Here is a 144,179-nt window from a genome sequence, read left to right as displayed (position 1 = left end):
CGTCTCGTTAAGTTTTACTGGCTGCAGCGAAATATGTCTTTTTATATAAATGTTGCCACACGTCAGTCTCGGTGCACCTCATCGGATCTCTGCGAGGCAGTTTGCTCCTAACTCTGGGACTCAAACACATCTCCTCTCTGTATAGGTTAAAATACATTTGAGATAGAGGACTTAAGCAAAACAGCCTCCGATTCTTCCAAGTTATGATGTTAATCATGTGTGTCTATTTTTTTTTAAATCATTCCTAAATGCTTTCCTTTAAAAAAAATATCAAAAGGTTGCTTTTCATTCCTATACAAACAGACATGTACCTTAGTGAATGTAATTACTTTGTTTTCTTTCAAACTAAACAAGACTTATGCATGCACCATTGACATGCTGCCTAACAAGAGTCCCTCGTCTCCACTTCAACCCACATCTTACCCGAGGCTTCGGACTTTGACATAACCCCAACTCAAATGACGATTCACAAAATTTTAATCCTAGCTTCTTCATGTCTCTTTAACAGTGAATAGATTTCCATCTCCAGCAAAACCTCCTCAACCTGTTTAATACAGATCAGATGAACTGTCAGCAGCACCCTTAACTCTCTTTAGCTCTTTATACATCAGTTATACCTCTTGCTATGTTGTAGGAAGAAACATATATTAAAACAAAGATTATTATTGGAGAGATTGAAGGGGCAGATTAGATGTTTTCTCTTTAGTTGATATACGTATGATTTTAAAATAAAACAAATATATATATATATATATATATATATATATATATATATATATATATATATATATATATATATATATATATATATATATATATTTGATCGTGTGGTTTTAGTACCAATCAGAGTTCAGTTGGGCCTTTATATAAAATAATAATGCTACTCGATTTATTTACTTTGATTTTACTTATCGAATGTACTTTTTTTTCTTTCTGTTGTTATTCCGCCTAATTCATTCTAATATGAAGATAAAAGGTTTCTTCTGCAGTGCTTAAGCTAAGGTGTAATAGAGGCAATAAAGTTTATCAGTCGGGTTTGTTATTTTGTTATTGACATTCCATTAAGAATACGTTTATTTAACAACCAAAAATTCAATAACCAACCGCATGTTTTATGTATACGTTGATTTGTTTATGCACCGCTCCTTTACTGTTTAGTATTGAACAACCCTGAGTGGATTGAAGAGGTTTGCCTCAGAGCGAAAATGTTGTTTAGGTTTCTTTCCATATTAGTCAGACTTGTGTGACCGTGATCTGATTTACTTACAGTTTAATCAGCATTACTAATCTAGTGCACTCTTGTCTTAAACCAATGACCTAATGACAATGACTGTCTTTGTTCATCTCCCTTTGTGCTTAGATCATAGGTTGTCTGGCTGGGTTTGATGAATGTCAGGGCGAGGTGATGGTGGGTGGACAGAGGGGTCCCTGGTGGAGAGAGCAGAAAGGAAACCAGTGTCCTGACTCAGCAGATGTGGCACCTGCGTTCAGAAAAAAAAAAAAAAAAAACATGATCAGTGAGTGGAAAGTGTAAAAACAAACACGTCTGCACACGGCTGATAAAGAAATCAAAACTGTGTGACACAAGTTTAGAGAACAATGGGCGCTCTTTGAAAGTGCAACTAGGTTCCTTTTTTTGCGCGTCTATAAATGCTGCTGTCCCCCATCTGTTCACTGGTTGCAGGCCAGGACACTAAGTGCTGTTTAGCAGAGAAAAAAAATAACTGTGTAAGTTTATACTTGTCAGGGCAGTGCGTCCACCACCTGTGTGTGTGTGATTCACATCTGACAATACATCAGCCCGGCAGCCTCGGGCCGCCTATTATGAAGAATGAGAGAGGCACAAAAGGCCTTTTACCGTGTCGGTGCAAGAGAGGTATGCGGAGCAAAACCGATTTTTATTACAATACAGCAGAAAAAGTATGACACAAAAAGTAACAAAATACACTTCTGTAAGTTCAATTATTCCATTTTAAACCCAAACTTTACCATTTGTTCTCCAAGCAATTTTCTTTATGTAAAAAAAAACCCCAGTTCATATACATTCACGTATGCATTGCTGCTGAGTGTTTAATGAGAAACCATGGTGATGAGTAATCATGAAATGCTGACGTCTCACGTCTGATTTATTTTAATTGTATGTTTTGTTGTGATAATGTGATATTTCACACAATTCACCAAATGAGTGTGAATCTCACCAGAATAACTCAGAGAGAGCTGTCTTGCTATATTAAAGTGACATTTTGAAGTCGTTCCTTATAGTAAACTGTGGGTTGAATACAACAGAATTATTTTAAAACATCAGCTGTCAAAGCAGGTATGAAAAATCTCTGAGCCTGGTATCAATTATTGCATGGTTGGTACAAAATGACCCTTTAAGCAAAACTGCAGTTTTGCTTGAAGGGACAATAAAAAGTTTTACTCTTTTTTTGTAGTTTTGATTGTGAATTACATTTTTTTTGTGAACTTTAATGTTTCTTCTTTTTGTGATATTCTAATTTCTTTTAGCCTTGTTCCTTTAATTTCCTGTAAAACCCTTTGAGTTGCCTTGTGTGCAACTGGACTTTCACGCCAGCGTTGACAAGCAATGATTGAAAGGAATTTCCTCGAGCCCTTCCTAAAGTTTATTGTAAGGAAGAATGATTATATTACTCTGATAAAGGAGGGCTCGCAGATTCATTTTGGTTTGATCAGGGTTATAATCTGGAATATTTTATAAGAGTCAGCTGATCCCAACTAGGGATCTGAGCCACAACCAGCTGAAAAAAAACATATCTTACAATTAAATTATAAGCAAGAATTGAAAATGTGAAAATATGAGCATTTATTTGCATCCATATGAATCCTTTCTCTTAATAGAATGTGTGACAAATGATAGTAGGATGGGACAATAGGACAAACTGAACCAGAGATGTTTTTATGTCACATTAATGCTGTTTTATGGTCGTTTAGTCTGTGTTTTACGGCGCAGTGTGTTTCCTTGTTGTTGTGAGCAGCAGGCAGGCAGATTGTCTCATGGAACTGATACCAGTGTAACCTCCTTGTCATTTTTAACATCATGTGATGCCAGGAGTCGAGTTTTCTGTTATCTGCCTGTTTGTGTCGGCACATCGAGTCTTTCTAAGAAAAGCTAAGGAACAAGCAAATCCGTTTAGTCCTAATTTGGTGAGGCTTTTTGAGACAGGAGACCGTTGAGCTTTGCGGGAACGGTGCTCAGTTCTGGTTTAAATATCCAAATAATCCCACACCCTCGTCTCTGCAGTTTTCCCCCATAAAGTCTCTTAATGTCTTCAAACGGAAAGAGGAGCTTGCCAACACACATGCGTCACCTCTCTCATCTATCATTCAAGACGATGATGTCATCTTTCAACCACACATACTCAGACAGACGCTTAAACCTCCAACTGACTTCATGCACTTTTTAGGGAAACGGTTTGGTGAATAACACCTGAATTATGCACCCCTGGGCAGCCTAGTAACAATTACATCACCCCGAGCGTGTGCAAACCCGCGCAACGTAGCTATGCCAACAGTCCAATCACACATACATCTGGTAACTTGTGCAAATCCTCCACGGACTGGACTAATTATCAGAGTTTGTCTTGCCGAAGTGTTCTGGAATGAGATACTTTAAAACATCCCTTCAGCGCAGCAGTCAACCGCGGCTCCTTCTCAAGATGTATGGAGCTGCTATGATGTTCTAAACTCATTATGAACAAGCTTAATGCATGCTTTTTCTCAGTTTCAGCCAGCCTTCTGTTGATAATGCTGCAAAGATGCCTTCTGTTTGTAATAACGAGCGTATTCTGTCATTCCTGTTCCGCCAGTGCCTCATCATCGGAGGAGGTCCGTGTGGCTTGCGGACCGCCATCGAGCTTGCCTTGATGGGTGCCAAGGTGGTGGTGATTGAGAAGAGGGACTCCTTTTCGAGGCACAATGTGCTCCATCTTTGGCCCTACACCATCCATGACCTGCGGGGCCTCGGTGCCAAAAAGTTCTACGGAAAGTTCTGCGCCGGAGCCATTGACCACATCAGTGAGTGTCAGACTTCACAGAAACAAAACAGGCTTATCATGACGACGTTGCGTTGATTTGCCTGCAAGCATGGTCAGCAGCAGTGAAACACCAATCTTTTTCAGACGAGACCCTTCACTGCGCTGGAAAGTTTGTGTCAACTCGAAGCCATCTTCTCTCCCTCACCGTCCCCCTTTTACCACAGATTCCTAAAACCTCACAATTTGGAACCAAGAGTGCACCACTTGGATTTCTGTAGCCCTGAAATGGTGTAACAAGCATACTTTCTTTTTTTCAACTATTGCAGAAAAACAAACAAACAAATTCATGCTTTAGTCTACATCCATTTTATTCTTATGTCCAGCAGTGTCACCCATTATCACCTAATAGTTAATTGTACACCAAAAAGTCCAGATTGCCATGTCTCCAACCCGACTGCTGTTGAAACCTCTGAAAGGAAAGCCATCGCTATTGTTACGCAAACTCCAGCCCCACTTTGAGGTGTTTATGGATTTTCCAAATGATCTTTGGATCTTCTAGGTCTAGGGTTGAGTCACAGCCAGAACCTGTTTCCTATATTCTCGCTAAGGGACACAGTTGTTCCAGTTGTTTTTGGGTTGGATACAATTTGTACAACCAAGCACCACCCGGTTGTACAAATTTAGAAAACTGAATGGCAAACCTTCTAGTAGGAGTTCATAAACTTTTCATAAAAAAAAAAAAAAAAGTCTGTGGCGATGGCTAGATACCTATCTACTCTTCATATTGAAATTCAAGCAAAAAAACAGCAGTTTCAATAAAATGGGTCTACAATAATTAAGAGTGTATCGGCTTTTTTGTGGGGTGTCCTGTTTTGTAGTGGGATAAATGCTAATTGTGACTTAAAGTTAATGTCCGCACTGGCACTAAAATGTAGAGGGACATGGGATTCGGTCCCCCGAGTCTGAAAAATATCTTTTAGTACGCGTAGACCTGCTTTCTCTTGTTTTTGGAAGTTCATATCAGAAGGTGATGTTGGAGATGAAAATCCGCTGGGGAAACAGGAATTTTTGCCTCGTTCTTGGGGTGAAACAGTTCATAAAAATGAACTGTCTGGTCTTTTTTTTTTTTTTTTTCGGTCAACACTCCAAAACTCCCATATGATAAAAACGATAATCTTCCATTTACTGTTTCTGAAATATCAATGAAGCTTAAAGAGATGCATCGAACTGACATCTCAACCCGAGACAAGAGAACCAAGCAGGACATTTGTTCCACCTCAAATCTACTTCTTTACGGCTCAGCATTTTCTTCATTTTAAACATAAAGCACATCCGCAACGTTACACACAGCAGCACCCAAATAAACACTGGCTTTCAATGGAAGCTTTATCACTCTTCCTAATCTAAGCCTTTGATCACAGTCTCAGGGTTTGTCACTAGTTAACCATTTCCCAACATACATGCACACCGACTCAGACGAGAAGAACAATAAAAAGAAAAGCAAACGTGTAAAAATGAAAGCTTGTCTGTCCTTTTCAGGCATTCAGCAGCTGCAGCTCATCCTCCTGAAGGTGGCCCTGGTCGTCGCTGTGGAGTTTCACATCAACGTGGAGTTCATGGAGCTGCTGGAACCCCCAGAGGATCAGCAAAATCAAGGTACTCCTGCAGACAACAGGTTTGGATGTTGGAGAAATGAGGGGGGGATCCAAGCAGTTAGGATATGCCTAGCGAAGACTTTTAGGAGGGGGAAGTTTAGAAATGTAACCTTTTTTTCCCCCAGACAGGTGGAGTTTAGTTTTCTGGAGGATCTTGGTTTACATTCCTGCTTTGCTGCTCGTGCGCCACATTTAAACGGGTTAAGTAGCAGGGAACATCTTGTCTGAGAGTGTTTTATTTCCTTGACGCTCACTAATAAACAAGAGGGAAACATTGGCGGAGGTTTTGCCTTCATCATGTGTAGCTCAGAAGAGCAGAGGTCAGGTGATCTGCTTCATCTCCCCGTCACTGATCTTTTTCTGCTATTTATACAACCTATTTACCCCGCCGCAATGCATTAACCAGCGGTTTATTTTGTTTTCTAGACAGAATAATATTTACCGCCTCGGTTCAGCTTTGGTTACATTTGGACACGGCACAGTGGCCACTTGACCCCCCATCATCCGACTCCTGCCTTCAGCTCATTGGCCGATAAGACAGGAGGTGTCCGTTCAGTTTTCACATCGGCACGCCGATAACAACAACAGCTTCGGCCAAATTTAGAGCTGGACTTAAGCCTCCGGTTCTGCTGTGACAGACTTAGCTGTGCCCTTGACTTCATGGAAGGCATTTCCCCCCCCCTCCCCTGGTGATGTTGCACAACAAAGTGGCAATGCAACACCTGCTCACATTTTGCACCTCCGCTGTAACAGTCCGCCTGTTTGTAGATGGAGAAGGAGGATATGCGCACAGAAGCCTTCAATTTCCCTTTCATTCCGTCTTTCTCCTTCACGACACCGTTGACAGATTTGAAACGGCTTTAAAGTAGCAGGGTGGTGAAAACTGTCCAGATAACGTGATGTGTTTCGCGTCACAAAGGGAGAAGGCATGGAGGGCTTCATTTTCATATGGAAGTTGTATTCGTGTGCACGGTTTTCTCCAACACTCCAAGTCACTCTTTGTCTTTCAGCGATTGGGTGGAGGGCCGCAATCCGACCTGCGGATCACCCGGTGGCCAACTTTGAGTTTCATGTGGTGGTGGGGGCCGATGGACGGAGAAACACGCTGGAAGGTGAGAGGCAGAGAAACAAAGGGACCAGAACTGTGTGGGAAACTGCAGTTGTGTGCAGCACTTCTAAATATGACGAGAGGTTGTTGATAAAATGTCTGGGAGCAAGGCGGCACTCCCAGGCCATTCAGTTTCTGAACATCTATCTATCTATCTATCTATCTATCTATCTATCTATCTATCTATCTATCTATCTATCTATCTATCTATCTATCTATCTATCTATCTATCTATCAATCATATACTTGTCCTGTGTTTAGGTTTGGCCTGTGTAAAACTATTTCCACTATCTGACATAGATTATCTGGGTGAAAAGAAATGACTGAATTCATTGAGCGAGGGAAAATATCCAAACTAACCCTGGCCCATGTGGAAAAGCGAGGGCCACCCCTTTGCATTAGTCTTTTAGGGGGCTGTGGAGAGATTTTAGCCCATTCCTCCCCAGGGAGTTGTTTCAGTTCAGCCAGATTGGAGAGTGTGTTAAAGCACGGATTTCCTGTTTAGGTTCACGCCACAACATTTCAGTTGTAAATCAAAATCTTGACTAGGCCATCCTGAAACCTTCGTAACCCCTGCGCCATAGAGGTTAACCTGCTGATGTGCAGAGAACATGAATCATGGTTCCATCAATCACAGCAAGTCATCCAGGTCATGAGGCAGCAAAGCAGCCCCAGACCATCACGCTACCGCTGCCATGTTTAACTGTTGGTATGATATATTTTATGCAGATGTAACGGGGCCAACACTTTCCAAGTTTTTTGTCTTAATAATCCACAAAATATTTTTCCATATATCCTGGGGATCATAACATTTGTAATTAGACAGGTTATCTTTTGTCTGATAATATATTTGAATATATTTGATTTATTGAAAAGATGATTTGAAACATTGATGTTTGACAATAAAGAAAAAATAAAACCCACAAAGAAATCCTGAAACGGGCCAGCAATTTATCACAGCACTGTATCTGTTCTCCTTAAACCCTATAAATATCAGGCACACATTTTAAACCACCACTTATATCATTACATTTTACTATCAGTCAGACATCCTAGGAAAAAAGTGAAGTTGAGGTGAGAAATAGTTCTCTTTCTCGTGTTTCCAGTACAGGCCTTGTTCCTGAACATGGTGCCGTGTTTGTCTTTGAATAAATATATAAAGTAGTCAATTGGAGGACAAGGTAGAAATGACAAACATCTGAAAGTCAGATCTTCAGAAGAAGGAGGGAAAACAGGGAAGTGGCTTAACTTACAAAGAAATAAACATTCCTCTAGTAATCTGCTTGTACCAGACATACAAAGAGTGGAAAAAGTCAAATAAAAACCTTCAAACTAACACAGAGGTAGGTCTCTTTAGAAGATTACAATAAGGTCTGGCTCCTTGGAAGCAAAATAGAAAACAATGAGGGATGACTCAATATTTTTTATTTCTTGTTTAGGACTAAACTCTTCATGTTCTCTGTTGAGCTTGTGTGAAGTCATCTATCTCTCCTCCCAGTGGGGGGAAAGCTAAACATAGAGTCCAAGCTGATTCATTCATGATGGAGCAGCTCCAACTACACGCCGTTTTCAGTTTGTTTTTTTCTTTTTCTTAAAAAATGCTGTCATCGAACAACTAATTTGGATCAAATGCTTATTCCTTAAAAGGACATTTAGGGCCAGAATGAAAAATGTTTAGCTCATTCTGTAATCATGAAGAAGCCGGAGGGGAAATGGCTTTCTTTACTGCAGCCCGCTTGCTTGCGTGCTGCTTTTTGTGGCCTGCTTATGGTAAACACAGTTAAATGCAGTCAGATTTGTTCAGTGCTGCTGACTTTAGGAACGAGCAATCACGGGACATTTTGGGGACAGTGTAGCACAGACTTGGATTCTGAGTCCGGTTATTCTCCCATAAAGCTCATTTCTGTGGAAAGCAATAAATCCTTTAGGGAGCAGTGTGAAAAGTGCAGTAAAATAATGACCTAAGTCTTTTGACTTTAGCCAAAAAGATTATATACCAGTAGGTAATTAATTTAGATTTAAACATGATTACTTAATTTCATGTGCTTCTTCCAGAATATGACCGCTGATCCCTTGCTAAGCTCCTTCTGATCCTAAAATAAATGCCTTATAATTATGGTTTGAAGCTGGATTCCTTATGGTTTCAACAGATGAGTTAATAGGCCAACATTTTCTGGGAATACCAGTATTCCCACTGAACTATTTCTGCCTCTCTGTCTTTCTTTCTGTTTTTTTTTTATATATAAACCAGGCTTCAAAAGGAAAGAGTTCAGAGGTAAACTGGCAATTGCCATCACAGCCAACTTTATCAACAGGAACACGACAGCGGAGGCCAAAGTAGAGGAGATCAGCGGCGTGGCGTTCATTTTCAACCAGAAGTTCTTTCTTGACCTCAAAGAGGAGACAGGTGGGAAAAGACACGCCGTGAACTTCCATCCTTTCATCCATTACCTCTACACCCTCATCTGTGCAGTGTGTGTGTGTGTGTGTGTGTGTGTATACCATAAATGTTACAGATGAAAATGAACTACATACCTGTTCAGTACAAATGAAACACATGGTTCAAACTGGGTTATTCAGTTGTATAAGTTTTTTATTTTTTATTTTGTTTGGTGATTTATTGGGAATGTATGAGTTTCTACCTCATTCCTAAGCTGGCCAGCCAGATTGATAATGTGTAGCGCTCTCCGTTCTGGACATTATCAATCTGGGTCTGCTCCCATCAAATCCGTTCAGGTAAAGGTGGGAAATTCAGCAGAACTTTCTAAACTGATTGGGCGAAGGAACACCTAGTGCCCGCCTACCAAAGGTTGGTTTAAGCCAATCACAGTATCAAATGAAAATGTAAGCAGCAGGCGCCATGAGCAACCACAACAAGTTACGCTGGTCAAGTACAAGAAGGACTCTCGTGTTTTGTCAACGCACAAATATCGCGAGAATTAAGGCAAGGTTACCTCATCCCTAGATACTAAACAAATGAACATAAAAATAAATTCTGCTAAAGAAAATGGAGATTTGAGACGGAAATCTGAGAAAACTTTGAGCTGAGTTGAGTTTATTTTAAGAACCGTAGGAGTGTTGAGATGCTGTTTTTTCTATGCAGGCATTGATCTGGAGAACATCGTGTACTACAGGGACAACACACATTACTTCGTCATGACGGCTAAGAAACAGAGTCTGCTGGACAAAAAAGTTGTCATCAATGTAAGTAACCTGTGTTTTTTTTATGCATTCGTTTTCATCACTTATTTTATTTCTTTACATGCTTTGTTTGACTTTTGCTCAAACACATTTGATTAATTATTTTTTATTGAGTCTAATAAAGCTGTCATGGTTGGAAATTAAGTGTATTTTCATTTTATTTTACCCTTGGCTCACTTCAATAATAGCTGAGATGTTATTAAACTACATTTCTAAAGGGTTTGTATGTAATTCAGCCTTCGTACTCAACATTCATCTTTTTTCATTTATAAGGATTATTGCTTTGTCCTTATTTCTGGGCAGCATTTAGTATATGTCAGTTACTTATTACTATGTTCTTAATGTGGTATTAAAACACCTTTGAAATATGCTTTACAATTGATTAAAAAAGGAACATGGTTATTGTTTCTTTCTTTAAAAAATAAGAATGCACATTTCTATAAAAATGTATATCATGGATACTTCTCACCATATTCATAATATATTTGTCGATCTCCTCTTTAATATAACTTTAATTCTAAAAGACTAAAGAGCTGTGAAAAAGATGCTAGGGTTTTTTTAAAACCATTCACAGCTACGATTACATCCCCAAATCTACCAGTGCTAATTAAACAAGATATACTATTTTTTTTGTGCCAAATTAGCTCTTTTTAAAGTAACATTAGCAGCAGAAAATTTGGCCTTCGTGGTTTATCGCATTTGTTTGTTTTAGATCAGCAGAAAACCAGAATCAGAACTGTTGTGTAGACTTGCTTCAGTATCAAAACCATGATTGTGTTTTCATTATTTTTTACTTACTTTTTTTAATAAGACAAATTTAGGCGGCTGCTTCACAGCTGACTGACAGCTCACGGCAAACACAGGAGAAGGTGAATGCTACCCTGTTTTCCACATGGGAAACATCTGCACTATGTGTGACGTGAAAATTATTTCGATTTCAGGAAATGTGTGATAGAAAATGTTAGTGACAGAAAAAGCTAGCCTTCTAAAACCATGGTACACTTTGAAACCTGAAACCTTCCCAAGCTGAGTTGGTGCACAATGCACCATCCCAAAGTGATTCTTATTCCCTGACCCAAAGCTAAGGCTTTATTTTCTGGATTTTTTTTCTCCCGTCCATTTTCATTCATACAGGACTACATGGACACCCAGATGCTGCTGAGCAGCGAAAACGTCAACCAGGAAGCCCTTCTGAGCTACGCCCGAGAGGCCGCTGACTTTGGCACAAAGTACCAACTTCCCACCCTCGATTATGCCATGAACCACTTGGGGCAGCCAGATGTGGCGATGTTTGACTTCACAAGCATGCACGCGTCTGAGAACGCCGCCCTGGTCAGGGAGAGATTCGGACACCAACTGCTGGTGGCTCTGGTTGGCGACAGTCTGCTGGAGGTAAGGGAGGGCAAGGCGAATCAGGCACTTTCCGGGCTCTTGACAGCCTGAGAAATAAACTGTTAAATTAAAAAAGCTTGATTCACAAATGTTCTCTGGCAGATGACATGTCTAATAGGAGAGGTAATTTATATGCCAGCCAGTGAGTGGTTTTCTTAAATATTGCACCTAGACTAATCATGTTGTCAGAAGAGACAGGTAGTTATTAGCGCGTCATTAACATTAAAACTGAGGAGGAAGTCTGTTTGCTTTACTGGCAACAGCTACTAAAATGTCTGAAATATCTAATGTGGGAAAACAGGCCCATGGTATGTGTCACTTCTAATGGAAACATAGCAACTAGCTGAGGAATAAAAAGATACTTTTTAATTCCAGACAAGCCTGAAAACTTGACCCCTGATGTTGATCTTGTTCTTTTCTCCCCACATTTATAGTTTCACTGTACATGATCTTTTTTGTGCAGTCACCAAATATGCTTACTCTCTTAAAAAGCAATCAACAAAAACCGTGATTCACATAACACACAGTCAGTCGTGCACCTAGATCATCTTTTGTTTTGCGTATTTCGGTTCTCATAATCAAGCCCTACTACTTCTTGGAAACTTCAAAATGTCATTAGGCTTTCAGGAAAGACACTGAACAGACTTTTAAGAAGCAGTACTGGCATATGATGCGTTTGTTTTGTCACAGCCCTTCTGGCCAATGGGAACTGGTTGTGCCAGAGGTTTCCTGGCTGCCTTTGATACAGCCTGGATGGTAAAGAGCTGGGCTGAAGGCCGGCCGGTTCTGGAGGTTCTGGCAGAAAGGTACATACACATTCTTTAAGAAACATGCAGACCTTTACCACAATCACTTTTGCTCATACCTTTCATTGTTTTCCATTTATATTTTAGGGAGAGCATTTACCGACTTCTGCCACAAACTACTCCTGAAAACATTGCTAAAAACTTCGACCAGTACACCATAGACCCTTCAACCCGATACCCCAACCTCAACTCCTCCTGCGTTAGACCTAACCAAGTAAGCTAACTTTCTTTACCCCTAACTTTCCAAAGGTCTCTAGTACATACATTTTTACTTCAAGGTATGTTTGTTGTTTTGTTTTTAGGTGCGTCACCTATACGTCACTGGAGAGCTTAATACCTGCTCCCTGGAGCGTGCCGCTACGATACGACGGCCTGTCAATCTCTACAGGCGAGGTAAGTGTCTGAGGAGTCTGCAGACTGGGAGCTGCTGACTCATCTAAGTGGTATTCAGGGTGGTGATCTGACTGGCATGATGTACTCTTCTTTAAGGGAATCCTAATATGAATTTTGCTCCTGGCCGAACACATAAAAACACAACGATATAAATTACCTTTGGTTTAAAGGAATAATTATGTACAATCCTTATTTTTTTTTTATTTTTATTTTTTTTTATTTTTTTTTTACATGTGGGGTTGAGATAAAGTTTTGAAATAACAGCGAAGTTGTTGTGAAAAGAGCAGCCAAACACACATATTTCCCACTCCAGGTTCATCATTGCAGTATGGTTCTGAAAATAAATAACATTTCATTCAGACTGCTAAAGCAATCAGGTGCAGAGATATACACTTTCCTCTGTATTCACTTCCGTCATATTTAACAGCACACTGTTCTGCTCACAGTTATTACATCATTAGACCGCCACAGCAGCAGCCCACTGCTCCCCGAGGGATGGGTTAGATACAGAGGACATATTTCATTACAATTAACAAAGTTGCAATGACAAATGAATATTATTATTATTATTATTATTAAAGGACTTGATGATTCATGTCTGCCTCTGAAAAAACTTGCTTTTTTGATGTTTCTATTCACAGAGTCTGAGATCCGGCCGTCGCGGCTCCTTTCTTGGTGCCAGAAACAGATCGATGGCTACAGCAAAGTGTTGATAACAGACTTGACGACTTCTTGGAGAAGTGGCATCGCCCTTTGTGCCCTCATCCACAGATTCAGACCCCAGCTGATGTATGTAACACATGTTGGGCAGTAAACCCCCGCTTCACCTGTAATTTCTTGTTTCAAACATTTTTTCCCTCATAATCTTAGATTTCACGGTTTGAAAAGCAGGCCATCAAGAAGATACGTCTTTGTTTCTTAAAGAAACGTTCCACCTGTGTTTGTAAAATACTGATGCGTAAACACTATATTATTCCTTCCTCCCTTAAATTTGCCTTATATTTATGAAATTGTTTTGTTTTACCACCAAGCTTAATTTTTCTGGACAAAAAAAAATGTAAAGAAACAAGAGAAAAGAATGTGCAAAATTATGGCTACAAAGTTCATCCAAAATATACAATCATTGTCATATCCATCTGGTCTTAATGTATATGAAAAGGACTACTGTGAAAGCAATATTTAATGGCTATTAAATTTATTTATTTTAATAGGGACAAAGCACATTAATGAACATCAGTATAAAAACAAATGTAAATATGCCAGAATATAGCTACAAAGCTAATTTTCAACTGTAGTCCCTAGGCAGGCAAATAAATAAGAAAGAACATATAATATACAATATAAGCATCACAAGGAAAATGTTAAAAGTTTAGTGGTCACATGACTGGTTTGTTTTCATCCATAGTTTGAGTTGAGCTCTAAAGCTGATCAGTGTAGGGCTCTCCCGTATGTGCAGAGAAAGACTGTTCCATATGTTAGTGGCTCTCACAGAGAGAGTGTTCTGACCAAAAGTTGTTCTTCTGTGAGGGACCTCACAGTCTCCTCTGGAGGAGGCCCTGGTTCTCAGGCCACTTGAAGTCTTAGGTTTGAACAGAGTAGACACAGGAGGTGGAGCTAGTTCATGTAGCGCTTTATAAATGAAGCATACATACTTAAAATTTATAAAATGTTCAAAATTTAAGTGATTGTACTTATTCAAGATATTACATACATGGAAAGAATTGGGTTTTTGGTCAAACACTTTAAGAGATTTTTTGTACAGTGATTCAATTAAATTTAAATTGGTAACTGTGGTGAGAGACCAACTTGTGATGCAGTATTCAATGTGAGATAAAAACATTGAGTGGAGAACCATTCTAGCAGCACCAAGTGTTAAAAAAGACCTGATTTGTTCAAAATTTTAAGGTTAAATTTGACAGTATTGGCAAGTTTTTTTAATATGATTTTTGAAAGACAAAGTGGAATCAAGTATCACACCAAGGTACAAGGCTGGGACAGACTCAAAAACAGGACAGATCATGTAGGGCAACAGACAGCTAATTTAAACTGAGGCTATAAGGCTCTTACCAGGAGGTTGCAAACAGGGACAAGAAGAGATATTCCGGCAACCAACAGAAAACAAAGGCGGGCTTAAATAGGCGACAGAACAGGAGAGCAGGGCGGGGCTAATTAACAAAAACAGGTGGAGGTGATAAAAGGAGCACACTGACTGATAGACAAAAAAAAAACCTAAAGTAGAAAACAAGACTAAACAGACATGAGCTGAAATAAAAGTTAATGACACTAACAAGGTAAACCAAAACATTACACCAACTAAACGAGGATCCAGACAAGACAGAACTCAAAAACAACCAGACAATCAAAGACAGGAGAGAGGAGGAAAACTAAAACTAATAACATAAACCAGAACTAAACTCGGAATATTACACATTTACTTGCTCCATAGCTAAGGTCAGAATAGAAGCTGCCTCAAAATAGTATTTTGCGTGCCAATAAAATGCTCACAATGGAGAATCACTGCTGTAGATGCCCCCGCATGACACAGATGGTAAAGCCAAACATGTAAAAACGTCTCAGAGAACATTGGAAGCATCCTGAGAAAAGCTGAGAAACAAAAGTGAGGAAATGAGGATTTATTGCTACTATTTCTTCCAAACTTTTGGCCCGTCCAGTATAAAGTTTTTGTTTTCTGCTGAGAGTTGTAAAAAAACAAAAATAAAATCAAACCAAGGTTAAAAAACACCAAAAAAAACCTGCATGTTCTGAACTGTTTTTGCTACGATTTTCATTGTCAGTTCCTTTTCTGCGTACAGATCAGGAACTGAGAACAAAATCAGTTCCTGTGAAACACAAAACCCACCGAGAAACGCTGCTGGTGTGGCCCTAGATTGGCGCATTTACAAACATATTCATATAAGCTCGCCTCTTCATACCTTGGCACATGCAGCTGCAGTTTTTAGCCGACCCGTGGGTTTGCGGGAACCTCCGGTTTTCCCCTCCCCTTTTTGTCCGTCCATACGCAGGCCTGTCAGCGGCGCAGACGGAGGAGAGGGGAGACGGTTCACGCTGAAAAGGGAAAGACTGAATGACGCTGATGTTTGTCTGTGCCGCTGCTAGGCTACTGATCTCTTCTGAACATTTCTCCTCCACCGGTGTCTGCATACCATCGTTGTTTGAGAACACATCAGCTCCTCTTTTGCTTCCATCACTGATCCTTTATTGCAGTTTTAATGCTTTAATAAACAAGGCTTATGAGGCCATGACAGTATGTTTCTGTGTCAAGCGAAGCCATTGTGCCTGCACCGACTGCTCGTGTCAGCATGATCCTACACTCACTCAGCACCGGTCACCTGACGTGCAGAAATGAAGGATTTGCCATGAAATAATTCCTTCAAAGAGTCTCTGTTTCTTGCTGCCACATTCCTGTCTGGTTATTCCTGAATGGATAAATGGATATTTAGGTCATAGGTAAATGGGCCACTGAAGACGCTGGGGGTAAATGTGAAGCAAGAGCAGTCGGAAGAGGCCTAAAACTCAGAGTATATTATGAATAAAGCCAAACAGCTTTTACCTAAATGTTCAGTCTCCTTGTTCTTCAGTACTTAAGCTTGGTTTATTGTTTCTCTCTATCGTTATCAGAGATTTTGACTCTTTAAATGAGGAGGATCACACCGCAAACCTCCAGCGGGCTTTTGACATCAGCGAGCGGGAATTCGGGATCAAGCCTTTCGCTTCTGCGCTGGACCTGAGCGCTGACGAGGAGCTGGACAAGACCAGGATGATCTCTTACCTGTCCAAGTTCTACGAGCTCTTCCGCGGAACGCCTCTACCGCCGTCGGGTACGCGGCTTCTCTTTTAGTCAGCACGGCCTTGAGTTAACATCAATTCTGCATTTCTGTTCCACATTTCTGTTCCTTTAAAAAGAGAAAACATATTTTACAGATGAATAGCTGCTGTGCTGTTCCTGCCCTGTAGGGGCATGAGAAAAATGTCACAGTGGTGGTGGAACTATGCAGCCATGTAGTCTGTGACTCTTTCACATGTCTCAACAGAAGTGTTAGTTAAAGTAATGCATTCCTCCATTCATATACTTGGTTTTTAGACAAATCCTATTGCTTCATATAATACATTTTTTTTTTTTTGCAAAGGGAAACACGTTGTGACATTAAGGAGCTTTTCTGATTGACGTTTTATCGTTCTGTTGCTTGTCATGCAGCCTCCAGAAGAGTGGATGAAAACAACGAAGAATATCCTTCAGAAGAAGTCAGAGCCAATATTAAAGTTCTAAATCTTGCACTGACAAGGAAGCGGGTACCAAAGGTAACACTACCATCGATTCTTTTAATCTGGTGGACTAGATACAGTTAGGATCATTTCTACTTTTTCTAATATTCTATGTAGCAATTTGTATTAATTCAGGGGTCTGTTGCATTCAAATTCATTTTTCATGCCTGTTGTACACTCACAGGTTGAGTGTAACTTAATGTAACTCCAGTCAGGAAACGTACTTTTTTTTTAACTCAAGGAAGAAATCACAATATAGTGCTGTACATATCTGTTTTCGTGCACCGGCGTGCAATTAGTCTTATTTACTTTGTAAATGAGACTCTGGAGTGCACAACGTGTACCCAGTAGATGCACAACAAAACTGAGCTAAAAGCAGGCTAAGATGATAACATTTGGTAAAAATGGCAAAATATCAGGGTCTAATCATTTTCACATTGCTCCGTTTTTTTACAGGATGAGAAGAAGTCAGACGTTACAGACTCTATTTACAAAAGGAGGCGAAGGTTCTATCTGGAGGAGGTTTGTTAACACAGAGTTTGGTGCCTTAGTGCAGCTGCGTTACAGCGCTTGTTATGTTACTGTATTTTTTTTACTCCTCTTCAGGCCACTATTTCATCGGGCAACGGCTCCTCCGTGCAACACGAACAGGATCCAAAGGAAAGTAAAGTGCGCTCAATGGCTTCTCAGCTGCAGGCTAAATTTGAAAATCAAAACAGCTACACGATTCATAAAACACAGGTAAAAACACTACAATATGTCAAAATGGATGTGGCAAAATGGATTGTTTTACTCTGGTGTGACTGTTTTAAGTGCCCTGCTAGGAACATCTATTATTATTTTTGAAAAGAAAAACATTTGTATATCTTCAAGTGTTTCACATCTTTTACGTAATTCTGTCCTTTCGAACTCAGTTCCTTAATTATCTTTAACTGTGCTCTGTAGTTAAAAACATGATTGAATCTTTCCCTCTTTTTTCTTTTCTTTACCTTTTCTCTAACACTTGGTCCATTCTTTCTCAAACCCCAGTCAGACTGTGAGTTGTCCTTGGTGCTCCCTAATCTTAATCAGACTGCGCCTCGGCCTGTTAAGATCAGGTCTCCTAAGCCTTCAATGACGCAGGTAGATTGAAGCAGCACAATGGTCCAAAAAAATGTCTCTGACGTTCTTGTTTATGTTCATTCATCCCCCTTTTCTAAAAAGACATCTACAGATCATGCATATGAATTTATAATGTGGTTATTAAACCGGCTGCCACGGCATTTTTTGTACATTTCAGTTTATGAATATTTCAGAACTTAGTTGAGATAATTTTAATTTCCACTGACGGTAAGGCTCTTTAATTGAATCTTGCATTGATTAGCATGAGACATTAGGCTTGAACTACTGTATTTCACACATGAGCTAATTTTGAATAAGACTTTTAATTTTGGATATTTAAAAAGCTTTGTTGGTGGTTTTGGTTTCTCTAGTCATCACTGAAGTCGTTATTGTATAAAAATGCATCAATCTAACGTTGCCTGGGCTTAGCCTCAATCTAGAGGTAAATATTAAATAACAAACTTTGTTATTTGTAGAATTAGAATTGATTAATTTATTTTTTATTATTTACTATATTACATACCATGTTTGCTCAGTTTGAAAGCAAGTTTGTTTTGGATTTTCACCCCAGGGTCTGACCAAAAACAAAAATATTTTTAAGATTTGAGAATCCGGGTGAAGGATTTTTCATGTTACCCATGGGTTTTATTGTGATTTACATTTATTGTAGTCAGAAATTACAGCAAGTAAATGAAATCAATAATTTCCATTTGTTCTTGTGGATTTATCTCAAATTGGAGAAATGTAACAAATGATGCTGGAGAACCCGGTAATCAGCCAAACACAGAGTATGTTTTAAAAAAAGTTTATTGAGAAGATGAGTGACGGATGAATAGGGGCAGGCGGGCAGAATCAGGCTGACCAGGGGTTGCAGGCAGTGACAGGACAAACCAGATGATGAAGGCAGGGGCTGACCGGAACAGGCGATGTATACCGAGGATCCACCAGCTGGTACTCACGGGGAAATAGGCAGCATACAGCAGTGTGGGCTGAACACAACAGGGCAGAAAAAGCCAACTGGCTGAGCATATACGTAGAAACTGGCACAGGCACAGCGGCAATATGCAAGAAGCAAGTCGTTCTGACAAAGAGGGGATGACTGAGGCAGGTATGAGTAGCCGTGTAAACAGGTGAGCAGAGTTGACTCTAATTAGTGCAGCAGGTGGATCTAATCAAGAGCAGAGTGGTGGCTGGATGGGGACTGAGCTGATTGGATGATAACTGGTGGAGGAGAAGTGGACAGAGCTGATAGGATGGTCGCTCAGAGGCGACAGGGCTGATTCAAGGAAAGCCCGGAAAAGTCCAAAACAAAGACACGAAAAACCTAAATCACGACAAGAAAAGCCCACACAGAGAACTTGATTAGTCACAATTAGTCACAATTCACGTATAAAAGACTTTCAGTGCAATCTTTTGTCAGTTTTGGGGTAAAGCATTGAGAACCACCTGCATGGTTTTTGAAATAATCCACATGCTCAGAGCGACTCTAGGTATGGATTTACAGAAGCCTTTATGTGTACTATCCCTTTCAGTTTGAAAAAAGTATCAGAAAAGCAGCTGAACAGTTAGTCAACCTCCCTCCAAAGACTCTGCCAAAACCCCAGCTCCATCCTCAGCCCCGGCATCCCTTTTCAGTCGTGAAGCTCAGACATGTCGATCAAACCGTCTCTGAGATGAAGCCGCAGCCTCAGTGTGAGAGTCCTGAGCCCCCCGCGTCTCCTCCGTCCTGCCGCCCTGCTATCTGTTTCATGACAAGAGTTCTGCATCGCCTCAAAGAGGTGGATGAGCACGTATCTGAGGTGAACGCTTTCTCCTGCTTTGCTTGTCTATATTCTGCTTTGCTCTCTTCTTTACACTGCTGCATGCTCCCATTCCCAAAAAAGGCCCTGCAGTGAATGATGATTATATATTATGTTCCCGTTATACGTTTTGGCTTGTGCAACATGCAGTCAGATGAAGTCAGCCCCCAATTATCTAGCTTTCCAGCAATGTAGAGCAGGCCAAGAGAAAACCTGGCTTGAGTTTATTTCTCTGTTACAAACTGCTTCGCCTGTGACTATATGTTGGCAGATTTAGAATATTTACCACAGCTTCTATCAGTGCAATTTGTACCAGGGAAACCAATATTTGTTTTATTTGCTTTCACAGAAATATTTGCACAATCGGTCCTCTGAGAAATAGTTGCGTAAAAGCCAAGAAGTCCTTCCTTTCAAAAATAAGCAGTTCTTTTTTTCAGCTCAAAATGTTGCTGGAATGACTTTTGCACTTTAAGACATCGCCTATTAAAATAGATTTTTATTCTTTTCAGTTTATTTATTTATTTATTTTAACATATGTTTGTTCAACCATTCAACATAATGGCTGTCTGCTAAGAGACCACACATTTCAAATATTCAGGTAATAGATGTAATCTTTTTTCACCATTTTCTTTTCTGTTCTAACTTTTTACCGGATTAAACTTCTCTAAAAATACAAAAGGTTTTTATCATTATTAATAACTTTCGCAAAAATTTAAATTAAGTCGTTTTTCAAGCCACAACTCTTCTGTCTCCAAATCTAGTTTTACTCATATAAATACCTTTTTTTTTAACGTGATTGCATTTTTATTCTGAAAGAAATGAAGTGATATTGCCTCAAATACCTGAAATGTTTGTACGTTGCCGTTTATTTTCTTACATTTCCCTCTGAGATGAGATTAACTGGAAGCAGCAGCAAAAACATTTTATGATTTTTATGAAGTTAAAAGGTGTATTCATACTAAAACACAACCCAAAAAAGTACAATTTATCAATATATTGTGAGCCAAACACCTTCCATGTTAACAGGAAGAGGTTAGGTCTGCAGAGGCTGGCTGCTGTTTCAGTCTGCCTGGTTAGCTGAAACCCATCCATTTGCTGTAAGTTAAATTAAAAATGCTGAAATAATTTTATCGTAAGGTTCTGTAATCTCCCAAAACCTATAAAATTTAAACAAAATGCTCAAAGCTGTTGGATTTTTGTGGAAAAGGGATCTGTAAATCCTTGTGGAGCAGAAACAAGAAAACAGACCGACCTGTTTACTTTTCTCAAAGAGACGCATACATTTGACAGAAATGTTTTGGTTGACTGTTTTCCGTTTTCTGGAGAAAAAAAAAGTTTGTTCTCAGCCAAAAGAGTGGTATATTGGTCATACTTACTTCTAAAAAAAAAAAATGCTTCCTGTATCTAGCCAAGTTTAATGCATGTGTGCATCCACGAAAAGAAAAGGTCACTGAAAATGTATGCTGATGCTAACAGACTTAAAATAAAACATGATTAGGAAAAGATTTAAACTCTGTGCTGAACCTAACATTTGTCAGCGTTTTTTAAGGCTGCATGGGAAAAAAAATCAACCTTAAAGATTTGAAAATTCTTCTATCAACTGGGGGTCCATAAATGTTTAATTGCGGTCTCAGGCCACATACAATCATGGCCCACATGTTAGACACCCATGGCAGAGTGACACAGCTTAGAATACAGCATATACTTAAAAACAGTCTCTTGTGAAAGTGTAGGTGTCTAATATCCATTGTATTGTTGTGTATTGCACAAATATTGCATAAACATTTTCAGTTTGAGTTGCTTTAAATGACCAAAACCAGCTGAATCATGGGCTGCATCTGACTTGCCATTTGCTCTCTACCTCTCTGAGGATTTATATCCCTTTCCACAAAGTTGCTGGGATCTGACCTATCCTTACGCTAACTTACTGATTATAGTTTCGCACAACATCCCAGAACCATGCCTTTGAGTCCTGACTGTAACCCTAACCAATGTGACTAAAACTAATCTGCCAGTTTACGCTGGAAACAGAATAATGATTGTTTTTGTCTCGACAATAGACACTCTTCGGGCCCACACAGGTCATCGCAGTTCTTAGTTTAGTCCACACAGTGAAACCTAATCTGTTTATGGGTGAATGTGTCATCTTTGTGCTTAAGGGACACGACTGCTGACTCTCCCTTTTGTCATCTTGTAGAAAAAAGCGCAGACACAACAAGTTAGAGAGTTTCAGACAAAGAGCATAAAGGAAAAAGCTGTTCACCTTAGAGGACTGTTCTCAGGACACAGTTCTGATGTTCTCAAGGTGACTATCTCTGGAACCGTGTGAAGCTGTGTTTTTTTTTTTTTTTTAACACCAGCATGCATTGTCTCCATTTTGTGTTCTAGTTTTACCTTCTAGTCATTCCTAAAACAACAAAACAACCACATCAGTGTGTGATTTGCCGTGCGGAATAATTGCATGTTTAGATACTGTAGTAAAAGGATTGCTGTGTCTGCATGAATGCTACTCTATAGTTTTCTTCAGAAATAATGTAAGGATTTTGTTCTGCTTTAGAGCTCGTTTAAAGCGCTCTTCCAGCTCCTCCTGTTTTTAATCAACAGCAGCCCTCAGAGAAGCGTGTGGTGGCACTTTGTGGTTTTTTTTTTTTTTTTTTGCTCCACCCAAACAGCCCTGTTTGACTGAGCATCCAGATGTTAGGGCGGCATGTAACGCACTGTTCAGGGCACCGCACGATCCATGAATTCACGTCAGCACCAGATCTGAACCCTGCAGGGCATCTTTTGACAGACGGCTCCCGTAGGGCTCTTAGTGTCGTCCTAACATGTACTTAGCAGGCTTAATTGATGTGAAACCGTTGCTGATTTCTTGTTTTTCAGGGAAGTTCGATAAGAAGGACTTTTTCGCAGTCGGCCGATAAGTGCCACTCGTGCTCCAAGCGCGTTTACATGGTTGAGAGGGTCTGTGCAGAAGGGCTCTACTTTCACCGGGAATGCTTCCGGTGTTCAACCTGCAACTGTTCTCTGCCACCGGGAGCGCAAGCCTTCAACTCTGAAGAAGGTATGTGTCTTGAATGCCCCCACCCACCCCCCCTTTTCATATATAGACCACAACCAACTTTCTCGAACAGACTTACTAAGATAAGCGTTCTCGCAGGGAAACTGTACTGCAAACTTCATTTCTGTCAACACAACAACGGGACAAATCTGCGGAGGACTGTTTCTCTACCTCCAGTGAGTACCGTGCTCCTTTAATCATCCCACTCTAAATCTGATAAAGTAGAACAACCAACATCTCTGTCCGTTGTCCTCCTCTCTTAGAACCGTCATCGAGCTCAGGGACGACTTGCTGAGGACAGCGAGAGCTCCCAGTGCGGCGGCTCGGCAGAGCTGCAGAGCGCGCCCGAAGCAGGTACCTGCACCTCGTTCATAAAGAAAAGGCTGAACTGGTCGCTGAGCGTGACTCGCGCTGTGTGTAACGCCCCCTGGCATCTGTCCCACTGCGCTCGCAGCGCAGCGCAGGCCCTCACCAGCCACCTGAGGGACAACGCCCATGACTACACGTTGTTGTATGAGCTGCTGAGCGTGAGCTTGCCCCTGCTGTTTGTCTTGCAAGAGGTTCTGCAGCAGATGTACGCCGACGTTGTCCCCGATGGGCCGAGCACCTTGCAAACTGCGCTGCTGTGGCTGCAAGAGCAGGTCGGGCACAGGCTCATCTAGTTCCTCGTCAGGCGAAAAGGAGCTTTACCCTGGAACGGTTGCTCCGTGTTTCCACCAAATTAGAGGCCCAGATGCACACTGGCTGAGATTTGTCATTATTTGTAACTGCACACACAGGCGCGTTCTTTTAGGTTTACTCGTTTGTAAGCGCATTCGATTGCGATTGTGCGTCAACCAAAGAGAAGAAGACCGGCCAGTGATGAGGTGAACGAATGCGTTGAATGGTTACTAACGCAGGTAAGTTAAACTGACCAAAATCAGTTAGTTGATGTCTGGTCACCGTTGGTGTGGATTTGACCTAGTCACAAACTGTTTCTGAAATCCGGTAAATCGCTCCGTCAAAGATATGACTGATGAACTTGATGCACTTTACCCCGGGGAACTGCTTAGTTGCAATAAGCTGTCGTCTTGGACAGAAAGTCCTGTCTCAAGTTAACAGCCATCACTTTGCGGCCTAATTCTTGATAAATGCAGTATTTAGAAACGTCAGCAGGGCTGTGTTTTACTGACTCTGTGGCAAGTGGCTGTTTCCTTTTATGGATTGTTAAGTTTTATTTTACATTTTCATTAAAAAACACACAACACAAGAGTCTGCCACTGTGGACTGTCCTTAATGCTGGAGCCTGTCTGGCTTTATTTTTGCTGCCATCTACTGCTGACCCAAAGAATTACAGCAGGACAACGAGACGTTCGACCTCAAATTACTGATTTATTTTTATGCTCACCGTTTTAAACGCTCCTGTTTGATATGTTCAGATTTGCTCGGACAGTGTAATACAAATGCACGCTGTAACCCATTTGAATGTGTTTGCCATTTTTCCAAAGCATGCTGTTGGAAAATCAACTGCAAACCCCTCTGACTGGAACCACCTAGCTGCTTCCTTTTAAAGTACGCGGTCTAATGATGCTCACAGGGCACTTTGGACTCAGTTTCACTTTTATTTGAGATTTATTTGAAATTGACTTTTGCAGACATGTGTTTACAGCATGGTTGAACTTACTGTTTTGTTATCAGCTTTGTGATATTAGGAGTTAAGTCTGCAACTAAGTGCCTTGTTTACTGTACAGGAGGAAAACATAAGCCTTTCAGAAATACCAAATGACTTTTTTTAGCACAAACTGGACTCATAAAAAAAGATAATTTATACATCTTTAAAAATTATGAATCTGCAATGGCTTATTGTGAATGTTTATGTTGTCATGTTTGCGGAAACATTAAATGCTTGTGTGCATTCCGGTGTTTTGTTGTCTTTATTTTGCCATCGGTGTTTCAGCTCCTGTTTCTCTTCTCTTGTTGTTCAGCCGACGACTTTTTTGAAGCGTGTGAGGCACACGGATGGTTAGGAGATGTGGCATTTTGAAGGTGATTACCGGCATGGTCACATGGTTTGTGCTGTGAATACATAGCTGACACAAAGTGTCTAATATGAGTGAAAAGCTTGCAGGTTTGGCTCATTTAAACCAGTGTTTCCAGTATATCATCAACCCTTGAGCTGTCTGGGGAAGGAGTTTCTGCTAACTTAGCATGGCATGAGACTTTGGCACTCACAAAGCGTGACTTATTCTCAATCCTTTTATTTATCCATTTCCACCTCGTCCGTTTCCACGTACTACTAGGAGTTCCTGAATTCTTCCCCCATATTGACAGAACCAAAGATCAATGTGCAAGAAGACAGGTCCACAACTGGCTGGTGGTTCCGATTACCTCACAGTTAAATTGTTTGCTTTTACCACTCAAAAATGAATGCAACTATTTCTTCTGAAAACCAATAAATCCAGCACAAGTACCACCAGAGATACTTGTACCACAGTTTGAGAACCATGCTTCATAAGTACAGGTACATTTCAGCTGCAGTCGGACGTTGGACTCTGAGCTCCAAGTTGGAAAAGCCTAACTCAAAAGTCGACTTAGGTCAGAATATTTGACTTGCAAAGTGAAATGTTCTTGACCAATCCTAAGCTCAAAAATTCAACATGGCTGCCATGCAAATAGTATTTCATTACAGATGCACTGATATACCGATTCTCTGCACTTCTGATGGGTTGATTCTCATTAAATCAGAGGCAAATATTGGTTAGGTTGATTTAGATATTCTTCTATAACCAGCAGATTCTCCTTTTAGAATAAAACTGCATCACTTGGAATTACCATGAATTAGGTTAACCATTCCATCTCCACTGATGCAGCCGCTGCCATAGATGTAGAGACACATATCTATGGTGTGTCTCTACATCTAAGGTCCAGCTCAGATTGGTGGACTCTGAATAATCATCTGCAGTTCAACGGTGTGTGTCACTTTCAGACTCTCTGGTGAAATAGGCTAACATGCATGGAACACTAAAACTAAGAAAAACATTTTTTTTCTTTTTACGGCACTAGTGGCTCTTATTATATATAGTAGACTGTCAGGAAAGGGAGAAAACATGTGGCGAAAGACCTCAGGCCAGAATCGAACCCGGGTCAGCCACGTCGAAGACTCAGGCCTATGTATATGGGTTGGGTGCTCTACACCTGCGCCATTGCGGCATGTTGCTGTACTTCATTACATGGGTGTCTACAATCTATTTTAACAATGCTGTAGAATTCAAGTAATGCAGCTGAAAGGGTCATGGTTTAGGGCTGTGCAGCAGCAGGACCTGGCCAGGCCAATTTCTAGAGTGTATCAGGGTGTGCACGAAGAGAATGTGACACCAGCTATTAAAAAAAAAAAAAAAAAAAAGAAAGAAAATTTACCCTGCGGCAGAACTGATCCCTGCAACATGACGATGACCAAAAACATACCAGTAAACCCACCAAGAACTGGCTGAAAATCAAGAAACTGAAAGTCCTGGTTCCAGTCTAAGCCTGTGTCCGGATCTCTGTGAGATGCTGTGGGGTGACTTGGATAGGGGCTCTACACGAAAGAAAGCTCTCAAACATCCAACAGCTGATAGTTTGGACCGGGACAAATCAATGAACATTTGTTCTGTTGCATTGCAGGGAGTTGTCAAAGGCAATAGTGTTGTCCACCCATATTCCTGGTCTATAGGCAAATCCACTCCAATTCGCCTACAGAGCAGGAAGTGGGGGTGGATGACGCCATCACCACCCTGCTCTCAACGTTGGTACTTATTCACCATGCAGGGGCAAATACCTTTGTTTTTTTTGTTGTTTTTTTATTGAGTTTTCATCAGCCTTTTATTGCATCCAACCCCACACACTGGTAGATAGACTAAAACTAACAAATGTGGAAACTGCCTTTATCTTGTGGCTAACTGACCTCCTGACAAATGGGAGACGGGTCAAGGTAAATGGCGTTTCTCTGGAGCTTGTTTGTTCTTTACACAAATATGTGGCAAAGTCAACATGAGAATCATCACATTATAAAGTCTGCTGACAACTCATTCATTGTGTCCCCTCTGAATGGTTGATGGGCCCCAACCCTGTTTTGTAGGACATTCTGGAGTGGTGCCAGTTGTCCTTTTCGCTCAAGAACAAGCCAAAAAGAGAATGAGCGCACAAAGATTATTAGAAGACTTCTCTCCTTCTCTCTCCAGTCTTAATAAATGAACAGCCAGTGGAAGAGGTGAAACAATGGGAGCAGCTGGGCACCATGACGGACAGTGAACTGACATTTGAGTCCCGGGCTGATGCAGTGTGCAGAAAACTCCACCAGAGGATGCCCTTTCTCCGAAAATTATGAGGCTTGAAGTTGCTCTGTTGCATCTGTCCACCTTTTGCCTTTCTTTGCTGGTTTGGTTTTCCAGATCGAAAAAACCCCTAACTGCTCACAGAGTATTCTCAAAGAATGCGGGAAAAATGATTAGGTTAAAATTTATTGACATTGTGAATCTTTTCAGGTCCAGTAACCAAAGCCAAAAAAAAAGGTCTTGGTGGACCCCTCCCATCATCTACATGCTCAGTTTAAGCCCCTCTCTTCAGGTAGAGGTAGACTGAGCAGCTGTTTTACCCCCACACTCTTTGGCTTTTAAACAAAACCGTCGATATAAGTGTCCTAATTTGAGGTCACTATAAAACTGCTGAATTTTAACTTCTGTTTTAACTCTACTTTATAACTGATTTATTAATCTTTTAAAGGTGATTTTAAAATTGATCTGTTTTTAACTATATGAAGTTGCCTCTTATCATCCTGTCTTGTCATTTGTCAGAGAAATTGCTTGCGTGATGGCTGCTACTACTAATGAATTGCCTGTCAAGGACCTCATTTAAAGTCTTAGTCTGTGTCTTTCTTCTACAGGAGATGTTTGGCTCAGACTGAGGGCGGTACACAAACAAGACGAGTAATTTTAGTAACAATGTTAAATTATTGTGTTGGATTAATTATGTCCATCCACTTATCTTTCCAATAAACTTTTCTGCTTTCAAAGATAATGTGTTTGAAATAAATGTTCCACGGAGTTTGAAACTCAGGACACATATAACTGTTTCATTTGATTCTGTTAAAATATCACCAAAAAGGCTTAGACATGATACCTTGGAGGGTGAGCCACACATTTTATCTCAGCTGCATAAAGGATGCATACTTCATTGTGCACACTGATGCTCCTGTCAACTTCTGTTAAAGAAAAGTGTTCCAGTTTCATCTCTAAAACTGTTCAGAAATGCATTTGTAACACAAAAAAATCTTAATACAATTTTTTTTTTACTTCTAAACTATAATGCATTATTCTTGTAAAACAAAAACAAAAAACAAAAAAAAATGTCTTTTGCTTTCAGGGGCTACCGTAACTATCTTGCATTTTACAGCAACAAAAATGCACTTTCGTTAATCGTTAAGACAGCACAGCATGTTATGGACATAAATTGTATATTTTGCAAAAGTAAGATTGATAGTTGGCCTGATTACTTAATATTCAAAAAAAGAGTAAAAGTTTGTGCAATATTTTTGTGTCTTTTTTTTACTGATACTATTTAAAGTAATATACGGTTTCTCTGTTTACCTGTTTAGGATACAAAATAATGATAAAAATAAGCATGTGCATTCGGTGTTGAATCGTTTAAATTTGTTTGCTCCCTGCATTTAGAAGCTGCCAAAGAGGAGGTGTGTGTCTTGTGGCCTACAGGACGGCAAGTTACAGTCTAAGCTTTGTTATTTAAAATTTCTGATCATTTTTTAGAGACATTTAACTCTGTAATGATGGATGTCTTCATGTACTCTTCATCATTGTCTGGATTTGTTGCTGGGCTGCTTTGACCTATACTCTTAAATTACACAATGTCTTTTTTTTGTCAGAAAAAAATATATTTAACAATTTAAAGGTGTTAAGCAAAGATGATAAGAAACTGAAAATGAGACTTTTTAAAAAAAATGTTTTTTACCAAACTTAAAAACACAGTTCCCTGCCTCTCGCCCATTGAATGCTGGAGATAGGCACCAGCACCCCTGTCGACCCCACAAGGGACAAGCGTGATGGAAAATGGATGGAAAAAGACAGTTCTTTAGGTGTCAAAGTAAAAAAATTAACTACCGGTATATCAAATATCTTGTGCATTACAGGTTCTGGACTTGGTCAGTCAATTGTTCTGTTACATTTACGTTAAGATCAGAACGTATCAGTGAGGAATCTTTACTACTTATTACTTCTGTCACTAAACAAACATGGTAAATATCAATATCAATGTCATTTACTAACCACTGTTCAGACATAATCTGTATAATTGAGATGAATAAGAACCGGTTATTAAAAGCTAGAATATCCTGTCAAGTTTCGGCCTGGTTTTTTAAATTTAACAAAATGCTCTTGTGTTTACAACACTGTTCAGGAATGTACAGAAAAAAAGTCCAAGGGCTGAGCCTTCACAGCTTTTCTTGAGCACATAAAGACACTTTTATACCCTTTGTTGAAGCAAACTAACAGCCAAGCAAACAAAAGAAATGTCCTTGACTCTGAAAAAATACTATTTATTTTGTGAGTGAGTGCTTTGGTAATTAAACATTTTATGCCATGTGGAAACGGAATGTAGGTTTTTTCTTTTAACTTTTAAAAAAATTACACCCGAACTTAATTTCCTTTTTCAGAATATTGCTTGTTTAACATATTACTTAATGAGCAACTGAAAAAATGTGAAGCATAACATATCACTTATTCACAGGGCTGATGCGGATCTGGCTTGATGTAGGACCAGAAGGGGGCGCTATATTGTACATTTGGATATGGATACTGCAGTAGCTTGGCTAAAACTGACATCAGATTTACAGTTGGTTGATTTATCCAAAACTCTGTTTCCTACGAGTTTTTAATGTATACCCTAAAATGAAACATAACTGAAAACACACCGTTTTCATAAATGAAAAGGGTTATTAACTAAACTAATCAAAACAGTTTGATTTGTTTGATTTTTAAAAATATACAATTACCTTGGTTTATAAATATTCTTTTAAATATTTCAGTGAATTTACACAGTTTTAGGACGCATTGTTTATTTTTATTTTTTTATTAATTCCAGCACAGTTTGGCTTAAAAGCCCATCAAAAACGTAACGTGTGAGTGAAAAGGATCAACAGAAATATTGATAGTAAAATTTCCAGGGCAGTGAAACTTTGAATCCGTGCTGAGAATTTCAACAGATGCTGCTTAATTTGGTGGATTTCCTGCTCAGCCTGCACAGAAAGCATACGTGCATGTTCCAGATAAACCTTTTGTTTCCTGGACACGTTAAATTTATTTCCTTCAGGTTATGTATTTAAAGGCTTCCTCTGAATATCATAAGTTCAATCACACGAAACAATGAAATATGTCCCAGCATGAAAGAAATGCTTCATCGAAAATTAATTTTTAAATAAAAACATATAATTTTCTTAGATCGGATTGGGGCATTTGGCTTCAAAGGATAGTATTGTATGTTGTGTTCTGTTTCTACCGATACAAGGTGGGGACTTAATGTGTATTTTAGGCACAAAGAATATACAGCAGGGTGTTGATGTCGACTATGTTGCAGAAGCTTTTGGTATCATGAGCCAAAAAGGAAATTTTATTTCCAAATTGTTTCTTACGCTTATATTAAAGTTTATATATTAATTTCCAGCAAACCAGACTGCATTTTCAAAAATATCTATAACATATCTTACATGCACAAGACAGTTTCAGTTTTTTAATTCAAGGTACTCCTGTCCACACTGAGCCATATTGTATTGTAAAAGCTACAGCAGCCATAAACACACACACACAGTGCTTAGAGAAAGTATTCATATCCCTTGACATTTTTAACAATTTGGTTGCATTGCAACCACAAATTTCAATGTCACTTTTGGGGGATTTTATTTACAGACCCGATGAAGCACAAGCATTTGTGAGGTGAAGTGAAAATGAAAAACGGCATGTGCACGCCCAATTCAGGCCCCCTGAGTCAATACCACCTTTCATTACAGCAGCAAATCCATTGGGGTATGTCCTTTGCTCACGAACTGACTAACATTTTTGTCAATTCTTCTTTGCTTATTAGCTAAAGTTCAGCCGGATTGAATGGGGAGTATCTGTTAACACCAATTTTCAAACTCTGCCACATTAGATTTAGGCACGGGACATTGACAGGGTGGTTTTTACATGTTAATATGTTTCATTTAAACTATGGTATGAATCTCTGGCTGAATATCTCTGAAGTTTCCAGTCCTTTGCAGCAGCTAACAGGTTTTCTTTCAGAATTATCTGGTATGTAACTCCATTCATCCTTCAATCAAACTGTGACCAGCTTCCCTGTACCTGTTCAGGAAATATATCTTAACTATATGATGCTGCCACCACCTATCACGTTGGGAACAGACCAGACGCCCTTCCTGTGCCCCTGTAACAAGTGTTCTTTAAACAATAGCTTTATTTCTACCTCTCCATGACAAAAAGTTGTCCGATTAATGGATTCTGCCACCTGAGCTGTGGGTCTCAGCAGCTTCTTAACAGTTACTTTTGCCTCCTCACTGTCGCAAGACGGATTGCTGCAAAATTTGAAACTTAAAGCATTAGACTGTCTACCTTCACTTCATGTAAGGAAGAGGGATTGATGCAAAAACACGCTACACAATCATCTTTGTTTTCTTTGACTGAAAAAGTTTTGATAAATAAATAAAATTTGAATGTCTTTCATAGACACTGCATATGTCTGAATAAATTGACAGAATATTTCTGTGCATAAATTGGATTTCTTTTTTTTGCAAACTGCTTTTGGCTGACATCCACCTGAATTAAACAGAATTCAATTGTGCCATACTCTGAGGTGTCCGAGTTTGCGACTTTGTGTAGTAACTGGTTGAGCTCTGAAGGCAAATGGTCGTGCTGGGTTTTATTTAGGGGCATCACAGTAAAGAGGGATGAATGCAAACACTTTTCAGATTTCTCCAATAAAAAATATGCTAATTAGCTCACACAAACTCTGCCAGAGAGATAAGAGAACACCGATGCTCTACACAGGAGGGGTCAGAGCAGACTCACCTGCATAGGAGGCTGAGATCTTTAGGAGAAGCAGGGGATGCTCCTGTGAAACTGTTTTGACTCTGTGGTGGCATCAGCCACCTTTCCATGGTGTGGTTTGCTGGAGCAGCAGTTTATCTACATCTGAAAGGAAGCGGCTAATGAGATAAGCTCACCAGGAAGACCAGCGCTCTGGGATACCCCCTAGACCCAATGCAGGAGGTGGGAAACTGAAGGACAAAAATAGCATCACTGTTAGACAGTTTCTCTCACCCCACACATGAAGCTGTTACAGACCTGGAGAGCTCCCTCAGTTACAGACCACTGGCATCCTAAAAGCACAAAGGAGCGTGATCACAGGTCCTTCTTCCCAGCAGCTGTTAGACTTCTTAACTAATAGCCATCTCTGCTCCCTAAAAACACCAAAAGGTGTCTACATTCCTGTTGCTATTGGAGTTCCTTTATTCTTGAGTGTGCTGGTGTTTCTTTAATGCATAAATATAACTTTTTTTAAACCACTCTAATTAGTTGCACATTTCTTTAATTACTTAAGCATTGTTGATAACTAATAACTGTACAGTATTTTCTCTTATGTTGTAAATCTTGCATAAACGATCTTTCTATTTTCTATTCTCTTCAAAGAGGACGGAGCACTGATTCAAATTATTTCACGGGCTACACACCCTAAAACTAGTTAGATGAACATTGACACACACACACACACACACACACACACACACACACACACACACACACACACACACACACACACACACACACACACACACACACACACACACACACACACAGTTTAAGTTATTTAATTATGAAAATATAGTATTTTAAGAATTGTTTTAAACTGACAAGGGATGTTGACGTTCTGTTAATTCAACAATTAGTCATATTAAATGTGTTCACTGGGTTTGATTATAAATTCATTACATTATTTAGATATTTCTCATAAATCAAATCTATTTGATTTATGTCCTGCTGTCTGTAATCCAAAATGCTGAATAAGTTATTTAATAAACCAATTCAAGAAATGTATTGGAGGTGGTTAAATTATGAAATAAAGAAATAGATTAATTTTCACCAAAACAAATGATTCATATTTATTCTCTTGCAAAATGTCCAGTAGAGGCATAGATAGGTTTGCTTTGTTGTGTTTTATCTCTGCGGAGTCTAATCTGTTTACTGACCTCCCGTAACTCGTTCATCTCTTTTTCCTTGTTAAATAAATGACTTTTCTTTAAATGCATAAAGAGTCAGAGAAGAGAAAACTGGGTGTGCAGTAACTATGATTCGCCTTCAAGCAAAGGAGCAATCAGAGCCTGAAAATTGCATTGAAATTACAGAAGCTGTGAAAGTTGATGAAAAAACAGAAAAAGCTGGATAGTCATAAATCTAAAAATAAAAATGTCATTATTTTTTGCACTTTTACGCAAATCATCCTGCATTTAAAAACAATTCTCCCTCCAGAGGAGACACACACAATGTTGGCAGAGTTGACAAACAATATAAATTTGCAGGTGAAAGTCAGAAAACAGTCATTTCACTATTTCATCCCCATTGTGCATACTGAAAAATTCAGTCTTTTAGGGAGTCCTAACTTCTGCTTGTGCTGCAGAACGGCAGAAAAGAACCGAGACAGAACCTGCTGCTGCGATATTGACAAACAAGAACAAAAAGCGAGGTGTCATTCGCCGTCTCTCCTATCTGGCTGCTGCAGTGAAGCAACATAAATGACAGACATACAGGCCAACCCTGAAGCTACTTTAAAGGAGAAATACAAAGCAGATTGTTTGACCCTCCTCAACGTCTATCTTAGCCAAACGATTGTTAACATTTAAACACCCGAAGACTTGTGTTCAAAAAAGCCACTTCTCCATAATTCAAAACGACAAATTTATTCCTTTTTGATTTCGGCAAAATATGTCAGATTATTAAATAATTTTTCCCCCCATTTCCCTCCTTTTATCCCATCTAGTGATTTATTTGTAAAGTTAAATGTGTTTTCTAACTATGTATATCAGTCTTAAAATGGCATAAAATATATAAGGAAATTATGATTTGAGAATGTTTTATTGTTTATGATGCTTGTATCATGCTTTTCATGCTTCTCATGAGTTTTCTTTTTTTTTGTACAATTTTGATCTTTTTTTTTTATTTTAGTTTCCAGCTCACCACAACTGGAGCCCCTATGCAATGAGTCCTCATTTAGCACACTTTCCCGTACAGATCCTGCCTAGTTTGTACATCCAGCAACCAGATCCTTCTGTTTCAGCCATGATCATCTTCTCTTTCATCATTCAAATGACTTCCCATATCATGGTTTCTTCTCTGGGGTATTACGTAAAAGTCTCTAGTTTGCTTCTGATGCAGCTTATCTTGTCCCTTCGTTTTGTCCACCAGACTCAAACCCTGAATGAAAAACAGGTTAATGAACAATACATCAATAGTCAAAATAACACAAAAACAACAGAGAAAAATTATCTCTGATGTTAGAGCACCAGTAAAATCAAACTAACTAAAACAAGCAAAGAAACAAACAACACCACCAACAAAAAATAAAAAATAAAAACTCAAGCATTTATGGTTAATGTGCAAAGAAGTTTATGGAAGAAGAATTTGGGAAACAATTGATGTGTTTTGGTGGCATCAGTTTAAAAAGCCTTGACCGATAAATATGAGACATGAAGGAAGACAAAAAAAAACAACCTAAAACATCAGCAACATGTAATTGTCAATAACGATACATTCTTGCTCACTCGCTCAGGTTTTTATAAACAAATAGAGAAAAGTGCTGAATTTATTAAGCTCAAAATTTCCCATTGCAGCTTTTTTTTATGGGAGACAAAGGAAAAAGTAAAAGTACTACGTTAATCGCAAAGAAATTACAAAGTTTTTTACCTATTGATCCTTTAACCTTTTAAAATTAATTTTTCACAGACAATCTTTGAGCATTTATCTTAACATTGTCTCTAACCGCTGACAGATAATGAGAGGATTTTTTTTTATCAAACTGAAAATTAGCTCCCTCATCCAAGAAATGCAAATAACAGATCATATTTTAAATATATTTAAAAAAGATCTGTACAAAATAACGCATTTACTTCCTTAGGCATTATTTGAGAGAAGTACAGAAATAATCTTAAGTGGGTGAAAAATTTCCTCATTTATCTTTATCTTATGTCTTTCATTGACAAAACCGCAACAAAAAGAAAAATATATGCCAAAGGAGAATTAAAAAAAAAAATCCAATAGTGAGAGTATTTAGATGAACATGCAAAATTTAACATATGATTTAATTTGTTTCGATTAAAAAGTTGTACAGTAGAAGCTTGTAAAATAAGACTATAAAATATCTTCTAGGCTCCAATAAACTGCATTTAATTGCTCATAAAACAGAGCTGTACTTGTCATTTTCTAAACTAATCACAAAAGAACTGCGATACAATGTAGTTTTTTTGCCGCATTTTCTTCTTGTTTATTATGTTTAACCATTTTTTTGTAATTCAAGAGAAATTTTGGTAATGTCAATGTAATTTAAAGACACATTTGCACTTGCAATCTCGAGTACAGGGTTTGTTTCAACTACAGAGCTACTTTATTTATTTTTTGTTCTCCATTCCATATCACCATGGTATATATGTTTCCTACTTGTTCGGGAGGTTTTAATATTTCAAATTCAGCTCCTCTTCACTTTGCATAAAGAAATTCCTCAAAGTTTTCTGTAATTCCTTAACTCAGCATTGGAGGTCTTTATGAACTGAACGTATTAGGTGGAAAAATGCTGCTGAAGATCCTTGAACAAGTTTTTATTTTCTTTATTATTATTTTTTTGGACATCTCTCCTGGATTCAGCTGGTGCTCGGAGCGTCATACACATAGCTGTAATTGCATTTTTAAAATCTAATCAAGAAGGACAAACATGACAGCCTTCGACGCAACCAAAGTCCTTCAGATTTTTCCTCTGTGCCTGAAGCAAAAAAAAAAAAAAAAAAAAATTCCATCAACCTGCTCAAATCATGCCTCTGCAGCACGTCGATTAAGGTGGACAAAGTGCTGCTAAGTCTTGTGCGTTGCTGCTTTAGTGCAGGGATGTTATCGTTTTAATTTAGATCATTTTCTCCATATAGGTGGGCAGAAAGACAAATAATTACTGTGCATTGTGTTACTGTAGAGTTGGATGGAAAGGCTCTTAAAAAAATGGAGAAAACGCAATTCTGGTAAATTAACTCAAAATGAGGAGGTGGAAATCAATTTAGATAAAAAAAAGTCACAGGTTATTACTTTAATTGCATTAATTGCATTCCACATACTTGCCGTTTCAAAGTAAAATGAAATACAGCCTTTTCTAATAATGCAAGCGTGTTTCTGTACTACATTATTAAAAAAAAAGCTGATAAATACTTTGAATTCTGGAAATGTTTTCATCTGCATCGACTAATTGGAACATATTTCAGCTGTTTCACTGAGTATCTTTTGTATACCTTTTCTAAAGATATTAATAATTAAATATATATATATATATATAAAATGAGGACATTTAAGTAATCTGTAAATCAGATAGGTGAGCTTTGTCTACACAAGGAGAATTTTAATTACTTGCATTTTTTTTTGTCAGGAAAATCAGATCATAATCATGACAATGACGCTGAATTTTCTCATTTTCTGTTCAAAGATCTGGTTAATTTCTCCTCTTGGGCTTCTCTTATAAAAATCCAACATACATGTGGACATTTTCAGCAGGAAATGCAGCCTTATGTTGGAACGAACTGAAAGAAGTCTGTTTTTTTCCCCCTGCACTGATTTACATCAGTAAAAGAGGCTTCCACAAGGACAGATGCAGCAGTCAGAAAAATGGGACTCGTAGATGAAAACAATAGATGAGAGGGTGGCACAGCTACCCTTCCTTCCATTAAATTATTTTCCAAGATTATTAATTCAAGTGGGTGAATAAGGAGAATAGATATTACAGTGATGGGCCAGAAAGAATATTTTAGGGGACCTATTCCAAATCTTTTGATACGATTACACAACATGTTTTTTTATGTGTGTTTTATTTATGCGGTTGGATAAAGAACTCAGTGTTAATGCAGCTCATAATGATATTTCAAAGAGTGAAACAACAGAGAGTACAATATGAGTCTGTGAAAAGCTGTTTTGATAAGAAAAAAAAATCAGTAGCAGAAGAATACCGTGATTAAATATAATTTTTTTTTTACCCGAGTATATCATAAACGGATGAATGTTAAATGAGGTAATTTCTACCAACATCCCGACCTGATTTGCATTTTCACAATTACTTTGTAGCTGCTCATCAGTAGTTAAAGAAACATCTCACTCACTAGATTTGTTCAGGTAGTTTGCCTGCTGTCAACCTGAATTTCTCCTTATTATTCCTGCTATACGGTGTATATGTATTAAAAAAAAATCCCACAGGAATTGAATGATCATTGCAGTCAATGATCTCTGACCTTTATAAAGAGGTCCTCACCTTTTTTTCACAGAGGTCTCCTTTCGAGATTGAGTTACATAATTTCCCTAAAACCTTTTTGGTGTTTATGATGCTTTGATGGTTTTAATGTTGTAGTGGCCATGTCAGAGTGGACACCCAAGTTCAAATCCTGATCTCAAGATCTTTGTTGCATGTCTTAACCCTTCTACTGCTGCTTGTTTTCTGTCTGATTACAATCATTGAAGGCCGTCAGATCCACAAAATCTTCTTTTCATATATTGAGGAGTGCCTCAACTGTCGGGTGACGCTCTTTGGTTTCTCAATGCTTTGCATTTTTTACTTCTTCAGATCTGCAGTGAAAGGAACTCTGACTAATGTTTAACTTTTTTTTTAATACATAAACTCCTTCAGGAAAACTAAGGTCTTGTTTTTGTTTTGACTGATAGGTATGTATTTGACACGCTTCATTTGCAGCCCTAAAATGAAACATTCCACTGCAGCTTTAAGATTTTTTGAATCTTTGCTCAGTAATATTGCAACTAGATGGCTTATTGTTGTCTGTCATCCTGATGTCTGTCAGCAGGCAACGGAAATAAAAGCTACAAAAGTATTTTCTCGGCTCTCTTTTTATTCTTGAACACCCTTATATCCTTTTCCGGATCAAAACATTGTTTGCAACAACAACAACAACAACAACAACAACAACAACAACAACAATAATAATAATAATAATAATAATAATAATAATAATAATAATAATAATAATAATAATAATAATAATAATAATAATAATAATAATAATAATACAGTTTATTTACCTGTGCCTTTCAGAGCACTCAAGGACATTGTACAAATCCAACAGGGTAAAAAAATCATGATAAAATCTATACACATTAATAAAAAGTTACAATTAACAGGCAGTTACAGTGAGTAGAACCGATATGTTGTGAGTTTAGACTTGAAGTGGGGAAAAAAAGTGTCAGTATTGCAGATGTTCGAAGGGAGAGAGTTCCAGAGCTTGGGGGCAGACGATTTCAAAGTCAGGTTAAGTTTATTTATTAGTCTTGAGGACCTTTGATGTCATACAAATGACTTCCTAATTTACGCTGCTCACCTATGCATAACGATCCAAAGTGTTTTCATTTAACATGATTCAGAAACTTTGAGACGGGAAATCCCTTTATTCACTATAATCAATTTTATTCAAGTTTTAAGGGCACTAACCTGAGGAGTTTTAGTATTTTAGGAGTGATTTTCCCTTATATGTTCACAAGTGCTTTTCCCTTATATGTTCATACAGAATTAAGTGTTGTTTCTTTGTTACTGTGAAGGACTTATCTTGATAACTTTCTTGTCCTGATTCTCATCATCGGATGACCAGAGGTTTTGCATTCTCCTCCTACCCCCCCTCCCTTTTTTTTTGGTTTTTACAGCACTAGTGGCTTGTTTTTCATATAGTGGGCTGACATGAAAGAGGGTATGAGAGACATGTGGCAAAGGACCACAGGTCGGAGTCGAACCTGGGTCGGCCACATCAAGGACTAAGGCCTGCGTACATGGGTTGTGTACGCTGTTGTTTTTTTGATAGAAAAAAAGTCTGACAGCTGGGAATATTCCTCATTACTGATAGCTGTAGAATGTTTTATGTCTTGTTTTATTAAAGCATTCCTGCATGATTTCAACTGACTACATCAAATCCTCAACACACAATATATGTGGCAAAAAGAATCCAAGCATTGATTTATTATCTAAAGAAGCTACAAAGGGAATTTAAAGTGAATGGAAACATTTGACGTGATTTGATGAAAGCTATCAGGAAAGGTATGCTGATTTCACATAAATCCGCTAAAACTGAAAATGCAAACTCATAAAATGTTAAAGTTGTACAGTTTATGTGAAAGCTAATCCCGGTTCAGCAGCTGCCCCTAATTTTGGTTGTGGATGTTCGAAAAACTGAGTCCAGGGTGTCTTGCCAGCCTCCTCCTCTGACATTTAAGCTTGGATAGTGACAATGCATTTCAATAGCCCATTGTTCTGAACCTCTATCATCCGTGGCACCCAGTACCTGGATGCTGTGCTTTTTTTCACCAAAAAGCAGAAAATGATCACCCATAATCAGACATCATACACCAAGATGTCTTGAACAGGAGCATTTCCAGCTATTAGGTATAATTACAGCCCTGTATCTCCCTTTATATACCACTGTATTCATATCTAATAAGCCTCTCTGCACATGCTAAGACCATAGTCTCTCGCTGGCCTTTTTATAGGACAACAGCGGTTCAGGGAGCAGTTAAGAAAAACACCCTGGAAAAGTGTATACTTGGCAGAGCTGAAACTGGGGATGAGTGTTTTGTGTCTATTAAAGGTTTGGAGCTTGTATGTGCTTGTTATTGATTCGTGCTAAGGCCACAGAACGGGAAAATCTCACAAAAATTATCCATGCTCTCCACTGTTATCACATCTCTGTGTGGATGTGTAAGTGCATGTTTGTGGATTTTGAAAATCTCCAGAGAAAATCAGCACCCTTTTGGAATATGCACAAAACACCAGTGAAAATCAGAGTTTCTGCACGGATCTTGTTTTTTTTTTTTTGTTTTTTTTGTGTGTGTTTTGTTTTTTTGTATCATAATTTGAGCCCAACACATTTTTTTGTGCCAGATGGCAGACATTTGACAATAGTGTTAGTGGGTTTGAGAGGCGAGCCATAAAACTGTGCTCAAAAAGAAACATGCATCTGTGTGATATCACAAAATCCTCCGTCTGAGATACAATCTGAATGCACATCTGGTCATAATCCCATTTTAAACATTGGTTATGCAACAATCTGCCTTTAATGTCTGTGTCCCCATTGGCAGGACCACTGAAATGAGATAAAGAGATCTGTGGGTATCAACCATGTATGCAAACTGTTTAACTGTGATAAAAACCGGAGGTGCTGGGTTAATTAGGATTTAGAGAGAACATAATTCCATGGAGTGACACATTTTTTGATCACTCCTCTACTATCTGTTATGCCACTGCATACTCCAGTGTGCATGTGTTAGTACATGTGGAAAGTAATTTCTGCTGCAACTCATTTATATATATATATATATATATATATATATATATATATATTTTTACATTTTCCTAGAAATGCTTCATCCTTTGAGAAAATACTTACAACTATAAATGAGATGTCAACACTTTTTGAAATGTTGGTTTAGGGCATATTTAGAAATGTGAAGCTACAGTTCTTCTCATTAAACAGGTTTTTTTTGTGTGTCTGTTTGCATCCAGAAGAACCAGTTAGTGTTGATTTGAAAGAGAGAGAAAAAAACAAAAAACTGTTTGTCATTTCTTGATTAAAGCTGCTGTATAAAACAGGGGTATTTTCTGTCAGATTTGTTTTTATCAGGATGATGGGCCTTTGTTTCTTCCGTTCGGGTATTAAAGCAACACAATATTGAATGGTGGGAGTATCAGTGATGGTTGTAGTTGGAACAAATGAGAAAGACTTTCCTAATTCAAACCATCTTGAATAATTGACCTTCAGAGTATTTCTCAAATTAAGACAGGTATTTTATCTCCCATCAGAATAAAACCTGAAATGAAAATATTTTTAAAAGATTGATTTGGACTTGCATACCTAAACATTTTGTCACTAGATTGGCTTTGATAAGTACAACAATATGCAATCTTGTGCTAAAAAAATAATTTAGTAAGTTTGCGCTGTTGAAATATTGGAAGTACTGCTGAACTGAGCAGTTCATTTTGCACAATTCTCTGTGAGGAACCATAGAATAGTAATTTATAAATAAGACAACAATAGGTTGTGCCATAGTCATTTATTAAATACCAAAATCAAAAACATTAATCTCATTATAAAACTGTTGCACAATTGCAACAAATTACTATCTATTAGTTGGGTTTTTGGTCAGCCGTGCCTTTATTTGCACACATTTCCTCATTATTGTTTCCCAAAGGAGTAAGACCTCTGGCAAATAAAATAACCTTAACTTAAGGAATGGTTGCTGTTGACACATAACAGACACCTCACCAGAGAATCTGTTATAAGTTGTATTCTTAGTCACATTTCCATGGCAGTCTGCTGCAAAGACACAATCTGTTCCCATTTCTTTGGCTGAATTCACAAAACATGACAAAGAAAACAATTTACCAGACCGACAAAAAATATTTTAGCACCATCAAAAGAGCCATTAGATGAATGATGATGTATCTCTCAGGTTGTGTAGCAGGTCTTTGCTGAATTTCTTCTGTTTTGGAGGAACACGATTTTCAGAAATAGCTCATTTCACTTACTTTGGTTGTGTTACTTATTTTGTGAGCCATCTTTGCAGTGTGCTCACACCGTACCAATTTCATGGAAACAATTTTATGAATAATAGCTCTTTGTGAGATCAATTTGCTAGCACACAAATACCACTTTATGTGATGGTGTTTGTTTGTGAGATCCTGGTCCAGGCAACAACTATGGACAACCAATGATAATCTAATGTTTCTTCCTGAAATGGGAGTGGTTTCCAGGACGGCACTAAGGAGGAGAGGAAAGTGGTTATTTTAAGAAGTGATGTTTGATAAGATTTTGCAATGATAATGATGAACGAGTGGATTCCTACTGTCGTTGGAGATGAGAATCTTGGGAGAGAGGTGAGTATACCCAAGGGGGCTGAGGTTGACAAATTGTGGTGTTTGGAAGGAATTCCTCATGGTGCTTGTGTCCTGATTCCTGATAGAAGAAGCAGATGCCAGCGCAACGACTAAGCATGAACAGGTAGGTGAATCATAATGGTACGTGCAGCGGATCTGAGTAGAGGCGACTAAAGATGTGGTGAGGAGATTCTTTAGAGGGGAACTTTAGAAGTGAGTTCACCAGTGAACTTCGAGACACGAAGCGGCAGAGAACTGAAGACCAGAGGGAAGGCTGAAAACCAGAGTACGGATTAGTTACTGAAAGGGCACAAGAGATAAGCTAAAGCAATAGCTTTCAATTCTGCTCCTCGGAAACCATTGTCCTGCATGTTTTAGGTGTTTCCCTGCCTCCACACACGTCTTAAATAAACTGGCGATGGTGATTGGTGATGGAGGCCTCTGCAGCTCTTGATGGCTGCTGAGCAATTAATGCAATCATTTGATTCAAGCATATTGAGGAGAGAGACATCTAAAACATGTAGGACAGTGGGTCCTGAGGACCTGAATTGAAAACCACTGAGCTAAAGAACATGACAAAGGAATGGTACAGAATAACAAGAGCCCGGATTACTACTCTGTGAGAGATAACCATAGTATCTGGCATCTGCCTCAGCAGATCCACTCCTCTTTATACTCCTCCTGATTGGTCTGAACCTGCTCCAGCTGTGAGGACACACCTGCCAGTTACGCCCTGCGATCAGAGAAGGTAAGGAACACAGACGCACACAAACCTGCACACAGCCCTGTGGATATAACAGCAACCCCGGCTACAGTAGCTACAGTATGACTCACTCCAGAGTGACAAGAGAAGCGGGTTGTGTGTGTCAAATAAATGATCTGAGCAGATGGAGGATGGCAGATAGAGGGGCTTGGGAGGTCTCTCTCTGGGTTCTGGTTCATTCAGATCCCAGGAAATCAATCCAATTGCACACGACTGGGAAAGAATTGGTTCTGGATCACTGGGTGTTCTATATTCAATAGAGAACTGTTGAGAATGGGCATTGGGCTTAATGTTGGGGGATCCTGGTCAATAAGTGATTGTGACATTTAACCGGAAGACGGAAAGATGAATAACAAGGACAAAGAAAGAGAGAAAGGACAAATACACAAAGAAAACATATATATATATATATATATATATATATATATATATATATATATATATATATATATATATATATATATATCTATATATATATATATATATATATATATATATATATATATATATATATTAATATATATATATATATATATATATAAATACAGAACCAGACAACCAACTGCTTCAGAAAAATCCTCTATGGCCACCACGGGAAACCAGGGAAAGACAACCACCGAACACTTGCAATGAGATAACAAAGCACAAGTAACAAAACAAAAAAGACACACAGCAAAGATATTGAACAAAACTGCTGATACTGGTTTCTGTTCTGCTCTTGGAGATGATTGCAATGCAAATGGTTAGACAGGGCAAATGCACGTCAGATTGTCTTTGAGTTGTTCCCTGAAGTCATGCAAAATGCATTAAAGTAACGGTACCTGATCTTGCACAAATCCAAAATGTGAGTGAGGAGAACAGCTTAGTTTCAACTGTAAGCCCCACCCCAACTGTTTTTTCCATAATTGGAAACCCTTGACATACAAGAGACTAAACATGCACCTAATACTATTGCACAATCCTCCGGAGGAAAAAAAGGCTTCATCGAAGGTCTTCGTTTTCTTTGACAGAAATGGCTACGTGTCAGGTAAATTATATTTTCTTAAGTAAGTGGTCAGCACTTACTTGCATGCCATGCTATTTTGTTTACATGCCCTTTCATGCATGCACAGGAGGAGCTGCTGCTAAGCAACGGCTCCGCACCTCGTTGTGCCATTGGCAGAGAAAAGTCGTCACAGGTCGTCCCTAGTTAGCTGCTCATTCCTACTGGACTCATTCGATCATGCTATCAATTAGTCAATTGTTATTATGAAAATAGGTCTTTTAACAGATAATACATTGCATAAAAAGCATTTTTATTAACTTCCTGCTTCTTGGTGAAGGCAGACACTTTTCTTTTCTCTGCTCTCTTCCTCTCCTTTTGTGTTTCCTTCCCCCGTTTCCTTGCCTGCTCCTATCAATCTTTTTGGAGCCTCTTTTTACATATCTTCCAAACTATAGAATATGGATCTGGTCAGCTGGATTCTCAACCCAGTTGATCAAATTTTCTTTTAACGAGAAGACTGGGTGAAGGAGAGCCCTTGTGCCTGACAGGACATGTGCAACTGGACACACGGTGGGATGAGGATTGTATGTCTGACCATTTTGTCAGTCGAGGATGTTGAAAATATATTCAAAATTGGATTTATGATAACAGGATTTCTGCTTTTTGGACCTGGCAGTTACCTGGAGTATCGAGAAATTCTGAAAATTTCGGCAGCTCTTTCGGCCCTTGTCAGGGCTGCCTGAACTATGTGAGGGATATGTCCGCTACCAGCTCTCAGACTGAAATCCTGTGTAAGCAGAACTGCTGGCCAGTTGCGGTTTCTGAGCTTTCTGGCAAGATGGAAAAAAATTTGGAGAAAGCTAGAAGCTGGACCCTGGCAGAATGACCACAATTTTGGCTGTTTTGGAATTGTCATTGAGATGTACCAGTGAGACTTTAAGGCAGACAGAAAAACAAGAGTCTGCCTGCCCAAAACAAATGGTATTATCCAAACTGGCTCCCCTGCAATCTTAATTTCTCCTGGACGTTATGTAAACAAGACACTCTGTGACATTTGTGACCTAGAACAGAGCACACTGAACTGAACTGCCTGATAATGTTCCATCACTATCAAAGACACACATATACACATGATTACACCAAGACACACAGGCACACACACCGCCTCTACTGTGCTTTCTTCCCTTACTATGATGCTTTCTGTTTTAGCTGTAGTGTCAGATCAGAGACCTCAAGCTGTAGCTTTCTCAGAATTTTTAGTGATGAAGCTCGTTCCAGTGAAACGTTATCCTGAATAGAAACAATTCTCCCATTTTAGCTGTGGGTTAGAAAGGTCAGATCAGAGATCTTAAGTTGTAGCTTTGATGGATGTATAAATAAAACAAATGAAACAAAAGTTATTCTATTTGTAGCTTAGGAAATGTTGGACAAAATTACTTTGGATCATAAATCCCCAAGAATATTCTTAGTTTATTTCTTATTATTAATAGAAACAATTAAGTATTTCTGCATGTTTGTTAATGCATGAAAGAATTCTAGTCAAGGAATTATTTAGCTTATTCCTTTGTTTTCCTATGCCTGTAATGTTTTATTTCTTCCCTATGTCTGTAATGTTTTTCTGTTCATGTACAGCACTCATCTTGATACTGAAAAGTGCTATATAAATAAACTTACCTCACCTTACCCTTCTTAACCAAACAAAAATAAAATCATGTATAGTTCCTTTTAGAGTGTGTGTGTGTGGGGGGGGGGGGGGTTCTAGCTGGCTTCAGCAAGAAGTCCAGGAATAAGAGGAACCGAATTGTAAACAAAAGCATTTTTTTACCCGATAAACTTCATGCTCAAAAGCTGTTTACCTCGTGCTCCAGCTATCTGTCCCAACCATGGCATAATTTGTGTTGTGCCCTTGTCCCTCAGTTTTAGTTTGGTTCTTTTCTTAAAGCCAAGATTCCAGTTGTTTTATTATCCTTGGGAAAACAGTATTTCCAACAGAAATACTTTTTTTGGTAAATGCCAGTGGGACACATCCTCTTCATGAGTTCAGTTCCATGGAGCTCACCCAGAGTTTGCACATAGAAGATCTTTGTAGTAAAAACGCCAATTGCATCTATTTTTTGTTGCAAATAAACAGCCACACATCGATTCAACATATTCCCATTAAAAATCCCTTTTTGAAACACTTATTGACTGATGTGCAACAGTAGTTCATCAGACCCTGGGGATTTAGATGACACGTCATCATCCATATGGTACTCATTAACCGTACTCACTAACAGGCATGGTTAAAAATATTTTTTGTTTTGTTTTTTGCTTTCAAAAAGTGCTTTTAAAATTATTTAAAATAAAGGTAAATGTCAATTGTGATTTATTCATGTATCATATTTCAAATATGTCAGTAAATATAGCTTCATGGCTCCGAAATTATGTATTTGCTCTTTAACAATCTTCTAAAATGTTTGATTTGCTATAGAGCCATGTGGATAAAATTAATTAAATTAGACTGACCAGGAAGCACCAATGGACGAGGTATAGCAATGCTCTTAAAAGAAAGCTCAATTAGTGATACAACAGTGTTTTAACTTTCAGAGGCTGTGTTCCCTTTGACCACTGGATAACCATGGAAACCAGGGCACTGTGGCCATCAAACTAGGGAATGATTCAGCAGATGAGGTCTTTTGATCCAAAAAGAAAGATAATTAAATTCAGCAGAGCTCTGTGTAACTACAGGTCCATCAGTAAAGATGGTTTTCAAAGTGCTGCTTCTGGATTTTGACCCAGTAATTCTCTGTGCAGCAGTTCACAGACTTTTAGCTGTAATAGTGTTTGGATTGTTGTTCTCAATGTTGGGATCATCATCCGGAGATAGGATCCAGTCTTTCTGCCAGCTTGTCTTGTTTTTGCTTTCAAGTTTATGTACTTTTTTAAACACATCAACAAGCATGTTTAGACGATTGAGTTGTCAGAAAAAGATCCCTTACAGCACACCTTCTTTAGTATGTAACCAGTGCCTTGAGATCATTCTGCCACTTTAAGGGGTGATGGAAAGAGACCCTGATTTGAAAAAAGTGGACACAAAAACTGGGTTATTGTGTCACCATGGAAACTCCCATCCCCACTGTAGTTTACTGCATATGCCCAATGATATTCACTGCCTTTGACTGCTTTCATTTTCATTTTAAAACCATGCATATCCACCAGAAAATCTTGCAAATTTTGCCCATTTGTGACAATTAGCTTATGTCTAAAAACACAGAGCAGATATCTTTCACTCTCCCACTCGAGGTTGGAACCATTCTCCAGTATGCTATTTAATAAAAAAGAGTTACTGGGGTATAAATAAAGATTAGGGCACTTTTGGTTTCAAATGTCTATACAACTGCATTTGAATCGTTTGCATTTGAGAATGTGAAAGCCAATTACCCAGAGGAGATCTTGAGCAGAAGAAAAACAAACAACTAGATACAGTCTTTAAAAGCACATTTTCTTTATGATGTTGCACAGGTGCGCCACTTTAAATTGCAGATTTACCTAATACAAAAAAAACAATGTGAGTGCAGCATAAAGGTATAGACAGATCAGAAGCTGCGTCGGCTGAGCAGTGGGTTGCCCCACTCCTTTTCGTTTAACCAGTAAGTGGCCCTCACTAGTCTCTCTCTTATCTCTGAATAAAGTGAATCAGTGTGGCTGGCTGAGCAGTCTAAGCGGAGAGCCAGGAGAGCACCTGGCCTTACATGGCGATCTGATTAGAGGAGGTTGCAGGCCAGGCTGAACCAGACCAGGCCAGAATGTGGCAGCAGCAGGGCATATGTGAGTGAAGTGAATAAGATCAGACTAATTCTATTGCACCATTACCTTCCCCTCTTTGAGGGAGCGGGGTCAAATCAAAGCAATGCCACAGCACAGATCAGCCTTATCAAGCCCAGTAACAGGAATGGGGCACACAATAGACACAATATAGCCTTGCTGGTTCAGAACAGATGGATAGAGTTCTCTGAAGCATGTATTTAATAATCAAGGGGAACCAAATTGGCTTTCAAATGAGACTTCTTTCACATATTGTTCTCAGTTTAAAATTGAGCGAATGTTGAAAGTAACACAGAATAAACTGAGGCATTTTGGAGGTTTCTGGGCATATGGTATGGTTTAGATAAAACAGAAATATTGTTATAGCATAACTGTGTTAAGGATAGTAGGTGTGTGTTATAGTTTATCATATCAAATTCATCTGGACCTGTTTCCTGATAAATTTTTCCCTATCAAGTCATTCTTTGTCATTTGCTAACTGTTTACGGTTTGTGTTTTTGGGAAACATGATGCTTTAACTGAGGAGGTTATTTCTTGAGAACTTGGGTGGAGCAGAATTCAACATGTGTCAACATCTGGTTAGTCAGTTAACTCCTGTCTTTGCAGTGTTGAACTCCCAGACACAATGAGATGTAGCTGTAAAAACAATAGTAATTCAATTCAATTCAATTCAATTTTATTTATATAGCGCCAATTCATGAAACATGTCATCTTGAGGCACTTTACAAAGTCAGAATCAATCATATTATACAGATTGGTCAAAAATTTCCTATATAAGGGAACCAGTTGATTGCATCAAAGTCCCGACAAGCAGCATTCACTCCTGAAGAAGCGTAGAGCTACAGAGAGAGTAGTCTGCATTGTCCATGGCTTTGCTGCAATCCCTCATACTGAGCAAGCATGAAGCGACAGTGGAAAGAAAAACCACCCATTAGCGGGAAGGAAAAACCTCCAGCAGAATCGGGCTCAGTATGAATGGTCATCTGCCTCGACCGAGAAGATAGAGCAGAGACAAAACAAGACAGACAAAAAAGCACACATTGATCCAGTAATATGTTCTACATTAGATGGTAATAGCGAATGATCTGTCTTCCTTGGATGATGGCACAGTTAACAGAATGTCAGACCAGGTGTACCTACTATGAAGAAAAAAGAGAGAGCAAAAAGTTAAAAGCTGAAATGACGACAGTCATTTCAATGTAATGCAATGCAAAACTGGAGAACAGTAGACTGGAGAACAGTAGAAATCAGTAGAGTGAGAAACATAGGCCCTGATGTCCTCCAGTAGCCTAAGTAAGCTATCATAGTCTTGTTTGACGCATTAGAACATAATGAAAAGTATATTTTCCTGTGTTCTTATATAATTCAAATCTAACCCCACCTGCACAAACTAAAAAAGATTCTGCAACTGTTTCATAAACAAATATGAAACCAAAATTAAAAATGTGTTTGGAAAAAGTACTCTACGATTCAATAAGATGAAGCTTTGATTTCTCTCTGCCTTTATCAAATTCTCGGCACATTGGTGAGAATTAATTTTTGCCGTTTGCCAAGCTTCAGCTGTCAGACTGATTTTGCCACAAACTTTGCTCATGCACAGTTTGTGGTTGACTCAGTAACTGTTTTTTGTTTGTTTGTTTTTTGCCAAATGTCCTGACCTGCATTTTCTAATTTCATTAAAATGTTTAGATTTTAAAACTTGACCATATACATCAATAAACAGACTACATATAAATGAGCCATTAAGCTACTTGTCATCAGCAGTCCTTGTTCATTATGTAATTAGGCATTCAGTATGTCTCAGTGGGATTATGCACACTACTATGAAAGATCCTCCGGCATGTCTATTAACTGCTGATTTTAAATTAACAGTCTGACAGGGGAGGTGGGTCAGTTCCTTCAGAATGCTATAGATTTGGAAAACAGTATGATGTATTTCTTTAAAATATGACCATTATTTTTATTATCCAGTATCTTTGAGTGATTGTTTGTATACTGATTACAAGTATTTTAAAGTAGCAGGATTTGTGTTAGAACAACTATAAAAAAGTAACCACTGTGAGAGAGAATCATTAAGAAATGGTTGTAATCAAAAGTAGATCTCTGAGATCTGATGGCTGGTGTTAAACCGCTTAATAAATAAAGTTGATGATCAGGACGATGATGATGATGATGACATTCAGTTTTTTGTTACATTCTTCTATAAACAACATCTGATGAGCCAGTATGTATGATTATCCAAATCATATACTAACGAGCCTTCAACTTCTCTTGTTTTAAAGTCAGTAGAAATGACAGACATCCAAATCAAAATCAGATCAAACCAGTTTATTTATATAACGTCAATTTACAACACATTTCATCTCATTGTAGGTCACAGGGTCAACTCAATCAAATCATACAGACAGATTGGATAAAAGTTTTCTATATAAGGAAAACCAGCTGATTACATTGAGAATTCACTCCTACTGAAAAATCGTGTAGCCACAATGGACAGCCACCTACATTTCGTCATTAAACTTTGCAGCAATCCCTCTTACCGAGCATGCATGTAGAGACAGCGACAAAATATCACATTGGCCACATGTGCAAAAGGAAGTCCTTATTATTTATACTGCAGAGAACTGCACCTAGTACAGAACTCTGTGGGACACTCACTGATAAATGTAGGGAAATGGTTTTAAAATTTCCAATTTAAATACTTTACATTATGATCAAGTATGTCTGCTGTGGTTTCATCTCGTAAAAGGAAACTCTCCTACAAGTCTTGTGATCCATCTAGATGCTACTTTACAAACCTAAGTGGGGCTACCATATTCCTTTGATAAGAAGCTTTCTCGGGACACATGCTCCAAACAAGCCAGACTTGTTGCGGGTTTCTCCAGCTGAATTGTGATAACATGTAAAATTAGAGCTAAGGCTTATATAGTCCAAACACCAAAGGTCTGTGGACCTCTTTTCTATGGCCATTTAAGGTAGGCCAGTCATCACATGTGTTTAGCCCAGAAAAGTGCACCAAAGAGTTGACAATTTTAGACCAGATTTCCTGTTCAAATTTAGTCTTAATGATGAAAGCAGGCCTGGGTTACCCCATTTCATCTGCTCTAACAAAGTTCCAAAAAAAAAATTTAGACACCAGCATGCATCCTCTTTTAATGTTTCCCTTTGCAACGACTTGTACCCATCAGTCTCTTAACTCATTTGTTACCCAACATAACACGTGACTTACACGACAGAAACGTAACAGTGTATTGCCCACTGACTGTTTTCTGTTAAACAAAAAGACAATCTTCATCTTCTCAATCTTCTTCTTTTCATACTTAAGCTGTCGTGATCTGATGAAGCAATCATGAGAATTCTCTCTCTGCCGGGCTTTGATGAACCTGAAAGTTACTCACATCATCTCGTTTTTCTCCTTTTTTGAAACCAGACCATGAGAATATAGTACGTCAATGGAACTTAATTTATATAGCACCTTTCAAGATGGCCAGTGTTTGCTCCAGCTCCACTGTTGCATTTATCTTCAGGGTCTAACTAAATGTAGTGTCTGATATTTTTCTGTACAGTAGTTTTAGGTGACATGGTAAGGGATGCTTTGTGACGATATCAAACATCTAAATCACTTTTCAGGGAGCTGGATGGAAAAGCACGGTTCTTTTTATACCTTGTGCCTCCCTGTGTCTCACTCGCTCCAAGTTGAACGTGTGGAGGCAGATGTTGAAAGGTGTTGATGGATGTCCTCAGAGGAGCAGTCGTCCATCTTCATGCAGGCATTTCTTCTGAGGGATCGGTGTCAAAACCTTAGCTTCTAATGGAAGACTTGTTTAGACAGGACTGACTGTGTTTTCTGTCACACTGTGTTTGAGGTAATTCTTGCTAATTTGTTCAAGTCCAGTCTTTTAAAGCTATGTGTAACATGTTTATATGTTTAGCAACTGGAATTGATACAATTAAAAATATTTCACAGATCTTATGTGAAACTAGAAGCTTTTAGTTAACACATTGAATGTAGCTGATTTTGTGAAGTTTATTAGTCCAATTTATTATTAGCTGATTTCATTCAGGCAGCTCTATGAAGGAAAGGAATGCAAAAGATAGATTGTTTACAAAAGAGAGTTTAAGATTACAATTTTTTTCAACCTTACATGGTTTTGCTCATGTCTTCATATAAGGCTGTTTATTACCTCACCAGATTTGTGAGCTTAGCTACGTTAACGTCGTATAAAAAGCTGCTCTTTCATGTCATTAATGTATTGACATAAAAATTTTATTTCTTTATGCAGAAGTTGTTTGTGTTGATCAATTTCTTTGTAACAATTAAGTACTTTTTATCAATGTGCCCTTCCCAATATTCAGACATTTTCCCTCAACAGCCTGGTGTGGATTCATATTATTTTTAAAACAGCAATCATTGTGTAAAACTTTAAATAATTAATTGTTTTAAAAGCAATACCATGGATTGTTTTTTTGTGTGTGTTTTTTATGACACTGAAATGTATCAGAGTGTCATTCAAATTTCAAAGATAAGCCATTGAGCCGTTTTGATAACTGATAAGTCTTTCACTGTGGAAGAATATGGGCTGACTTTTTTGCAAAAAGTCCCTAATTTAGCTGCATTTGGAGGGTAAATTTTGAGTCTGAATGGCTAGTTTATGTAACATAATCCTAGTCAGACATAAGTCCAGACACTGACGTAGCCACTCCGTTACCTTCATTCTGTTTGCTTTGTGTTATGTTGGAGTCCTGACACCTTGGAAATGGCTTTGCAACATATTCCAGATTGATAGATGTCAGTTATATTGTGCGCAGCATTTGAAATTTGTATGTCTACTTTATTTTGTCAGACAGGTGTTCTTTATTCTGCTGATCAAACATTAAACACGCTGGATGATAGTGAAGTCAAAACCACAAAATTGGTTCAATTACAGTTCATTCATGATTTAACAAAGGGCGCTTTTATATTTTCACATAGAGACTGGTGGATTTGGATCGCTTCTTTTCTTTTCAGACCTAGGCCTATAAAATATTCTTCTTTTCTCAATTTTCAAAGTATTTTAATTAGGTTAGGAGTAATTAAAGTTTATTCATAAATCAAATAAATAAAAATAAGAAATATATATATATATATATATATATATATATATATATATATATATATATATATATATATATATATAGGGGGGTATTTTAAATAGTCTGTATATACAGACTATTTTGTTGCAGTAATAGGCCTAACATATTTCCTACCAACACTGCAGCAAAATGGGACAGTATGCCACTGGCACTGCAGCCAAGTATTGGTTAAATGTGCTCTCATAAATTAAGTTTTCCACCCAGAGGCGCACGTATATGCAGTCTCGGTTGTCATCTTGTGTGGTGTATCTCCAAAAAAAAATTGTGTATGTATATATATATATATATATATATATATATATATATATATATATATATATATATATATATATATATATATATATATATAGGCCTATATATATTTTTTTTGGAGAAACACTCTAATTTGTATATATATATATATATATATATATATATATATATAATCTTTTGGATATATATATATATATATATCCAAAAGATTTTGGATATATATATTGAATGGCCGGGAATTTATTTTTTTCCGCTTGACCTCTGTTGCTTGCAGCTGGTTCCATTCGGCGAAGCTGAGAATTCGGAGTTTTCCGGATGTTCCCTGAAGGCGTCAGCTCCTGGGATGTTCAGTGCCCTCCTCCTCCCAGTCCCCGCAGCGCTGCTGCCGCTCCGCCGCCGCCGCCGCCGCTGCTGCCTGCTGCCCGGGCTGGCTGCTGGCCGCTGGGGCCCGGGATGACGCCACCTCTCGCTCCGCCCCGGCGCAAACTCGCTCCCTGCGTTCATTTCATTCCTGCTCTCATTCCGAGCATTCTTCGCATCTCTGTCAGTGCGCGAAGCGATTCACCTTTTCCTGGCTGGCCCAGAAACACCAGAATAACTTGACATAGTATTAAAAAAAAAAGAAAAAAAAGAAAGAAAAAATAGAAAAGAAAAAAAATCCCCACTTACATCACATTAGCAAAAGAAAAGGGATATTTGTATATGACATATCAATAACGAGGTAAGTTTGATTCGTAGTTGCAGGCTGTAGACTTCTGCTCCTGGGGGTTTAGTTGAGATGTCTTAGAATGACTGCACAGTGTATTAAAATGTTATGTTCTGCAGGTATTTAGGAAATATCCCATCTGGGGAAGTAAGGTTTGGTCGTTTGTTTCCTCGGTGGGGATAGATAGATCTAGATAGATAGATGGCCGCTGTTGCAACAGGGCGCTCACTTTAAACACCGCTGTAAGCCACGGCAGCGAAAAATCTTTGACATTTTTCACATTTTTGTTGTTGTTGAAAAGAAGCCCCCTCTCCTACGCCCCATTGTAGAAGCCTAGTAGTTGGCTCGTTTGACCCGTGTCAAGGCTGCCGGAGGGGGAGATAAAAACAACAACAACTCGTTTCTGGATTCTGGGAGCGAATTTAAACAAACACGCGAGAAGAATTGCAGGTTGTTGGGTTTTTTTTTTTTCTTCCTTCCCCGGGACAAGATGACGGTCGAAAACGTTGCTGTTTTCCTCTCCGTAGTTGGCTCGGCCGGGAGTTGTTGGAGCATTTTCGGACCACCTCGGAGGAAGAAAGAAAGACAGAAAGAAAGAAAGCAAGCAAGAGAGAACCACGGCGGCGGAGACTTGTTGCTTCAGCTCGGCTGACGGGGCTGCTTTAAAATCGCCATCGAAGTTTTTGTTTCTGTAAGTATTGTTTATTTATTTTTTGTCTGTTTCGTGTGTGTGTGTGTGTTTTTTTTTTTTTACTTCTGATTGCTTGTGATTGCTCTCTAGCCCGCCCGTGTGTTGCTCTTCCATGTTGTTACTGTAAGTTACGAAACCGAGTGAACAGTATGGAAAACTATTTATTGTGTCACATCATCAAAGCTCCCCGAACGCCGAATTTAACAGTTTCTCTTCACCTTCTGTGACCTATTTTTAATGCTCTGAAACAGTATCAAAGCACGATCACTGTTTGTGTTTCATTAGAGAAAACGTGACTATATTTATCCCTAGTTTTCCATTCTTTTCTTTTTTCTTCTTTTTACAACCGACTATTCCTTTTATTGAAGCAAAGAAAAGCTCTGTGCCTATTTATTTGAACTGGGAGCTGCTTCTATATGCAGCTTATAGCGCTTTAATTTGGGGTTTCCTTCACCGTTGTCCTTTTCCTCTCTCTGCTTTGGGAAATGCCTGCTCAGCTAAAATTGGACCCCCCCTTCCCTTCCCTTCCCTTCCTTTCCCAGTCCAACTTTGTTTCACTGATTTCGTCCACAGACATTTAGCAGGACTCTGCAGGCGACGACTTTCTAAATAACGACTTTTAATGGGGCTCAGCTTTTATAAGCCACCTTTAAAAAAAACATTACATGTTGCTATTATGATTTTTCTACATTTGTATTTCTTTCTTTTGCTGACTTTGCTTAATGGATGAGTATAGTGAACTTATTAACAGATTATAACACAAATACATGCATATAGTACCTTGCAAAACTCATTGAATGTTTTCCACATTCTGCCAGGTTGCAGCCACAAACCTGAACAGTGGAGAGTTGTGAATTAGAAGGAAAAGGATGCACGCCTCTTCTTCTTTTTTACAACTACCAAAAAAAAAAAAAACCCTTCTGAGTTTGCAACCGTAATGCACTGCAATGACAGCTGCAAGTCTTTTTTTTTTGGAGGGTGTCTCTACCGGCTTTGGAAATCTCAACATCATCTCTCATGATCGGATGGAGAGACGGCATCCGACAGCAAAAATCTGCCACAGATGATCCGTGGCATTTAGCTTCAACCTTGACTGTGCCACCCTGGCACCTTAAAACGCTTTGATGTGACTCTGATTATATATTTAGGGTCGCTGTCCGGCTGGAAGAGCAGTTATGTGCTACTTTGTGCTGGTCAATAGCACAGAATACGTAGAAGCTTAAAGGTAATATATGACAAAAGATGAATAAGTTCAACGGATATAAATACTTATGCGAGGCTGTCATTTTTTTGCACATCCCCAAAACTGTATTGCAAAGATACGTCTAGACAAACCAGGGATACAAAATGTTTAAACAGATTTTCATTACATGTTTTGCAGAAGTTTAGCAGATGTGACTTATCACATCTGGGAGACAAATAATGCAGAAGTATAAAGGCGTATTGCAATATTATAATACAAGATAAGACATGCAGTTTTGAGTTCCTAAATATTTTGGATTTCACACTTTGTCACTTTGTCCTAGGGCATGAGGAACATAAACACTTATGAGCCTACACATACTGTTTTATATTGTGCGTATTCAACAGTATCCACAATACAAAGGCGAGAATATCAATGTCCCAATTCCCAATAGAAGGTCAGAGAGGATTTTGTAGCTTGCTGCATCAGATCTCTCTTTAAATTATATGTTATTTTCCCCCCACAAACGCATGCATACATTGTTCTGACTATGCAACAGGTAACGCCCAGGTCACAACGAGCTTTTCTGTTTTAACTGCTGCAATTTGGTTTGCTTTAACAAACGGGTCATCAGACCACAGCTGACGCAGCTCTGATAACCTGATGTGATTTAATCAAGTTGTTTTTATAGATTATTAGTTTAGCCGAGAACGCTACAACAAATCACGTAATCCTGTTTGGTCTCTCGCCAGCTCTCAAGATGTGTTTTTAAATGCCTCATTAGGGTTACAGACATGTTATTTACATGACAACAAGAACGGCTGTAAAAGAATAAACAAAGCACTATCAGTGCAAGTGTGTCTCTGTAGACGTCAGATCTTTGCACCTTTTTTTTTTTTTTTTACCTGATGCGAAAGCAGCTTTTCTCACTGAAAGAATGCATGCTCTCAAAACAACAAACATACAAGAGGAAACAACACGTTTCCTCTTGTAGTAAACTACATTGAATGTCACTTCGTAGATCAGAGATGCAAAGCACGCACAGAGTTTAATCATAGTAACACTAAATGCATCAGTTCTTGGAAATCAGTTTTGACTACTGTCAGGTGTGACCCCCGTCACGGCACATTAAATCAGCTTACTAAGAAGGGGGGGAAAAAAACAACAATGCTTTGTTTTTTCATATTATATAACCAGTGGACCTGTTGGACACAAGCCTGCATAACATTTGTGCAATAATAACTTGTTGTGCCTGTTTCGACTTTGGATTTTTAACTCTCCAACTTGTTTTTTTATTCGGCTTTAGTGCACCTAAAGCATGGCCAACAGAATGTCGGGGAACGTGCAACCCCTGCACTCACTGTCATGATGAGAATCAGCCAGCATCTTGCAATGCGTTGCGATAAGTCTACAGCTTTAGACAAATGTGCATGAATGAAGGTGTGCTTAAAAATTTATATTTCGGAGATCATGTGGTATCATTGGTCACAGAAGCAGATTCGGTCACATGTCTGAATGAGAAGGGGTCGAGCTCGGGGATATGTTGCCTCATTGTTCGGGCTGTCTTTCTTTATGTTGCCTTGTCTCGGTCAGAGGGCAAAGCTGCAGAGAGTGTAGTCTATCTGTGCAGAAGTGTGGACAGAATAATGTGCTTTTGTGAGGCACAGAGTGGATTGTGTTACTTCTTGGAGCCAAGTGAGACCTTTTTTTTCCCTCTCGTTAAGAACAGTATTTTGTTAAGAAGTCATATCAAATATCTGTTTTGTAACAATTTTTTTTGAAAGATGTATTTTCTACAGGTAATCCTGTATTTATTTATTTTTTTACTTGGTATTAAAATATACCCAGGCTGCAAATATCATTCTCATTCTGTAAACTCTTTGCCCACAATAACGAATAGCATGAAGTTTGAATAATTTAAAAACTCTACAGTAATAAAGTTTTTTTTTTTTTTTTTGGTACTGCAGTGCTTCAAATAACATTTTCCAGTTTCTTTAGTAGCATTTACAAATGTAATTCAAAACAAGAAAAATAAATACAGAGCTAGATTTAAGAATTTTACTTTCATTAATTTAAAAATTAAGCACTACTTAAATGTCTAAGCATATGTTAGAGCTTTTGATACTCACATAACTGCAGATTATTTAGTATTTTTAAAATGACTCTTTCCATAGGGTTGGAATGAAGTCTTTCTGTGAATAAAAGTCCGGCCTTTAAAAGCTCCCTCCTGATGGAATAGCCGCTGCAGCGATTTGCCCGTGTTGCTTTGCTAATTTCTTCACTTTTTACCAGCCTGGTGGATCAATGTGAATGAAAGGTGTTGCAGGGAGGATGTAACTTATCTGTGAGCGTAGTTTCTACTTTGTTACCCGTTCCAAATGAAACTTGAGGAGGTGCAGGATCGCTTCCAAGTTTTATTTTATTTTTTTAGGTATGGCAGGCATTGAACAGCATCTTGGCTTTGGTACGTTAGCGCTACCTTGTGGTAGCTTTAGCATCCTATTATAAATCTGTTTTTAGTTGCTTTTCAACATTAGACTTTGCAATTTTTTAGCAAATGTAAAGCTCTTGTCACAGTGTCTCTTATTGTGCTCCAAAGTAGAGGATATCTAACACTTGTATCAGAATAATTAAAATACATTTTGTCCTGTTATGCTCTGGAAGTATGTGCATTGTTTATGATATGCCAAATATTATGTGTACATGGTGATGCACTGTATAAAATTTATAGTAGGCTGCTGCATAAGAACAGACTTATTTCTGTTTTACCGTGACATCAGCAAGCCTTTTTTCTGTGTTTTTTAATACTTGATGGTTTCTTGTCCATCTTGAGATGAAATTCAATGTGCACAAGTCTATTATTGCTTCTAAGTTGTCAGATAATTATTATCTGAATTATTTAGAAAATAGCTCCAACTACCTTGCAGTGGGAGCCACTAAGCATTTGGCATTTTGAGGTGAGCGTATTATCAGCCGTGCACACAGTCCACCTGCATATTGCATTATAAGATTAAGTAATGTTTTTGTCGTGTCGTTGCTGTCAAATAATAAAAAAAAAAAAATCCACTTTTTTCATGTTACTAGACAGGAAACGTAATTCTGCAGCTGCCATATGCTGTGAATGTAAGAAGTGCTGTTTCTTCTGTACACCACAAAGATGTCTCGTGTGTTTTCCTCAGAAAACAAAAAGAAATGAAAAAGGAAATGAAATAAAAAAAAAAAACGTATGTAAAATTTTTGAGGATGGACAAGGATTTGTCCAACATAGCAGTAGCGTCCCGAAGTCAGAAACGTTCACTTTACAATATGTGAGGAGGAACGTCACAGGGTGAACCATACTTTGCTAGTGCATGGTGAGGTGTGAAGGGTGTCAGAATGAATAAATTAACAAATAAAGACAATAACGAATCGATAATAATGAACAAAAATAGCTTGCATTTCAATAACATTTTGTAAAACAACAGGTCAAATAACCACTTTTTTGAGATTAGAAAATCAGATTATACAAAGAATCAGACTGGTTTAACTGGAGATCACATTTTGTATCACAGGTGTTGAAAAGCAATGGTGACGCCTTATTTACTTGTGTCACAACGTTAAAACACAATAGTTTAAAAAACACATTTGTAATAAGTTTAAAGCTTGGCCGGTTGTGTAGTTTTGTGTTGTAATGTTGATTGCTGTTCAAAAACATGTTTAAGCTGGACATTCGTCTGTAAAATTAGGTGGTAAAGTCATTATTCAAAATTTATTTTCCACAAAATTGTAACTGAAATGATGGCCAGTATTTTCTGGTCATGAAAGACCTGTTTTTTTGTGCGTTTGAATTATGAAACATAGTCATTAACTGGGCGATTGGATGAGCTGCCGGTGGCTGAATGGCAGTCGGAGCAGAAGAGCTGCTCCCCTGCAGGCCTCCAGAATGTGTGTGCCCACGAGGTAAACGTGGTCTAGAAAGGGAATTTTAGAGTACGTGCTCTCAGTAGGGACCACCAAGGCCAGCGGAGAGAGCAACCAAAAAGGAAACACTGGCTCAGAGTCACTGACGTCATCTAAGTAAATCTGCTCCAGTAACGGGGGCCATAAAATGAATGCCAGTTACCACATGCACTTTGACCCTGTCAACCACCTCAGTAATAGTAGCACTCACCTTTTTCTGCTCTTTGCACTTACTTTGTAGAACGCCTTGTTTAGATACAGACATTAAATAGCTGTTAAAAAAAAAACAACAAGTTGCATCTTTCTGGTGTTAAAGGAGCACTGGACACAAAGGAAATCTATGTGATTCTGATTCATTTGGTGAACAGATACACCCAGACATGCACAGGTTCAAGCTAGGGATAAAAAAAAAGGGTTTAACGTCCTTAGTTTCCAGTTAATTATAGCTTCTCATCTGAAGTCTACAACTAGATAATTATCTTATACATGCTTCAAAGAAATTTGAAAAATAACTTTAGGTGAAGTTGATATAAAATCCCTGAAAAGTTTATCTCTGCACAAAGAAAACCAAGACATTCTGAAACCACAGCTTAACACATTTAGTGAAGCAACGTAAGACAGCCAAATCAGATGAAGGGAAGAAAAGAAAGAAAGAAAGTAAAAACCTCAAACTTAAAAAAAATGTGTTACAGCTAACAGAAATATCAGGTATTTTTTCATATACTAACCGATCTGTTGTTGTTGTTGCAGTTCTGTTTGGCATCCTGTTTGTTCTTTGTTGGCATGCAGACTGATAATCACTTTAGAATAGACTTTAGAATAGATCTTTAGAATAAGTAGCTTATGTTTAGTAAAACTAAGATTTTAGCTGCAAAAGGTTATGAATAGTGGATGGCGATTTTGATAGTAAACCACTAAAATAAATTCACTAAACTCTCATGTGAGCCTTCTGTAATTTTCTATGCGAATGCATGGTTTATTTTTCTGTTTCTATGAAAAATACTTTTGATTTACAATAGCTGAAAAACAGCCTTGTATGTGGCATGTGCATTTGTTTCTCTTTGGTATGTTATGTTTAGCTGTTAAATTAGAACAAAAGGACGAATGATCACTATGAGTGTGTATACATTACAGTCCTCTAGAAGTAAAATCTGAATCAGTCAAAATTGGTATTGGCAGGTCAAACCTCAAAGAAAACTGGAAATAAAATTAAAGACAGTATTTGTAATCTGGTTGGGATTTTAGTTTAAGTCTTTTAGACTTAGACTTAGAGACTTAGACTTTCTTTATTGTCATTTTGTAGCACAGAGTGCATACAGAACGAAATTTCGTTTTTTCATACAGCTCAGAAAGATTGCAGTAACTCTACAGGATACCTTGCAGTGAATTTACAGTACAGGATAAGAAAAATGCAGTGGTAAATCTCAGTCGAATACAGGATAACTTTCAATTAACTTTCGGATAAAGTGCAGCAGTGAGCAGTAGGCAGATTGAAATGTAAAAACAATGTAAGCAATGTAAACAATTATGCAGTAAGGTGCAGCAGTGATTTAACAATAGGCAGTTGCATTGTAAACAGTTTTGCAGTACGTTTCCGGAAAAAGTGCAGCAGCGATATTGAAGGATACATACAAATGTGCAAATTAGCGGGTCGAGTGTGGTACACAGTCCGTTTTTATACTTCAGCAGTTCAACAGTCTGATGGCAGCAGGGAAAAAGCTTTTGCAGAACCTGGTGGACCTGCAACGGATGCTGCGGAACCTCTTTCCAGAGGGCAGCAGGGAGAATAGTCTATGGTGGGGGTGTGAGGGGTCCCTAATGATGTTACGGGCTCGAGACACACAGCGCTGCGATGAAATGTCTTTAATGGAGGGAAGAGGAGCCCCGATGATCCCTTCTGCTGTCCTCACCACTCTCCTCACGTTCTTCCAGTCGGAGGCACTGCAGCCTCCACACCACACAGAGAGACAGCTGGTCAGAATACTCTCTATGGTGCTTCTGTAGAAAGTCGTGAGGATGGGCGGGGGCAGGCGGGCTCTCCTCATCCTCCGGAGAAAGTACAGTCGCTTCTGTGCCCTCTTCACCAGTGACATGGTGTTCATAGTCCAGCTGAGGTTGTCCGTGATGTGCACCCCCAGGAACTTGGTGCTGCTGACCACCTCCACAGCTGAGCTGTTGATGAGCAGTGGAGCATGGTGAGGCCGGTTCTTCCTGAAGTCGACGATGATCTCCTTCGTCTTCTCCACGTTCAGGATCAGGCTGTTGTCTCTGCACCAGCCCACCAGCTGCTCCACCTCCTCTCTGTAGTCCTGGTCGTTGTCGTCTCTGATCAGGCCCACCACCGTTGTGTCGTCCGCAAACTTCACGATGTGATTGGTGGTGAACCTGGGGACGCAGTCGTGTGTCATCAGGGTGAACAGCAGGGGGCTCAGGACGCAGCCCTGAGGGGAGCCCGTGCTGAGGGTGATGACATCAGAGGTGTTCTGTCCGACCCGGACTGATTGAGGTCTGTTGGTTAGGAAGTCCAGCAGCCAGTTGCGAAGGGGTGTGCTGAAGCCCAGATGCTCCAGTTTTCCCACCAGATGCTGTGGGATGATGGTGTTGAACGCTGAACTGAAGTCCAGGAACAGCATCCGCACGTGCGTGTTCTTCTCCTCCAGGTGTGCCAGGCTCAGGTGAAGAGCAGAGGAGATGGCGTCCTCAGTGGAGCGGTTCCGTCGGTAGGCAAACTGGAACGGGTCGAGTGTTGGGGGGAGACTGGAGACGATGTGTTCCTTTACCAGCCTTTCAAAGCACTTCATCATGATGGGAGTCAGTGCAACAGGCCGGTAGTCGTTGAAACAGGTGACTTGAGGTTTCTTCGGCACCGGAATGATGGAGGCAGACTTGAAGCATGCTGGCACTGTGGCTTGGTCCAGCGAGGTGTTAAAAATGTCTGTGAGGACACCAGCCAGCTGACCTGCACACTCCTTGAGCACCCGCCCAGGTATGTTGTCGGGGCCTGGGGCCTTTCGCGGGTTGACTCTCCTCAGAGTCTTCAACACGTCGGCAGTGTCAAGGCAGAGGACCTCCTCTTCCTGATGGGGAACAGCTTTCACTGCTGGAGTGCTGTTTAGTGCCTCAAACCTCCCAAAGAAGTTATTTAGTCCATTGAGGAAGTCAGCATCAACTTCACCCACCGGGGGGGAGGGCGTGTTGTATTCAGTGATCGCCCGGATGCCTTTCCACATGCTCCTGGTGTTGCTGGCATCGTGGAAAAGCTCCTGGATTTTCTGGCTGTGGTTCCGCTTTGCAAGCCTGATGGCACGGTTCAGGTTGGCTCTCGCTGTCCTCAGAGCCTCCTTGTCACCAGACTTGAAGGCTGAGTTCCTTGCTTTTAGCGCTTGACGGACCTCCGCAGTAATCCAGGGTCGTTGGTTGGCTCGGGTGATGATGGTCTTGGTGGTGCTGACGTCCTCAATGCATTTGTTGATGTAGGCTGACACGGTCATGGCGTACTCATCAATGTTGATCTTGTCCTCATAAGTTGCTGCAGCTTTGAACATGTTCCAGTCAGAGCACTCAAAACAGTCCTGGAGCGCCTCCATTGCTCCATCAGTCCACACCCTCACCTGCCTCGCTGTAGGTTTTGCTCTGATCAGCAGGGGCCTGTATGCAGGAATTAGCATCACAGAAAGGTGGTCTGAAGAGCCCAGGTGGGGGCGGGGGGCTGCTCTGAATGCTCCTTTTATGTTTGTGTAAACTAGGTCTAGAGTGTTCTCTCCCCGAGTTGCAAAATCCACGTGTTGGTAAAAATGAGGGAGAACAGTTTTCATATTTGCCTGGTTAAAATCCCCAGCAATGATGAAAACACCCTCTGTGTGTGCAGATTGCAGCTCAGAGATAGTCCGATAGAGAACAGTCATAGCCTCTTTAGTATCAGCGCTGGGAGGGACGTAAACCGCTGCGATGATAACAACAGTGAACTCTCTAGGCAGATAAAAAGGTCTGCAGCTAATAATCATAAGCTCAATGTCCGGAGAGCAGAGACTTGTGACTAATCTAGCATTTTTACACCAGGTGTTATTGATGTAAACGCAGAGTCCGCCCCCTCGGGTCTTACCGCAGAGTTCTGTCTGTCTGTCGGCGCGGAAAGTAGCTAGCCCCTCCAGGCTAACGGCGTTGTCTGGGATTGATGATGAAAGCCATGTTTCGGTCAGAATGAGAGCGCAGCAGTCCCTGAACTCTCTCTTTGTAGAGAGCTCGAGTTGTAAATGGTCCATTTTGTTGTCCAGTGAGCGAACGTTGGAAAGCCAGATGGATGGTAGCGGCGGTCTGAATGGGTTAGCCTTTAGCCTCGCTGCTAAACCTCCTCGGCACCCGCGCTTCTTCAGCCGGCTACACCGCTTCCGCGTCGCTCTCCTCCGGCGTGAGCTGCTCGTCGAGGCCGCCGCTTCACAGGCCTCCGGGGCTGGTCTCCGTAGGACGCCACAGTCACGTAAGCAGACGAGCGTGGTATTTAAAAGTCCAAAAACACAACTTGATCGCAACTCCAGCAGGCGTTCGCGGTCAAGTACTGATCGGCTGGGTAGATGAGTGGTTTCCAGCGAGTTTGGCGGCATTTTTATGCATTTTTATGCAAAAAGTCCGCGAGTTGGTACAGAGCTGTGTTCGGCTGCTGCCGCCAGGGGCGCCGCCGGAAGTTTTCATGGGCTACTTACGTCTACTAACTTTCTTGTACTGCTTTAAATATGTCATCACATCCCATTGTTTAATATTCAGGACTTACAGTGTTTACAACGTAGCAATCTCAATCATGTGTTGCGTAAACAGGAATTTCAGCTCCATAACCACTCTTTAAGGCTCGAATGCTTCAAAACCGTTTGAATGAAAAATATGCTCTTTCCCGCAGTTATTGCAGTATTTTTTTTTAAAGAAAACAAATGAATGAGCTTCCTCCTCATCACCCACTGACAGAACAGAATGCATACTCCATGAATCATTTTATGAGTCAGTTTCTGAAACCACTACAAACATTTCCAGCTTTTAGCTGTAATAAAAGCAGGAAATCTGGGCTTCAACAACTTCCTTTCTAAGTGCTGACTGCAGAGGCAGCGGCGGTGCTCAGCTTGGTCGTAGTGAAGGAAAACGCCTGCACCTAAGACAGAGTTGCTTTATTTATGGAAACTGTATATATTCTGGCTTGTGTTCATGAATGATCTTTTTTTCATAACTACTTCCCTCCCTCCGTCACTGCTTGGATTCGAATTTTGCGTGAGCTTTTATCAGTGCCTGCTGCTCTGTTATCATGGCTGACACAGATCAGCAAGGCTCTTTTTCTTTGCCCTAAAGGTGTCCTAGGTTGAGTAAAAAGGCACATACAGAGCTGAATGTAAGCTTCCAACAAGACTATGATGACTTTGTCTGGTGTATTAGTTTTTATTCTGTTTTACCACTCTGCAGGTGAGTGCTGCCTTATTTTCCATGTTGAATCTGGCAAATTTTCTGAGATATTTAAAAATCTCAACAATGATCTTAGATTTATTTTATCACAGCATACTTTAACAGAGATACCTCTTCCAGAGCGCATAGGGCAAATATGTATTCTTAAAAGTACTATTTAGCTACATTTTAAGTATAGTACTTAAAATGTACTATAAATGTACTATACTATACATGTCACACGTATGAAAATGAAGACGAAACAAAGGACAGTATCCGAATAATCTAATGTAGTCATCATTTTGCTAAACCAGTCACTGGTTTGCATCAGGCATACTGTTAAATAAAAAACAGACATTGAGGAAGTTTCTTTTCTGATCTTTTGGGAAGAGATGCATTAAGAGCCTAACACCATTTACAAAACAGGAATATACATAAACACAGGCGTAGGTATTCCTGCACGTTTGATCTTGTTAAGTTGCAGAATCAGCTCGAGGAGGGAGACAGTGACAAACAGCGAAGGCTTCAAAGTTTAAGTAAAGTTAAAAATGGACTACGCAGTGCTGTGAAAATGTACTTTTCCTTGTACAGATTTCTAATGTTTTTCTTTCCTGTCACACACATTTCAAATGATCAAATAATTTTGTAGTGTCAGACAGATAGATAAGCTGAGTAAATACCAAACACATGATGGCTTCATTCATGAAGGGAAAGAATGCACTATCCATACCAACTTGGCCCCATGTGAAAATATATATCCCTCTGTTAAATCGAGAATTAACTGTGATTAAAACATCGTTTTGGTTCCGTTTTACGAGCCACACCAAGGCCTGATTCCTCCCAAATACCGTACATCTAAATACGGTACATGCAAACAGCATTGCACTTAAACCTTGTCCGACCATCTCCTCGGTATCGGGTGGAATATATGCCATCTTGAGCACTCTGGTGCGCAGTTTCCATTGGCCATTAAATGTGACGTTAACAACAGCTGCTCTTCCTTCTTAAGCAGCTGTGCCGCAGGTGCCACATCAACATTTGAAATTTCCTCTAGTTTAAACCTCCCTGTCTCTTTCGCTTCTTCTTGTACCCATGCTTTTGGTACAAACCCAACACATCCCATCACCCGAAGAAGGCCATCCAGTCATGGTGGTGGCAGCAGACTGGAACGGAGGTTCACCTTCCAGCAGGACAATGAAACGAAGCATACTACTAAAGCAGCACTGGAGTAGGGGTGTGCAAAATACTTGTCATGACAATGCATCGCGATTCTAATTTTCGTGATCCAATGCATCGATTCTTGACACCAAGTATCGGTTATTCATTTAAAAAAATGAATCAATAAAATTACATGAATGGTTGGCGAACATCAGCTAAAAACAAGTGAAATACAACTTCCGGTCCAGTAGATATCGCTGTGGATGTGTTGACGCCCGCTGCCTTGTGTCACAAGCATGTCACAAGCGGTATACTGCGACGAGTCATTCATAAACAAAACATGGTGGAGACTGAGAAAATTCGCCCGGCTCCATCACATTTTAGTCAGATGTTTGGGCGCATTTTGGCTTTAAAAATAAAGAAGGTAAAAACGAAATTGATATGACGCACGCAATTTGCAAACACTGTTACATCGTAATGAAATACTGTGGGAACACAACAAACTTAAAAGCACACATGCAGAGGCGCCATCTAGAAAAACAAGAGCCACCAGCACCGCAACCACTGATTAAACAAACAACATTCGATTGCAAGCTAGCCCCAACTTCTACACACGCATACATTTGAATGTTTTCATTTAATTGGTTTAAAGGACCACTGAGGCCATGTAAACGGCACTGATTATCCTTATTTTGTTATTTTAAGTTTTATAAATCCTGAGCACTTTTTGTCAGTGTGTCCACTCCAGTAATAGTAATATTTATTTTCATGGCAATACCTCCAAAAGTCGTTTCAATAAATACAGCTATGTATGAATTGAGTTGCGTTATGTATCAATTGAAGACACTATCCAGATCATACACAGCCAGTCAGCCACTGGTAATGGCTGTATTTTTTTCTAACAGTGTTCAATGAAAATATCGCAATGCATCGCAATAATTCAAGTATCGTGATGCATCGTGATAGAATCGCATCGTGGCATATGAATCATGATTCGAATCGAATCGTGACTTCTTTGGCAATACCCACCCCTACACTGTAGTGGTTAAACGGAAAACATCTAAATGTTTGTGAACAGTTGTGCACCCTGACCTTTTCTGTCATTTTTTCCTGTTTGATGTTTGTTTCGCAATGAAAAAAAAATACATCTTCAAAGTTGAAGACATGTTGAAGGCATGTTCTATTAATGTAATGTTGCAAACTCTCAAACGATCCATTTCAATTCCATGTTGTGAGTCAACAAAACATAAAAAATGCCAAGGGGGTGAATACTTTTGCAGGCCTTTGTATTTGATGGAAATAGTTGGAGCTTTTAGTTTTGATACATTCAATGAATTTGAAAAAAGAACCAAAATATTTTCGATTGATCACAGATGATCAAGAGAAAATTGGCAGATTCTAATCTCCAGCCAATTAATTGGTGCATCTTTATTCATAACTCTAAAGCTACTGATAATCTTTGGACAATTCTTGACTGTAAATAAACCTGAATGCACCCTCAGGTATCCCTGTCTCAGTCACAGAATGCATACTTGGTTTGTACATGAAATGGATTTTGCAAAATTCACAATGCTCACGATAATTTTGATGACACAACTTTCAGCAGAAGAGTTTGTAGTGCGTAGAATCTTATCGGAGAGCAAAAAGTAGCGTCTCTTATGGAAAACAATAACGGAGGACAGATACAAGGGGATAAAGAATGGCTAGAGAAGCAGAAGGAAGGAGAAGAAAGTCATTGGGAATTGGCAGCAGCAAATGCAAATGGCGGCCTTCATGCTCATCACCATGATTTGTTTTTGTCGTGCCCGTCCGCACGCGTCCTGAACGAGCCAGCAGCCAGCCCCAGGCCTGCTCTGCTCTCATAACTGTCAGGAGATCCTTTATCTGACAGACCTTTATTTACAGCTTTAATTTCCTGAGCTTTATGTGTTCCGCTCACTCTCCACGCCGCCGTGACATGGACTCACGCCGCCTGGAATGCTCTGCAAATTTTTGATAGGCAAATGTCCCCTGAGCTGTCATTACATTTCGTGCTTGTATGGTAAATTGTCTATTTTTATATAGTCTAATAATACAAGCAGAGCAGGGATGTGTCTGGAAAAAGGGAAGGTTTTGTCATGCAGATTTATATATTTCATTTTTCCGTTGTTAAGAGTTGAAGACCTTTAGCTATGCCTTGTTTGAGGTGGCGGTGTCTTTTTCTATTGTTTAGATCTTATTATTGTTGTTACCGTTTCTCAGGCTGAGACAGGTAGAAAGGGCTGCTTTGACAGAACCTGTAAATCAATCTAAAACAAAGATTGATCCTGCAGTGGCCCGGTGGTTGCTGGGTAGTTGGATGCAGGCCTCATGTTTGAGAGAGATGATATCAGACAGGCTCATGGCTCTTACGCCTGTCAGTTCAAAGAGGCATGAAATAAGCACGAGGCTATTGTCAATAACAAAGCCAGCATAAGTCAGCTTTATGGCATCTACTGGACTTTTTTTTTAACATTGTTCTCAAAACTATTTTGTTCCTGAAAAAAATATGTAAAATCTAATACAGAGGAAGGCGCTAGTCATCTTGCAATCAATTTATTTTCAAAAACTTCTTTGAAAAATGTTTTTTGCATTATTATTGAATCAGTATTCAAAAGTTGTTGCATGCCTTTACTTTGCTTTAATTCTGCATGAATTCAGAATATTTTTCTTTTTACGTTATTTGTCCAATAAACTGCATCTGAAGTTCCTCAAACCTCATTCCATAAACATGTAATTCTCAAGGTAGTTTGTTTGTTTGTTTGTTTGTTTGTTTTTCGGGGTGGGGGGGGGGGTTGTTTTGTGATAAAAAGTGGAATTTTAATACTTTGTCACTGTTAATGTACATAGTTACTTGCATAAAAAGAGAATAATTTTGGCATCGCTGCCATAATTATGCAGAGGCCGGGATATGTCTTTACAACATGTTAAAAATGTCGAGTTTTGAAATCACACGGTAATTACAGTTTTGCACATTGTGGCCTTAGCTTGTGTGGGCCATTATGGGGTGCACAAAAGTCATTCACAGAATCATTATTGCACCCTCTGAGATAACGGCACAAAAGAACTCCACATGGAAAATTACATTTGAGACCTCTCATCTGCTATTTCATTACCCTGCTCTGTCTGATGGGTGAAATGGCTTCTCTTAATTTAAGGAGCTGGATTCCAGCTTGGTGAGTGGTTTATGTAATCTCACGGTAAGTGTAATTTCCTATAATTCCATGTCACACCTACTACTCTGCTTAGCTACCGCATTCAGTTCTCTCATTGCATGCCGTCTTTTACAACAGCATCTTACAAATAAGCCCATTTCTATGGTGTGCAACCTGCAAAGACAGAAGTATGCAATTATTTTTTAAGCCACAAGTGTTTCTATGGGTGACATTCATACCTTGCTTTGACAGACATAATTAGCCCACGGATTCTGCAGCACTAAGAAACCATTCGTATTGAAAATTGCTAGGTTATTCACATGTTTAACACAGCAGAAGCATCTTGTTGATGCAGATTCCTAAAATTTAGTTGATACAAAATAAGAAAAACAGTTGGGCACATGTTTTGTCCATATATCGGAGTTCTGATAAGAAATAAACAACTATTATCATAAAGGTAAACAAAGCAGCAGCTGTATGAGCAAACCACGACACATGTCATACGTGTGAACTGTGTAACATGTTGTTGATCAACTCCACACAAATAATTTTTTATCAAAAATACAAAAATAATTTGGTTTGATAACTCTTGAAACCTTTAAGACTCAGCTGCCAATTATGTTGTGAGTTATGTTGTGATTATCTGTTGGCACTGCATTGAATGGTTGTAAGTTATTTTTTGTGTTTAGCCTATGTGGAGTTTTGCTAAAAATGCATAACGGCATTGCTATGTCTGTTGTTTCAAAGGGCCCTGTTGTTCTGGATTTGTTAGACTCCACTGCTGCCTTTGATGGAATTAATTGATCTGTTCTTCTGTCATATTTAGACAGTCCTACCTGTCGTACCTGACATACTAAACTTCCTCTGTAATGGTCGGTAGCTCCCTCCTCTTCCACTCCTCCCTCCTGCGGGGTGCCACAAGGCTACATTCATGGCTCTCTCATGTTTTCTCTTTATATGCTGCCTCTACAACTCAGCACTAGCTGTCCATTCAGTCCTTTAATGATGATTTACAGATTTACCTATCCTTGAAGCCAGGTCGCAGTAATTTGTCACTCCCTTCTTAGCTTCATCACTGCTATCAAACAGTGGCTTAACAAATTTGTTCTATTTTAAATGAAGGAAAGACTGGATGTGTTTTGTTTAGTGACAATGCTACCATCAATGTTGGTTCTCTGACTTTTAGATTAAACATTTATGTTACAAACTTATGAGTTATAGTTGACAAAGATTTCAAATTCCATAAGCAAATAATTAACTCTGTTGTAAAATTCAATTTTTATGATTTATGTCCTCTGGACAAAGTGTTAAACCTTAACACTTAAGTGTCCTCCTGACCTTGAGAAGGCCATTCATGCCTTCATCAGCTCCAGAATTGATTATTACAATTGCCTGCATTTCATTCTCTCTTATTCATCCCTCAATTGGCTTAAGTTGTCAAAAAGCAGCTTCTAACTTACACCTACTAATGTGTAAAGGGTTATATAAATAAACTATTGACTGATGTGAAAGCTCACTACAATTCTACAAATTAAGTGAGAGAAAAATAGGAGCTGCAAAGTGCTGTGAAAGAACACATTGCAACCGCAAACAACCTGCATGTTCTGTCCTAATATTTATAATTGATAAAGTTTAAATATAGAAAGATATGGCTAAAACCGAGCAACGGCTTTTAAAGAGACTGTCTTACATTTCTGGACTTGTCATATTTCCACTGATGCTAGGACAAAAGCCACAAATCAATGGAAACAGAACTTTTTTTGTGATTCAGGAATCAAATTAAAACATTAGAAAGTAGTTTAAAACCGTGATCCAGCATATTAGGTTTCATGAGGTGTTTGTTACACATGACAGATCTTATTGCACTGATTAAAGTAATAGCAGATTAAAATAAACATAAAGCAAAGAGAACCAAATAATTACATTATTCTGAAGACTCTGGCATCTTTAGCAGCTACAAAAATGTAAGTTTTACACTTTTGAAATAATCCCCAGATGGTCATATTCAAGATTTTATTTTTTTCACATGTTCAAATTTAAGTATGTATGATTACTTAAATATTAAAAATTCAGGAGTAAGCATCTTAAATCATCCTTTCAAGTTTTATGTCTCTTGTACCTCTACAGTGAACTGGCTGTCTGAACTCCTTGCGTTTTCATTAATAGAATGCACAGAAATATTCCATATGAGTAGAAAGGGACAACATATGATGACATAGGATACAGATTACACTTAAGGTGGAAACATTTTTAAAAGTTTGAGCATAAATAATATTTCATTGTGTAACCAGACTTTGCTCTAAAATGGAACCTGGCTGTGATTAGGAGCTCATTTCATGATTCTTTTTTTTTTTCTGGGATGAAAGGCACAGATCTAGAAAACGTCCGAGGCTTTTAGTGGTTGAAATGGGAATGTTTCCCCTCCCTCATCAGTTTGTGAGTTCTGCAGCGTCAGCAGACAGCACACAAAAACGGAATTCAGTAAAAGCTCCCTCTGCTCTCTGGGAGGTTCCCCCCCCCCCCCCCCCCCCCCCCAAACAGCTTATTCCCATCCCCCCTTCCCCTTTTTCCCTTACATGTTGGAAGAAACATATGCTACTTTTCCTGCTTCCTGACAGCTTGTGCTGCTTCAGTGGGATCTCGCTCAGGGAGGTAGCGGTTGTCTGGGAAAACAAGAGAGATTAAAAACAGAAACTAATATCAATGGATTTATATCAAATGGACTAAACTAAAGTATTTTAGCTGAGTTTAAGCATAAAGGCAGCAACAGTTGACAGCTGGAGCAAATGTTTTTCTAATATGCTGTACAATTTGTGAATATAAAAGCATCACATTATAATAACTTTGGATGTTTTCCCTTAATATGAAGATGCCTGATTTATTCAGTCCCTATAGTGCAGATTTAGATGTTTAAGTGAGCTCACTTGCCCAATATGCAATCAACTATATGTTGTGTGTTTAGGCGAAAAAATAGATGAAAAGGCTAAATAACACTTCAGTTTGCACAGTCTGTATGAAGTGGAAACAAATATCGTAAAGACAGCTACATTGATCTGAAAATTGCAGTGGTAACAAGTGTGGATAATTCTAAAGGAGTCCCTCAAGACTGGCTGGTCAATTAAAACTAAACTAATTCATTGATGCCTGAGCACTTGTTACCTGGAGTAGGTGTAGAAACTGGGTTAGAGGACTTGCCTTCCACAAAAGGATATTCCTCTTCATTTAGGCCCAGCTAAATGAAGAGAAATTTAGTACCATTTATTTATTTATATATAATCCAATCTGGACTAAGGCAATGGTTTCTGCAGTGGAGCTCTAGACCCAACTCTGGTTGATAAAACACATGGCAGCATGTATTTTATCAACCTTTATAAAGTTTAAAAATTACCAACTGTATAAAGTTGGTAATTTTAATCAAAATTATCAAGTTGGGGCACCAACTGGTTTACAGGAATTAATAGCCAAACAACTCGCAGTCTCTGTCAGTTGTTGTTTTATGAATATCTGTCTGGGGAAGTGCAGTAATATAGATCGAGTAAATGACGTTCTCAAAGAGAAAGCACTACACACATGTACAAAATAGTCACAAACAACTTTTCTCCAAAACGTAAGAAATTATTAAGAAAATACTTAAACTTCCTGTTAAAATACTTCCATCAAAAAATTTACTTAGCTTGTAACACCCAAATTAACAAAGTAAGAATTAAAAGAATTAGGACAACTAATGAACTACTAGAAAAATTATCAAAAATTATATATATAAAAAAAGACTAAAACTAAAACATAAATAACCAATAAAATAATGCAGTGACATTACAGCTCAGTGTGGGTGTTATCAGCAAGGGTTGCTAAGGGCTGAGATAAAGAAAAATTAGCTTTATATCTAAAATATATAATCAAACATTATTTTATTAAAATATTGTTTCCAAAATAATTTGCTAAATTAGAAATCAATAACATTTTGGGCAATTGATCCATACCATCCATATATTATCGATACCCGCTTATCCTTTCAGAGTCAGGTGGGGGCTGGTGCCCATCTCATGCAGTCATTGGGCAAGAGGCGCTGTACATTGTGAACAGTTGATTCTTAATGTTGTAATAAATAGCCATCGCTCTGATGGACTGATTGGGGAAGGTGCCGGAAAATTGACACCAACTCACAATTTGGTGGAAGGACGGTAGGGAGGTTGGGATTAGGGGGTCAGTTAAAAAAAGAACAGAACTAGTGGTGGCTACTGTGTTAGCATTAGCAGCTGCTATAACAAAAACACAATTTAGCACGTTTATGACTCTGTTGACATATTTTATGCAGGTTAGTGAGAGGAGAAGTAGGGAAAACACAGATAAAATGGGAAAAGTTCAAGTAACTGGACCAGACACAACTTCTTCCTGTAACCGGTTCAGATTTACATTGGAAGACCTTCCATGGGCCAGTGAGTTGCATGGAAGCTGCTCTCGGCCTAGCAGCTGGAGTGCTCAGTTGACCTTGTATTTAGCACGTAGACCTACGGTTTTATCACCGTCCTCTTTAGGCAGTGGGGAAAACCACTTCATTGATGTGATGAGACACTGGGGAACGTATGATCAGATTCTTTCTGTAGGATCTCTGTTTATGACTGCTAGTCTTTTTTTTCTCCGGAAAGGGTACGGTCATCACCGTACACAGACATCAGACCATACTTTACTCTGGATCCAAGTTTTCTTTTGAAGATCCAGTCTTTTACTCAGCTGATAAGATCAAGACATTAACACGTGTCCTTCCCAATGCAGCCTGTGCAAAGCTACGAGCAAAAAGAAAGAAATACAGCTCCGTGCCAACTTTCTTTGCTCTATGGCATTATGGGGATTCCAACTGTGAAACCCCTCATTCCTGGAGGTTGTCATGAAAATCTGTAAATGCTGTGCAGTCCTGAATTCTTGAAGTCTATTTCGTTTGCTGTGTGCAGTTTACTACTTGTTCCTCCCCATGGCCAGGGCCAACTATGGAGATTTAAGTCCATTGCACACATTCTAATTTGATCCTCGTTTTATTACAATGCAGTCAGATTCAGTTTTTAATGCAAGATGGAAAAAGTGAATGACTTACTAAAAAGTGACCTCCTAAAAATTTAACGCAGACCTCACGCCAAATAAAGAAACTCCTATTTCAAGAACATGTGTTTAATCTATGATAATCAAGTCCAGATGCAACGCTAAATTAAGTTAAATGCACTGAAGAAATCAAGGAACTTGATCCTCACAGTGCTGCCTGCTTTGTCCAGTGAACCATGGGTTTGTTGAAGCTGCGTTGAGTATGATGGCATCTTCAACTCCAACTCAACAGCAATAGGCAAACTTCAGGGGGCCATGATATGTGATTATTTGCTTTCTCAGGTAGGCCAACAGGAGTCTCTCTAGAGTCTACATAATGTGGGATGTCAGGGCAACAGGTCTATAGTCATTAAGGACAGATGGGTTAGTTTTCTTTGGTACTGAAACAAGGCAGGAGATCTGCCACATCACTGGGACCGACTCCTGGATCAAAATAAGGTTGGAGAGGTTTTGCAGAATCCCAGAGAGCTGCTACGCACAGGTCCGAGGGATCCTGGGACTAACTAGGGCTTGACAATAATTCAATAACAATATATATTGATTGATAAACATACATCTATGATTGAAAAAAACGTCAATAAAAAGTTTGATAGCACAGTTTTCCTTCTTTTTCAATTCTAGCCTAACATGTAGGCTAATATTACAGTCATTACATCCTCCCAACCAATCATAAACGCGAACCCAGGAAGGCTCCGCCCCTTTCAAAGAGTTCAGAGCGCACATGTTCTTTTTATTTTTTTAAATATTTGCAGTTTTGGTAAAGAGTTGGTTGAATAAAGGGTTGAGTTTGAATTTAGCGTTTGTGTGTTCTGTATCAAAAAACGGGTCGCTAACAGCATAAAATGGCCAGGGCTGCACTTAAAAAATATATGATTTGAATTTGTTGATAATAATCGATATCGATCAATTTGATTTCTACTTTTTTTTCCTGTATGCTTTTTTTTTCTATATCGTCCAACACCATATGGACCTGCAGTCTTATTCCAGTTCAGTTTCTCCATGCAGGCAAATGGGGCAACAGCATCACCTGATTTGGTTGAAGACAAACAAGCAGAATGTTCCATAGCTGAGGTGGAGGATTAAACTTTAGGTGTGACACAGGAAAGCTGTGGGTCAGAGGAGGGCAGGATGTCTGTTTGGCTGGGGGCGTTAAAGATAGATGCTGATCTCGTTCCTTTATCTTTGCTGATACTTTTATCCATCGACCCTCCGTCTGCTTGAAACTTGTGATATTCTTCATTCGTGACCACACAACTTATATTTCTGTGCTAAGGCTTGCTCTCCAGCTTCTTCCTCTACACCAGAAGGCCACTGATTTGTGGGGCAAATAGATAAGCGAACCCAATGAGATAATTAGGGAACCTGAATGTCCAAATGTTTTAAAAAGTTCCAGAAAAATCTATAAATTTGTGTCTAGAACTCACATTATAAAAAAAAGAAAAGAAATTACTAATTGCATATTTTTTTAGTAGTGGGTGAATAAGATAAAAGCATTATATGAAGATATAGATGTAATGGTTGGTGGGGATATGTGTCTGGTCTCCTTTCTCATGTTTAATTAGTTTATGATTAATGTGTTTATACACTTGAATCAATTATAGTCTCTGGCACAGCTGTTTAAGCACCATAGCTCCAGTGGTAACGTATAAAAAGTAAAAAAATTAAGCTTTTTCTAGAAATATTTGAACTGTTCTCTAAACATGCGTTTTTTTAGCTTCCAATAAAAGTAGAATGATAAAAAAACATTAAAAAAGCAATCATACATTTGCAAAATGTATTGTTTACATTATTAAAAATGGCTTACATCTTTTTAATGTTCATACAATACTGTCTCACACTTGGAGTTGGACTTTAAGACCGTTAACATGAGTGCAAAGAAAGTCCACAAACGTACCGAAATATAGATCTCTGGTATTTAAATCAATAAGGATAAATGGAAATTTTCACGAGATCGCATTATTGTGCGATTCTGTCGGATTATAAATTTGCAAGCTTCTTTTTATAATTTTATCTATCGCCGATCTTAATGATAATTTTTTTTTTTGTATAATGAAAGCCGGCTGCTTGAAAACTTGATTTCTACCCGCACTGTTCTTCTTGCATTTGCTGTCTAGTCATTGTAAATACATGTTGTATTCCAAAAATGGCAGTCTTAATCAAACCACTTTGATTATTTGTCCATGCTTAATTTTCTGTTCATTTCCCAGAAGCTAACACTAAGTGCTGTGCATTGTTACAAATTAATCTCGTCTACTGTTTTTTTCCCCTTTTTTCTTTTTTTTTTTTTTGGTTTAATGATGACTGGGTTTCTCTGTGCTCCTTTGGGAATTCCAGGTCTCTCCCTAGTCTGCTCCAGGCTTCAGCTTGGAGAACCCAACCGCCAAGATTGATCCCAGCAGCTGGAGCGGCAGCGAGAGCCCTGCCGAGGACATGGAGCGGATGAGCGACTCGGCAGACAAGCCTGTGGACAACGATGCCGAAGGGGTCTGGAGTCCTGACATCGAGCAGAGCTTCCAGGAGGCCCTGGCCATCTATCCTCCATGTGGGCGCAGGAAGATCATCCTGTCAGATGAGGGAAAGATGTATGGTAAGTAAGGATGTGCTGTGACATTAAGACTAAGCTTCAGTGTATCTGTTTTTCTCTAATCTAACAAAAACGGGCTTTGTGTTGTTGGACTGTCTTTCTCTTTTTTGGGAATCTGGTTGAGAATATCAACATGACATCTGAAGCTAGAGGCAAAAACATGATAAGCTTAGCATTAAGAGTGAATTGGCAATGGCTCCATCAGACACAAAATCTGATGGTTACCACTGTGAAAGGTTTTGTCTCATTTTCGTGCAAAAAATAGTAAATAAAATGGTTGTCTTGATTTACCGGCTGTTTTGTTTTTGTTTTGGGGAAGTTTGTGGACTTGCAGTATAATTAGACCCCATCTGTATTTGTTCTTAAAACCAAAACAGTTAAGTGTTTGTACGTCTTTCCAAGAAGTCAGCATTGGTATTTTCCAAATATTGGACTTTTCTTACATCCTTAGATGTGCTTTCCAGTAAAGTATGATAATACTGCAATGGTGACCAGACACCATTCCTGGTTCACTCGAGTGCAAGTTTATGAGTAAAGCAACATGAACTATTAGCCAGAAGCAGATGGTACCACGGCTGCCACCAGCTGTACCCCCCCCACACCCTCTGTCCTTCACCCCCTCACTCCCCCTTCCCCGTTCCTGGCTGGGTGATGTCATGGAAAGAGCGAATATTTTCTTTTTGTGGTGCTGGACCGTCTCTCAGCCTGTCAGTGTGAAGTGAAAGCAAAAAAATCCCGCTGAGCATTTGCTCGCAGCTGTCATGCGACCCCTCTGGCCAAACAAAATGTAAATTTCACGAGTTGCATTGAGACCTCTCAGTGGCCACTACAAAGATGTAAGCTCAGACAACACCTCCCTCCCCACAGTCTTTTCCTCCAGTTTTGTCCAACCCAAACAGAGCGTGGCTGCCTAAAAAGATAACTCTCTGCGGTGGATTATTAAAGGAGGTTCATTTTATTCTAGAGTTACACACAAACTATACTAACATGAGGAGCCTTTTCTGCTCAGTGCAGGTTCTACCCCTGGATTTATTAAAAAAAAACATATAACATTAGTTAAATGCTCTTTCTGACATAATTGATCTCACCAACTTAAATAAACCGGTGAATAACACACAACATTTGTTCTTACCGAGTGTGTTTTGTTTTAGTTTCAAAACCCTGGTTAACAAACTGAAAGACATTTTCTTTGTTTGTGGTGCATGCTGAGGAGAGATTTTGCATCGTTGTTCGATGTTTGTCCCACCAAATATGCTCTGGATCTAGTTACAGATGTTCAGCCAGTAGCACTGGTCTCAAGCTGTGTCCTTTTCTTAAGACATGAGAATTATAAGAGGCACCACTGAAATGTTTTTCATTTATTGATGGGTAATGAGACACAGAAGCACAAAGGGAAAATGTAAAAAATAACACCTAAATTTAAAAAAATTTAGTTTTAGCAATTTTGTTTTGTTATAGATCATGCTATTGTACTTGATAAATCAAAATTATGTGGTAATGTGTGGTGGTAACCATTGGGTGCTTTTCCAGTGGAGAATACTTGTCATTCAGCTTTGCAACATTTGTTGTGTTTTAGCAGCAGTCTTATAACAGGAAATATGACCTATTCCCAACATCCATCAAGTCACCATTGGTCTATTGTTATATAAATCAGCTGTGTTTTTATGAGAAACGCTGTTAAAAGAATACAATATGTTCTCAAAATTGTGGCCAATTTGTCATTTAGCCCTTTAGATAGAAGCATGTATGAAGCCAGTCAAACATGACAGCGTTGCTGCTGCTGATAGCCCTGAATCAAAGTGCTCAGTTAAATTTCCTTTTTAAAAAAACGGCAGTAAAATTAGAGTTGTTATGAGTTTGGACATTTTGTTCCATTTTCCTGTTCTCCTGAAATAACTGAGTGACTGTTTTTGATTTGAACTTCTTTTTTTTTTTCTAGTCTGATTTAACTGTTTCTAAAAGGGGGCCTAATCCCAAAAGTCTGGATTATAAAACAATAGGTTGAAAAGGAGTTCTAGTATCATATCTCAGGTGTTTTATTTAACTTGCATTAGTGGTGTTCATTCTGTGTATTTCTTAATGAACATCTAGATGTCCAATCAGGGGTTTCAGCGGTATTACGGGTCAGATGTTTGATAGCTGGGTTGCTGATGGAGTTGTAAGAAAAGAAAGTGTAATTTTGCTAATTATTCTGGACACAATGTATACATTCCAACTTGTGAATTTACAGTTAAGCCCAACATTTTTCATACCTCTTGACAGGTTTGGTTTAATGTCATCCTTTACCACATGTTGTTGCATACTGTTGGTTACCTGACTGAAGCAAAGCTATCAAATTCTTCCATTGTTTCAGGGAAGAAGGTAAATGTTTAGATGGATTGATTATGAGTGGGATGCCATCAAAGATGCATTTTCTTGTCATTTTTGGTACGTTTGAATGTCCGTCTTAAACATAATATGACAAGTTGTCGTATTCCTCTTGGAGGATTTTTCTAATGATGATGCAAGCTATGGTTGTAACCCTTAAAAAACACACACAAAGTTCCAAAGAAAACCTCTCATGGCATCTGAAGTAAATGGTGGCAACAAGAAGACAGGTATTTTGTAGTTCAGAGACTCTGGGGATGGCATAGTGTTCCATACACAGAGCTCATCACAAGAGCTGCCCTGAGTGCCCTTAAGCCCTTTGTTATCCTGGGGTAGAGTGCAGTTAATTAGCAACAGTCTCTATAGCAACCGTGTTGCAGTACAAAACAATTTCTAATTTCTGCTTCTTAGCCTATTGTGGTGTTTACCTGAAGGGCTTCGAATGTGCTAAGACCAGTGTTGGCTGGCACTGCGCCCTTTGTCTGGGACTTATTGTGGCGGCACTGGAAGACAGTACATCTGCATAGACTGCTTCACTAGCCCCGCAGTTTACTTACGAGAATATCTTAAGGAAAAAAAAAAGTAATGCAAAATGGAGGGCACTGCCGCCTAGCCGAAGGCCTAAGATGCAGCACTTGCATAATTTACCTGCTGTGCGCGGCTGCATTCATTTATCCTAGAAATAGAGTTGATAAGTGACACAACACGCTTCACTCAAATTGTATGTTTATTCATTGGATTATGTATTTGCTCTACCCAGCAAGCTAAATATCATTGTCAAATGTCTATCAGTTACTGTCGAGCAGAAACAAACTGGATTTTATTCCATCTATAGACAAATAAATATGCTAATACTTCAGTATATTTTTATTGATTTAATATTATTAGTATAATTCATATGTGATTTAGTTGCATGGTGATAGTTTCCTCTATACAAGAGCTCAATAGTTAACAGTCCTTGTATTACACGCCAAGTTTACGAACAAAAGGTTACATTACAATAATCAAATTCATATCACGTCATATTTCAAAATGTACTTTCCATACAAAAGACCAAAATCAACATGTTATGTAGTTTGTCTTTTAGATGTTATTTTGCCATCTACATGTCTTTTGATGTAAAGCTTTTTCCTATCATCATTCTGCTGTTTGCTCTGCCATCTCATCAGAGGTCCAGCTAAGACCCCTCCTGTGGGAACTAAGTGGCACTTGGTTTGCAGAGATGCCAAGGATGAGTTAGATATAATGAGCAGACCTGGCTTGCCCCTGATGGCCCAGTGCTGTGCTCCTCTGGGGCTCGTCTCATCGGGCCAAGCATGCTCCGAGACGGAGCGAGCGGACCTGATCCCCCCTGCTGGGCAGATAATGAGGAATTCTGGGATCAGCTCAGGCTCCCCGAGTCACCTGCATTCACTCAGAATAAAGTGTGAGGAACTTCATTGCAGGAAAGGCATCACACACCTCTAGAATAATCCCTAATTTGCTCGCCTGCTATTGTCAATAAAGGACTACTGTGTTTTCACACACCATGGTGGTGAAAAAAGTCCAATTATTTGATGCCTTTCTTAAAAAAAGTAACTTTTGAAAGTGTAAATGGTATTAATGCAGCAATAGGAAGGAAAGGAAGAACCAATTTTTAATTTAGAACCAAGTTCTTAAAAAAAAGGTTGTCTCAAACGACTCTTTCAGCTGTCTTGTGAGTCATGGATGAGTAATACCATGTCATCTTAGCCTCAGGTCTTACTTCTTGGTAATTAATATTCATGTGATAACAGAAATAAAAATTTGAATTAGTTGTATCATAATCATTAACATTGATTTAACGTTCAACAGAACACTCAGGGGAGGCTTCAACAATCGCCTGGATCACAGACTGCCTGACAATCAGACCACAGTTTGTGAGACCGAACGGTCGTGTGTCTAACAAGGTAGTCAGCAGCACAGGAGCACCACAGGGGACTGTACTATCACTGTTACTTTTCACTCTTTACATCTCAGACTTCCAGTACAAGACAGACTCTTGTCATCTGCCAAAATACTCAGATGCCGCTGCAGTCCTGCGGTGTATCAGAGATGGAAAAGAAGCTGAGTTCAGGGAGTTGGTGAACTCTCTTGTGGGATGGTGTGAAAACAATCATCTCATCTTGAATGTAAATAAAACAAAGGTAGGTGATTGTAGATCTTAGAAAATAAACCAATAATAGGTGGTAGGTAGAGGAGTATAAATACCTTGGTGTGCGCCTGGACAACAGACTGGGTTGCCGATGCAACTATGCAGTCGTCTACAAGAAAGGGCAGATCAGACTTTACTCCATGAGGAAGGATAGGCCCGTCAGTGTTAGAAGCAAAAAAGTGTATACCTTCTATAAGCTTGATGTGTAGAATGTGATCTCTTGTGCTGTCATTGTTTGGGGTAACAGCATCAGAGCTAATAAAGAAGGCTTGTTCTGCTCTGAGGACTCCTCTAGAGCCCCTGGAGATGATTGCGCCAAAGGCTGGTTCACACGGCAGGATTTTAAAATAATAAGATGATTTTCAAAGCCTGAGAGACACCACACATAATGATAAAAAAATCTTAGATAAAACACACAAACAGATTTTACTCAGGATTGTTCAGATTCTCAGAAGGGAAATCTTGCAAATTCTCTCAACATCAAACGTGAGTTCAGAGTAAATAAACATAGACAAACAGGACAAATAATGGTAACAGTTTGTGGACAGATTTTAATGTAGGAAAATATAACAAAAAGAAAAACTGTTGGTTAAAAGAGTGGAGACAGCGAGACTGGGGGGAGGGGGGGGAGCTCTACATCTGCCACACTATAATATGGAGGTGAGTTGGTCGGATTTTTTTTTTCTCTCTCGGGGGTTTCTCTCACCTCGCTTTCTGATTGGCTACAAGTCACATTCAACAAGTTGCCTGCTTGTTTGTCCTCGGGGAACACCACACACACTAGGATAACGGGGCAAGACAATCCAACATGTCGATTATCCTCGATTCCAGGTCAGAGCGGTCTCGACGTTCCACCAAGCAGACCAGATCACTCTTAACACACCACACGCTAATAGTCAGCAGAAATTGGGCTAAAAATTCTACCATGTGAACTGGCCTTAAGAAGGATTCTTCATAAAATGAAGAACATTATGGACAACCCTGAGCATCCTCTTCATAGAGCTATCATAGAAAAACAGAGAGCCTATGTACAACACTACACTTCTTAAGGTCCGCTTTAACACAGAACATCACAGAAGATCCTTCATGCCCACTGCAATCAGCATCTACAACAAATCTTTGAAGAAACCTGCATAATAGGAGTTACAACACAATTTAATTTCCCTTGGGGATTAATAAAGTATTTTTAAATTTAATTTAATTGAAGTAACATAAGACTGGCGACCTGTCCAGGGTGTACCCCGCCTCTCGCCCAGTGTACGCTGGAGATAGGCACCAGCACCCCGCGACCCCATGAGGGATAAAGCGGATCAGAAAATGGATGGATGGATGGATGAATGAATTAACACACATGCATGTATCACACTATTGTCTATACCCAATTTTACCCACAAAAAAAACAGCAGACTTGAGCATTATATATCCAAACTCGAGTGACCACCTGCGCAGCCACCTCTGTGGGTCGATTGGCTACATGCTGGAGAAGCAGGCACTTTGGCCCAGAGCTGTCTCGACTATATTTATTTTTTAAAGAAAAGCAGTTGGAGAGGATTTCTGCACAACACCTGTTGTATAACACCAGCCATATATTAAACGAGCCAGCTACCTACGCACGTATACCTTCCCAACAGCATCATATGTGTATGGTGTGCTATGAAAGCAGTATATAAATAATGAAACAAAGAACCATGGCACCTCAAAACAAGCGTATTTCTAAACATATCAGTTCTTCCATACTAATGGACCGTATGCGTCCATGAAAAGTAGCGCTGCTCTTTAAAGCTCCAGAATACAAATTCCGATTAATGCACTACATCCACACATTGTACAATGACATGTACAATGTAATCGGTTCTCACCATTGCACAGTCCCAACTCGGTCATTAGGCGCATCGTCTTGTCGGCCATGATGGCTATCGTAATCAGAATCCCAGGCCAAAGAGTTTTCACTTGATCTTGGAGATCCAGCTGTCGGTTTAGGTTTCGCACTGGTATGGTTGAACACCAATTACTCCCACGAAATCTTCCAACTTTTCTTTGCATTCAAAAAAGGCTTCTTCCATTTCTACAAATAAACAACTGGAGAGTATTGGCGTTCTTAGTTCATCAGAGTTCTATTGTTCTAAAAGCAAGCTATTTATGTTTGAGAAATGGCATTTTTTATGGAAGTGTTTCACTAAATGATACTGCAGCTATATCAGTATTTGCAGATTTTATTTCATTTTCCATTTAGGGGGGATTTCATGACTTGAAATCCCCCCTAAAACATGACCATTACACTAATGGTCATGTTTTTATGTTGTGGGATGAAGCCAGAGTACCCAGAAAAATGTACTCTGAGAGAACATTCAAACTTCATGCAACAGAATCTCAGGCCAGCATTTGAACCTAGGACCTTCTGGCTGCAAGGCAGCAGTGTTAAAAACTGTGCAGGAATAGAATAAACAGTAGCATCTGAAATAGTTGATGGTATTTGTATTTTTGATTAAGTCAGCTTTCCAAAACCAAAATTCAACATAAATTATATTACATTGTTTTAATAGAATTTTACATTTTGGTTCTTGTTTAGTAAAATAATATTTTCAGGCTTTAAAGAAATTTTAAATTATGACAACAGGTTCTATTCATCTTAATCTCAACAGTGAGGAAAACTAACTGAAAAAAGCAATTGTATTATTCAGCTTTCTAAAAGAAAGCAAAACCTTTTACATGTATTTCAAGCCTCTTTTTTAATTTCATGCTTGTTTCAACAAACCGTTCGCATGTTTTTTTTTCTGCACTTGTTGGTTTGCAGCACGAGAGAAGTGCATAAATAGATTTCCAGTACTCCTTACTCATCCCCCTTTTTTAACAAATTATTATTTTGCAAAATCCATGTAACGGGTAATCTGAGCTCAAGTCAGTTTCACTGTATCTATTATCGCAACTTTACATTATCCATTTGAATTCTGAATGTGTTACTGGTTTAATGTTAGATCCTGTAGAACAATAGCACAGGGTTTCTCTGGGTTCTGTTATATTCTGCTGGATGTATCTCTTGCAAATGTAAATACAAAGAGTTTTTTTTTTTTTTTTTTAGTTTTACTGTTTTTTAAAGTGTGTAATGGAAAGTGTCTGACAAAAACAAATCATTTTGACTCCATTGAAGATAGTCTTCTTTCCTCAGTAGATGTGTTTGCAGGGAATGGTTAGATAGCAGGCTGTGGCTCCATGCCTGCATGAATCAGGAGTACTCGGGGTGTGTCCCTGCTCTCTGAGGTCTGTGTGAGGCCCTTAGAGCCAGGCTTCTGGTTTCAGATTGCATGTTCCCAATTGGCTGCTTTTGTTTGACAAAAACACAGTCAGTCTCCAGTTTCTTAAAGATGCAGTGTCACTTTAGATCCTCTGTTTACGAAAACTTTGCCGTGTTTTACTGAGTGCACAATATCCTAGAGAATAAAATACTTACATTCTGATGAGACGATCTAAACTGTTGTGTAATCAAAATATGAATGGAATTTTAAAGTCGCCTTTCAGCTACCTCAAGAACACGGGGACTACACTCCAGTGCTGACACAGTCTGTCATCTCTTTCTGTGCTGGTGTGGAGAAAGTCTTTTAGCACTGAACTACACCCTTGGAAACAAAGAAGGTCTGTAGTAGTCACGGTAAGATGATCATAATAGTGCTGTTTTATGATCTAATGCTGAAACCATATCCTTTTTTTAAATTAAATAAAAGTCAAAATGAGACTTATTGTCTGCCAGGTCATATAGCAACGAGTGCACCACAGAAAAACAAAATAAAAAGGCTTCAAGTAACAAAAAGATTAAAGCTACTACATCGAGACTTAAGCTAGTCACAAAACACAACACATCGGCATAGTTATCAGTAGTACTGAATAAAATATAAAAACAAAGGAACCGGAACGAAGATAATTATTTCATGTAAAAACAATGAATTGTGGTTGAAAAGAAAGAAGCAGCTTATGCAGAGCATTACTGATTTACTTTGCATACTACTGTAAATTTAACCAGGTGAACAAAAAAATATAATCATATAGCTTGTTTCATTAGTTGTGGCTGTATAGGTTGCTTCAGTGTCTATCAAGAGGTCAATTTGCAAATAGACTTTAACCAAATTATACCTTATAGGCAAGCCTCCATTTCTGTTCATAATTACAAAACAACGTACAGGACATAAAAACCTGTCATGACCACTAAGTTTGACTTTTCATTTATACATATCGGCCACAGACAGCATGTCTTTCTTTGTGCTCAGATGCTGAATTGATCCTGAGAGATTGAAAATATTGATTGGACTCAGTGTCTTACTTTGTTGTGGAGAAGGAGGCCAGGGCACCTTCCTGACTGTTAGCACCGTGTTCACACGTTGGACCTGACACACTGCCAGTTTCTCTGGAGACTCATAATTACAGCAGTCCTTTCAGATTAGTCTAGTGGCCAGCCCAACTGTGGCCATATAGTTCATCCTCTTTGCCTCTCCTGAGACGCAGACCTCAACACAGTGACCATGGCAGCCTCTACAGTAATGTATGTGATGATAAACGCAGCAGCTCCTAATTGATAGAGTGATTCAGACAAGGCCTAGCTGTGCAAATTGGTCCCCTGTGAGTATATTGCATAGAGCTGAGACCATAGCGGGTTTCAGCTCCAGCCTAGTTTGAGAGGCGCAGAGCCAGGAGAGAGGAAATAGAACAGGCTTGGACCCGCTGAGTGATAAAGAGGCTGTCTTTACGTCTGTGTACAGCCACAGTTCAGCAGAGGTTGGCTGCTGTAATCCCCTCGTGTCTCCAGGAAGGCTCAGGTTAGTGACCTGCTGCTTTGTGATGTCTTGTAAGATTTTCAGAGAACACCTCACCTTTAATCCCCCACTGCTCAGCTAACACATTAGCTCAACCGCTCCTGACCCAGCCTCTGCAATAAAGCCTTTTATCTAGCTCAATAAGGTCATTTGAAGTTAAGTATTGATTTCTTTTGCTCTTCAGAGAAAAATGGATTTTTAAAGAGCTGTTAATTACACTTGCTCACTGCGTTATATTGAGAACTTAATTTCTGTGACTGTATTTTGTAATCTTGGTTGATGCCGGGAAACATAGGTTAAATGAAACATCTGTCTGTAGAGACTAAACTTTCAAACTGCGAGAATGATGCACCCAGAGCCATACATTTGGCAAGTTTAACAAAAGCTGTTTTCTATCCAGCTGAGGTGAAAAACAAATAATGCTAGCAAAGAGTGACAAAATTGGCTTTGTGAATTAATGAGAATTTGCAAAATTTGCCCAAACTTAATCCCTCCTAAAGAGATCAACAATAGCAGAAGAGGATTAAAGGATGACAATTTAATCTACAAATAATAAAAAGCTAAACCGTTTTCTTACATTATTTTATCTAGAACTGAGCAATGAGTCAATCAACATTGCCATAGATGCTGGTGCAATCCATCGCAAAAGAACTGTTGCAGTATTTGGTTAGGTGTTATTTTAAGTGTGATGTTTGCACGTTCTCAATTCCAGTAATGTATTTATGGTGTTTTTTCACTGTCTTTGACGTCTCCACTTGATATGTAATTGTGTTACTTAGATCCAAAAGTTCTCCAAAATGGGTGAGATCATCATGTTTGTGGAGACTAAACAGAACATTTTGGAAAATTACAACCGACAGCATCATCGCAATATTCTTGCAGAATATTGGCACATCATGTTTTCCTATTATTGTGGAGCTCTAGACATATTAATTTAGTTTAACTGAGATTAAACACGAGCTTTTAAATTAGCCACTGGGTTCCCTTTCCTCTGCAGCAGCTCTTGCTTCATTGAGATCATACTTTTAGCTCAGGATCCACATTTGTACTACTCGCCTCTGCGATCCCCTGAAATGGAATGGAAGGTCAAATTGACCCTCTGCTATTACGGCTCTGATCCACCCCAGGAGGTAATCACGAAACCATAATGGCCAAGAGATGAAAGGGTAAAACCGAATTGCGGGGATAAGCGGGGCACAGTCGATGCTGAGTTTTATGGTTCCACAATCCTGACTGCAAGTTTTAAAACACAAGCCCCTTTCAGATCGTAGTTCCAAAATAAACATGCAAGCAAAATTCCTCATTTACAGGTCACTTTCGTCACTCAACTCATGCAAGGCAATCCTGCAGATGGGAACGCAGAACCAAAAGGGTGTATCCTGCAAGTCTGTGGTGTTCACCTGAGCAATATGTAAATAGTAAATGCTCTGTATCGCTATCCCCATGTTGGCTGTCCAAATGTATTCAGTGCTCTAAATATAAGGAGATTGCTGTGTACCATCAGCAACATTTGCTTTAGATTCTGTCAATCCACATATTTCTCACATTAGATAGACAGTAGAGGATCATCTGGTGCCTTTACTGGACTTGACTGTGCTGCTGTTGTTGCTGCTATCGTTCATTTGTAAACTGCCACACTTGTGCAATCACGTCTTACCCTCACAGCTCATAGTGTTTGTCGGATTCTGACCTCCCAAGTTGAATCAGTATCAGTATTAATGGGTCAGTTCCAACCTCGATTCCTTTTTAAGTCATTTTACTTGATTTCAGCTGAAGTCACAGGCTCTCACTGGATCTCGCCTTGTGTGATGTGAATGATAGAGTGACTCTGAATGGAGGATTCGTACTTGAAAGATCATCAAAAAACCTTGATCTGAAAGGGGCTAGGTTGTTGGATAGGGCAGACATGTCATCACATATTGGAACTTTGAGAGATTAAATACATTTTCAAATTTAGTACAGTTTAGAAATTGCCATCTTCTGCCATCTAAGAACTCTGCTTTGTAATCTCTTCTTGATCAGGTAACCATCTCCATCCAAGGGCATTACAAATAAATGTTTAACAAAAAACAAAACAAAAAACTTCGACGTTTAATTGTCTAAAACAGGATTTGCTGGCATAGCATGAAAGTATACGGTTTAAGTTTGTTATATAATCGGTCTGTAAGATAAAATAAATATTGGAAAAGAACATATGAAACAAATTTCCACATAAGGACCTGTCCTTTGTTCAGCAATAAGCAATACTGTTATATCGACAGAATCTTTTCAGTCAATCTGGGTTGGGTCGAAGTAATCTATTTGAGGAGAATTCAACCTATTTACCAGGACTGACGCTCTGTTGATTCATTTTCATTAGTTGTTGAATGTATCAACATTAAGTTTGCTTATTTTTTATTTATTTTTTATTTTCTCATCTCAGTAAGATTTGTCTTTATTTACATACAACATACAGCAACATACAAATAACACAAAATGTTTGATACATTCAGTTTTTAAAAAAAGTTGTTTACATTTTTACTAATAATCTAAAGACCTATTTATACACATATAGCTAATCAAAAAAGCTATTTTTGTGGTTTAGAGTTAGAATGATGCGAAAATAGTAATTCTTGTATTGTGTTTTCTGGGAATGGACAACAAGAAGTCATTATAGTTAGTGTACTCTGTTAAAATGTTAAAGAGTTCTTCTTTCTTGGAAAACATACTTTAACTTGTAGATTTTAGGCAGTTTGTAATCATTAAACTAAAAAGGATTAGCTGAACGTGTAAATAAAATCATCATCAATATACAGAACAGGGATTGTCAGGATTGCTTTGGTGTATGAGTGATATTACTATGAGGAATACAGTGTACATTCATAGTATACTAGAGGGGAGAGGTGTGTTGTCCCAGTCTGTTTTCAGTTCAGAAATCACTGTACTTTGAGTTAAATGAAAGGGTCATAAATCTGTGGTTTGTTTGTACTTACTAGATGAGCTCTAAATAGAGCCTTTAAAAAAAAAAAAAAAAAAAAAATTAAGGGGCTACCACGAGTGTGAGAAACCAGAAAACAAAAAAGTCCCTGGGACATTTGGAAACTGCTGCTTATAAATTGGGCAACAGCATGATGTGGGACTGCTATGATAATCACCTCCCAGCGTAAATTGACGACAATCTAAAAGCTAAAGGACTATAAAAACATTCAGTACGCACAGCAATGAAAGGTATTATTTATTTATGCGCTGTGTCCTTCCCAGTTATTATGTGTGTATAAGTAAAGACTGAATGGAAGGCACATTATGCCACATTAGGAGAGGATGAAGCTTAAAGCTTTGCACTTTACCCACAGGCATTGGGATGGTTTTCCTTAGTTTGAGAGTGTTGTACAGAGGAGGGATTCCTATTGTGCTGAGGAGAATGGCGCTGGTCTATGTTGTCATCGTTGCACATGTCACACATGCACTGTTCGGCCTTGAAGTCTTTCTTATGGGCTGACACTTGTGAGCATGAGAGCCCAACAATGCTGGATGTTAAAGCACTCCTCACAAGCTGCTGGTGGATGTTATGATAAGCAGAGATCTCAGATTTTCTGACTCGATAGGCTAGGATGTACTGACATGAGCAGAGAGGAAGTGCACATGTTAGTGTTTTATCTTCCTCTGGAGACATCTGCATGGTTTGCATATTTGTAGCGATTATGTATTTATTACTGGTAGTCACTTTTGCTTACACGAGTGAAATGGTGTTCTCATCCTGCGAGATACACGTGATGTGTATTTTTTTTTTTTTTTTTTTGCATCAATAGGCTCATCATCTTGCCTTTGACCTCCAAGACATGGCTAACATAATGTCATGAATGGATGCCATGTGGATTTCCCCATATAAAGGGGACTGTCGGAGTTGCTTTTGAAGCCTGAAGTGAGTGGCTCTTCTTTGCCGGGCAAGTATTGGCTTCCCAGTGATATTTCAAGTAAATGGCTTGCTTGCCCCCTTTCCCGTTCCCAAAACCTGGAGCGAATGCCTTCATATTGTTGGCTCGGTCTTTTGTGATGCTAATGTCTGTCTGAGACCACTGAGTCATCTATCATGGATGACAGGAAAGCTGGGGGCATTGAGACAGTCAACTGCTTACACACCCTCCAACACATATAGAAAAGCCTCAACTGGATACACATTTTACATTGAAATCAGTGCGCCCATGTGTTTCTCCCCCCCAAGGCAGATAAACCCTTCCCATTGCAAGTTGCATTGTGGTTCTCCTCAATGCGCTGTCACCTACAGTCCAATTATTGATCTCTGACACAGCACAGCATACTTCAGAGAGAGGAAAGGCTGGCATTCAACCTTATTCACGAGCCTCCTGAATAGAAAAAGAAAAAGAGAGCTGCACTCACCCTGAAAGCTCTGAACTCAAAAATAAACACGTCCACTCAGTTGTCAAATCTTCATCGTTACGTTTTGGTAAATGCTCTGCTATATTATTGCTGAAGCTGATTTGTACAAATATGGGGTACAAGCTATTTGAATTGTTTCTCACTAAAAAAAAAACAGAGCCAAGTGTTGACATTCTCGTACGCTGAAGCAACAGTGAGCTGTTGGTGAGCCATTTACCTTTGCTTTGTCGAACTACAATCAGTAAGCAGAACAACTCTGGGTCTATTGCTCAGTGTAGTTGGTTTGTTTAGAATAGAGGGAGCTGTGTTATGTGGAAAAAAACACCTAAATCAGCATCACACATTTTTTTCAAATAAACACCTTTGTGTCACGAAGAAACTTAAAAGAACTCATGAAAGGACATGAGCTGGTATCTCATCCTCATTAAATAATAACCTTATGTAAAAACATGTCAGCTTTAAAGTATTGTGCTATTACCACACAGATTACAACAAAACCCTATGCCTTATTGTCTAATTGCTTTTGTTTAAAATAGAAAAGAAGGTCTTTCCTATTGCTGCTAAAATAACATTGATTATTACAGCTAAGACGTTATTCATAACATTTCATTTTTTATTTAGATACACAGATTTAAGATAACTAAATTCACAATTAAGACCTTTTAAAATGAATCTTGGTTTACAGAGGAATATAAATACAAGTCTAAAGCTGGTATAAAGATTTTAATTTGTCAGTAGATTTGAGTAGAAATTCCCTAGTTCACACAGCCAAAGAACTTCACACAGCCAGAGAACGCTCTGGTCACTCAAATACTTTGTTTTGGATGCAGTTAAAAGGACTTTAACCTGAATTTATGGTGTTGTGTGAACATTTTGCCAGAAGGAAAACCAGAAAATTTTTAAAGCCTTAGTAGACTTTGATAGCAAAAACTGACCTGTGACTATTCAGAAAAAGATTCACAAGAGACAACTGGTTTATGAGTTTTATATATATATAAAAAAAGCTTTCATCGTCCACACTTCTTTCAGTTTCCATTGGTGGGGAAAAATATTTTTGGTCTCACTCCCATTTTAAGACATTTGTGTAGTTTGGAGAAAATCTGTTTGCTGTGTCGGACTTTTCTAAGTTTGGAGTGCTCGCCACAATTCACAACATAATGTATTTTGCAAAAAGAGTTGAGTGTTTAGCAGATGAGTCCTGCTTAATCCATTAGATTAAGCTTTCAAAATGCAAATACACTTGGTTTCCTGTATGCACAATATAGTTTAAAATAAATGGTCCCGAATTGTGGCAGAGGTATTAATTGTTTACACCTTTGCTTTGAATCTTAGAAATTAATTTTTTGTTCATTTTTAGTGCTTAAGTTTAAGTCAACTAGTGTGATCTACAAAGTATAAATAAGCTGAAGTACCACTTTCACCTTCCTGATTGTTTACAACAGGTATAAAAAGAAAATGTAAATCAGGTAATTCAATAAAAAGGTAATGTGGTTTTGTCTTGCAATGGATTCTAACCTTTATCTAATTTGAAAACTTAGAACAGCTAAAAGCTACCTGAACAATAAGCATCTAACTAGACCTGTCACGATAACAAATTTTGCTGGATGATACATTCAAAAAAATGAATTATCGTGATAAATCGTAATATTGTCATTTGGAGACCTTTTTCAAATAATATGATAATGGCACAATAACACATGTATATCCTCTTGAAGCACTGCTTCAGATATATGAAGTTGTTGGCCAGCATCATTTGACTTAAATCCCACCCCCCAATAAATTTGTTCTTTTCTTCAATTTTGGTTTCAAACTAGTATTTCTCCCTCACAACGCTCTCATGCTAAACTTGTGCAGCACCGATGCACCGCACTGAAACCTTTTGTTATCCAGTCTCAGAGGGAGGGAAACACAAGGTGAAAAAAAGCAACACATACACAAATTATTAAACTTATTTTAATTAATCATGTGGTTTAAATTTATCATGCGATTAACTGTTTTATTGTTTATCGTAACAGGCCTTCGTCTAACAGACAAAAAAAAAAAAAAAAAAACTGCCAATCTTTAGGTTTTATGGATAATTAACTGTGTGAGAGAAATGTTTTACCATAATGTGTTATCCTAATAAAGAACAATAAATAATGTTCCTCTCTAGGTTTTCTAGGTTTTTATTTATTGTATTTAGAGTGAAATCTAAAAGCGACAAAATATAAATAGTATATATTTGTTGTAGAGCGGTAACAGACAGTGCTGTTACAAGCCACCAGTAATGCTGTGGCTATTCCAGGTTTCCAAGTCGATTACACTTTAATAATTTCCTATTATCTGCATACACTATCCCTCTCTGTTCCTAAGCTTTGCTTGATTAGACTCCAAACACAGAAAGTGCATTCGAAGCCACATATATGCGGGCAATCTACGGGCTGATTTTGGGCCAGGCCCAGCTCTGTCTCATGGCAGAGAGCTGGGCCAGATGTGACTGTGGTTTTGCTGGCATTAGAGGGAAATAAAAGGCTGTTACAGGAAATGGATGCTTTTAAACGGGGGAAAAGGGAATCAGGGCAGTACCCTAGTTCAAAGACAAAACCCAGTGAATTTTTGGCTTAATATACTTAAATTAGCTCCAGTGTTTAGGTCGTGCAGGGTTTTTTGGAGGCTTCAGTCAGAATAAATACACAAACGATTACGGTAAACAGTAACAATGAAGATTTAGCACATGCTCACTCAGTTCAACAAGTTAAATTTATTTTAAATTGAACATTATAAAGTATGAAGGAAGAGGCCTTATTTGTGGTTGATTCAAGTTTTATTGGAAGTTTAATCATCTTTGGATTAATATACAGTATGAATATTTTAGAAATGAGAATTTTTTTAATGAGCTTGAAAGAATCTTCCAGCTCATTCAGGCTAATTTCCAAAAGCAACAAGTTGGTTAAAAAACGTTTGCTTGGTTACATTTTGGGCGCCATCCTCTTAGACTAATTAAATGTGATTTTAAAAATAATTAAAAACAATGGAGGAAAAACATTTGCAAGTCTGAAACAATTTCTCTGATAATTAATATAAAAGTGTACCATAACAGAAAATATCAGGCATTATATTAAATGAAATGACTTAAAATATGTAATCTTAGAAAAATTATTTTGTCAGTCATGGCAGGGATTTATTTTATTTTTTTTAGCATCTGTTGGCAATCTTTTAAAAATCAGTGTAAAAAGACTTGATTAAAGGAAAATGAGACAAAAAGTGGTCCTTTGTTTAAAAATGTTTGTTCATGTTGATTTATGGGAACTATAGGTATGTAAGAGCTTTGACTCAGGAAAGCAAAATGTATTTTCAAACTAAAACCTCGTAACTGATGGAAAAATCACAGTTTCTTGAGTCGCTCTGTTGCACGCGAATCTCTGAACCCCAGCAAGCTGATGGAGTTATATAAAATAAAAAATATAATAAGAAATAATGGTTCTAACTCATCAATTTATGACTGCAAATGCATCTAGTTTAATATCTACACAACAACAGACCTTTATATAGAGAATATAATTGGAATATGTTTTCCTTCTCGATGACAAGCAGCTCCAACTTTAGATTTTGAATGGGTGTTTTATGTTGAGCCACTTTTAAATTGATATCGTTACAGCACAGTGCTCAACCTTGGACTCTGGATGTTTTTACTTGACCCAGAAAATAAAATTATGATTTATGTGATACAAACCCAATAAATGATAAAAGATAGCCTGGCAGAAAGTATTCTTTAATTTAGTTGCTTGGTTTCTTTTTCAAAAAACTCCCAGGCAGCAAGGTGTATTGTTTTTCCCCTTGTGTAATATAGATAGTTATGATCTGAGGAGAACAGTCCTTTACACTTTGTTGAAGTCTTAGTGGGAGAAATCTTTGAACATCCAAATGTAAACTCTTTCTTTTCAGGGTTCTGGTTTAAATAAGGATTCAGATCAGATCTTAAATATAACAAATAATATGAAATGTCATCCTATTTTATTGCCCATGTAATTATAACTACGTAAGCCTTACTGTTGAGTAATTATTGTTTTTGCGAGGTCTGTGTTGGAATAGTTATTTGGCTGGTTTTGGTATTCTCAGTGCACGGATGCTTTTTCAGGTTCAGTTTCATGTTGAGGATTACATTGGGTGAAAGAAAAATCTGATTCTTGGGGATTGTTTGGAGAAAGTTGGTGTACCGTCCCTTTGTGGGTTTGCTGCTGGAGTGCCAATCATATGTGATGGATCCTCCAGAGTCATCAAGATTCAGAGAAAAAAGTTCACTCAGACCAGGTGGAGGAGTTGCTGCTCAACAGAACAGATGTTTTCAGGAGTAGCACTATAAATATTTAATTCCCTTTTCTGCTGCTTTGACTGACAAGACATTCCTTTAAAGAGTTGGTTTTCTATGTTCTCCACAAGCTGTGGTGGCTGGACTCTGCTGTGGACTTTTAAAACTTACAATAAAAAACGTTTTTAAACAAAGAAAATGCTTTGTTTACAATGCTAATAAGAGAATAATCACATTGCTATATTGTCATGAAAAAATAGGATAACCCGTTTGTTGTGGCGATCTGGTTGGAGGTGTGGCTGTGTTGGTGTGCCGCTCTCCGATGCACCACAGCAGGTGAATACAATCTGGTTTAATCAGCTGCCCACACTTTGAACTTATACAGTAAAAAACATACCAGTTTACCCCGTTTACACTACCTCTTTTTAACCGTGCCGAGACCTGTCCGAGCTCGATAACCGAGATAACTATCGAGTGGAGATGATTCTGCTTAGCTGTGTGATGAACCTCAACATCTATCGTTGTTTCCTGCGTCCGTAAGCCCTGATTAGACGTTCGTTTGTCTTATCCACGTCCCAAAAGCCGACTCTGTCAAGTAAATTCACCAAAAGTTGCCGTCTTCGCCTGAGTCTCCGCAAACAACGAAATATAACCAAACATAACTTCCTGAATGTTACGGGCGCCGCCATTTTTATTTGCTTGATTTCCTCCTTCCATGCAGTAGTACCGCAGATCGTCACTAGGAGGCGAGGAAACCAAGGAGCCGAGATAGCGTGATGTGTAAACGGTCGTCAGAACCAAGCTCGGCTGGGTTAACTGATCCAAGCTCGGACCGAGCTCGGCACGGATCGGTTTACTAAGGGTAGTGTAAATGGGGCTTTTGGCCGCAGTGCACTGAAGCTGAAGACAGCAAACGTGGTCACTAAAGGAGCACTTTAAAAAAGGTTAAAGCCACATTTTCATTGGACTCAGCTGAAGATAGAATCTGGGTTTAATTTGTTGCAACCTATGGGAAAATAGAGGAAAAAAATTACACTGTGTGGGTATTTCTTTAGTTAAGGCGATAACGTGTATAAATAGTTCAAATGTAGTAAACCCTTTATTAAAACTAGGGCAGGGTATTAAGAATCTCACAATTTGAATAAATTTCCATTTGATATTGAATTAAATGTTTTGATATTGATTTATTTTGTAATAAGTAGAAGTATCTGACTCTAGATTTTAGATATTTATTTATATTTTTTCATATGAGAAGCCATAGTATCTTAAGTGCATATGTTAATATTTTTGAGCAATTAAATATCAGTATTGGAATACCTGCGATAGACTGGTGACCTGTCCAGGGTGTACCCCGCGTCTTGCCCATTGACAGCTGGAGATAGGCACCAGCAACCCTCGCGACCCCATAAGGGATAGACGTGTTAGAAAATGGATGGATTATTGGAATACATTGATGAATCAATATTTTCATCCACCCCTTAATTAAAACACATGTCAAAAAATTAAGGAGATAGTTTGTTGTTTAAACACTAAATAAAGTCTGAAAATCTCAAAGGTTACGTTTAAATGCAAAAGAAACCGATAGCTCAGCTCATAATGTATTGAACATTGTTATTGTTTTGCTTTGTAGTTTGTTTTATTGCTTCCTGCTTGCTGGTTTAAATAAATAGAAGAGCGATTGAAATCTTGAGCCTAGTCAAGTCCTTCCTTTGTTAAGTGTGGGAAGCCATGATGTTGTAAAGTCACTCAACACCCATTAAATATTCAGTTCTTGAAATATTTATGATTACAATTCCCTTTCTGGAAAAGAAAGTGATTTATGAACAGAATTAACCTTGTTATTTTTAATAAACAAAAGTTATCAACAAAAGGACATTTTCTAGCTAAAGAAAAAGTTAGCACACCCTACATCAGGAGTGCCCAAGTCAGGTCCTTGGAAGTATATGAATGGCACAAATGAATGGCTTGTTAATAAACCTCTGCAGAGCTGCATGATATGATGACGAGAGGCATTCAGCCATTTGAATCCAGTGTGTGGGTGCATGGATGTAAAGGTAGCTCTCTAGGAAGACCGGACATGGGCACCATCTGTGGTTGAAATGGCTTCTGTGAGATGCTTCTTGTAGCCAGTCTACAATTTTTCTGACATCAGACTGAGGAAAGTTTTCCCCACTCCTCGCTTTCAGCTGTAAGATGCTTCAGGGGAAGTTTCTTTCATGTAAAACACATTTTCAAGTCACCCTACCACGTCTCTATAAGATCCAGTTCAAAGCTTTGACACTACCCAGGACTCTCTGTTTGTTCTTTGGTGGATTAACTGGTGTGTTTTGGTCATTGTCATATTGCAGTGTTCAGTTCTTCTGTTTTGGATATGCTCGCACGTTTTTCTCAAACCACATCTGCTACACAGTAGACCCATGGTGGGTTCTGACGGTGAGCTGGCCTGTTGCTGCTGCAGCAGCGGCTCAGCGAAACATGACCCTCCCAGCTTAATGATTCATACTTGGTATGGGCTTCTTTTCTTGAAATGCTTTGTTTGGAATATGCCAAACATCCTGTCCAAAAAAATTTAATCATCTGTCCAAAAACACTCCATTCCAGACGTCCTGGTCTTTGTCTACATTCTCTATGGCAAACTTTGGTCTGGCTTTTAAGTTTTTCTTAGAGAGCAAGGGAACTTCCACAAAAGTTAAACGTTTGTAGTCTCTTTTTGGTTGTACAGGCATGCAGTTTCATATCAACAATATCAAGAGCTTGATGTAATTTTAAGGGTTTAGGAAACTTTGTTTTAGCATCTTGTGAGTTGTTTGAATGTCCTCCACTTGTAAACTATTGTCAGGACAGTGGAAAGGCTGATGATTTCTCTTCTGTGTGTGTGTGTGTGTGTGTGTGTGTGTGTGTGTGTGTGTGTGTGTGTGTGTGTGTGTGTGTGTGTGTGTGTGTGTGTGTGTGTGTGCGTGGGAGGAAGAGGGGTGAATCCCCCTATAGACCAATAAGCTTCCACAACCTTCTTTTGAACAGCTCAAGCGATGCTTATTGTGGTGTTCACTCTCACTTGAAGAGTTGCAGGCACACACTAAACAAAATGTTTGCGGTATAAACAGCGCAAACCTTCTACAGCATACTGAGTAATGCTGTTCTGATCATATGCACCTGATGTGAAAACTATGTGTAGTTTTAGTCATGTTAAATGAGCATAACTCTTTTGAGAGTTATGCTCTCAAAAGCATAACAAAAGGTGCCTTTTTTTACTCTTCATGAGTGCTTTTGGATAAAAACTGTTTTTGTACCTGAGATTTTTAAAGTCCTGAACCCGTTTCTAGATGTACGTGGAGAGAAATGTGTGTCCGGGTCCAGTGGGGTCTATTGCAATTGCGGTGGCTTTCTTTTGGAGTGTGTGTGTGTGAATTTTACAGTATTGTCAAAATTAATATTGAATGTCTAAATGTCCAACTATGTGAGAAACACACATGGGCTGTCAAACAACTTTATGTATTATTTAGATGCTAAAGCAGTAAATGCTCAAAATAAATTAAGATGATATTCTTGATGAACCAAACCTTTCCCATTTTTTTTGCGCGTTTATCTTTAGGTTGCAGTTATACTTTAATTTGTGTTATTAGCACCACAATTATACAGCTTTTAAAATATTGTCTCAGGTTCTACAGTTTTGCATTTACCATGATTGAATAACCTTAGACTTTTGCAATCGAAACAAGATTGTGTATAGGCTAACTATTAAATAGCTGCATAAATAGGTTCTTTCAGACTCTATTTTTTACAATTATTTTATGCAAAGAAAGAAGGTATGCTTACTTTAAATATTTTTTTCAGTCAATATAATTTATAAAAAAAAACTGAACTTTACAAATCTGGTCATTGATATATTTCTAATAATATATATAAAAATATGTACCAGCTATTCATTTGTCATACTTTAGTATGTGTATGTTTTGTAAACTTCGGATGAGAACAAATACATTTTTTGTGTTTAATGTGTGTAGTTCCATTTTCCCTACCTGCCATTGTTTTGCAGTGAAGAGGGGAAAACATTCAGGCTTGCTTGGACCCACTGGGCTTTTTTTCTCCAGTGTGGTGAAAAGAATGAATTATTCAACAGTAAGCAAGCTTTCAGCTGCCCATTTGTGTGCTTTGATGTCAGAATCAGGACTTTGCATGAATGCCTGTATTGTCATGTTGCGTGTCCACTGTGTGTGAATTACTGAAAATGATGCTGATCTCCGCTTCATCTGGTGAAGTTTGCAGAAAGTGGAAGTCCCCAGATGTTGTTTTTAACGTGAGAGGTCATGTGACAAGGCTCCGACTGGACTGGTGTAAATGTGCAACATGAAATGAATGTCAGGGTTGACCAACCAACTACAGCGTCAAGTTAAATCTCAACCCTCTGGACTCTGTACCTGAACTGTGGTAGTTATTAAATATATAATAGTATTACATATTGTTTTAGTTTTACTATTATTTTTTTTGCATGAAAACTACATTCAGCTTTTTTACTTTAATAAGTTCTACATCAGCTTTAGAAAATCTTTTTTCTAGGTCTTTATTTTACCATTTTTCTGTAACTGATACAAATGTTCAGTAATAAACAAAGTGAATCCATTTCACCACGATAATGAGAAAGAATAAAAAGATAATTGGTGGCATTTTATTTCAACCTTTGACTCTTGACTTTTGATGGCACACTTGTATGGATATGATGAAGGTGACTCAGGTCTCATCTATACACAAAAGTGGATTCATTTGATGCAATAAAAAGCTCAGTTCTGATAATAAGGATAGTTTTATTATTTTGAGATTTGAAACTCAATATTAAAAGTTGTGACTGACCTTTCCATTTTAATTACTGGCATCGCTGCTCCTTTGCAGATTCTGACAGGCAGTATTAATTAGGCTGACTGGGAGCAGTGGGTCAGTCCTCCTAATAAACATCAAATATTGCCCCACAAAGCCCACAGGGAGGGTCCATATGCCTGGTTCTTGTTGGCAACTTTTTTTTGTTAGTTTTTACCTCTACACTAAACAAAACTCCACTGATACTATGAAACTAGGCCACCTGTTGACATGCTGAGTTTATTTACTTACCCATGTTATGTAAGCATAGCTTTTAATTTACTAGATAAAATATTCGATTTTTCCTTTAAAAATCCATGTTTCTCTGGTGTTTGTTATGGCCCATGAGCCAAGTGGTTTGTCTGGGATAAGAACTCAGGACCTCTCAAACCCAAAGCGAGAACCATATCCACAGACTTTTAATGATTATTAAGATAAAAAAATCTAGTTATCATTTTCTTGTTTAGTGATTAAAAGTTTAATGCTTCCTTAAAAATGTGTCTCTGTGGGGTTTTTTATGGTTTGTGAGCCAGGCAGTGACAAACTTGTGATTTGTCCCAGACATATAATCAGGAACTCTCAAACCCCAAGCATGACCCACAACCTTTATTAAATTATTAAAAAAAAATTGTTTACATTTATTTTGGCCCTAAACGTTTGCCTGTGTGTCTGTTTAGATTTTCTGATATTTTAAAAGATTGTGCACACATTGTTTTATTGATTTTTTGTTGAAAACGTGAAAGTTTAGCTGCAATTTCACTGCTCGTGTACACCAAAACGGCGCACGTGTGGTTTGAAAACGGCTTGATTTGAACGTGGGTTCCAGTGTGATTTTTATTTTTTGTAAACATCACGGCATCTGTTGTCATGTCGGCGGGAACACCTCAATCTACCTGGATAGGGAAGCACATGTGCAGTATGTCCTACTGGTGGCACCTTGAGTGTTTGTACCCATGCGCATATTTTTAAGTTTCAAAGAACCTACCTAGTAGTAGGTGTGGCAGGGAAAGTACACACTTTTTAACGTTTTATAATGTACACGGAGATCAAACTCACTGTGTTTCCATTTGATGAGTAAAGATGTTCTCTAAAGAACAGATATATCAGATTTGTTTTCCTTCCCACCATTTAATCTTCTATTTCCTCTCATGTTCTCCTTTTTGTGATGTGTTGCCTTTGATGAAAAATGCTTTTCCTTCTGATTCCCAAAGACATGCCTTATAAATACATGTGGCACTCTGTGTGATCCACGGCCTTTTTAATTGATAATGAAGTATAGCTGGGGGGGAAAAAAAGGCTTCATTCTGACGATGGTTTGGCAAATTTCATGCAGGAGTTCGGCAGTTCCATGGCACTGGCTAGCTACAGCTGGGCACATAATTAGAGTGCCTCCCTACCGATAATTTGTGTAATAGTTTTGGTTGGCAGTGTGTTATTACCATATGAAAGGGCTAAGCAGGGTCAATGCATTGCTACAGCAATTAGAGCGGAGCTGAGGGCAGAAGAATGTTTTGGGTGGTTGTTAATTGGAAATTTCTACAAAGCTATGCTTTAATTATAATTGAGTCAGGGCTGCACTGTTTTAAACCCACTATATTCAGTTGCCATTATTTTCTGTAATAGCATGAAAAGCTAGGTCTGTTTCCTTTCAAAACGTTGGGCTTTGAAGAGCCTGAGGTTGAATTAGATTAATTTTAAAGGCTCTGCTGCCACAAGGTTTTTTTTTTTTTTTTCCCAAGCTAATGGAGCGCACTGTTGTCACAGGAGAACCGGATGTGAATTGTTGCAATGTACATAGCTTATGTTTGTAAGTGGTCAGAAATGTATATTGCATACAAGATGATTATTTATTTTAAACTATGCAAATGATTTCAGTAGATCTTCCTAGGTAAAATCGGATCATATTTTGCGCTTATATTTAGTCGGCTGGAATGTACTAGAGAAATATTTGCACACTTAAAAAAAGTATGGACATTATAAGCTTGTTCACTCGAATTCCTAAAATTACACGATGCACGTCGGTATTTTTACTGTTGTCATCCAGACAAGAAAACTGCAGAATGTAGTGTAATTTAAATTAGCGGGGGTTGTTTCTGCCATCACTAGCTATGTTTATCTCCACAAAATTTCACAATCAAATTAAAATGTATTCGGATTAACCAATCGGATTGTACCACTTATATGGACACACAATTAATCAATCCGATCATAATGTGCGTGTATATGTAAGGCAGTAAGTAAACTTTATTTATATTGCACTTTTTACAGATAAAAATCACAACATGCTTTACAGAGGGTAATAAATACCAAATAGAAATATCACAAGAACAGTTTACAAGGACAACATAAAAAAAAAAAACATGCATTTAAGTAAACGCTTGTCTAAATAAAAGTGTCTTCAGCTGCTTTTTAAAGGATTCAACAAAGTCGGCCACACGGAGAGACAGTGACCGGGCATTCCACAGTCTTGTTTATATCACGCTATTTTATTCTGATCGACCCTTTATTACGATCACTTTATTCCATGTAAACATAGCTAATGAAAAAATAAGTAAAAACTTATACAGTATATTCTAAACGGTTTTAAACAATAAAACTTTATAATGGACATTTTTCCCTAACAGAACAATGCTGGACATTTAGGTGAAGAACCTCAGTCCACTTCTGCAGCACAACTAGCCTCTGTTAGCAGGAAAACCTCATGACTTAAAATAAAAACAGTAGACATGCAATTGAAATGAAAATATCTTTATGTCAACAACGCTCCCTGTGAAACAGCTGTACAAGGAAACAGAAACATGTTATCAAAGAGTAAAAATTGAGCTGCAGAATACACAACTTGATGGATGAGGTGCTGACAGAGGTGGATGGTTTTATCTGAACAAAATATTAACAACTATTGTATTTTCACGTGCAGGCAATAAAGAACATTTAATGAAATGAAATGTCTTTAGTTGGGAAGTGATTGGTAAATCAGCCTGTCCAGGCTCAGCAAATAGGACTGACAGGTCAACCTTTTAGCTAAAACAGCTGAAAAAGCTCAAATATACAGGATTGTTTTGAGTTATTTCACAATTTTGTGTTTTGATACATAATTCTATATATGTTAGGGTCATAGTTTTGATGTCTTAGCTATGTATCTGTAATGTATAAACTCAAAATAAGGAAAAGCCATTGAATGACAAAGGTGAGTCTAAGCTTTTGACTGGTAGTGTATATGTTTTTCTTGTTTGTTTTTCTAATGTTTATCACACTTCTGTTCTTTTAGGTCGAAATGAGCTGATAGCCAGATACATCAAGCTTCGGACTGGAAAGACAAGGACCCGAAAGCAGGTAAGACAAGTGACCAGGCGCTCCTCTTGAAAAGCCACATCACTGAAGCAAACAAGAAAGTCAAACAAAGTTTAGTCGGCAGACAGACGGGCTCCATCAGGGTTCTCTGATCAGGATGTTTAGATCCTGTCACAGCTCGCTGAAAGTGCAAATTTGCTGATACTGATCAACAATAACATGAAAATCAGCCTTTAGATTAGTGATTATTTGCTGATTTTATTTTCACTCTAACAACATTGTAGATATTAAACTGAGACATGAGAGTCTCATTCTTTCTGAGTTAATTTATTGTGATCTTAATACTGTCTTTAACCAGAGCATTTTAGTGATTAGTGACTGGGAACAGTTTATAGCTTAAAAGTAGTTTCAAGCTATAAACTAGCATTCTAAATAAAAACTAAATCAAGTGAATTACACTTAAATTATTCAAATTAAGAAATTTCCCAGTGGGCTACTATTTGACCCTTTTGGTAATTTTACCTCAACCAAAGGGGGAATAATGTTTTATTAATCACACATCATTCAGTATATTTTCAAAACCTACTACAGTGATGGCTGTTATCTATTCATATACCGTTTTTATCTGTTTAGTCTTAGGGGGGTTTGTGGAGTTTCATGTCTGCATTTAAGTCCAAAATTGTTAATAGTATTCATTATTCTGATTCAACCAAGAATGTTTCTAATAGGAAAAGAGACTGGCATCTCTCAAAAGATGATAAAAGAATATAAAATGATTATTTTATAAAACATCCACAGCTTGTAGCAAACTGATCAGTAATCAGGGAAGAAATCTTTATTGGGATAAAGGCAAGCAAACCCTTCCTGTAATTGTTGACTAGCTAAATGCATGTTTCCACTGCTTTGACTATTTATTCAGGTCTTTGAAGTTAGGGGGCCTCCTTGCCGCCTAATCCTTAACTCATTCAGATTCAAGTTGGGACCCCTGCCAGGGCACTCCAAAACATTAATACTGCTTTCAGTCAGAAGAAACATGTTAAAATGACAAGATTACTTGTATTACTTGATTATATGTTAACTCTATGCAGAAAGACCCCAGGTCAGGATTCAGATCCAGGACCTTTTTGGTAAAAGACAATAGACTCGTAATAATGGCACCCCTATGCAACCTGATGTATAATATTACAAATATTGATTTATTGTACAGGAAAATGGTTTAAGAGTTTATAGATTATTTTGTCTGTTCCCACAACTATTCTGTATTGGTTTTATTCTAACGTTTATTGTTATTTATTAGATCCACATCTTTTTAAAGGAAATTGCGAATATCTCAACTCACAAAAGCAAATTAGAAGCACTGTGCTTTCTTTCTCTCTGTCTGTCTTTTATATTCTAAACTGGGACATGTTTCATCACATGAAACAACCCTAGATACTCAGCAGACTTTCCTTTTACTGTCTAATAAACAATAAGAGAAGCACTGTTGGGTACATTATCTTTGTGCCATCATTCAAACTTAATCAGGTGTGTTTAAAAAGCGTCTCACTCGACTGGGATCTTTCGGCTCAGTGTAGATCTGACCTGTGGTTTTCCTAAATAAGAAAGCAAATATATTCCATTTTTATATCTATATATAAACATCTTTCAAGATGAATGATTACATAATGCTTCACAATAAAAGAATTAAAAAAATGTATAAACATTAAATTAAAAGGTGGTTGGAAGATTAAGTAGATAATTAAAAACAATGATATAAATATCATTCAATAAAATTATTTAAAAAGTTCTTAATTAAAAGCACAACTCCTGACTCATTGATCAGTTGTATTTTAGTATATTTTACTTATTCATGTACATACTCCAGCTCTGACATGTTTCAAAGATTCAGATAGTCTTTCCGTTCTTAAAGGTATATAGCCATGTTATATGCTTATACCAAAAAGACCAAAATCCAGTTGATAATGGTAAAATAAGGCTATATACTGCAAGCATCTGTCCAGATAGTGTTTTGATTGTCCTTTTGAGCCTAAAAATAACCACCTCATCAGGCGCATTGAGCAGATATAAACAAATGTTATCATCTACCTTCAGTACCGCAGAACTATCAGTTAATTATTAATTAAATATTAATTAAATAAACCGTTCTACAGCAAGTCTCAAACATGCCCAGTGTCGTACTTCCGTTGTTATTATAATAAACACAAAGGGCTCTATTTACTAACAAACTGAGCAAAAACAAAGTGTAAAGGCCAAAATAACAACTTAATTCAACAGCAGGACGTGGTAATATTTCATAAAAACTTTGTATGCAGCCAGTGTGAGTTACTGACATTTAAAATAAAAAAAAGGCAAATAACGTGGCTATGCACCTTTAAGATGCGTTCACAACAAACGTGAACAAAGCAAATGATTTACACTTTATCCTTATGTAAAGGTGGGATCAGGAGCGAATTAACGGTCGGCGATGCGAGCAACGTATTTTGAGCGATACAAATGGCGCGAATTGGGCAAACAAAGCCAAGTGAATCTGTGAATAGGCACGATGGACACACAAATAGGGCGAAGTGAAATTTCGCTCCTGTTCAGCAATCTGAACTTTCTGTCAGTTCCATCCCTTTATTTAAGCAGGACATTTTTTTAGATGTTAAATATTTAGACAGTAAGAATAGGCTATATTTCTATTGATATACTGCGATTTAAATCTGTTGATTTACTGCGCTCTGCAACGGGGATATAGCGTATGTAGTTTGTGTCCCGGAGGGTGATCCACCCCCCCAATGTGGGACACCAAGTCCTGGGTGTTGGACAGACAGAAGTACCACTGGAAATGTCATCCAGACTCAACTACTGGAGCAGGTGGCGGTACCAAATTGGGTGTGTCTCTGGAGGATCTGGTGGACGGGGACGCCAACGCCATTGTTTGACTTTTCACGTTACATACATCACTCGCGTGTTGAGGTGAAGTGAGCTGGATAAAATTTTGCCACCTTGTCCGCACCTGGTCTGCATGAATTGTTTGCGAGAGAGAGGCGAAATGTGAATAGGCAATAAACGTGAAATATGTACCTTGTTCTCATTCGGTGTGAGCGTACCTTTAGAGATTCCACTTTCAATCAACACAATTCTGGAATTTTCTGTGAATAATTGTCTAACATAATTAGCAGATGTCGATGAATAATATTTAACATTATTTAACAGCAATTATTTTCCTTATTTCATGTAATATAGGAATTATGCTAAGAAATACATAAAGAGGATTAAAACGACCTATTGGAATTTTCATAATGATGACAATTATCAAAGCACAATGACATTTCCATTAAACCATGGAAACCCGTCTATGATTATCTCAATGAAGTGATAAACAAGGTGGTGTCTGCAGTGCAGCTCGATCACTGAATGTGTATTGATCAGTCTGGACCAGAAAGGCTGCATGGTTTCACAGAATTAGGCTCGAAGACAGTTGTTTACACACAGCTATACCAAGAAACACATCTTTTCCTGTGGTTCGATTGGATATCATACACAATCCCATTACATGCTTTATTTTAAATAAGTCTGTAGTCAAGTGTATGACTTGTTCTGAACACAGTGCAGTAAATAAATGAGTTGTACAGGCCAGTCATATGTAGTTTTCATCTTTAAGTTTCTCCAAGACTTTTTAATGAATATTTGTTGGAAAACAAGCTGATGCTGCAACAATAATCTAATTATTGAAGTACATTTAAAATCTTTAAATAAGCTAAAACCCAAACATGGATGATCTCAAATGCTTAGTAACCAGATAATTGTTACAGTCATTGTTCAGATGCTAAACTAAGGTAGGTATATCTTGATATTTGAATAAAGTGTATGCATATTTTTAGATTATTCAGCTGAATATTCAGCACCTGCTGATGCCTTTCTGTTGAATCCCTTTACCCCTGTTACACTATTCAACTTAAGTTGTGGGATTGGAGTCAACACAACCCACCTCTCAAAGCTCCCATTAACGCACATTACTTTTTAATTAAAGTGCTTCTACACTGTCTCATCTATGAGTACAGGATCATTTCGGACTGCGTGAGCAGCTGAGGTAAACTTGGCTGGAGAAAGGCCTCGCCTCGGCACCAGCAAGATACTAGACCAGCCGATTTTCATTCAGCACACATTGGATCACATCTGTGCGCCGTTAATGTGTGCAAAAGGAGCCTGCATCTTCCCTAATCAGCTCACTTAAGTCACGACAACACACTGTACATCGCCTTTATTGGTTGTTAGCTTGGTGTGTGGTCTCAAAATGCTTGCTTATGCTCCTTGAAGTGTCTTTAAACAAAGAATCTGTGATCCACTTTGAAACCTTTTTTTGGGGGTTTTTCTTGTTTTTTTATTGTACCTTTTCTCTTGTTTTCCAATGGAGGTGTCTAGTCACATACAGGTCTTAGCAAGAAAGAAAGTTCGAGAAATCCAAGCTGCCATTAAGGTACGTCTGGCTTTGCCCAGTTGCAGGGGGCTTTTCATTGCCATGGTTACAGGCTCTTCCTTTGTTTTCCTCCCCTCCCCTACCCCGCAGGTGTCTAGTCACATTCAGGTTCTTGCCAGAAGAAAATCTCGTGAGTTTCATTCCAAGCTAAAGGTATGCGCTTCTCTGCTTTTGGGCTTGTTGGTTGCTGTGCATCTTAAACTTCCTGTTCCTGTGGTGACAGAGTGAATGCCTGGTCCTCTGGCTGCCTCTAATCACTGACTCTCTGCTGACCATTACCCGTTTGGCCTCTTCTAACGGCCCTTCGGCTTCTAACTCATCCTCTCACCTGCTCATGCTTTCACTGTCCGCTCTGTGGGGGTTTTATGTGTTCATTTCTCTTTAAAGGCCATTGCTTCAGCGGCAGCTGCACATGAATTAAAATTTGTCAAACAATAATTGCATTAGATTAACTTAACATAACTATCATTATCATATTAGAAACACAAATGTAAACCAAGTTTTAAGATTTGTGCAGGGTTAAAAATTACCAAAATGTCTATGCACAAAATCTAATATGCTTAAGGTGAAAAGTATTAGACATTTAGTTCCAAGGTAAAAACTTTTAAACTTTCAGTCAGGCTGTCGCAAAGCTTTAAACTCATACAGAGTGTTTTCTCTCGTCGGATCAAAACCAGATGAATGCTCCCCCTTTTTCACCTGTTGCTGCAAGCTGTAAGTCAGCTGTGTTTGACGTCCAAATGAAGGGAACGTTTGGGAACTCTTAAAAAAGAAAAAAAGAAATTGACAGCCATGACATTTTTCTGCTAATGGAAAATACAGCCAGTTGTGATTTTGTTGCTGGAGAAGTGCCACGAACACGATCACTTTAAGCTAAACTTAAACTGGCAACAGTCTGTGAGGGTTACCATGTCCCTAAACAAACAGCCTTTTGGAGGCTAGCTACCACAGCATAAAACACAGGGAATTAACAAGGTTATATCAATTTCTACAGATTGCGATTCAAAACACTGGTTTGGACTCCACGCTATCAGGAAACGATGTGATAAACAGACCAATGTCATGGCAACTATATCACTTATGATAAGTAAACAAATACTTAACTAAACAGTGTTAATGTCTCTCTGCTTTGAGTTCTTGCTGTAACCCTAGCATTCAAGACAAATAGACGATCCAGCTACTTGGAAAAAAATAAATACATTCATTATTTCATCTGGGCAACATGGTTGATTAAAGCTGCATCTGCCCACATTTTTGTTCTGTAATTAAACAGCTTAGTTGTAGGTTCTTAACGACTTTACCAAAATGTCCCAGTCTTCTCCTAAAACATTTTCTTCAGGGTAACAAAACAGGCATTTGCCAAAATATTACTGCCATGATGATTATTCAATTAGCTATTAGTGATATTGTGATAAGGATACATTTGGGATCATATTGTGCAGCCTTATGACATGTATTACATCAACAACCCATTATAATTAAAATAAGGAGATGAAATAGCTGACAACTTAAGAGTATAAATACATGTTGTTGTTTTTTAAAATAGCATTACTACTAATAATAATAATCAATATTTTTAAGTATTTTTATTATTTTCGGACCAGGAGTTGTTTTTGTGTGTCTTTAGTTTAAAAAAAAAACTTGTTACGTGTTATATTTGATTAAAAATCTTAATTTTAATACAATTGTCATAATGCAAATATCAAATATGCACAACATCTTAGAAGTATTGTAAGAGTTGCTTTAAAAAGTATTTTAAAGATATTCTTCATGACATCTTTAGATGATTTAGGTATACTGGCTTAAAAAACAAAACCCTATATACATTTATATTTCATATAAACAAACAAAACATGCCCTGCTGATTACCAGTGAGAAAGACTAAACATCTTTCATTATTTTACACTTTAGCATACAGATACATGCAGCTGTGGCTTTAATTGAAAAAGGAATTTTGGTTCATGACTCTTCCTTTTATTTAAAAACAATAAAAATAAAAATATTTCTTTAAATTAATTCAGTGAAATGACTGACCAAAAGAGACAAGTGTTTGTTCAAGTACACTTATTTTAATGGGTTTGGGTCTTAATACAATTATGGAACCGTTTAAGGTTCAAATTATTAATCTAAATGTGTTTAGTGAACGTGTTGTGAAGCATGCTGGCATTGGCTGTGGGTGAGTGGCTGAGCGCTGACTCTCTGCAGAAAACTGCCTGCCTACATTTCTTACCAAGCCGAGTTCATCAAAAAATGCCGGGGCTCAGAAAGGAAATGTATGTTTAACAATAAAACGAAGAAGACCTCAGTTCTCTACTTCCTTTGAAAGAGTAACCAAACCTTTTTCTGTCGGCGTCTCATTGATGCACATTCAGAGCGGAGAATGGCTGTGAAGCACCTTCTTTCTGAAATGCCCGTTTTTATTTGTTCTTGTCCTTTTTTGTCCCCGATCTGTTGATAACTCCAGGTTCTCACAATGCCATGGCTGTCTGCTGCTTTCCTTTCTCTCAGCACAGATGTCATCGTTTCAGAGCCTTCTTGTCAGTTATTTCAGAAATTCTGAAATCTGTTAAAGTCACGAAGGAAGGCTTTTCAGAAAAGCCGGTTAAAGTGGGAGAGGTGCAAGTACCGTAATGGTGAATAATACTGACCTGTATTTAATGTGTATATAATATCACATAGCACTCTACCCGTGTGCAATGTCTGCTTTTTTCTTGGAACTGTACATTTTGACTTTCACACTTTGCTCCTCTCCCAGTATTCAAAACGAATTAATGACCCTTCATTAATCTGTGTGTGTGTGTGTATGTGTGTGTGCCGTGAGAGTCACTCGCCACATCAGTGGCTGGCCTTTCAGGGACTCAGGCGGCCGTATGAAGAAAAACAGACAGCTTTTGTATGAATCCCTGTCTTTTCTCATTTAAAGCAAATTAGAGTTCAGCGACAAAGAGAAATCCAAGTGTGCCCTTCATTTAGGCAGCACGAAAAACCTGCTGCCTCTGCTCTTTTCTGTTGCATTTCAGTAAAATTACAGTCATTAAGTTACTGCTCTGTTTTGTCTTGAGTGATGACTGCTGATCAGGAAATTATAGAGCAAGACTTTAACCACAAAGCCTAAGGCTAATTTGTAAATACAACTTTCATTATCCTTTTGTTCCTAAGTGTTCCTGACACTTGCGTGCATGCTTGCACACTTGATGTCCTGTAGTTGAAATGACATGATTTTTAACTCAGGTTGGACATTTTTTTATGCATACCTGAAACTTAAAATTACCCACATTAGTTTGACTATCTGCTCACAATAAAACCTTTTTATTTTTTTCATTTAGGTTACGAGTATGGTGAGTATTTTTTTTCAGTTTTGGGATGCGGTTTCTGCTTTTTTTTTCCCTTTTCTTTTTTTTTTTTTAAATGCTGCTTTGTGTGCTGCTGCAATTTTTGTATCTGTGCTGCAGCCATAGTGACACATTAGCTTCTGCACAGTTCTCTGTTTTTGCTGGTGCCCCTGTGTGTCATCCCTCTGCTACACCGACATCCACTGCCAGCATGCCTACCTGAAGCTTCTGCCACCGATAGGTCTGCATGGGCTTTCCACACTGCCAACATGCGCATGCTGCTGCAGCATACATCTTTAAATATGGTAGAAATACTTTGAAAGTTGGTTTGGTCTAATGTTCACATTTAGGAAGCATTAAGTCTACCTTGATTACTCCCAAACCTATTGAGCAAAGATGAAACCAAAGGAGCAAACTTGAGTCGCTTGTACTTAATAATCTGAGTGAAGTGGAGTTGACAACCTTCAGGTTTACTTCGGAAATTCTTTCAGATGTTTATATGTGATGAGTTTTGACATGCAGACAAATGTAACCTTGAGATGAGTGCTTCTGAATGAGCATTTTAAAAGTATTTCTTCTGGAAGACAAGTCATCAAGTAAACTAAAATTTCACTGCATACCACTGCCTGCTGTCGCATATTGGAATTCGGAGGCTATTGTTTAGCGAATATCTTAAAAAAAAAAACAAATCTGTCCTTAGCATGGCAATGCTGTTGGTGCTTCTTTTGATGTGCTTGCTGTTTACTGCTGTTTGAGAGGTCAGTGGCGCTTTCAGTGTGCAGTTTAGACCCTGGTTGTTACTACCTCAGCAACATACCCCCCCCCCCCCCCCCCCCCCCCCAATCCCCCCGCTCTCTCTTCTGTGTGAGTGCTAAGCCTTTTGTGACTGCCATTAAAGGACCAAGCCGTGAAGGACAAAGCCCTCCAGAGCATGGCCTCCATGTCCTCGGCTCAGATCGTCTCTGCCACAGCAATTCACAACAAACTCGGCCTGCCAGGCATCCCCCGGCCTGCCTTCCCAGGAGCAGGGGTAAGAACCTCACCGGCACCCGTTTATTGATCCATTCTGTCCCACTTCACCCGGGGCAGGAGCGGGGCCAAGCGCACCAAGGGCCGAGCCAAATCACATTACACACCAGCGCTTTGCAACAACTGTCCCAATCTGATAAACATATGATCAGAAGGAGTGGTAGTCGAGATAACTCCAATCAATAAAGATTAGGAGCCTTTTTGATGTGGCATCAAACAGAGGCTCACAGTCGGACCTACTTTCATGATTTATGTTTTCTTATTCTCTAGTTATGGCAGGGTATGATATCCGCTGGACAGCCGGGATCCTCACAAGAGTAAGTGACCAAAAAGAGTGTAAAAAAAAAAAAAAAAGAAAGAAAGTTCAATCTATGGCAATGTATTTTATGTCTCCATAAAGCGTTTTCTTCCACTAAAAACTCTGCTTTTCTGTTTCAGTATTAAGCCTTTCACCCAGCAACCGTATCCCATCCAGCCAGCAGACACTACAGCCATTTCAAGTGAGAATCAGCTTAATAAATTCTGGTCATACGTCATTTTCCAGCCCGTAGTACGACGATTTGGTCCTAGTAGGAACAGCACCTTCCTGACTTAAGTTTTCACTGCAAGGGAAGAAGAACATAGATGTCGTATTGCTTTAAACTGGTTGCTTTTAATGTAGAAAGGTTTGAAAATCTTTTGCAAGCAATAAACCCCGACAATGCACTACAGGTCTCAGCTTCTCTCAACAAAATAAAATGATCCGTCCGTAAATCTACACTGGTGTTAAATAAATATATTATGAGGGATTAAGCGGTTCGGAAAATGGATGGATGGATGGATGGATGGATGGATGGATGGATGGATATAATATGTTGTGGCTTTACTTGTGAAGTGTTATTTTCATTTATTTTCACCCCTTTGCAAATATGTGTAAAAAGTCATAAAAGAAATGCATATTTTGTCACAGTAGCACAATTTCCCACCTTGTTTTTAGAAAAACACAATCTACACTGACTGAATTTATTATCTCCTGTTTTAGGTTGATCAAAGCATTCAGGGAACTTTTAATTGCTATTCCATGATTTCCTTTTCCCCCCATTTGGTATAAATACAAGGTGACATAAAAGTCAATCTCTATTTACAAAAAAGGTACTTTCCTAAACTTCACCGTATGAGCAATATTTTACAAATTTAAAAATGATGTAAAGTAAAGATGAACACATGAAAAATCAAAATTAGAGGATTGAACTCTGTCTCACTCTTTGGCTTGTCCCCAATTAAATTGAAAAGTTTCCTCTGGAGTTTCTCAGTTATTGGTTTAAAACTGAAAGATCTAGTGAACTTGCACTGAAAATATAGGCTAGATTTTATACTTAAAACCTTTATTCCTATCAAACGAAACAAATTATCTACAATGCAGCTCCAAGTTATGATGATCTGTTTTCAGGTAAAAAATTAGGCTCCCTCTCTGTGTCTTTTTCAGGTTATGAACCGGCCGCCCCTCCGACTCCCACGGCTCCAGCATGGCAGGGTCGCTCCATCGGCACATCCAAACTCCGACTGGTGGAGTTCTCCGCCTTCTTAGAGCAACAGAGAGACCCAGACTCGGTGAGGAGAGCCATATACCTAGACAGTCGTCTCATGGTTTTCATTTCCAACTCTTACCAGCTGGCAGCTACCTTCGCTGTGTGAATGCAGAAAAAATATTTTCCCAGACAAATATTCTGCTGAGTGGAGGCCAGAGCAAGCTGAGTGGGGTGAAGTCTGTTCTGCAGCAAGGATTTTGGATCAATCTGCTTCTTTAAAGGCAGCCTTAATTTATATACAACACTAGGATTCACCATTGTTAGCTGGATCTTGTGTCTTGTTTGCTTTCAGTCATTCATCTTACATAAAGCTCAGGAATTTGAAATGCTTAAATTCCCCTAAATGCTGCATGTCACAAAGGCTAATTTAAATTTAGTGGCAAAACATGACATAACAACTTAGTCTTGGTTTGCTTTTTCTCTTTATCTGCATTTGGGTATGTGCAGTTTAGCCCTAACATAACTTCATGCAAACAGGAAAGGACATTTAAAGGCATACTATGCAACATTTTTCAGTTAATTAATGTGTTCCATACCGCTTTGGATGATTAAATGAGTAATTTCAGGTCAAACAAAGGTTTTCTCGGCCGCCCTGGTGGTCTGTGGGGGAAATACCGTACTTGCAATTGCAAGAGCTCTCGGCCCGCTCCCACAGACTCAGAAGTCTCGTGCAAGACCGTGAGAGTCGGTCTTGCTTTACAGCGAGAACTCCATGTGTTTTTGCCCTGCCATTCCCTATATGCACACGCGCAAGCAACAACAAAGAACCGCGTGTTAACGTCAAATAAACATGCAAGCATATCAAGTTTTCTTTTTAATTATTATTATTTTATTTTATTTTATTTTTTTATCGAATTTTTTTTATGTTGGCGAGGTGGTAGCGTGAAGATAGCGCTGCGGGAAACCCTAATGTTCATACTTTCACTGTGTTAGTCATTGTTTGTACTGCCGTTTTTTCGACTTTTCGTTGCGTTCGTCTGTCTGCTAAGCTCAAAACAACCGTGCCTGGCTTGACGGAGAAACCAGAACAGCTGAGCATCTTTACGACAGTGCACTTTTACTTTCGCCCACTGGGGGGAGCCTCGCTGGAAAATCAACCCCGGTTGCATAGTATACCTTTAAGTTGAAGGATTTGGAAAATAAGTAATACTGTTTCAGATAAAAGGTCTACATGAAATATACTGCCATTTATCCAACATAATTTCTGTTAACCTGACTGTGGAATATTTTTTAGTCAGCAAATGTCTCATCTACAACTACCAGAGGGTGGGATAATAATAATTCACTGTTTAGTTTTGACTAGATTGGGGCCTGATAGAGATTAATTTTTGTTTTAGTCTGTGGATTCCATACTTTGACAAAACTTTGAAACATTTGGCATGCCCAGCTTTACTTTGAGCAAATAAGTGAATCTGCACATTTTTGCCATAAATGGAGCAGGACCTAGTTACCTCATTCGAGGGTCATAAATATAATCTGTTTAAATCCCATAATTTAAATAAAACATGATATTACACGGGGTTATTTCTTATCTCACGGAGTTACCAGTCTAAAGCTTAATATTTACTGGTTAATTTAGGCATTGGTCAGGGTATTTGCAGTGCTGTGATTAAAAACATTTTGTGTTGATTCCTTTCAAAAAATATTCTCTGGATGTCCAACACAAAACTGGAATTTATCTGAAAGTCTTTGCCCTGTTACATTTATCATAAAACTAACATTTCAAAGAAAATAGCACCATACCTGTGATGGTCTGGGACTGCTTTACTGCTGCTTTACTGCTTAAGGACTTAAGATGACTTGCTATAATGTAGGGAACCATGGACTGTGCCTATCACTAGAAAATCCTGAAGGAGAATGCCTGGCCAGCAACATGGGACTTTAAGCTCAAGCACGCTTGGATTATTCAGTGCAATAATGATCCAAATGCACCAGGAAGTCTACCTCTGAGTAGTAAAAAACGAAAATTAAGGTTTTAGGGCTGTCTGGTCTTAATACCTGATTTTAATGCTGTGACATAAACAGGCCTTTAATGTTTATGCCCTCCAGTGTGGCTAAATTAAAACAATTTTGTAAAAGGGTCAAAAAATGTCCACGGTGACGTACATGTCTAGTTGCAAGTTATTGCAAAAGCCCGATGGCATTGATGACTACCAAGAATGGCACAACCACTTGTTAGGTTTAGGGTGAAATTACTTTTTTCTGCTAGGGCCAGGTTGGGCTGGAAAACTTTTTTTTTTACCTTTTGGAAACTGCAGTTTTTATTTATTTATGTTCTTTTCAGCTGATGTGAAATATTTAACTGTGACAAAAAAAGCAAAAACAGAAGATGTCTGTAAGGTGTACATAGATTTCAAAGCACCATAGGGAGGCGAGACGTATGCATTTGTTTAGACCAAGTATGATATCAACGTAAATATATTTAATGTCTTTCAAATAAAAATTGGTTTAAATATGAATCATCTGCTCTTCCAGTACAACAAGCACCTGTTTGTACACATCGGACAGACAAACCATTCCTACAGCGACGCCTTACTGGAGTCGGTGGACATTCGTCAGATTTATGATAAGTTTCCAGAAAAGAAAGGAGGACTGAAGGAGTTGTATGGAAAAGGACCTCAGAATTCCTTTTTTCTCATCAAATTTTGGGTAAGTATGAAAATACAATCCACCCATTGTCACGGATATTAAATCTAATTTATAATCATAGAATTCTGACTAATATAAAAAAAAACAGGATCTTGTTCTGTATTACTGTGTTCAAGTTTTTATTTGGTGATTTGGAGTAATCAGGCTGCACAGAGAAGATTGCTCCCTTAATGTTTGCAGAATGCACTGCGCTATATTTGGACATGCATAGCAGGAGAGCCTTTTGATCAAAGCACTCGCTAATTCAGTGTAATATCTCCTAACAATGGAGTGACCTGGTTGCACTCCTAATGGCTGTTTAAACATTGTATGTATTTCCTCCCTGATGCAAAATGCTAACAAGCGGCAGCCAACAAAGTAGCCCCCGTATGCACTTGGACTAAGTCCCCTCGAATTCCTTTTGAAGTGACCGGCGAATCTGAATTTCAAATGAACGACAGAATCTGCAAAATAATGAACGTGTAACTGCTTTGCTTAATGAAGGAGGAGAATGTTGTTGGGAGAATGTCTCCTCTTTTTGTGCCCGTAATGAACAGGATGTTCGAGGCACAGAAAGGCTGCCCTCCAGGAGCGACCCATTCATCCTCAGAAATCAGTCTCCTAATGTAACTTCATTTAGTCCTTGTTAGTGGTTTTCTTCCTCAGGATGGGTGCATTTACGAGTTTATGCTAATATGACTCGAAAAGTTTAAATTCAGTGTATATTAATAATGCCAGCAGATCTGTGTGCAGTATCTGATTTGGGCTTTTGTTTATGGAAAGTGTTTTTCGCCAGTTTTCTTTTCAGCAAATTCAAATACTGATGTTGTATAGAAGAATATGTGCATGGTATATAATATAAATGTCAATGTTATGTACAAAGTGAGAGACGCTCGTAAAGATGAGAAACCTGCAGATAGGTAACAAATACAGAACCCTTCAGATTTATTGACACTCCTGGTAAAACTGTGTAAAAACAATTAGAATGTATCAATATATTGATATCGGCTTCACTTTAAAGAACATTTCTCACAGTGACTTTCAGAGATTTTTTTGTTTCTTCTACTATCTTGTGTTCAATTTTGCCACAGCTTCAGTTATTTTACACTTTATAATTATTGTTGTAACTGTAACTGTAAGTCAGCAAATGACCAGAACACTTTCTTCTGGTCATTTGCTGACCTGAAGGACATGTTCTCCTGTCTCTCCCATTTTGAAGAGTGACCAAAAGAAATAGGTCTATGTGAACTGTCATATTTTAGTATGCCATGAACAGATGGTCATGGCATACTAACTTCAGAGAAACATCAACTTATATATATATATATATATATATATATATATATATATATATATATATATATATATATATATATATATATATATATATATATATATATATATATATATATATATATATATATATATACACAAAATATACATTAGTGTTTTGCAAAAGTATTTACACCCATGGCTTTTTACCTATTTTGTTCCATTCCAGCTTGTAATTACATGTGATCGATCTGCACAAAATTGTTTAAACTGGTGAAATGAAATGAGAAGAATATATATAAACCAATAAAAAAATAAAACCTGAAAATTGGCACGTACCACAGCCTTTGCTACGAAGTCCGCAAAAAGTGCTGATGCGACCTGGGGGGTGGGCATGAAATAATACCCAAAACTTTGATGTTTCCCCTGGAGCACCATCAAATTCACCATCTTCAAATGGAAAACAGCTTATACCACAACAAAGCTGCCAAGAGAGGGCCCTCCACCAGACCTCACAGACTGGGCCAAGGAGGGCATTTATCAGAGAGGCAGCACAGAGACCAAAGGTAACCCTGGGGAGCTGCAGAGCTCCACAGCAGAGACTGGAGGATCTGTCAATAGGACCACAATCAGCCGTACACTCCGTAGAGATGGGCTTTATGGAAGAGTGGCCAGAAAAAAGGCTCTACTTAGTGGTAAAAAATAAGAAGGCATGTTTTGAGTTTGCTAAAAGGCACGTGGGCGACTCACTTATTGCATGAAGGTGCTCTGGTCAAATTAGACTAACATTGAACTTTACGAAATGTTTGGCACAAACCCAACACATCCCATCACCCCAGGAACTCCATTCCCACAGTGAAACAGACAAGACCTCAATCCTATTGGGAGATCTGTGGTTAGACTTGAAGATCGCTGTTCACAAGTGGAAACCATCCAACATGAAGGAGACGGGGCAGTTTTGCCTTGAGGAATGAGCAAAGGTCCCAGTGGCAAGATGCGACGAGCTCATAGAGGCTGACCCGAAGCCACTTGCAGCTGTAGCTGCTGCAAAAGGTGGCTCTACAAAGACTGACGTTAAGGAGGCTAACACACTGAAGTTAATTTTTATGTATTGTTGTTTGCTTCCCAATAAATAAATAAAAAGCTTCAAAGTTGTAGGCATGTTCTTTAAATAAAAGGGTGCAAACTCTCAATTCAATTGAATCAAATTCAGTTTTATTCATGTAGTGCCAATTCACAACACGTCATCTCAAACATCCATTGCTGTTCCTGGTTGTGAGGCAACAAAACATTAAAAATGGCAATAGGGGGGAATACATTTGCAGGCCAGTGTATTTGTAGTAAAAATTAGAACCATTCACTGGTGACTCTGATAAAAAATGATTTCATAATCTGAATATTAATAATGACATTTTAATCCTGAGGTTTTCTAAAAAAAAAAAAAATTGTACTACCGTAATTGAAAAAACAATTTAAGACTTTTACACTTTTCAATAATTTCTTTGGTAATGTGTCATATTCTTCACATTTTGGGAGTCAAAGCCCCAAACATCAACTTTACTTTTCAAACATGAAGAAAATATGACTTTTTTGATGATGCTCTTTCTTAAGTTAATGTTTGGTAGCATGCCTGCTCTATAAATCATAAAAGTGTATATTCCATTTAGAGTTTGTGAAATGCTTTCATTTTGTCAAACCACCAAATCTTTTCAGTCCTGGACTTCAGCTCAGGTTCTGTGGCGCTATCGGGAGTGTTCGGTATTTCACTACCTTCGGGATCTGAGGGTCAGTCAGGGCAGGGTCAGTTGTAGAGATTTCTGCCTTCTTAAAACATGGAATGGCAGCCAGTGAGTTTGCATGTCCACATGTTTTCTCCAGGTTTCTCCAGAAACATGCGTTGTCCAAGAATGGACAGTGGCGCAGGAGCTAGGGAGTTTTTGTCCTGCAATTGGTGGGTTACCAGTTTGATCCCCTGCTCCGACTGTCTCAGTCGTTGTGTCCTTGGGCAAGACACTTCACCCAAATCGCCTGCTGGCGGTGGTCAGAGGGCCTAGTGGTGCCTCCGTCAGTCTGCCCCAGGGCAGCTGTGGTTACTAACATAGCTCACCACCGTCAGGGTGTGAAGCGCTTTGGGGTCATTGGACTAGTTAAAGTGCTATACAAGTACAAGCCATTTACCATTTGATAACTTGCCCTTAGGAGAAAGAACCACGTACGCACATTCTGACTGTGTCATGCATTGTCCAGGAATGGGCTGGTGACCTGTCCAGTGTCTGAATCTAAATTATATTTTTAAAACCTGCAGGTTTGGGATAACCTCTGCACAGAACGCCATATAACATACTATCAAGGAACATACTAATGACCACATCATTGTGGTTGTTGTTGTCAAATCAGTCTGTAGTTCAGTTTACATTGTAAAATGGTCTGAACTTGTTTTTCTTTCTTTTCTATTCTTTTTTTTTTTTTGTTTATGTGAATTGTTCAAATTATTATGTTCCTGCTTTGGAGCCGATTATTAATTTTCTTACATTTGGCTTCTCTCAATCAAAGCTGTAACACTTCTCTATCATACAGTGATAGATTTATTTCTTGCTCAATCTTTGATTAGTGACCACATCAAGCGAGTTTTGTTTGTCATGTTGACTCTGTACCACTTTTTGCCTCCTTTCTTTTGCAGACTATTTCTAAAAAAAATAAAAAGGTAACCCTAAATGTTTTTTCTTGATGCTATGTATTTTTTCTCCTAGGCTGACCTAAACTGCAACATTCAAGATGATACTGGGTCCTTCTATGGCGTGACCAGCCAGTATGAGAGTTCAGAGAACATGACCATAACATGCTCAACAAAGGTTTGCTCCTTCGGCAAGCAGGTCGTTGAGAAAGTAGAGGTACGGACTTCTCCTTCTGCCTCCTAGATTCAAAACAGAAACTCCAATCTTAGTTGCTGCAGTGGACGTTTTAGTCTTTCACTTTATTTGTTCATTATATATTCCAGCTCTAAATGCTCTATTCCTTTACGCAGACTGAATATGCACGGTTTGAGAACGGACGCTTCGTCTACCGGATAAGTCGGTCTCCCATGTGTGAATACATGATCAACTTCATCCACAAGCTAAAACATCTCCCTGAGAAATACATGATGAACAGCGTCCTGGAGAACTTCACCATCTTATTGGTAAGCACCTCCCTGACCCTCCCCCGGACTCTCATTCTTCCTCTTCTCTCTGTCAGGATGTGTTGTTGGGGGCTCCAGCTGTCGTCTTTGCCGCCCTGACATTCCTCTCATTCCACAGAGGATGAAACACCGTCCCTGGAGTCTCATTATCTGACAAGGAAAAGGGAGGGCAGGAACTCCTGTTATTAGCCCTCTCGTGAGGTCTTGAGTGTCATTAACCACAAAGAAATAATTAAAACAAGAAAATAATTAAAAGGCAGATGTAGATCGATATCTCCGTGCGTATGTGCAAAACAATAACCAGGGTCTCTTTTTCAGAAACATTTTATGAGTTTTCTGAAAAAGCATGACCTCATCAGGTATTAAAATTGCCATCGAACAATAATTAATCTGCCTCCCACCCTGGTAAATGCTAACAAGGTATAAGAGGCAGGAAAGATGCAGGAGTGGATAATATGTTTCACATTTTTCCAAATGCCAGGTCACCACAGGGTCCAAAGACATTACTGAAACTCAAATTGTTTAGCAGTTTCTGGCCTCGACAAATTGAATTGACTTTTTCACTCCTGATCTTCTGCTCACTCTTCTTGCTTAGTAATAGTTTCTACTTTAAATTAATTTTAAAGATATTACAATGAGGACAAAACTAAATCAGTGACAAATATAGATATCAGCGGATTTTAAAAAACTAACAAAAAACTAAAGTTGACCCATAAACCAAAGCCATCATTCTACATTTTTGTCTCTTAGATTTTGTGGGTCTCTCAGCAGGACTCTCAGCCCCAGAATGCTCCCTGGGCGTCACACAGTGGCAGCTCACTGCTCCCTAAGGGGTGTATTAGATGCAGAGGACAAATTGCATTGGGAAGTATGTTGCAATGACAAATAAAGATTATTATTATTAATTATTGTTGATGCAACTAATGGTTTCATGTTGAAACAATTTTAGAACCTAGTCCAGTGCAAAACAGAAAAAAAGCACACAAAATCCAAGACACTTTCAAAGAAAATAAAAAAAAGCTATAAAATATTGCTAAGTAGATAAAGAAGCTGATATTTTTGCAGCTCAGCTAAGTATCCTCATAATTTTATGGGAACTTTTGTGGTGGGTACATATGTCTCTGTTAGTGAAACAGCGCAGAGCCACCTAAGGGCAATAAGCAGTATTTTTTTTTTATGTGCCAGAGAAAAGTGCTTCTGTAAGATCCTTTAACAGCCACATACAAGCACTCCACATGAACCTTTAATTTCTATATTAGTATTTTTAAGCTAACATTAGTGCTCTACGGTTTGTAGAGTATGCATTATTTTACCGCTCTTATCCTCAAAAACAGTTGATACTAGAGCCACAGTGAGTGTTTGACATTTGCAATGGTTTCACAGTGGAGCTAAATTTGTCAAGACATGGCATTGTTTTAACCTAATAAGCTGAATTGTTGCATCCCTGTTGGAGATTATATTTTTTATGTTTAAATACACATGAAAACAAATACACTGAAGGATCCTTTACGGGTGGCAAGTAGAGCTTCAAAGTGCACAAAAATGTAAGCTGGACCAAAGTAACAGTATAAACAAATGATTTGAAACTACATTCAAACTTAAACAGGCTGTCCATTAGCTGATCAAACGTTTAAGACCAAATCTGCAGAGAAATGGGGATTTCGCATGATCTTCTGTCAGAGATTCCCCCTGTTTTTTTTTCCTCTTTGAACATAATTCAAAGAGGAAAGATTTTGTTTGTCCTGAATATGGATGCAGCTGGTTATTGTGTGAGGATTAAACATACAGAAAACATTCACCTGCTTCACGGATGGCTGTGAAAAAGAGGTTACATTAAACCGGAAGGTGCAATAGCCCACAGAGTGTTTCTTTAGCCGTGAACACCATTGTAAAGGCTTGAAAGCACTGTCATTGTTGGGGAAACTCCAAATTTATTAGATTGACAGAGTAATGTGTGAAGTTTTTGCAAGTGTTTCCCACCAAAACGTGACTTTTATAAGCTGGTTGCACAAACAGTGGCCAAATGGTTGGCAGGGGTAGGGTTAGGGTTAGCTACCAAAAGCAGGTTTTGGTAGCTAGTAAGAGAATCTAATATTAATATTTCAAAAAAATTGTTTGATCTGGACACAATTTTGATAAATGCAAAACAAATTCCCAAGGGAATAGTGAACACGTTTAGAAGAAGTTGGGTCATAAAACTCTTTTCTCTCCCTGATGAATAATATTTTAACCAAGTTTCTGTACTACCCTTGAAACTATAACCAGAAAGCCTTTTAACCTTTTTAGTCAGGAGTTGCTGTCACTACACACTTTGCACTATGTTGTGCCTGTCGGTTTGCATCCAGCACACACGACGCACTAACACATTTTCTGCACTCCATGTTGTTCAGTAGCAGGTATACGGTTTAGGGTACAACCTGGACGGGTCCTCAGGATCAACACAGAGAAAAATGAGACAAACAACTGCACACATTCACACAAGAGGGCAACGTAGATCCGCACGTGTGATGTGGCATGCGTGTGTGTGGATTGTGGGAGGGAGTGGGAGTACCCACGGGAAAAAAGCAACAACATTCACATTTGTTCATTGCATGACTTGGTTGAGCAGGAAGCGTGTGAACTGTGCCTTTTCTCTGCAGGTGGTGTCAAATAGGGACACCCAGGAGACCCTGCTATGTATGGCGTGCGTATTTGAGGTGTCGAACAGCGAGCACGGCGCCCAGCATCATATCTACAGACTGGTAAAGGAATGAAAGCTCTCTCTCCGTTTTATTATTATTATTATTATTTTTGTCTTCATGGACTTATCGACCCTCAAAAGAAGTGGCAGTGCCTCTGCGTTAAAGTCAGCCTCTTCCGATGCTCTTTGGTTGAGGAATGAGGTGAAGTCAGTTCGTCATGAGTTTGATGTAAGTGTTGTTTGACCGCAGCTGTGAAATACGGTACAGTTGTTTTACGTTCTAATGGGATATTTTATGGGAATTTTCATTTTCAAATATGTTTAGTCGGTTGTTCCAAAAATAATTAAGATGATTTATTTGTTATATGGAAATATGTGTGTTGTCTTTTTCTGCTTTGTCATGTAGACTAAAGGTGAAAAAAAAGAAAGAAAAAAAAAAGAAAAAACTTGCAGCCGGTGATGGTCTGTACAGGATGTTTTGTAAATCTGTGCTTCATAATTTGTCCGAATACATCATGTAGAAAAAAAAAACTTATTCCAGCAAAATAGACTTCCCAAAGAAACACAACTAATGCTAGAAATATATAAACACGGTGTTTGAAAGCGTATGCCTCTAAAAACGTGTGTACATTCCTGTTAAAGCACTCCAGCTCTCAAGCACCGACAAGAAAACACCGAAACAGCAGAACGCTGTCTAGCGTGCATACAGTGTCCCGCAAAAGTATTCATCCTCCTTGAACTTTTTGACATTTTGTATCATTAAAACAACAAACCTCAACAACATAAAGCAGTGTATAACTGTGTAGTTTAAGGAAAAAGATACTTGGTTTTAAAATTTGCCCACAATCTGAAAAGCGTGCGCCTCCTGAGTCAATACTTTGTGAACCGCCTTTCAGTGCAATGACATCTGCGAGTCTTTTAGGGAGTGGATGGAGAATATCTGTGATCGTCAATGGTCACCTCTTGCCATAGATTCTCATTAGATTTTTTGGTCTTGACTTTGACTGGGCTGTTTAGGGTTGTCGTCCTGCTGGAAGATGAAGGATGAACCTTCAGCAGGACGACAAACTGTAATCAGCACTTCTCATGAGATTCCTTCAGCAATGGCATCCTTCTTGCTGTTTTTCTATAAACGGCAGATTTGTGGATTGTTTTCTGTCGACAGATTCTCATACCTGAGCTGTGAGTCTCTGCAGCGCCTCCAGAGTTAACATGTACTTGTTGGCTGCGCCACCGATAAATGCCTGTCCGTTTAGGTCAACGGCCGTGTCTTGGCAGGTTTGCTGTTACACCGTGCTCTTTTATGCTGAAATTAAATTGCACACTTATTAAGTGAATCGTCAAGGAAATCTATTGTATTTTTTTTATTTAAGAGACTGGATTAAAAAGGGGCTGAATTACATTTTGATGAATTGCAAGAGAATGTGAAAAAGTCTAAGAATTATGAATACTTTACCAGGCACTGTATATAACCCATACCTATCCGCCAAGAATTTTTCTTCTGCCAACAAGTATTTTTTGTGTGACAATTGATAGGAGAACACCTCCCAAGACTCTGAATTGGACCCGTCTGGCCCAGAAGCACTTTGTTCTCCTCTCAGTGCTCGCCTTAGTGATGCTGCAGCTTTTAAAACCCACAGGTTAAATTATGGAGACACTACAGATCACTCTGAGTTAGCACTCCTCGGGCTCGGGGTGTAATGATTCCTGTCGAGTTCACGTGTTTCTGTTGCCCGCTTTCAATCCTAAGCCTTAAAACTAATAAAACTGTTTGCGAACTCCAAAAGATGCCATAAAAACTGTGAACTCTCATTACCTTAGACCTGTTTCGTTTGCAGTGTGTATTCAGTACAATCAGCCAAAGTGTAAGTGTACAGTGCCTTAGAATGTACCCATTACCTTTTTGTTTAGGTGGTTTTGTGAACGAAACAGGCAAACTACTCCTGTCATCTTAAATTACACTTTATCAAATCAGTACAATCCTAGAAATCCAGTTTCATTATTTTTTAAGACGCAGTACACTTATGATGGGATAGGTTTGTAAGCTAGGAGAAGGGGTTCTAATGATTTTTTTTTTTTTACCAGTGTAATACAAACACCTAACAGCTGCCTTTCCTGTTGCAAAAGACCAAAAAGAATCGGGAGAATCTCTTGTTGTGTTCTGCATGGTAGCGAGGAAGTGCCTTTTGGTTTCAAATTCCCAGCTTCAAAAAGATTAAACTGACATTTAAAAAAAAAGAAGAAAAAAATCACTTTTGCTCAACCAAAAACAGAACACAAGTGACACCAATCACCACATTGCCTTTTTTTTTAAAGGACTGAGGACTGATTGACAGCAGGAGAAATGCAGCTAATGAGTAAATCATTCTTAATTACAATATTGATCAATTAAAATAAATTAAAAAAACGTGTCTGAAGAAATGTGTTTTCCTTGCTTTAGACTTTCAGTTTTACCACCCCGCTGGCTGCAGGCAGGATGCAAAATCACTGAAGTGGTTTGTTTTGTGCACACTTGCAGGTTCAAGTGGGCGCAGAGTTTTAGAAAGACTGCAGTCTCCTTATTGTAGAGACCGCTCTCTCACACGCGAGGAATCTGTGCAAAAGAAAAAAAACACAATAACAAGCAACTGAGGTTTCCTTTAGTGATGCAGACACACTTGTGTGTCTCTAGCTTTTAGCACCTGATGGAATTTTAAAAATAAAAGTTTATTTAATAGCATTAAATCTAAAATGACACATAGGACCGTTTTCTAGTTAAACCGGGATTTGTGTCCTAACGTTCTTACAGCTGCTAATGCGGTGTGAGTGGGGGCGTCAAAGCTAATACTTACACTGAAAGGATCTTAATTACTTAAACAGTTTACTGTTTCTTACAAAGATTTTAGTCATTTGAGGAGATTTAGTCAAAGAATAAATAAATAATTACAGACAACGTCTCTGGAGGATGCAGTTAGAGTTCAGTCTTTTAGTATTTTTGCCACAGCCCTGTGGGCAGCCTGGGGCTGTAATAACCTTTGTTCATATGTTTACCCTGTGTATCTGTTCACATTTATTGATGACACTCTGTAGTGAGATGTTTTTTTTTTCTTATTGTACCTGTATACTTTGTTCTAAGATGACATTGTCTGTATACTGAGGTCCATTCCGATGGCAATGTTGTCACTGCTGCACTGCTGACATATAAACACTAAAACCGCAGGACTGATGCCTCCGATGGCACTAACGTCTGCTGGACCATTTTAAGGGAAAATGGACACACACAAAGAGCTACATTCAATCATGCTACAAACATATCAGCAGTTTAGCTCTTGTTATTTGTAATGTCCATTTTCAGACTGGGTACTGGTACCTTTCTGGATTATGATCATCTCGGATGATGATGGCTTTAAAGTGATTTTTGAAATGGCTCACATGTTCACTCACTTTGGTTCTGTGTGCAGATCTTTCTTGTTGTTTTTTCGTATAAATGTGTTTTGTATAAAAGTATATCTTAGGCTTTTCTTGGTACAGATGTGTGATATATTTTTTTTTTTTCATATTCATGAACGTAAAGTGTCGGATCAACGGAGGGAAAAGAAGCTGTGCTGTTTCCGTGTTCTGCTCATGGTCTTGTCTTTGCTCCGTGACATTATGATGCCTTCTTGACAACACTAGATATTTTGTAGCTTTCTAGATACTTTCTATGTATGCAACATTGAAGTTTAATAAATCTGAAACAAAGAGTGACTCCTGTTTTTTTTTTAAAACTGGATATAAGCACACATCAGTACATAAGAATTCTAGTGAAATGTAAACATTTTTGTTAGTAATTTACATAGAAATGTCAAACTTAATCATAAAAGCAGATTCATTACACACAGAGTAATATATTTGAACTGGTCATTTTAATTTTTATACCTTACAGCAACCCAAACATGCTAATATTGCATAAGACCAAAAATAAGCTACATTTTTTATCAGAGTGCTGTGGCTAGGCTGTTAATGGAAAGGTGAGTGGAAGGAAAAAGTGTGGTAGGTAAAGCTACCCAAACCAAAGGGGGGGACTTAAAAAAAAAAATGTTTTTTATTGTTTGCATTGTAGTTATCTGTGAAAAAGAATTTTGGGTGTTCTTTAGCTGCAAGCTATCAAAATCATGCATCTGTTCGACTTCATGGTTGAATCAAGAAGCGCTATTTTCAAATGCCATTGAAATGTCACATCTGCAGCATTTCTACACAAGTCTTCCAAAGTCTAGAATACTGTTTCAGTATTTTCCAATTCTGGACATGTATAGTAAGAGAAAAGCATGTATGATAAACATATTTGTATTTCCAGATTTTATTACTACTGCTGTTATGTGTAAAATCTAAATTGCTAAAATATGTTGAGCAGTGTCCTTTTTATGACACTTCAAAATAAAAAAAAACAAGGTTTGTATTCATCCTTCTGTCAATCTGTCTGTCCTTCAACAATCTATAAATACACCAGTCTAAACCACCATCCATTGATCTAGCCTTTTGTACATTATGAGGCGTTTACAGGATCTGTATTTAAAGTATGACCACTGGAATTACATAAAATTCATAGTGATTTATGTTTCCCTACATGAAAACGGACTCAGAAAATTCAGATTCAAGCCGCTGAAAATTTCCCTCTGAAAATATGAAATTTTGTCTTGAGGAAATGTTGCTTTTGAACTGCATGACCCTCCGATCAACAGCAGAGGGCAGCATTACAACTTTATCTAACAGCTCCCCTGAGATCCAACATGTAGCCTACCACTGCAGTAACAGAAATCGCCACTAGAGGGCACAATGGGTTTAACCCAAAGCTTGCATTATAATGAGGAATGCATTTGAAGCAGAGATGGGCTCAGGGGTAAGAGCCAGTGACGATAAACGAGGATTAGTACGTTTTTAATTTGGTTCTCACATAAAAATTTTGTAAGGAGAAGAATATTCTCAGAGGAGTCCCTTCAGACTCAAACGTGGGGTTTTAGACAGCTGCTGGGAACAATTAGAAAGATGAATCCTCCAAATCTTTCTGCAAAATATCTACCATAGTTGATGCACAGAGGTTAAATCAAAATGGTGCCCACAGGATAAATTTGTTTTATGCTCGTTTAACAAAGCACCACCCTGTAGACATTTATCACACTTTTGCTATCACTTTAATTTTACAGTTATTTGTTCTGTGACAGAGAATCAGACTGAGCTGATATTTAGCGTGTAGCTGGTACTATAAAAATGAAATAACCTGTTGAAGCCAAATCTTTGCAAAAGATTAACAACTAGACTTCATATGTCTTTAGTATGAATAAGGCATTTTTTATTTTGTAATTTTAGATTAACTCGAAGACCTGAACAATCCTTCATTAGATCATTGACAAATTTAGACAAGTGTGAGCATTAAAAATATTCTAATTTTACCTCGTTTACTGCCTTAGGAAAAAAATCCTATGTATGGACATGGATTTTCAAGAGGTTGTTCATAAAATATGTTTTCAGTCTGCATCTGTAGTAGGTTACAATCAGGAACAAACACAACCTGAATTCACCACACACTTTAAGATGTACTTTCTTTGTGTTGTTAATGTTTTTATTAGACCAACTAAGTAGTCGGAATTGAGAAAAATTACCTAGCACGCATTATCAGCAAGGCGATTAAAAGTACTTTGCAAAATCTTGTTAAAAAGTGTGTAAAATATAAATATATAAAATCATCCATTCATTATTTATACCCCCGTATCCGTGTGTGGTTGCTGGTGCCTATCTCCTGCGGTCATTGGGCAAGAGATGGGATCACATAAAATCAGAGAGGAAAAATAAAGTTCAAAGACAAAAACAATCCATAAATATGCACCAAATCAAACACTTCCAGTGAGGTACAATTAAAGCCTTTGGTCATCACAAACCAGCATGTACCAGAGTTTGTATGCATTTTGGTAAATACCAGCATGCAAACACTGACTGACCATTTAGGTTTCTTAAAAGCTGTGCTGGCATTAGGCATTAGTGGACCTTGCTGTTTTCAATGTGTCAAGAATGAAGCAACCCTGCTCAGTTATTTTTGGGTGAATTTAAATTAAGTGATACAAATGTACACTCATTTAGAAGTTAATTTTCATTAATGCTACACGTAAACTTACACAGTAAAGTTTTCATGGTTTGAAATTTATTTTTAAAGTAGAATGGGAGACAGATCCTTTAGCTATCCTCTCCTGTGGAACCAACTCCCAGTTTTGGTCCATGAGGCAGACACCCTGTCTACTTTTAAGACTAATCTTAAAACTTTCCTTTTTGATAAAGCTTAAAGTTAGAGCGGTTTAGGTTATTCTGAGCTATCTCTATAGTTATGCTACTATAGGCTTAGGCTGCTGGAGGACTTCAAGATAAATTTCCCTCATTCTGCTGAGTTCTACTGTTCTCCAATTTGCATTGCTATTTGTTATTTGTAACCTGACTCTCGCCAGATGGATTTTGTTCCGCAGAGCTCCACACATCCATCTGAGATTGCGCCATTGGAGATGTATTTCAGAAGGAGGAACCTTATCAAAAATCCTTGAATATGATTGAATAAACCAATTGTCTGTCATATTTACTGATGTGCAACTTCAACCACTTATATCAAAACCAACATTGAAACCAAAACCATCGTTTACACTAATGAAAGCCTTCAAAGCCATTCTCTGGTGTTCTTTTAAATAATTAATATTCAGGTAGACTGGACAACACTGATGAAATAGCAGCATCAAGGTTACCGGGTGATGAGATTTCTCTAATGAAAACCAGGGATGTCTCTGATTTTGCTAAGTGGACGGGCGCAGAGTCTCTGTCAGGGTTGGTTTGTTTTGTCCGATGTGCAACGCTGACAGGGCAGGGAAGGCGCATCCGGCTCAGCTCTTCCACTACGTTGGGACAGTGGCAGGACCTGGTAGATACCCCTTCCTGTGTTAAACCTTTTTACTCCATTATGAAACACTGAAATCGGAGACATTTCAGGGGACAGCTTTTGCTGTCTGGTCATCCTTGCTTCCTCGCTGCGAGCCGCCATTGTTGTCTGAATCCATGCAGTCGCTTCTCTGACATGTCACATGTATGAATATGCCGCCCAGATATCCTGATTTGTTCGTCCATCTTATGTGGTATTGAAATCCCAATGGCAGCGATTCCAGATGGATGTGTGGAGCCGTGTGGAGTTCAGTGGAACGACGTCCATCTGGTGAGTGTCAGGTTAATTATTTCAACTTTTAACCTTATGCTCTCTCTGTCTTTTTCTCTTCATAGTAGGTACACCTGGTCTGACGTTCTGTTAGCTGTGACATCATCCAGGGAAGACAGATCATCCGCTATTACCATATAACATAGAAAGGATTTCTGGATCAATGCTTCTGCGCTTTTGTTACTCTGCTCTGTCTTCTCTATCCCCCAGTCGGTCAAGGCAGATGACCGTTCACACTGAGCCTGGTTCTGCTGGAGGTTTTCCTCCCTGTTAAAGGGGAGTTTTCCTCTCCACTGTCACTTCATGCATGCTCAGTATGAGGGATATCAGCAAATACATTGACAATGCAGTCGACTCTCCCTGTGGCTCTACGCTCTTTCAGGAGGAGTGAAAGCTGCCTGTCAAGACTTGATGCAATCTACTGGGTTTCCTCAGATAGGAAAGTCTTTGACCAATCTGTCTCGATGATATGATTGAATTAGATTGTGTAAAGAGCCTTGAGATGACATGTGTTGTGAATTGGCACTATAGAAATAAAATGTAATTGAATTAACAAACACATATTTGTTTTATTCCTCTGAAGTTTCTTAATTTCAGTTGGTGGTGTCTGAGTTGGGGAATCAAACTATTAGTGAAAACCTGCCCTATTGGCCCATAAGCACAACCAAGTGGACTTAGAATCTCCTTTACAACTAGGCTCAGTCCGTGTTTAAACAGCCATACAACAGACATGGCTCCAAGAGCAATTGGATTGATCAGAGAAATGGGGCCAATATTCTGATTGATAAAACAAAACAACTTTTTTGTTAAAGCACGGATCCTAAACTTTAGACATAAGGTTTTAGGTCACTTGCTCTCATTAGAACAATTAAGTCATAATAATACAAAGAACTTGCTTAATAGTGTGTAGTGACGTTGTATAAAAAGTAAAAGTGAGATTCTACAGCAGAGTTTATAAAAAATATATATGTAATGAAACTGCTCTGACCTGAGGTGGCACAGTGAGACTCGTGAAAAAGTTTACAAAAGGAACCAGAGGATCCACTCTGAGATCTGATTGGCTCCTCCTTCGAGATCAGGAGCACAAACTAACACAGTTAACCTCAGTATAGAGCATTTTAGCTGGTATGCGGTCATGTGATCTCAGCACGCTTAAACACACACTAAGCGTTTCCCTTGCTGGGCCCAGAGAACACACACACACACGGGAGAAGACATGGACCTTCCAGACTCCGGCTCCACTTCTCCGATCCGTCTGGAGGCGCTGCGCGAACGGATCCTGATGCGTATTCTCTCTTAAATCCGCGGCAGGAATGCCTTTCCCCCTTCAACTTAAAGAGCTTGACATACTAAACTATGGGATCTGCCACCGATTCAGAGGAGAGAAAGATATCTGTGTGGGTTTGCCGAGAAGAAAAGCTTGTTCTCGGCTTGTCAAAGCGCAACACCTGCGCTGATGTTGTGAAAGTGCTCCTGGAGGAGCAGTGCGCACAACCCGGACTTTCCACGGCGCAGTCTTACTGCATCGTGGAGAAATGGAGGGGCTTCGAGAGAATTCTGCCGAACAAAACAAAGATTTTAAAGCTGTGGATCGCGTGGGGAGACGAGCAGAAAAACGTGAAGTTTGTCCTGGTAAAAGCAGACGCCTCTTTGGAGAACCGCAGGGCCCGGAGCGCAGAGGCGCGCGTGGTGCCGAGCAAACAGAGCCCCTGCGCCACCAAAGGGTCTCCCAGGTCTAACATGGGCTGCATCTCACCAGAGAAGCAGCGACGGATTGTTAGGAAAGCTTTCAGAAAGTTGGAGAAGATCAACAGAAAGAGGACGCGGGCGGCGCACAGAGATGCGTCCTGCGCGGAGAAGATGGAGACTTTGGTTCATCTCGTTGTGTCTCAGGACCACACGATCCGCCAGCAGATTCACAGGATTACAGAACTGGACGCAGAGATCGACACCTGTGAGGCAAAGGTGCACCTTGACAGAATGAAGAGACACGGGGTCAACTACGTGCAGAACACCTATCTGATGGGAGCAACTTCGGTCTCAGCGCAGGAAGGAAAGGAACTTTACCCGAAAGAGACTTTTGCGAAACTTGAAGAGTATGTTTGGCAGTGCGAGCAGGTGCTGAAGCTACAAGAAGAGCTTTGGGAGCAGGAGGCTCTCGTTGATACATTCACAGCACACATTCAGGAGGAGTTGAATCTTCGCTGGATGCAGCGCAGGAAAAGGGAGTTACGCAGCAAATGCTCCCCATCCCGCTCCTCCCCCTCCTCCTCCTGCTCTCAGGCAGACTCAGCATCACAAGTCGAGCAGTTTATGGAGGAGGAGAGGATCAAAACGCAGCTTGATGCGAGTTTGTACATCGGTCTGCGACTCAACGCGGATTTAGAGGCTATTAGGGGGGATTTAGAGCTGGCCCAGCAGATTGGCACGGCCAGGGAAAAGGAAATGAGGGATTTGCTGGAGAAAGTGAACAGTTTGGACATGGAGGAGGGGGGCGCCGGTGAAGAAATGCGCAGCCATGGGACTGACGACAAGGAGACCATGACTGACAATATGGAAGGGGGAAGCGAGTGGGTGGAGCAAGCCAGGGGTCTGTCTAAAAACGAAAACGTGAACGATGACGACTCAGATACTGGCTTAAGTTCTCTGCACAGCCAGGACTCAGACGGCCTCCCTGTGTGGGAATCACTGGTCTGACATTTCACAAGAAAACTAAGTTACACTTACAAGAAAAGACATTGTGCTCACTGCGACTGGTAAAAAAAAAAAAAAACATCACTGAAGGCAACTTTCAGATAAATAAATGACAACCGCATTTGTGAAATCACAAAAGTTCTCAAAGATCCACACTCCACTCCTTAAGCTTGTTTGTTTAGATGTATTTGTAGTTATAACTGAAAAAAATAAAACTGTTGTTTTGATAAGAAAATAAAAACTGCATTTTTAAAGCTTGAAAATATTGGCATTTATTTCCTTTCCATCACGATTTAGTTTTGAGTAAATGAATGGGATTAAATGTGAAACAGTGACTGTCTGGAATAGATACACCGTATTTCCAAAAGGTCTGAGAGACAGACAAAACCAAAGACAACAGGGTTAAGGATTTGTCTGCAGACGCTAAACAACATCTCAGTTTTCACCATGACCCCTCGCACTAAAGTGTCCTTTGCTGTGGATCCTAAAGTCATAATAAGAACTGAAGCCAAAACAGAGCCCCAACGCTTTAAACAGAAGGTCCTCTCCACATCCAGAGGGATAATTCTGAAGGGTTGATGACGCAGACGTTTATCTTTCCCACATGCTGCATGTTCTGAACATAACGCACCATCAAAACTCACAAAACAATATTTTACATTTTATCCACTAACTGACAAAAAAGCAAAAAAGCTTTCACTTTATTTTAAACCAAAGATAATAACATAAGTATTTTACTAAATCAATTTATTGACTCATACCCATAGCGGTCATCTGCATTTTCCAAGAGCAGGTAAAAATCAGTGTTCAAGAGGGAACAGTACATATGCAAAATATTTTTGTGTTTGTTCTTGCACCCTTTGTTCCTTTAGGACCTTTAAGGTTATTATCGTCGACCTTCTGAGGACCGGTATGTTTACGGGGACCTAAGAAGATAAACTGTAATTTCTGGTTAGCATGAACACTAATGTGCAGATTTAAAGTTATGTTTTAGACAGTGTTGACTTTTTTTAGGGTAAAAGTGGGGGTCAGTCAGTCATGTATTGGAGGCAAGCTTGTGAGCGTAAAAGAAAGGGATGAAAATACAGAGGTGTTTCTTTTTCAGACATTTTTGATGACAATCTTTTTAAACACAGTTGTAATAAATAAAAAAAAACAACAGAAATAAACTTAGGAACTTTTTATTAGTTTTTTTTTTTTGGTTTCTAAAACCTTTGGGTAATCAAATAAAAAGAGCTGGCATTTTATCTCTTAGAGGGTCTTCTCTGATGGCACAGAGAGCCATTGCACAATTATTCAGAGGTAAATCACTTTACAGATCCTTAACGCAGCCACACTGAGCGAGTCTCTTAAAGGCATACTATGCAACATTTTTCAGTTAATTAATATGTTCCATACCGTTTTGGATGATTAAATGAGTCATTTCAGGTTGAACTAAGGTTTTCTCGGCCGCCCTGGTGGTCTGTGGGGGAAATACCGCACTTGCAATTGCAGGAGCAGTCGGCCCGCAGTCACAGGCTCAGTAGTCTCGTGTGCATCGCGAGAGTCGGTCTTGCTTTACGGCGAGAACTGCTACACGCCCGCAGTGAAAGGCATGCTCGTTGGTAGCGCAGTGGCGATATTTGTGCAGTTATCATGGCGGAACCCGCGAGAAAACAGCGAAAGCCCATGTTGGAGCAGGCAAGAAAGAGGAAAAGGGTTCTGGACAGAGAGAGGAGTCGTACACGGGTGAACATAGAAAGCTGCAAGGCTGACGCGGACCTCGCGTTTCTGCTGATGCGATTGTAAGTAACATTGTAGGGTTTCCCTCACGCTACCGCCTCGCCGACATTCCAAAATAATAATAATAAAAAAATAAAACTAACTCGATATGCGCGCCGCTCCGCTCAGCCGGTCAGCGGTGCAAAGTTTGTTTCCCCCCCCCCCCGCTCCGCTCCGCTCCGCTCAGCCGGTCAAATAAACATGCAAGCATATCGAGTTTTATTATTATTATTGTTATTATTATAATAATCTTTTTTTTATGTTGGCGAGACGCTACCGCCGCGGCGGCGGCGGCTGCGGCTTGGCGAGGCGGTGGCGGTAGCGTCTCGCCAACATAAAAAAAAAAAATAATAATAATAATAAAACTGGCGAGGCGGCGGCAGTCGCGGCTTGGCGAGGCGGCGGCGACCGCCTCGCCAAGATAGCGCTGCAAGAAGCTTGATGTTCATACCTTCACTGTGTTATTCATTGTTTGTACTGCCGTTTTTTCCACTTTTCGTTGCGTTCGCCTGTCTGCTAAGCTCAAAACAACCGCGCCTGGCTTGACGGAGGAACCAGAACAGCTGAGCATCTTTACAACAGTGCACTTTTACTTTCGCCCTCTTGGGGGAGCCTCGCTGGAAAATCAACCCCGGTTGCATAGTATACCTTTAATGAAAAGCACTCTTCTCATTCCGTAGTGTAAAGTGCAGAAGTAAAAGTCAGATCATCTCATGTCTTAACATTCAAGATGAAAAGCCCAGCAGGTCTTGCAGATGCAGAGTAATCAGGAGCATCTCTCCATGACGTTTCAATAAAATCAGGCTGCTGGAAAGCAACATAAAAATGACACTTTTGCTACCTTTTCTGTTTGTTAAATTCACTTTAAGGGCCATAAAGTTTCACATGACAGGTGAACACTTTGAGTTGACGCTTGGGCGGTGGGCATGTTGATGTGGGCGTGCATGTGCCAAGGTATAAATGGTGTTCTCGCATGCACACTGGTTTTGTTGACCGTGTTACATGGTGTCATTGTGTTTTGCTCAGTGAATATAATGCCTGCTTAGACCTGGTCAGTCTGTGTCGGTCAGTGATTAAAGACCTGGATGGAAAGAATAAACGAATCACTGCTGATCCAGAAGTGGCCTGGAATTTCATTGAAGCACGCGTCAGACAGAAAAAGTAGATCCTCGAGTTCAGCCCACAGCCGTCCTCAATTGTGCCATTACATTTACCGCAAGAACATTCACTTTGACATTTATAGATACGTTCTGCTCACAGGATACCAAAGTTAAGTGTTTCCATGTGCCGTGAGAAGTTCAGCTAAATATAAACAGTTGGGAATTTTTTTTTTATCTAAGTGGCAGAAAACTACAATGATTTGCTTGTTAAAGTGTGCCTGAAGAGAAAACAGCAAGAGAAAAAGCCACTAACCAGGAAGGGTGTGCCCATGCTTCCTGGCTGTGAAATGCTGCATTTATAGGGAAAAGGGTGAATATGGTGATCCCTTCATTTACTTGTATTTAAATCTAAAGTGTACAATCTGCAAATATTTAACTTTTTTTCCTTTTTTGGTTACAATTATACATAGCAACAAATCAATACCACATGGAGCATATCTGGTGACGAGGCTCATGTTAAGGTGTATCTGTCCGAGGATATTTTACCAAGATCAAATTCCTTCTTACAAGGGAAATTTTAAAAACAGGACGGAATTAAAGACATAAGCGCTCTCAGCTCAGAGAATAAAGAGCATGAGGCGTATATTAAATTTCCGCCCTTGATGAACCCACCCATGCGCCTCTTTGTGACTGAAATCACAATGATACATAAAACAACACCACAGTATACAATACTCCCTCCGTCCCTGGAGTTGTATACTTATGGTAGTTAATAGCTGTATTGAAACACACTCAACCACAGGGGAAGTGGAAGATGAACGTGTTTTCTCAGCATATACAATGACTGATTTACAGAGGTGAAAAAATAATGATACTGTTAAATTTAGAACTCGCGGAATATGATATGGTGTGAAATTATGTTTGTCACTGAGGTGGTTATTTGATATTTAGCGGCATTTTTATACACATAATATTTAGTGATTGTAGTTTTTTGACAAACTTTTGTTGGTGTTGATTCATTTTGAATAGAATATCAGTTTTGAATTTCATTCTTGAGTTCATCCATCATTTTTCTAACATGTCTATCCCCATTGGGGTCACGAGGGATGCTGGTGCCAATCTCCAGCTGTCAATGGGCGAGAGGTGGGTTACACCCTGGACAGGTCACCAGTCTATCGAAGTCATTCTTGAGTTATCTGTTCATATTTTCATTATGCATGTTTTTCTTAACTGTTTTACAGGTGTTATATTTAGAAAAGGTAGTGATTTGGGAACTAAGTTGCAGGAATGAATGAGCCAGATCAAAAGGAAATAAAAAAAAAAACTGGTAACTAATGATAAACAAAAAAAAAAACAAAAAAAAATCTAGGGTAAAAACTGAATGATTTAGACAGAAAACATGATGGTATAAAGGTAGTCAACAGGTGGGTGACACCAAGATTTCAGTATACATAATGGGGAGAGCACAGGATGAGTGTGGAAACTGAAACTAAGCTGAAGAAAGGTCATGTATTTGAATGATACAATAATGAAAACCTCTTCAAAGTTACATATTACCTAAAAAACAAACAAGAACACATGAAGAATAAAAACCTGACACCAAACCCCAAAGACATGACAAGCTGAGTCCAGACCAGGTTAGTGATTGTCATCAGAGACCTCCAGTGCACCTTAACAAACTGCTCCATTTAAAAAAAAAATAAGTAAAGTGATAACAAAATATGGCAGCTAACCTTGTTATATGAAATATTTTTATGTAAATAATTGAGGAAACATTTTTCATATCAATGGTTGCCTTGCCTTATCAATGTTTTTCCATCCATCCATCCATCCATCCATCCATCCATCCATCCATCCATCCATCCATCCATCCATCCATCCATCCATCCATCCATCCATCCATCCATCCATCCATGTTAATTAAACTGACTGTGTATGAGTATTCATTCCTCTAAGATCAGAACTTGTACAGTGGGGTTTTGTAACATCTGGAAAAGGAAGTCTCTTTTAGTGACGTCTTTAAATCTTGGCACATCCTGCCACTGGGATTTCTGTTTAGTACTTAAGGCAGAACATCTCCTTCAGGGTGGGGGGCTTTGGATGGTTTAATTCAATCTTTAAGACTTAATGAAGATTAACGATCAGAGGGCGGCCTTTGAAGTGTGCATTTTAACACAGCTTTTATAGAAAATATATGTTATCAGGGCATTAACAATCATTCCTTCAATTTAATCAAGAAAAAGTGAACGTAAACAGTTTTATCTTGATCTCGAAGAATTAAAAATGTCAGAACCCTGTCTGCACTTATTGACAGGCTTATAGGGTCTCCCAGATGCTTTCATGATTGGATTTTGTGGCAGGAGCTCGTTCTTCATCATTAAATTTAAACTAATCATTCTGAAAGGATCATTTAAACTTTAACCTAGTTTTTAGTATAACCAACAGAAGCCACTCAGCTGATCTGAGGGCCCCAGGAAAAAACATATGGCTCAAGCAAGTAAGAGAGGTAAAGAGGAGCAATACCATTAATGCATTTAAAAGCCAAGAGAAGGATTTTAACATTAATACTTTTGCACACTGGCAGCCAGTGGAGGGAAGAGAGCACAGCTGATATATGATATATATGTTCTTGTTTGCATGAACCGGTTAAAAGATGAGCAGCAGCTTCTGAACAAGCTGAAAGCATGAAAGAGAGGCCCGACTGATCCCAGCAAAGAGCGAATTGCAATAATCTAGCCAAGCTGTGATAAAAGCATGGATTATGATTAAGGAAAATGGCTTCTAGTTTCTGATAGCCAAAGATGATACTCATGTCACAGCAATTATGCATGGCGGCAATTTTGGGCAATTTAGCCCTTAAAATAGCTGTGGTCGTTCATCAGTTTGCAGTCACCGGAGAAAATAAACAAGCTACTTATTATTTTTGCTCATAGATTTCATCAAATTCAAGAGGTCAAATACATATTCTATGCTCCCAGCAATCAAAGGAAAACAAGTTTCCAGTAGTGACTGGACTGACCTCGTGCTGAAAGTGTCAGACATGATGTAAGATCAATGTAAGGAAGCAGCTAGAGGCGATAATGGCGCAAGACCTAGGAAGTTTGTCCTGTAACTGACAGGTTGCTTGTTGGAACCCTTGCTTCGACCGTCTCAGTCGTTGTGTCCGTAGGCAAGATGCTTCACCCCCTTTACCTGCTGGCGGTGGTGAGAGGGCCCAGTGGCGCCTCGCTTCTGTCACAGCTGTGGCTACTAATGTAGCTCACCACCGTCAGCATGTGAATGTGTGAATATAAAGCGCTTTGGAGTCCTCAGGAATTGATTAAGCGCTATGCTACGCAAGGGCAGGTCATTAAGAGTGCATAGTTAGAGTTAATGACAGGTTTGTGTTTACTTCCATTGTCTATAATAAGAAACTTGTGCAAAAATAAAAGTGCAAAAGTAAATAAGTTACTCCTTGAAATTTCAATTTCACTTCAACTTCTTTTTACTCATATCATCCCAATAAATTACACAGATGTTAAATCCCAAGCTTCAACAGATGTCACCTAAAGAAACCAAGCAGCTTTAAACAATAAATATATCGCTGATTTTAGATATTTATATTTTTTGTATGCGATTAATACAATAGGTTGGTAAAAACTGTTGATTTTAATGATTAATACAATAACAGGTAAACATTAGGTCTACCAATTAGAAGATTTTTATTTAAAAAAAGATGTTCAGCATTTAAATAAATGTGACTTAAATGAATTGATAAACAATGTTATTTGTATACAAACAAATTACTGTAGCTGGACAACGTCGTATGCAACCTCGGAGTTGCAGAAGATCTGATAATTAACCAATATGGAATAGAAGTAGATTAAAGCTGGAGTAAAACCAATGCTTTGGACTGCAAACATACATCTGGTGGACTGGAATATTCTTGATTTTTCTACATTTGGTGCAGGTCAAAGCCCTCACAACAGAAATATAAGGGTGGACAAACTTGCCCACACATACTGTACCTGCAAGCTATCTTTAGTGTCTTTGTTCTTCAAATTTAGGGCGACATCAGTGCCAGAAAAAAAGGGCCGGTGCCATATTACATGTTATGGGAGGGACAGCTTTCTTGTCTCTTGGCAAACAGACGTCTCCTCTGTGCTCCACTCTCTTTTCTCTTCCCACCGTGTTGCACTGAGGGACCTAAATTGATCTGACCTGATAGAAGAAACCTGTTATCTCACAAGCAGGGATGTGACAGTGCATGCCGTGTTCGAAGAGGGAAAACAATTGCCTATCACTTGCCTTTTTTCTGGGGCCAAATCCATGCGGAGCGTTTTAACAATGCGGAGTTTCCCTGAAGGTCTAAGATTTCTCAAGCTAAAAAAAACAAAAAAAAAAAACACATCAGGAATCTAAAATATTCTTCTTCACAGCTTTTGCCAAACAAAATAGACAAAAAGGCTAGGAGGATGTCTTCACTTCATTTTTCCCCAATTTGTAGGGTGATGAGAAGCTATTTGCTTCTGTTATCACTCAGCAATATTGATAATCCATTCTTTTACTAAATTTTGTGACATTTTGATTTTAAAGTTTTATTTCCTTCCTCAGTACTATAAACCTAGGACATTTTAGCTGAAGGCTAACCAACCATCTACAAAGCCATGACAGTATAATGTCTGTAAAGTGTTTTCTTATAAGTCTGTTGGTTCCTATCTATCTATCTATCTATCTATCTATCTATCTATCTATCTATCTATCTATCTATCTATCTATCTATCTATCTATCTATCTATCTATCTATCTATCTATCTATCTATCTATCTATCTATCTATCTATCTATCTATCTATCTATCTATCTATCTATCTATCTATCTATCTATCTATCTATCTATCTATCTAAAAAGAATGCATCCATATAAACTGGACTGAATTAGACTGTTATTAAGTACAACTTGATACTGATTACCTGAAACAAAAGTGACAAAAAAGAACAAAAGTACATTGATTTAAAAGGATTATTGAAAAAAAAATAAAGCAGTAAGTGAAAACGAATCAATACATCCAAAGAAAACAAATTAAACAGAAATATGTGTACTGTTTTACCTTAGCTATTGGATTTCTACATCTACTTCAAATGTCACATTCACTGAAACTCATTTTTAGCAAAGTACACATCAACAGGACTTCAAACTTCATCAAAATATTAAGTAGAAAACGAAATCCCCTTGTCAAATTGATTACGATGAAATGTGATATTTTTTTCTGCTTTCAAAGCAAATTCCTAGCATTCAGGAAAAGAAACCACCATCTCTTAATGGCACCAAGTTGTCAGTGTTCCCTAATCCCTGGAATGTGTCACTTTGTGTTCCTGTTGGCCTTTGTTCAGACTCACCGAAGGATCCGGCATGAAGTCACTAATGAAGGTTTTGACTTGAGAGTCAGGACCTCCATACGGGCACTGAGGTGAAAGCCACTCGGAGAGCAGCCGGCCTGCTGCTAACAGACCGGGGCCGCCAGTGTGCTCTCATTAGACCTCATTGTGCTGGTGGCAGGTGTGTTAATCCTGTAAGGGTGGGTGGTGACCTCGCCTGTGGGATACTGTACGGTCTCTTTCCGAGCCATTCAACGCCTGTCACCTCCTGTTGAAGCAACTCTGTCACCAGCATCCTCGTTACTTTCCAAGAACCTTTTGATTTGCAGCTAGTGCAGACACAAAAGTGTGGGAAAAATATTTTGTTACTACTTGCTTTTAATGCTTATAAAGCTGCAAACATAACGGTGGTCTCATAGCTCTATTACTTTCTTTTACCTTTTACCAAAACATGGAAAGAGTTGGAGACAGTTACAACAACCAGAGCGTTATTTATTTGTACATTGCACATGGGATCATGGGTGTGAACAGTGTATCAGTTACAGAAAAAAAAAACCTGGAGAGGTCTGGGTGTACCTGATGTACATAGACCGTCTTCCTCTCTATAAAAGGTCAGTGGAGGCTGCTGTAGGCAAAAATCCCTAGATCCTTTCAGCAAAACAATCTTTGAAACCCTCCTCGGCCCTCTCCTCCTTTCTTGTAATCGAATATCAAAGTTTGGTGTCATGGTAAAAAAGCCACGGATTCTGTTGCAGTAATTATTGGGTCAAATTGTATGAAAATGTACACTCTCTGGTCAGCGGAGGCTGAAACATCTCTAAACTGAAGAAGGGTTGAGTTTCTGATTGTTTTGCACCTTCTAATTGTGGGAAGTTTTCAATATTTTATGATTTGTGAGGGACTGTACGCGCCCTGCTTGTTCATGAATGGATTTACCGACATTTTAAATATCTATTTTTGAATTGAGAAAGCTTCCTGGAGAGGAAGCGAAACGTCTTCTACTACGGACAACGAGTCCAGTTGCTTTGTTTTTTACTTTTTCTTGGAATGACCATGACCTGGATGACTGAGAATCTTCACCAGGACATTTGAAATAGAATCTACTAAACCGGGAAATGTTGGCCTCGGTGCTGTTATTAATTTTTTACTGTATCTGCAGGTCCGCTCTCTTAAGAGATAACTTCTCAATTTCCTTTTTTTAAGATAAAGAAAACTGAAGAATGGCGAAAGATTTTGCATCTTGTCAAAAGACCGGTCTTTGTCATTAATAGCATGTAGTGCTGTGACAAAAGGCCACTCCCAGATTTATTCCCTCTTTGATTATCAGCTTAAAATGTTTCAGATATTTGAAAAACAAGACAATAATGACCTGAGTAAAATTTTCAAATGACAATTTCATTCATGAAATAGTAAAAATCTCTCTACTCTTTTCCAGTCTCCTGTTGGTTTAGAGTCTATGTGCACTGCTTATTAGTTTTTGGTCTCTTGGGTGACATAACAAGCAGGTCTGGACACATCTGGATTCATGGGGTGGCTTCTGGTTGGCTGGCTCAGTCGAATTGTGTTGGCCCCGTCTCTGGATGGATGGATTCAGGGGTCACTGGGGTTGGGATGGGGGGGAGGGGGTTATGGACCAGGTTTGCCCAGTTTGGGCAGTGCTCGGCCCTGGAATCAGCTTGTGGATTGGGCGGGCTGCTCTCCTCCATCCTGGTGATGAGAGTAAATCTGTTGGGCTCTCTTTGGCATTAGGAAAGCAATTATTAATGCTACATTGCCAGGCAGGACCCATAAAAAAAGAAAACAACCTTTATTTAGCTTGGAGGATGATGTGTTGCTGTTTATTTAGGTAATTTCTTGATTCTACAGATCTGGCAGTCCTGGCTGTGCAACGGAAATTGAATTACACCTTTGGTTAATCCAGTTAATTCCTGATTTCTCAAGGGGCATTTCCTTTTTTCACATAAGGCCAGGTTGGTTTGGATTTTTTTTTTTTTGTCCCACATTTTGTATTTATTCAAGTTATTGTTTGACATTAACATTTGATTGATGATGTAAAACATTTGTGTGCAACAAGCAGCACCAGAGTGGCCTGATCATACTTATCAGATAGGTTGATAAAACCAGTAGTCTCAGCAAACCTTTTCTCATAGTGACACGGATGTTGCTCACATAATAACAACAAACTCAAGCAATTACTTTTGCAATGTCATGCAAAAGTGGAGTTTAACAGTCAGACAATGTAAAATGAACTAGCAAAATTTTTAAAAACATTATTCCGGTGTTTATAGTCCTAGAATTTTCATGTCTGTTAATTCAGTTAAGGGAAAAACTACTTTACACATTTGCTGCTTCCAAAGAGTTAAAAAGGTAAGTAAGACATCAGCAATGACCTTAGAAAGACAATAGTTTCTGCCAATCAAGCTGGGAAGGGTTATACGATCGATTCCAAGTAAACTGAAGTCCATTTTTCTAGAGTGAGTAAGAATATTTACATATGGAAAACTTTTAAGACTACTGCCGATCTTTCCAGGAATGTTCAACCCAGCAAATACACCCCAAGGTCAGACAGTGAGAAAAAAATACGAAAGAAAAAAAAACATGAGCTGGATCTTAGACTCACATGTTTATCACATTACAATGTCAATGTCAATGTCAATGTCAAATTTTATTTATATAGCTCTTTAAAACAGGCATAGAACTGCACCAAAGTGCTGTACAAGAGTGACAACAACACAAATGAATAAAAACAAAGTATCAAACACTAGTTTAATTAAATGCCAAAAAATAAAAATAAGTTTTAAGAAGCAATTTAAAATGATCCAGGCTGTGGGCAGATCTAATTTGGAAAGGTAGATTGTTCCATAGAGAAGGAGCAACAGCAGAAAAAGCCCAATCTCCTTTCCTCTTAAGT

General features: G+C 38.8%; 3 protein-coding genes across 17 annotated transcripts in view; all 3 read left to right on the top strand.

The window, feature by feature from the left end:
- mical2a (microtubule associated monooxygenase, calponin and LIM domain containing 2a) overlaps positions 1 to 28,821 on the top strand; it is a 32,743-nt gene extending 3,922 nt beyond the window's left edge. Inside the window, exons 2-23 of one of the 8 annotated variants that reach the window (XM_021321741.2) lie at positions 3,828 to 4,035; positions 5,535 to 5,651; positions 6,661 to 6,762; positions 9,010 to 9,165; positions 9,862 to 9,962; positions 11,094 to 11,351; positions 12,042 to 12,157; positions 12,245 to 12,371; positions 12,460 to 12,550; positions 13,192 to 13,339; positions 16,190 to 16,389; positions 16,767 to 16,870; positions 17,291 to 17,356; positions 17,441 to 17,575; positions 17,864 to 17,956; positions 19,468 to 19,734; positions 21,932 to 22,039; positions 22,615 to 22,795; positions 22,892 to 22,968; positions 23,056 to 23,146; positions 24,757 to 24,817; positions 28,480 to 28,821. In XM_021321741.2, coding sequence (XP_021177416.2) covers positions 3,828 to 4,035; positions 5,535 to 5,651; positions 6,661 to 6,762; positions 9,010 to 9,165; positions 9,862 to 9,962; positions 11,094 to 11,351; positions 12,042 to 12,157; positions 12,245 to 12,371; positions 12,460 to 12,550; positions 13,192 to 13,339; positions 16,190 to 16,389; positions 16,767 to 16,870; positions 17,291 to 17,356; positions 17,441 to 17,575; positions 17,864 to 17,956; positions 19,468 to 19,734; positions 21,932 to 22,039; positions 22,615 to 22,795; positions 22,892 to 22,968; positions 23,056 to 23,146; positions 24,757 to 24,815 — 2,805 coding nt within the window. In that variant the 3' untranslated portion in view covers positions 24,816 to 24,817; positions 28,480 to 28,821. Of the gene's footprint in view, positions 1 to 1,216; positions 1,482 to 3,827; positions 4,036 to 5,521; positions 5,652 to 6,660; positions 6,763 to 9,009; positions 9,166 to 9,861; positions 9,963 to 11,093; positions 11,352 to 12,041; positions 12,158 to 12,244; positions 12,372 to 12,459; positions 12,551 to 13,191; positions 13,340 to 16,189; positions 16,390 to 16,766; positions 16,871 to 17,290; positions 17,357 to 17,440; positions 17,576 to 17,863; positions 17,957 to 19,467; positions 19,735 to 21,931; positions 22,040 to 22,614; positions 22,796 to 22,891; positions 22,969 to 23,055; positions 24,687 to 24,756; positions 24,818 to 27,692; positions 27,877 to 28,479 lie in introns of those variants that run through there. The other 7 variants (XM_036130753.1, XM_036130751.1, XM_036130756.1 and 4 more) reach the window with 7 other exon arrangements.
- Positions 28,822 to 53,299: 24,478 nt separating this feature from the next.
- Positions 53,300 to 126,877, top strand: tead1b (TEA domain family member 1b). Of its 8 annotated transcripts, none has more exons than XM_036130727.1 (15): positions 53,300 to 53,629; positions 53,916 to 54,064; positions 54,142 to 54,305; positions 76,608 to 76,860; positions 102,984 to 103,048; positions 107,406 to 107,621; positions 110,795 to 110,806; positions 111,699 to 111,830; positions 112,100 to 112,146; positions 112,268 to 112,329; positions 113,295 to 113,419; positions 115,873 to 116,046; positions 120,048 to 120,188; positions 120,323 to 120,475; positions 123,115 to 123,228. In XM_036130727.1, exons 4-15 carry the CDS (start codon positions 76,704 to 76,706, stop codon positions 123,226 to 123,228), a joined length of 1,398 nt encoding a protein of 465 aa, XP_035986620.1. In that variant the 5' UTR covers positions 53,300 to 53,629; positions 53,916 to 54,064; positions 54,142 to 54,305; positions 76,608 to 76,703. The 8 variants fall into 8 exon arrangements, with proteins under 8 accessions (XP_035986620.1, XP_035986621.1, XP_012728473.2 ...); XM_036130729.1 differs by lacking the exon at positions 53,916 to 54,064 and having other exon boundaries at positions 53,302 to 53,629; positions 107,406 to 107,468; positions 107,559 to 107,621; XM_012873019.3 differs by lacking the exon at positions 53,916 to 54,064 and having other exon boundaries at positions 53,301 to 53,629; positions 123,115 to 126,877.
- A 4,607-nt stretch (positions 126,878 to 131,484) lies between these two features.
- On the top strand, positions 131,485 to 133,129 carry rassf10b (Ras association domain family member 10b). Its single transcript, XM_012873003.3, has one exon. The coding sequence runs from the start codon at positions 131,713 to 131,715 to the stop codon at positions 133,051 to 133,053; it is 1,341 nt and encodes a 446-aa protein (XP_012728457.2). The 5' UTR covers positions 131,485 to 131,712; the 3' UTR covers positions 133,054 to 133,129.
- Positions 133,130 to 144,179: the final 11,050 nt, after the last annotated feature.

This window comes from Fundulus heteroclitus, unplaced genomic scaffold, assembly GCF_011125445.2.
Source record: "Fundulus heteroclitus isolate FHET01 unplaced genomic scaffold, MU-UCD_Fhet_4.1 scaffold_38, whole genome shotgun sequence".
NCBI classification, from domain to species: Eukaryota; Metazoa; Chordata; class Actinopteri; order Cyprinodontiformes; family Fundulidae; genus Fundulus; species Fundulus heteroclitus.
This window is presented reverse-complemented; position numbering and strand designations above follow the sequence as displayed.

What these genes read in the sequence shown, in the direction of transcription:
- rassf10b (XM_012873003.3), top strand. Translation starts at nt 131,713, where the DNA reads ATGGGATCTGCCACCGATTCAGAGGAGAGAAAGATATCTGTGTGGGTT.
- tead1b (XM_012873019.3), top strand. Translation starts at nt 76,704, where the DNA reads ATGGAGCGGATGAGCGACTCGGCAGACAAGCCTGTGGACAACGATGCC. An exon ending in CTGCCTTCCCAGGAGCAGGG is followed by an intron (nt 111,831 to 112,099) that starts GTAAGAACCTCA and finishes CTTATTCTCTAG; the next exon opens with TTATGGCAGGGTATGATATC. An exon ending in AGAACTTCACCATCTTATTG is followed by an intron (nt 120,476 to 123,114) that starts GTAAGCACCTCC and finishes TTTTCTCTGCAG; the next exon opens with GTGGTGTCAAATAGGGACAC.